The 144,179-nt window shown below is 35.1% G+C and overlaps 1 long non-coding RNA gene across 1 annotated transcript; it reads right to left on the bottom strand.

Moving 5' to 3' along the window:
* Nucleotides 1-31,257: 31,257 nt before the first annotated feature.
* LOC125098266 (uncharacterized) lies at nucleotides 31,258-102,525 on the bottom strand. Its single transcript, XR_007126779.1, has 5 exons — nucleotides 102,309-102,525; nucleotides 97,735-97,854; nucleotides 71,786-71,967; nucleotides 33,693-33,754; nucleotides 31,258-31,414 (listed from the first exon to the last, which is right to left on the bottom strand). It is a non-coding gene; the product is annotated as an uncharacterized LOC125098266 (long non-coding RNA).
* Nucleotides 102,526-144,179: the final 41,654 nt, after the last annotated feature.

Below are 144,179 nucleotides of genomic sequence, written 5' to 3'. Positions count from 1 at the left end.
ATGAGATATCACCTCACAACTATCAGTATGGCTAAAATCAACAACACAAGAAACAGCAGGTGTTGGCAAGGATGTAGAGAAAGCAGAACACTCTTGTACTGTTGGGAATGCAAACTAGTGCAGCTGCTGCGGAAAACAGTATGGAGGTTCTTCAAAAAGTTAGAAGTAGAACTATCCTTTGATTCAGCAATCGTAGTACTAGGTATTTACCCAAAGAATACAAAAATACTAATTCAAAGTGATACATACACCCTGAGGTTTATAGCAGCATTACCTACAATAGCCATATTATGGAAACAGCCCAATTGTCTTTTGGCTGATGAATGGATACAGATGAAGTGATATATGTGATATATTCAAATATTACCCGGCTATAAAAATATCAGTCTTTCCATTTGAAACGACGTGGATCTAGCTAGAGTGTTGTGCTAAGCAAAATATGTCAGTCAGAGAAAGGCAAATACCATATGATTTCACGCCTGTGGTGTTGTGGCTGGTGTGACGACACGAGCAGGGTCAAGAGGGTAAGAGAATGGAGAAAGAATAAGACTTGTAAAGAAATGAGGACAGGAGGGACACAGTGGATGATGTCCAAGCAGTGCCAATTTTATTCAAGGCTGTGAGACATTATATAGTTAATAGAAACAATTATAAGGAAGTATCTATTTTCGGTTGATTGCTCATACACACGTAACATTCACATGAAACCTCTCAACCTTTTACGAAGCCTATTTTCCAAGCGCTGGTAGTGGATCTTCTGACGCCAGTAACTTTTGTCTACTTAGCTAATCTTTAACTAGCAATTCACGAGTTTACAGTGGTGCAATTTATAATCCGTGCAAGTACAGGGTAATCTTGTAATAGTTAAATGTATAACCCAGTTTTGCCTCTTAATACATGCAGGCAGTCACGTCAGCGAGTCTTAGGGTCCATAGCTCAGGCTTTTTCTCAAGCGCAACTCAACTGATATTCAGGAGGCACGAGTCAGGGCCTGGTTTGATCCCTCGCCTCTAGCTGGGTCCGTGGCTGCCTACACTGTGGAATTTAAGAAACAAAACAAATGAGCAAAGGGGAAAGAGAGAGATAGAAGCGAACCAAGAAACAGACTCTTAGGTATAGAGAACAAATTGATGGTTACCTGAGGGGAGAGAGTGGGGAGAGAGGTTAAGTAGGTGATAGGGATTAAGGTGTGAACTTGTGATGATCATTGGGTGATGTATGGAAGTGTTGACTCACTATATTGTACATCAGAAACTAATATTACACTCTATATTAACTAATTGGATTTTAAATAAAAACCTAAAAAAAAGACATAAAAAATAAAAATAAAATCCAACAGGCAGCAATCACATGGGAGAGGAAGTAGAATTACCATAAAGTTCTTAAACAGTTGCACCTGGAAATAATGGTGTCAGTAGCATATGCAACAATTTTCAAGCTCAAGATTTGAATTATAAGGGGAGGTTTTTGCCTAGGGTGCATTATGTACTTATCCTTTGGCTTGCTCAATAAGGGATGGGTATTCTTGAAACAGGGTATGCAGTAATGTTATAAATGGATGTACATGTCCAGAAATAAGTGAATCTTCTCTATTGAAAATAAAATAAAAATTGGCTCTACCAAAAATTGCAAATCTGCAAGTTTTTCTTAACATCCAGCTTACTAAAAGAAGTACAGCACCAGGCTTTCTTCATGTACGTATTTTTAAGTTATTTTAAAAATAAAAAGGAAAACAATTTTCTTGACATTTTAACTTAGATCAAAATACAGAAGAGTGATCTTTATTACTATAGGTCTCAAACATCATAACGATTACTAAGAACATCTGTATGCTCATCATAGGTGAGCATTATTAGAATTGAAACATGGATGAAATGAGGGCTGTGTTTTCACAGAGCTCCTGATCAAGTAGGATTATAAGTACCTACTGAGCTAAGAATCCAATTATCCTAGTTTCTAAACCCATGCTCTTTTTCAGTTGAAATATTGAGACTACATTTGATTTCCAATTTCCATTATAATGTGTCAGGTAGAACACTTGTATTTTTTTTTTTGCAAGCCATAAATGCAGTAGACAGGCCATGTGAGGATAATACAAAATGGAAACTTGGATCATTTTACTCTTGGAATATTTTATTTGGTTTCATATTTGCAGAGTTATTTCCATCTTCTTTAACTTGAGAAGCCCTTTCAAGATAAGATATTATCCCAATTGCACTGGTAATTAAAGAAAACTGTTCTTTTATTGCATAGTATAGGAAAAAAACACTTGTTTTTATATTAGAAATAATGTCAGTTATGACTTTATATGACTGTTACATTATACATTTCCTTTTAATACAGTCTTTAATTATATTTTTCTATGTAAGTTACACACATATGGTTGTTTTCCCAAAAGCCCTTCTTCCTCTTTATTTGCTAACAGATCTCAAATAGAGTTTCTACAATGAAGTTCCCAGTCCAAAGGGGATGAGTTATTTTGGGTTTGTTTCTATAATGACATTCCTTTTCTCACTTTTCTAACAATTTGTCTAGGGTTAGGCATATGACATATTTCTGGCCAAAGACTCTTAGGGGATATCTGTTTAAAGCTTATGGGCAACATTTTTTACCCTGATAAGAGAGAGGGGATTAAGAACTCTGCCTTTTTTGTGGATGGCATCCTGTAAGATTGTAATACTTTAGCTGCTACACTGTATTGAGGCCATGAGAAAAAGCCAGGAAACACTCAGAGAACTGCCCATTGCTAATTTCCTTGAAATACATGAAACAGATATCTGAGAAAATGTTCTGTTAGCTGCAGTCAAAAATAATTCTAACTGATGCACTAGAGATATATAAATTTGGTTTGTTTTCCATTTAACAAATGATTAATGTAGTTTATCTTAAGTTATATAAGGAAAGACACATTTTGTTGGCAGACATTCACAAATTATTTATAGTGTCACTTGTTATTTGGATTAAATAAAAGATTTAAAATAGGTTAAAAAGTATCTTGGATTACTTTGTCAAAAATGGAGCAAATGATGAGAAATGGTCAGTGTATTATGATTTTTATTGTATTTGTTGAAGTAAAGGGATTTTAGGTTGGAATTTACGATAACTTTATTAACAAAGTACATATTGTAAGATGCCTTTTATCTCAAATAAATTTTTTTATTAATTATTTTTATTAACATGTAATGTATTAGTTGCCTCAGGGGTACAGGTCTGTGAATTGCTAGGCTTACACACTTCACAGCACTCACCCTTTCACATACCCTTCCCAATGTCCATAACCTAACCACCCTCTCCACATCCCCCCTCCCCCAGCAACCCTCAGTTTCTTTTGTGAGATTAAGAGTCTCTTACGGTTTGTCTCCCTCCCGATCCCATTTTGGTTTGTTTTTTTCCTTCCCTACCCCTCAAACCCTCCACTCTGCCTCTCAAATTCTTCATATCAGGGAGATCATATGATAATTGTCTTTTCTGATTGACTTATTTCACTGAGCATAATACCCTCTAGTTATATCCATGTCATTGCAAATGGCAAGATTTCATTTCTTTTGATGGCTGCATAGTATTCCATTGTGATTATATACCATATCTTCTTTATCCATTCAACAGTTGATGGCATCTAGGTTATTTCCATAGTTCGGCTATTGTGGACATTGCTGCTATAAACATTAGGGTGCGCTTGGCCCTTCGGGTATCTACATTTGTATCTTTAGGGTAAATACCCAGTAGTGCAATTGCTGGATGGTAGGGTAGCTCTATTTTCAACTCTTTGAGGAACCTCCATACTGTTTTTGAGAGTGGCTGCACCAGCTTGCATGCCCACCAACAGTGTAAGAGTTCCCCTTTTTCCACATCCTCACCAACATCTGTCATTTCCTGACTAGTTAATTTTAGCCATTCTGACTGGTGTGAGGTGGTATCTCATTGTGGTTTTAATTTGTATTTCCCTGATGCTGAATGATGTTGAGCATTTTTTCATGTGTCTGTTGGCCATCTGGAGGTCTTCTCTACAGAAAGGTCTGTTCATATCCTCTGCCCACTTCTTGATTGGACTATTTGTTCTTTGGGTGTTGTTTGATAAGTTCTTTATAGGTTCAAATAAAATTTTTAAAATCTTATATATTCACTGCTTGAATCACAGGTTTAAAATTTTCATGGTTTTGATGTATTAGAAACATTGCCATACTTGCTATGATTTAAAATTATAACTCAATTAGAGAAAGAAAAAGCAAAACTAGTTATGTTCACTAATCCTTAATGGCAAAAAAAAAAAAAAAAAAAAAAAAATCCCAAAGGGTATTTCATCATGAGAGAAACAAGCAATATCAAGACAAAACATGAACATCCAATTCTTGACAAATAATTAATCTCTGTCACCCTTCAGAAAATTTGACCAAATTCTTTGCAGCACAGAAAGAATCTAAAAAATAATCTTTTTCTGGCAAGCGATAAACCACAAGTAAGGCAATATAGTCTGTGTATAATCCTATAACTAGGAGCCAGACTACCTGAATCAGAATCCCAGCATTGCCACTTCCTATTATTTAATCTTAATGTGCATTAATTTCTTCATCTGTAAAATGGTAAATATAGTAATTGTTGTAAAGAATCTTTGAAAATTTTAAAAATGTTTGGATTATAATGTGAACACTATACTCTTTTTTACAAGTTTATTTCAGCCATATGATTATTCTAGTTTGGTGGCCTTAATACTCAGAAAATATGTTTAAACCAAACCAAATCTCTAAATCCAAGAAAGTAGTGAAACTAATCAGAATTACAAATGGTTACAGATTTCTCATGTTTTTCATGGTGGTGGCATTATATTTAGTGATGTATTTCTTTTTCTCTTTTCAAGATATATAAATATCTTGGTTAATTTATGGCAAGAAATTTAGACATATTTGGGACCGTAGCACCTAACCTCATGAATTATTCTAGAATTTTAACAGAAACGGAGAAAAGGAATGCTAACTACCAAGGAATATATCAGAAAAAGAGTCAGAAATAATGGCTAAGTTAAAAGGAAATCAGTAGGGCACCTGGGTGGCTCAGCCAGTTGAGTGGCTGCCTTGGGCTCAGGTCGTGATCTCAAGGTCCTGGTATCGAGTCCCAAATTGGGCTCCCTGTTTGGTGGAGAGCCTGCTTCTCCCTCTCCCTCTGCCTGCTGTTCTGCCTACCTGTGCTTGCTCTCTCTCTCTCTCTGCCAAATAAATAAATAAAATCTTAAAAAAAAAAAGAAAAAGAAATCATTAGATGCCCTTAATTTCAAAAATGGTAGAAAAATATATTGTTGTTAATAACAGTATTGTGGAATTTTGGAAAATGTGGTGGGAATGTGATGAACTGACAGTTTTTCCTTATTGGTTTTAGACAGTAGAATATACCTAAGTAGACATGTTCTCTATTTTTTTGTAAATCAGCTAAAATAATGTGGTCATGGAGCTATATCTACTAATCCAAAATGTTTGATCAGAATTTTTATTTAAGTGACTGGTCATTAACTAGATTCTGTCTGGCTACTTAAAATTTATTTGCTAGAATTGCTAATCTTCAATTTTAATTTAGCAAGAATAATCAATTTTGAAGTGTCTTCATCTTGACATTTTAAAACATAGTTATGTAATTATATTTTGGAGTTTATTAAACCTAAATTTTACTTATCATTTCTTGATAGATTTTTCTCACTAGTGGTAGAAATAGAAATAGATTCTGGCAGAATCTTAAGCTCATTAGAGTAAGCCAGTGTTATTTAGAACCACTGATAATGATTTTGCAGTCATTTTCTCTCTCCTTTTGGATAGAATGTAACTTCCATACATATTTTATAAATTTATTTATACTTTTGTTATATTTTAATCAAATGACATAAAATAGCTTCTATTCCATTTTATTTGAAATGTCATCCAAAAATTTCAATTATTAAAAAGTTATTAATTTATTTATTACATATATATTTAAGGTGTGCCTAAATATTTTATACCCTTTGGGCTAGTTTCTGAGAGTCTTAAATAAGCATAGTGCCTTTTCTGTGAGTTGCTTACTTTAGTAAACATTTTAATTCAGTGTGAATTGTTGAGCATTTACAGTAATGTATTACAGAACTATAAGATAAGCATATTTTCTATTTTTGTTTCCCAGGACATAATAAGAAAATATAGACTTGCTAGGGAGGCTAGACAAGAGGGCAGATGGACAAGGGACACGTCATGAATGAGATGAGTGTTGATTTAGGTCTTGAAGAGGCAGATACCACAGGCCGAATTTAAATGGGGAGTGGATCTTAAATAAGTTTGTTACTTTTTAAAGTGAATTTCAAGATTAGTATGAGGCTTTAATGATAAGAGATAATGTATAAACATCTGACCCTTCTTTTTTTACTATATAATTGGGATCTTACAGAGAGAAATATTGTTGTCCTTCAACTTCTAACAGAATACTTGGCATTCATTGGATTCTGAATAATTTTTGATGAATAATAAATTAGTAAGTTAATACAGTGGCTTGGTGAATAGATAAATAGATATCATTATCTAAGAGTTATGTAATTCAAATCTATATTACCTATACTATATTAATGTAGATTCATGTTTTCAGTACTGCAATGCAAAGTCTTTCACTCTGAACGATGGGTAAAGAAAGATGATCTATTTTTGGCTTTTTAATTGGATTCTAAGTTTCTGTAGTTTCGTAGTAAAAATTTTGTGAACTCAAAATAATGCTGTAGCTTGTCTGATAAAATTGGAATGATGAAAAACTAGGACACCAGTATAAGACAGTGGTAACTACGTTAACCTACAGTCATACAGTCATAGTTCCTGACTCTCTCTCTCTCTCTTTTTTTGGTATTATACCCAGATACTTAATGCTCCCATTTCCTGTTTTTGTTAAAATCCTATCTTTACATTTGACTATACAGAATATATATTGGTGAGATACTGTCTGCTACTATGTAAATTTCAGTGTAAACACATTAGAGAAATTCAGAAATGTGAGTAAAGTTGAGTAGAAGCATCTTTAGCTAAAGCTAAAGATGAGTGCGATTTCATTCTGCAAAATGACAGTTTTCCATCTAAGTACAGCAACAGCCATATATTCTGTGTTTTCATTTGAACTTCTAAATTTCAATGTTAAATCTGGAAGTTTGTTCTAATAAAAACACCCTATGATTTACATAAGTATTTTTATATCCTATTAAAATGGCCTTCCAGTTATGAATTCCCCCTTGTATTTACAAATCATATTTAACTATTTTATTGTTTTTTAATATTTTATTTTTATAATATTTATAAATATTTTATTTTATTTTTGTTTTTAAATTATTTATTTATTTATTTGAGAGAGAGAGAGAGAGAGAGTGCAAGAACACTAGAAGGGGCAGAGGAAAAAGAAGACTCCCCACTGAGCAGGGAGCCTCATATGTGCAGGATTCCAGAGACGTGGTATCTTGACCTGAGCCAAAGGCAGATGCTTAACCAACTGAGCTACCCCGGTGCTCCTTATAATGTATGTTTTTGACCATTACCTCAAATATGTAATAGGAAGTGAGATAAAAGGTTTTTTAACTGTAAAATTAAAAAAAAAAGTTCTAGGGCACCTGGGTGGCTCAGTGGGTTAAGCCTCTGCCTTTGGCTCCCGTCATGATCTCAGGGTCTTGGGATCGAGCCCTACATTGGGATCTCTGCTGAGCAGGGAGCCTGCTTCCCCCTCTCTCTCTGCCTTCCTCTCTGCCTACTTGTGATCACTCTCTCTCTCTGTCAAATGAATAAATAAAACCTTTAAAAAAAAAAGTTCTAATTCAGTCAAGGAAATGTGATATAAAGGATTTTAACATAGCCCTTGTCATGGAAATAAATTTATTCTATAGTAAGTAAAACTTGGGAGGGATTGTCTGAAAGAACATACTAAATCCTTAATGTTTTTACTTATAACTAATGAGTGAATATATAAAGTCTAACTTTATTGTGTTGGGGCGCCTGGGTGGCTCAGTGGGTTAAAGCCTCTGCCTTCAGCTCAGGTCATGATCTCAGGGTCCTGGGATCGAGGCCCGCATCGGGCTCTCTGCTCTGCGGGCAGCCTGCTTCCCGGGAGCCTGCTTCCCTCTCTCTCTGCCTGCCTCTCTCCCTACTTGTGATCTCTCTCTGTCAAATAAATAAATAAAATCTTAAAAAAAAAAAGTCTAACTTTATTGTGTGTATATATATATATTTTTTTTTGTTTGTAGAATCAGGACTTCCAGAATTCTACTGTAAAGAGCATGCAACTGGTCTGTCAAATTAATTTTCTTTTTTTTTTTTTAAAGATTTTATTTATTTATTTGACAGAGATCACAAGTAGGCAGATAGGCAGGCAGAGAGAGAAGGGGGGAAGCAGGCTCCCTGCTGAGCAGAGAGCCAGATGTGGGGTTTGATCCCAGGATCCTGGGATCATGACCTGAGCCAAAGGCAGAGGCTTTAACCCACTGAGTCAACCAGGTGCCCCTGCCAAATTAATTTTCTATAAAAATCACTGAAAGTCTAAATTTTGTACTACCTTATCCCTATTCATTAATCCCTCTTGATATGAAAAAGATAATAAGAGAATTATTTCTTAAAAAAGAAATAGAGAATATATTTAATACATGATGAGCAAATTCATTGTTTAAAAGTTATGGGACAAGTAAATTTTGAAAAGCTCATTTTTCTAATTAGTCATCATATATCTATAGAAACAATTTTATCTTTCTAAAATCAGCCCAAAATTAAGCCCAATTTTGCAAATACATACTGACTTTTATACTGTGAATATAAATGATGATCGGTGCTCCCTTTAAAGAACAGAATGTGAATTTCATTTGAACACTTCAAGGCTTAGTTATAATCTTAGAAATGGGAGGTACTAGTTTTAAGTACTCATGTTTGCTATTCTTAGATTATTTGAAATTTTGAAATTTGTAATACAAGATCCTAAAAAAATCTCAAATTCTGTTATGTCTGTCTCTTATTTGTTATAGGACAATATCAATAATAGTAATTACAGAGGCAATAAAGAATAACATCAATTACTTTTTGTCTACTTCAAACAGACTAGGTCTCTCATGTTCACAAACAAAAAGTATACATTGTTACAGATAAACAAGTGATATGAAAAGAAGTATATGAATTTCAGAATATTACAAAGCTAGTAATTAATGGAATGGGGATTCATATTAGTTTTTTTTAATGCTAAATCATTTATTTTACCCTATGTCAAATCTGTATTTGTATAATGGATATGTTAGGTTTTCTCAACAATCATAAAACTGAAAATAGTTACTGATATATTTGTCCAAATAAAATACGTATATATATATATATATATATGTATTTATATATAAATGTATATGTATACACACACACATATATAAAACATCAAAATAGTGATACCATCAGATGGTAGCTTTTAAAAGTTAATGATGGATAAAGAAAAACCATTACAAATTTACCCAAATTATATCTGGGTTCCTAACCTTAAATTTACCTGAATAAAAATGTCTCTTCGAGGGTGCCTGGTGGCTCAGTGGGTTAAAGCCTCTGCCTTCGGCTCAGGTCATGATCCCAGGGTCCTGGGATCGAGCCCCGCATCGGGCTCTCTGCTCAGTGGGGAGCCTGCTTCCACCTCTCTCTCTCTGCCTGCCTCTCAGCCTACTTGTGATCTCTGTCTGTCAAATAAATAAATAAAAAATCTAAAAAAAAAAAAAGTCTCTTCGAATATTGATGGCGGGAAAAGGAAAATTGCTAGCCCTTAGAGGAACAATAAAAGTAATATAAATTAAAATATTGGATTTGGCTGATTAAGACTTAGTAGTTGTTGAAGAGAAAAAGTACATAAATATTTCAATAAATACAAACAAGAAATTTGATAAAATTTTACGTAAATTTATGTTGAAACTATTAGTAAATTAAGGGGAAAAGAGTCCCTTAAACAGTTAAAAATACCTATTAAAATTATTTAAGATAAACAGGAACCCAAATGGAAAGTATCAGAACCTTTTTTCTTTTAAAATCAGAGACAATACAAATTTTTATTACTATTACTCCATTATGACATTACTATTAACTATTTTTATTAATTACTCCATTACTATTTTTATTTAATGTCCATTTGAGGTCCTAGCCAGGACAATATGATAAGAAAAGAAGTTAGAGATTAAAAATTATAAAAAGGAAAAATATTGTTGTGAAGATGATGTATGTATTTATGTAAATACCTACATATAAAACCAAATTGTTAGACAAATGTTAGAGAATTACTAAACAGATTCTTGAGAAAGAGCAACTTATGAAGGTAATTGGATGTGATTAGTATACAAAATCAGGTGCTTTTCATTACACCAATGACAAGCATGTAGAAAAGATAATTGAGAAGAAAAATTTATACTAGAATTCAAGACTTCACAATCAGTACAATATTAGGTAAGATATTTTCAGGAAAAAAAAGCATAAAACTTTGTTAAATAAATTTTAAAAAGCTAAAGAAATAGCTAGAAAAGCTGTGTTTCATAAAGTTCTCTGATCTTTCTAAACTAATATATAGATCCAACAAAATTCCAATCATTATACCAACTTGTATTTTATGAAACTTGTTGATTCTAAAGTTTATATGGGAGATTTAGTGACAAGAAAAACACTACCAATTCTGAAGAGTTCCAGCACCATTCCTAATTAAAATGCTTATGTAATGTTTAGAAATGTTTAAGAAATTCTTCTGTATCCCAAGGATTAAAATAAATTTCTTAAGCAGTACACAGTAGTTTACTATTTAAAATTAATAATTGTGATAATTTTAAAATTAAGGACTTTTGTTCTTCAAAACAATTAGTAATGCAAATCAAGACAAGGAAAAGATATCATTCTATGTCATTGGTTTTTCATTGCATCAAAGAGTTGAACATCTACACATCCTGTGACCCAGCAGTCACCAACTAAGTATGTAACCAAGGTAGATTTTTGCATCTGAACCTTGGGAGGTGTGTACCAGAACATTCATAAAGATGTTATAAATAATAGCACAGTGAAACATGAGGAAACAGTCCAAATGCACTGAGAGTGGATGAATAAACTAAGGTGGTAATCCAATAATATAAATTAAAAGTCCTCAGTGCTGAGATGCCTGAGTGGCTCAGTCAGTTAAGCAGCTGACTCTTGATTTCAGCTCAGGTCTTGGGACCAAGCACCATGTTGGGCTCCTTGCTCAGTGGGGAGTCTGCTTGAGGATTCTCACTCTCCCTTTCCTTCTGCCCCTCCCCCTGCTCTCTCTCTCTCTCTCTCTAGGAGAAATAAATCTAAGAAAAAATCTTCAGTGCCATTTACTAATGCATGAATCTGAAAACCATAATAAATGAAAACAGGTCACCTAAAATTAAAGAATTAATGATATCTTACTTATATAGTTAAGAGAACCAAAAATTAAGTATATATTTATTAATCTGGGCTCCCTGTTCAGCAGAGTCTGCTTCTCCCTCTGCGCCCTCCCTGCTCATGCTCGTTTTCTCTTAAAGAAATAAATAAAAGTCTAATACACACACACACACACACACACACACACACACACACACACACATTTATCGAATTTATGAAAGATACACATTGAAGATAAAAATATCTGAAAAAATATGGGCACCTTGATGGCTCAGTGGGTTAAGTTTGCCTTTGGCTCAGGTCATAATCTCAGGGTCCTGGGATTGAGCCCCACATCGGGCTCTCTGCTCATCGGGGAGCCTGCTTCCCCCCTCTCTCTCTGCCTGCCACTCTGCCTACTTGTGATTTCTCTTTCTCTGTCAAATAAATAAAATAAAATCTTTAAAGAAAATATATCTGAAAAAATAAAGTAAGAAAATAATAAAAGATTGAGGGACATGGTTAATTTGGGTGGAGGGAGGCCGGAATATGGGATCAGGTAGGCCCACATGGCTATATGAAAATTATGGTCAAGGTTTTATCCTCTGGAGAGGGTGGTGGTTTCATAGAACATACTGCCTTATTATGAAAAAGGAGAAAAGGAAAGAGGGAGGGTGAGAGGAAGGATAAATTAATTCATTCTATAAGCTCATGTGTGTGTCAATGATAAAAATATATCATACTTCTATGATCATGATCACTCTTAATTCTGCTTATTTGAGTGATAAAAATACGTACACATATGTCCAAGTATTTAAGAAACTTTTATTGAGTAGTTGACATGTTTGCAAAGAATTGTTGAAATATTTGAAAATTTCCAGAAGAACAGAGAGCACATTTTATTCATTTTTTTTGAGTGACTATTTAATGAGAGTCTGTAGTATAAGCCAGACAACATGCTATGTACTGAGAACAATGTTGGGAATAGTTTAAAATGGTCTTTGCTATTACAAAAATGTTCCCATGGTTTCCACAACTGTTTTTTCCCCAAGGTTTTATTTAAATTCAAGTTAGTTAATGTATAGTTTAATGTTGGTTTACATAACTTGTAAAATATATTAGAGAGAATTTAGAGATCATTGTCATTTTCTGGTTTTAGACTTGTGATATTCAAGATACCAAAGGTGATGGGGTAATGAAATATGTATCTCATGTGCTTAGAGGATTCCTTAAAATAACACAACAATGTTTTAATATTTTCCCCCAAAATTTGAATAAGTAGTTTTAAGAATATAATCTTTTGTAATAGAATTTAATTTTTAAAATGTAATTCACCTTCCACCAGATCCACCAACTATATCTATGTTCTGGTGGAATTAGAAAATTTGGGACATTTTACATCAAATTACTAGTGAATAACTGCTAAATTTCATAAGTACTCTTGTCATAGTGGAATATTACTCGTTTTTTCTTTCAGGTGGTCTTTATAGTGTAGGATTGTATAGTGGACTCTTTTTCATAGTTTACACATGTTGACTAATATTTACTTTTTAAAAAAATATTTACATCTCAGACAGTTGAGAAAGACTGTTCTCTGTATGTATGGTGTGTGTGTCTGTCTGTGGGTATGTGTAATGTAAGTGGGTCAGTAGCCCAATTTCTTTCTTTTCCCAGGACTATGTTGCAAAAAAAAACACCCTGTGGTGAATGCCAACTGTAGGATTTATGAATGTCTAAAGTCCTGGGATGTCTTATGTGTTTCCTTACACAGATTTCATAATTTTGCACTAATTTCAGGTTCACATTAGTGTGTTTAGCACGTAAACAACTTCAATAAAATGACATACAACTAAAAGGTAAATGTAGTCTCATGTTTCCTTGATGCTAATGATGAAAGAATTTCCTCCATCAGTCACCTAAATGAAAATAGAATCTTTTTCCCTTTTTGCTGCAAAAACAGCTGTTCAATGACTGTTCAGCTTGGATTAGAATATTTTACAACTTTTTTTTTTTTTTTAATGTAAGAGAGTAAGAGGAAACAGATTTTTTATGATCTTTCATGAGGAAATAACGTGCTACCTCAGATGCTGTCAGCCAAATCCTGGCCTCTTGTTTTTAGTCAGGTCCTGGTGTTTTGTTTGTATCACCTTAATCTAAAAATCACTTAGACTGATGAGCACAGGACTTTTGACGTGCTGTGTGGTGAAAGGTTACTTTTTTTTCATTGATTTATAATTATTTTTAAAAGAACATATTTTAGATGATACGTATTAAAGTTGCAAGAAATGTAGAAACATTTATGTAGAAAAAGACATGTAGATACCTCATTTATCCATGTAGCCAACTCTAAGTACTTTTTTTTTTTAAAGCTTTTATTTATTTATTTGAGAGAGAGAGAAGGAGCATGAGAGAGAAAGAGAACACAAGCAAGGGTGTGGGGGCAAAGGGAGTGGGAGAAGCAGACTCCCCACCTAACAGGGAGCCTGATACAGGGCTGGATCCCAGGACCCTGAGATTATGACTTGAGCTGTAGGCAGACACTTCACCAACTAAGCCACCCCTGTTCCTCTGTAAGTACTTTAGAGTGAAAAGAAAATCTCCTATTTACATTGCCTGGGGCTACCCAGCTATTCAGCAAGGATGTTAAGTGACATTCATAGTATTAGCAACTGTCTTAAGGCTCCTAGTTTTTTCCTATGGTTTATCCTGTGACTAATTTAATTTTTGTTTATAGTTTCTCTTAAATATAGAAAACAAGGGAAATCGGATTCAGTGTTGGAAGAGCCTTTGCCTAACCTGAATATACCATGTTTTAAAATTGCTTAATCTTTTGTTAAATAAATGAATAAGTGAAGTTGCAGGTGTGGCAGGATACTATATCAATATATTAATTTGTATTTTCCTACTAGTACAGTCCTACTGATATCTACCTAGCTATGTCTATATGTATGACATTATCTATAGATAGGTGATAGATGGATACATAAATACATAAACAGATGCATAAATACATACATCATATTGATTTTCAGGGTTTTCAAAAAGACACTTAATTTTTTCAACTGCATCTCATCTCTCAATCTAAAAAGGATGTTTTGTGTTGTGGAGACTGTATTTTAATGCAGCATAATAACACTTCAATCCAAGCATTTCTCTTCAGAATATGCTGGCTGACTCAGTGAGTCTAGGTGGTAAACCTTAGAAGAAGCAGAGGTAGAGTTGCCCTGTCTGAGTTGATGTAAAGACAGTTTTTAGATGTGGACAAAAAGGGCAGATTCTGCAAGTGCAGTGAACACTGTGACTTGTCCCCTGCAATAGGACCTGCGAAGGGATGGCAGTGGATCCTTGGAGGTTGAACACTAATAGTAGTTGTTCTTTAGCGGTTTAACATGGTAGAACGGGAGTTGCCTTTCTCAAGTGACTGTATGTGCTTGGGACAAAAAAATGATAGTGACTACTACTGATGGATTGCAGACCCAAAGCCTTCTCTCTCATAAAGCACTGCAACCTCAGACTTGTATAACCTTAGGAATTAGGAAGGACCACTCCCCACTCCACTTGATGTGGAAATACTTCCACATCCCTTCTTGTGGGCTAACGCTGAGTCTGCATTTATCAACTTTATAATCTACACAATAATGTGGCACTTCTTAAATTTAAGTGCTATTCAGCATACTCTCACTATTACACAAAAATCTGCCTGACATCCTGGCATCAGAGCAAGATTAGGAAAACCATATTTGAGCTGTCATCATATAGCAGTGATGATCTATATCCTAACAGCTGAATCATAGACTTGATTTATCATTTTCATGCACATTCATCAAGAAGGATCACAAAGCCTGCCTCGGCATCCATTAGTGTCTATTTTACTTGTAAAAATCATGATTTTTTTTTTTCCCTAGGTGACAAACCTCAGATCAGATTCTTTCCATAATTAAGATCCAACGTGAAGGGAAAGAGTCCTCACATACAAAGACACAAGTGGTAAAATCAGGAAAACTTACTTTATGATATTTAAAAATTATCCATTCTTGGAACAGAAATATTAAACATCTAAATATATGTGTTTAAATTTCATATTTATTAAAGAAAATACAAATAACTATGTAAGAAAATAGAAGCGAAAATAGTTTACAGGAGAGCACTTTGAAAAGAAAATTTAAGGTCATTGTGTGCCATATATTTGTACTGTAAATAGCCAGCTCTCTGTTCATTCTTTCAACTGTTGGTCATTGACATCCATTTGATAGGCACTTTCTTCCTCAATTGAATACCTACTCAATGTCTCAGAGTAGAGAAATTCAAGATTCATTTCTTTGATGACAAATTTCTTGAAATAAGATAAAAAGAAGAAAATATGCAGAGATATGTCATCCTCTTGAGGCTTATTTTTAACAGCTTATACTGATATTGACATTTAACTTCTGTCTTGCTTTATTTGCATTACATTTGGATTGTGGCCATGAAATTGCTTCCTGGTGATGACTGAGCCAAAGGACAGCAGGAACCAGGAGAGCCCTGTAAGTCAGAAATAAGTGAGCTTTTCTGGCTGCATAATGACCTCTAGGATTTGGGGAGCAATAGAGAGATTATCATGCTTCCCATTAGCACCTAGCTTTGGGGCAGGGAATTGGCATCTTGACAAAGCCAATGAGAACCCATGGCGTCGGAAGAGCTGTTTGAAAACTAGCACAGAAAAGTGCCCTGTTGACAAGGACAGTGATGGTTAAAAAGACGGTGTTGGCAGGAGTGAAGAAGGAAACAAAGCTGGCCTCTGACCTAGGAGGTCAGCTGAAAGAGGCTGGACCAATACATAGCCCAGGATTGGCAGAAAAATTAACTACCACGAAGTGCCAGGCAGGTGTAGCCACAGCAACTTCCTCGAAGGTGAGGCAGTGGCTTGACTGTGTCACAGCAGGAACAACAACATGGAGAGTATAGACGTTGTTGCTAATAATGCATATATACATCGAAATTCTTTTCTAGATCCCTCCGGAACTTCCTAGAGACAAAAACAAGATTGAAGGAATTAGATTCCAGTAGTTGAAGAGGCAGCACTGAGCGACGTCATTACCACTTAGCACAGCCTGAGGGAGGGGAATGTGGATGCCTTCTAAGTGGTTACTCATATTCCCCTCCCTCAGGCTGTGTTTAAAGAAGTTTTTGTTATGCATGCGGACAACCTGGACTCCTGTCTTTGAGGCCATAAACATGTTCATTATTGTCGAGGCCACAGTCCTTTGAAGCTGATACTAACTTTAAAACCTCCATTGTTGGGGCGCCTGGGTGGCTCAGTGTGTTAAAACCTCTGCCTTCAGCTCAGGTCATGATCCCAGGGTCCTGGGATCAAGCCCCACATCAGGCTCTCTCCTCAGCGGGGAGCCTGCTTCCCCCCCACCCCTCTCTGCCTGCCTCTCTGCCTACTTGTGATCTCTGTCTGTCAAATAAATAAATAAATCTTTAAAACAAAAATTAAAAAAAAAAAAAAAAAAACCTCCATTTTCTGCCCTCTGTGTACAGGTATTTTTACCTGTGAGCCAGATTCATCAAAAGCAACCTCTACTTCCTCAAGCTTGAATTCTTACAGACTCTTTATCAGACCAAGCAAATGTGAGGGGTTATAGCCTAACCATCCTTATGGTGTTATGAGTGAGGTCATCCTTTGCCCCAGTATATTTGCCAAGTCATATGGTCAACCTGATCTTCAGAGTTCTATTAGAGGAGGCACAATGTCAGATTCTATAGTGTGATACTTAATGAAGGAAGGAAATTTCTCAAAGCATGTTCAGGATACATGGAAAGTGCCCCAAAACAATGCACGCTTTTCTTCTTCCAACCACAAAATTCAGATCGATTATCATCTGCCCTTCATTTAAAAGTAGTCATACATATTTTTGCAGAACTATCTGGGAGCAACTTTTCCAGAGTGTTCCAAAGCAACACTTTAATGAATAGGGTAAATTGCTTCTTGCCTTCCTTCTTTTCTAGTCTTTTGAATGTTTAATGTTTCTATATATTCTGTTTAAAGAAGAACATGACGAGTGCCTCAGCAGTATGATTGGACTTGCTGTCTACTAGCTCCTTCCGTTAATCATTCTCTTACACATTGGCTCCCTTCTTGTTCTTCCCATTTTTAGTGAAAAATCTTGGAATGATATTTCATACCAGTATCTGTTTCTATTTCTTCCTGTATTTCCAGACATATGCTACTTAATAAGACCCATATTTCCTAAGAGCAAATTTTTATTTTCACTTGGCTTGAAAATAACTGAATGCTTTATGGCCTAGTTCAGAATTGGCTTTGCGATGTCAATTCTTATTTACTAAGAAAAAGGAAGAGGATGGGGCACAGCTTTGTTCCTACTTCTCTACCATTCTCTTGGATTCCTGATAACTCCCCTTCCTCCACTGCCTGGGCTTTTATTCTCATGCACCCTGGGGGAAGGTATAGTGGTAACTAATAGCTGGAAGGAGGCTTTGACTGTTGGAAAGGCCAGTGCTTTTGATGAAGTTCTAGAACATAGGTGAGGTTCGGTGGGGTGAGGTCCGGAGCTGATGACCAAGAAAGAATTCTTGAGACATCTTTGGTGCAAAATGGTGGTTTATTAAAGCATAGGGACAGGATCTGTGGGCTGCCCCGGGGATGTGAAGAGTGGTCTATTATATACTTAAGTTGGGAGGGGGTTAGGGATGATGTAAGTCTCTAAGGAATTTTGGAAGCAAGGTTTCCAGGACCTTGAGGGGCTAGCTATTGTCTGGGGAAAAGGTTATTCATTACCAGTAATAAAGCTTTTTCGTGAGACCCTTTAGATGTCTATCAGTGGGCCATATGCTTGGAAATGATTGTCGACACTATCTTGGAGGTTTAGAGATAAAGTTCCCTAAAGGAATTGTTAAAGTAGACTTACAGGATCCTGGTTGGGGGTGGGGCTTGGTCAGGCTTGGATTGTCCTTTGCCCTTAGCAAAGCCTTAAGGTGGAGGTCACGCGGCCTGTTTTAAGGGCTTGTCAGTAGGTAAGGAAATTTAATAATTATTCTTCTGCCTCTGTGTCCCACATCACTTTCATATATAGCTTATATTACGGGAATCAAACAGCCCATTATATCCAAACTTTGTGTTGTATTTTCCACAGAACTATTTGTTCTGTGTTGTAAACAGTTCTTGGGATAGAGTTTTACTCAAGTTGAGCAGCGTGTGATATACCTAACCCAATGCAGGAATTCTTGAAAATGTGCAGTCTTGCTGTCTGTCTTTAAAATCTGTTTTCCCAGCTTATAGTTGTCTCTATTAGTTCACCAGACAGCAGGTGTTTGCATTCTCTGCTGCCATTTAGTCTCAGCACATGTTCTGCCCAGCTGAGTCGTTTTTCAGCAGGCGCTCTCCTAAGCCTTAGTCAGATCTCTCCTGGGTCAGCTCTCAAATGACAAAGTCAACCATATACTCCCAGAGCCTTCTGTCACCCAGGCCTCCATGTGATGTCTCTGAGCACCCCTTTGTTACATGTCAGGTAAGAGAAAAGCAAGAGATGCACATGGAGACCTCGACTCCATATTAATCCACCCTAGAGACATTTCATGTTCTCTTTGTCAGTTACTGAACAAAGTGAATTTTAATAGAAATGATGTTGAAATTGTATTTTTCATGTAGCTAATCAAACAGTCCCTCTCAGCAGGAAAATTCAAAGCAAATGAATGTAGCTGTGTGTTTGAGAGAAGACAGGAAAGGCAGAAAAAACAATGTAACAGTAAGGGAAATGTTAAATTATATATGATATAAATTATATCAAAATGTGATTCATAGTAGAAATATTAATTTTTTAAGAGTTATTCTCAAGAGAATTAACCCATCAGTTGAGACATCCCTGGACAAGATTTTCCTGTGGCAGATGTGTGTTTGTATTAGAAAAAGAAAGCAGTGGGAATTAAGAAGACAAAACGGAGGTAAAGTGGATAACATAAAAGAAGAAGTATTTCTCAGGTTCAGCCTTAGGAGAAATAAAACTGAGTCAAAACAAGAAACCTGAATCAATATCTCCAGGGTTTCAACTGTTTTCTTGTCTGTTGGCAAAAGAACTAGTATGAGTGGTATCATATTTTGCAAGATTAGGATTTCTACTCAGAAATTTTGGCGTATCAGTTGATTATAACTAGATTTACTTTAAAAGATTTGATTCAAAACTTAAAGGACATTGTGGAGAGTGTCATGTTGGCTTCTTTTCAGTCTAAATGTAGGGAGAAATACACAACTCAAATTATCTATATACAGTTTCCTTAAGAACATGAATGAATAAGTAATTATGATTCTCCCTGGGATCTCACCTTCAACATTCCTTCTATTCTCCCTAGCCCACAAAATACCATGATGTCTTTTGATTTATTTAAAACACAACTCTTGCAATTAATTTGTACCCTTTTTTATTTCTAACCCTAATATAATTCCATATAAATATTATATGCATTGGATTTTTATCTTTTGGTTATTAGAAAAATAGGATTTTTCAATTTTCCTCCTATAACTTACCTGAAATTTCATGGTGTAGTGGAAATAACAATAGACTTGGTATTTGAAAACTGGTTCACATTTCTGTGTTGTGTCATTATTGAAGCTCTGTGTCTCTGTATTGAAGTATCCATTTCCTTTTTAATAAAATAAAGTTAAGGGGTGCCTGGGTGGCTCAATGGGTTAAACTTCTGCCTTAGGCTCAGGTCATAATCTCAGGGTCCTGGGATTGTACCTCGCATCTGGCTCTCTGCTCAACTGGGAGCCTGCTTCCCCCTCCCCACTCTGCCTGCCTCTGCCTACTTGTGATCTCTCTGTCTCTGTCAAATAAACAAATAAATAAAATCTTTGAAAAAAATGAAGTTAATAAATTTTGATTTTCCTCCTTCAACTTTCCTTTGTGTGTTTAAGACTTGATGTTAGCACAATTTTTCCCAACTCCAAATATCACTCTATACTACAGAAAGTCAACTAGGAATGCTATTCCTCCTACTTAAGGTGTTTGGAAGAAACCACTGAATCCAGTGAAACATATAAAAAGATTCAGCTGTTACTTTATTAATGTGCCAGTTTAAAGTTTGTAGCAGAGATGAGATGTTTTATTATATTCATAGCTATGCTTCTAAACCCACTTATTTAACTAACAGTTGCAAAGTAACTTTTAGTATTTCACATGTGCATCTGCCTGAAGGACATCTCCTGTCCAAACCGCCAGATGGTCAAACATCAGAGGCCTCTCTGTACCTGTAAAATGACTATACATTTATAAACACTCTATTTAATATGCAGGTTGTTTTTAAACTTTTGATTTATTTATGTTGGTGTTTATTTGGTACCTGAATACTGTGCATACATATTTTATATTGTTGATGTGACTTAACACGTACTGTCAATCCATATAGTTTGGAAAATACAATAATCAAGTTGAAAAGTATGGTTTTTGTCCTTTGCATAAAAGTTTTCAAGTGAATATTTCATTTCATCAACCATTTTATTTGGTTGAAATGATTAAAATTCAACAAGTTTATGGGGCACCTGGGTGGCTCAGTGGGTTAAAGCCTCTGCTTTCAGCTCAGGTCATGATCTCAGGGTCCTGGGATCGAGCCCTGCATTGGGCTCTCTGCTCAGAGGGGAGCCTGCTTACCCCTCTCTCTCTGCCTGCCTCTCTGCCTACTTGTGATCTCTCTCTGTCAAATAAATAAATAAAATCTTAAAAAAAAATTTTTTTTTAAAATTCAACAAGTTTATATTATATTTAACAAGATATTGTAAGTCAGAAGTTTTACAATAAGGCCCAGGCGGTATATCCTTATGCATAGGATATTTCTCTTCTTGATTGTTGAAGTCATTATATGTCTGTCTTAGACAGTAGGGCACACAGAGGACTTTTGTGTATCTTAGACAAAACAATGTAGATCTGGGTCATATCCCTTTCTAAGTTTCCTGAGGAGGTCAAACCAATCTTGGCATAACTTTTAGGGGTTTCAATTCACTCTTTTGGTAGGCTGAAGATTTGAATCAAAACTAATTCAAGGATAGACACAAGATAGGCTAACAAAAAATATTTAGAACATATATAACATAGGGTTAATATCCCTAGTGTCTTAGTGGAAAAATAACTGGCAAATAACAAACATAAATATACCTAAAACCAATATGCTGAAAAATATAATAAGGAATTGATGAGATGCAGTATTTCTGAAGATGTGAGCTAAAATACTACTCCACATATGATTAGATGATGAAAGTAAAAGTTGTTCTAATCTCTTTAGAAGAAAATTTTCCAGTAACTAACAAACCTAAAATAACCTCCTAGTTTGATTCAGCATTCTTCTAAGATTCTTTATCCAGAAACAATGTTCACAGCATGTACATAAATAATATGCACATATGTACATATGTTGCACAAATACTAATATGTATGCCCACATACAAATACAGGTCTGTTTAACTTCTTAAAATGTCTATTTCCTTTCTATAAAATAGGAATATAATATCTCTGGTGTCATGGACTTGTGTTTATTAAGTGAGATAAACCTACAAAAGTTAATGTTCTCTTATAAAAAGAACAAAAAATACTCTTATTCTTCATGGTTGCACAGAAAAATTGCCTGTAAAACATACCTTAAAATGTACCAAAAGAGTAGGAAGTGGGAGAGGAGTGAAGTAGGAAAATAATACTCATTTTATGTAATGCAGACCCATGTTAATAATCTTCAAAGAGGATTTGTGGTTTTTGTAAATGAAAAAGTAATTATGATGATATGGATAATGGTGGGATGGTAATTATAATCTAGAGATTCTAGAATTCTTCACTCAGAAATCCCTAAGTTTGGCCTTCGATGGAAAAGCTTTGTTCCACTCAACATCTTAGTGTACTATAAGAATTAGTCACTGATACACACATTCTCTAACAAGGAGAGCTTGTTGAAAATGTTTCATTAAGTATTCTGTTTACATATAAGCGGTGGAGAATATACCTTAGGAGAAATATTGAGGTTAATCAGTTTAGTGAGTTTGATTTATCCCTGAAAGAATTCAATTGACTCATTCTTTTTAAGTCAGGAAGGATATTCAAAGTAAAAACTTTTCATAAAAAATCCCTATTTCCCTTAAATCAAATCTGTGAGCTATTACCAGGAACTCATAATTGATCTTACCTATGCTGAGGGAAAAAATGGGTTTTTCATGATTCATGCCCTTTATGTGTGAAGTTGATGCTTATTAGGATGTTATTATTGAATGTGAATGAGTATAACTAAAAAAAAAAAAAAGCTGATACAATTAGTAGTCTTCCCAAGAAAGCCTTCACACAATGATCTTTTTTTCGTGGATATTTGTAATTGCTATTTACCATGCTGCCCCTTAAACTCATAGTTATGTTCCTCAAAATATGAAAAAAAAATCAAAATGACTCATTTCATTTTGAATTTTACTTGAAAAATGTTTTCTGTTAGTATCTCATCAAGGCATTAGTTGAGGAGGTATATATATATATATATATATATATATATATATATATATATAAAATTTTTTTTTAAACTGTATCTGTAGAACTTTATACACTCCGGCTCTTCTCATTCACCTAATTCAGTCTCTGGGGTCTGTAGTTGTCCATCATGTTTCCAACTTGTACAGCCTTAAGGATTTGCATGGTGCCATCATCACTAGAATCCATTAGTCTGACATATATAGGGCTGAATCTTACTATCTGGCACTACAGGATCGTTTAAACTTGCTAATTTAAACATCATTTAAATTTGCTGGAAGTGTTGTGAAGTGTACACATTTTTAGTTTCATAGATGTATTACTTAAACAAACTGGATAGCATTCATTCTTTCATTCAGTCATTTACCTAATAATAATATACTTCTACGGGCCAGGCATGATTGTAAGTAACTAGAGACAGGCATAAACAGAAGTGAGCAAGTTCTTTTTCTAATAGAACTTACATTCTAGTCGTGGCAATCTAAAAACAGTTAATGGGTAAATGAATTATTTTAAAACGAAATATTTCTAAGTGCTGTATTGAAAATAAAATAATTTGATGAGAGACTTTACACCAACTTTGTAAGGGGCATATCATTCCTGTGTCACAGAAGATGATAGTGAAGACCAAAGATAATTAGCAAGTGATTCGAGAGCAAGTAAATAATTAGTGGTAGAACTTCAAATTTGAATTCATGCATCTTCCTTGAGTTTATCATTATTTTTAATATGCCATATTGCATATTGCTCACTATCTTTATTCTTAAATATCCACTTTGGTGTAAAACTGAATGCCACAAACATCTTTCATATCATCACCCTAATTCTCAAAATACTTGCTTTTGTTCCACTTTATTAGGCGAGACTTGAAAAATAATATTTTACTTTATTATCATGAAATAAATATAGGTATTTAGTCATTTATAACCATAATAATAATTGTTTAGTATAATTACATCTTCTAATATATGTCAGATCAGTGTCTACTAAATGTTCTACTTTCACTTCACCTTCAACCCTCCCAACAGCTCTAAATTACAAGTAATTTATCATTCTCATTGAATAATAGATGAAGCTATGTCTGAGGGAGATCCTATAAATTGTCTTCCTTCTGTTCCTTGGATGATCCAGACTCTTTCCTACCTTTGAACTTTGGAACTTACCGTCCTCTTTGCCTGGAAATATCCTCTCTCCCCTTCCCACATCCCTTCCAAATCCTCACACAGATCTCTCCCTCAAATCAGTTCCATCTTGACTCAAATATCATCACGTAAGTCTTTCCACTTAGTAAATAGACTACTACTCCTATAGTTATACTCCATTGCTTTCTAGTCTATAATTTATTTTAATTTTTATAGTAGTTTTTCACCAACTGAATTTCTAGTATTTACATCTTTTTTTTTTTTTAATTTTTTATCTATCAAAGATCAGTCACCTGCTTACCAAAATCTACACAGTATCTCATGCAATGCCTGGTATTAAGCAGGGTCTAGCATTCTTTAGATTAAAAATTTATTAACTAACTACAACTTTAAGTTCTTAATCACCTACAGTTTAGCACATGCTTCAGTAGTCACTCAGTAAATCAAAGTATAAAATGGTATTGGTTTAAGAAAACTAGGGATAGGGACGTCTGGGTGGCTTAGTTGGTTAAGCAGCTGCCTTCGGCTCAGGTCATGATCCCAGCGTCCTGGGATCGAGTCTCACATTGGGCTCCTTGTTCTGTGGGGAGCCTGCTTCTCCCTCTGCCTCTGCCTGCCACTCTGGCTGCCTGTGCTCGCGCTCTCTCTCTCTCTCTCTCTTTCTGACAAATAAATAAATAAAATTTAAAAAAAAAGAAAAGAAAACTAGGGATAGGATAGAGATATTAGTTACTCTTTGATAAGAATTTAATCAATACCTTTGTAAGGAGTGATCAGAAATTAACACTGAATCCTCACTATACTATATCTGATTGTGATATGTATTAGCAGTGAAATTAATACTGTATCTGTGTTGTATATTAGCAGTGAAAATAATATATTACATACATACATACACTCTAGCAACATTAGCCTTACATTCTTGACAACTTTTCTCCTTCAAGAATTTGCCCATTTTCAGAGTAAGGCATGGAGGGTGGGGAGAAAGGAAGGCAGGCAGGCAGGCAGAGAGGCAGGCTGAAAGAAATGAAAGGAAAGGGAAGAAGAAAGAAAGGAAGGAAGGAAGAGGCATCCTAGAACTTCAGTAGTCTCCAATAGATAGATAAATAGATAGACCTGTGTATGTGTGTGTGTGTGTGTGTGTGTGTGTGTGTCTGTCTGTCTGTCTTTGTTTTGTTTTCTCTAGAATTAGTAATTATATCTGTACCTCTTCTCTTTCATGGGATGGGTTTATATTGCATGTCTTGTGATCTATAGTGGATTTTATCTGCTTTTACATGAAATGCTACAATGGTTTGCAGAAGGATCTGCCATGATGTCTCTCAGTAACCGTGTGGGTTTGTTTTCATTGGAGATCTTCTAAGAGAAACTAAACCAGGTCATTTGGGATGCAGCAGATGACACGCAGATTGCACTTGAGAGAATTCATATAGGAGAGCATTGGATGGTTGGTGAGCTCCATAACTGAGGAAATAAAGAAGAGAAAAAAATTTGGAGTGTAGAGTAAAATAAGGTGGACTAAACTTACCTCCTAGAATTTCTTTAACTTGTTTTGTTTTGCATTCTCTTCTCCTTAATCCATATCACTCTGATCCCATCTACTTATTTTCTTCCAGACATGTCTTTGAATTTCTGATCCACTGGTGGCATACTCCCCATTGCTAGCACTGTTATAATTTTATTCTTTATTTGTATGTGTTGTGTCATTTCAATGGAATTTTAAGGAGAATAGGAAATAAATATAATTATTCAGTCTATCTCATTTAATTTGCCAACAGATGAGGGTAACTAGTACAAAAGAAAAGTAATGGATATCAGGTAACATTTCATTCAAACGTTGCCTATATTTGTGTGAAATTACCAACATCTTTTAATGATGGGCTAGATGGAAGAATGTTTCCACCTGGGGTGTGACAAGCTGTAGTCAGAAATGGGATTCCCTCATAGTTTTCCAGTGTGTTCATGGAAAGCATCACTCGCACGGATCCAGCCAACACGTTTTTCTTTTAAAGTAGTAAATTCATTATGTTTGCCAAGGAGCTGACAAGCTACAAGGCACAATATTAAAAAAGCTTCTGTCTATTTAGATATTTCTGTATTTATATAACTCACAAATATGTGTTTTAAAAAATATCTGCACATGAAACTGATATGAGCAAATATATTTACTGCATTATTGTTACAATTTTTCTTTTTCTCATTTTCTTGTACTTTACGTTGTATATATTTTCTTTTGTGTGTATTATATATATATAAATATATCTATATGTAGATTTATACAAAAGTCTATATCCCTTACTACCTTAATAAAAGTTTGCTGTAACTATCGGATATATCTGATGTTATATCATCAATAGGTGACTTAATTATAATGCATTCTTTTTTAAAAAAATCTGTTTGCCAATATTTTAGTCATACTTTACTTTTTCTTGAATTGTAAAAATACTGATCTAATACATTATGCTGTTCAGCAATAATATGAAAGTTTTCAGTTTTTTACTTTTAGGATGACATGATGAAAAAGTTCATCTTACACTTCACTATAGATAAGGAATCCCAAAAATATAAATCTGGGAGCTTGTAAAATCCTGTTTCCCTTTCTGAGAGAGGGCAAGAAAATATTGTTTTCTTATATAAACAAATTTTTACTGAAAACAAAATGGAGGAACCCTTTGGAATATAAATAATTGTCTCTAGAGGAAAGATCAGCTACGTGGCACGGAGTTTACAACCCAGGGTTTTATACTTCTTGGAGTTTAAACACTTACCTCAAGGAAGGTAAAATTCTCCAGAATTTTCACTAACTAGCATTTTGTTTTTGTTCTTTTGTGAGTTTTTTTTTTTTTTTGGTCCATTTTATTTATTTGTTTGTTTGTTTATTTTGTTATCTTACATTAGTCACCATACAGTACATCAAGTTGCTTTTGTTGTGATGTTCCAGGATTCATTGTTTACATGTAACACCCAGTACTCCAGGCAATTGTGCCCTTCTTAATACCCATCACCAGGCTCACCCATCCCTCTTCCCCTCTCCCCTCCAAAACCCTCGGTTTATTTCTCGGAGTCCACAGTCTGTCATGGTTCATCTCTGCCTCTGCTTTCCCCTCCTTCACTTTTCCCTTCCTTCTTCTAATGCCCTCTGTATTATTCCTTATATTCCAAAAGTAAGTGAAACCATAATGATAATTGACTTTCTCTGCTTGGCTTGTTTCACTCAGCATAATCTCCTCCAGTCTTATCCATGTTGATACAAAAGTTGGGTGTTCATCCTTTCTGATGGCTGAGTAATATTCCATTGTATATGAACCACATCTTCTTTATCCATTCATCTGTGAAGGGTATCTCGGCTCTTTCCACAGTTTGGCGACCATGGCCATTGCTGCTATGAACATTGGGGTACATATGGCTCTTTTCACTACATCTGTATCTTTGGGGTAAATAGCCAGTAGTGCAATTGCTGGGTCATTGGGTAGCTCTATTTTTAATTTTTTTGAGGAATCTCCACACTGTTTTCCACAGAGGCTGCATCAACTTGCATTCCCACCAACAGTATAAAAGGGTTCCCCTTTCTCTACATCCTCTCCAATACTTGTTATTTCTTGCCTTGTTAATCTTGGCATTCTAACTGGTGTAAAATCCTAGAGGAAAACATAGGCAGTAACCTCTTCAACATTGGCCACAGCAACTTCTTTCAAGACATGTCTCCAAAGGAAACGGAAACAAAAGTGAAAATGAACTTTTGGGACTTCATCAAGATAAAAAGCTTCTGCACAGCAAAGGAAACAGTCAAGAAAATGAAGAGACAACCCATGGAATGGGAGAAGATATTCTCAAATGACATACAGACAGAGGGCTCTGATATCCAAAATCTATAGGGTTGTTTTAACCCAGGACGAAAGGTTTGGTAAAATTTGACCAAGAATATCTGACATTACAGAATGTTATCTCTGTATACCAATATATAGAGACATAAAATACTTCAATACATAGTATAAAAATATTTTCTGTACAGTCCCACAAAAGGATTATTTGAATTCGTTTTTGTTCATTAGTTTTGTTTTTGTTTATTCTTAAGTAAAGGGATACTTAAGACTTTTGATAGAAATGCCTAGTGAAAGAAAGAAACTGATAATCCATGAGAGCACTGATTCAGTTGCAAAACAAATTCCTTGAGGAGTAAAAAGTTGAGGGAGTACAGATTTCAAGTGGAGGAACTGGACCAATTAAACATATGATGTTCTTTCATCCATCATGCCAAAAGAAAAGAAAGAGAACATTAGTTATGAATGGTGGCAACTTAGTGAATTTCATGATGAGAAAATGAGGGAGTTTCTCTATGATTGCTTTTTTACTTTAATGAAGTTAATTGCAAGTTTATGAGCTAAGCATTGGGATAAGCTTAAAAGTATATGCTAGAGGTTTAAGGTTATAAGAGTGATCTAAAATATCTATCTTGGTGGTTGGGAACTTGACTTTACTGGGAAAATATTGTTGGTAGATAGACTACATTAATAGTTTGATTTTTTTGCTGGTAAATTTTTTAAAAAATGTAATGGAAAAATTTAAAGGTGTGTGATGGTTGATTTTGTGTGCCAACTCAGCTAAATCATGGTGCCTGTTTTTGTTAAACTTGTCTGAATATTGCTAGAACATATTTTGTTGATGTGATTAACATTTACAGTTGGTTTATTTTAAGTAAAGGATATTATCTTCAATTATGTAGGTGGGCCTTCTCAAATCAGTTGAAGACCTTAAAAGCAAAAACTAAGGTTTCCTAGAGAAGAAATTCTGCCTCAGGACAGTAATAAGGAAAAATCCTATCTGAGTTTCCAGTCTGTTGGCCTGCCCTACAAATTTAACACTTGCCAGGTCCAACCACTGATTGTGGGAGCCAATTTTTATGTATAAAATCTCCTGTTCGTTCTGTTTTTCTGTATTTTGTTGGATACAGCTTTCATATAAGTTATATTGAACTACAATATAAGCTATGGGCTTTAGGTTGAGTAAAGAGAAATGACAAGATTGGGCAAGGATAGACTTTGATAATACAGTAAGGCCTGTAGGTTGCCTTCAGCATAGTATTGATGAAGGGCTGGGGTAGGACAGGTTTGAAGGATTTCTAAAGCATTTGTAATGATAATCTGAGTTTCAAGAGGTAATATTAAGAGGTTTTTAGACAAGAAAGAAAAGGAAATTGAGTTGGATTGTGAGATATAAAGTGTGATATAGGTAATATTTTCGGTGATAATGCATAAATTGGAAGGCCTGGGTTTCTGGTATCAAATGAGATAAACAAGCATATGGAGAATAATGGAAATAACTTGGATGGAATCTTAAAATGGGGTAAGTGATGAGTCTAAGCAGTTTTCTCTGCATTTCACTGGAAGATCTAGGGATTGTAGGCAACTCATGTCCCCTGTGGGATTGCTGTTCCCAATGGAGTGGCAACAAAAATGATAAGAATAGGAATACTAATGAGCAAGAGGACAAAAAGAACAAGAAAAGACACAAGCATTTAACATTACACTATGCACCATGTCCAAGGCACATTTCAAATTATATTTTCCATATATTGTCCATTTAATCTACTCATCAGAACTATTAATTAGGTGAAATAATTATCCACAGTTTTTAGATGGGAAAGAACTTTTTCAAAGTGATACAGAAAATGAAAACTTAGGCAAAATCCCTATCTTTCTGTCTCTGTATTATCATTTATATTACAGAAATAAATAAATGGCATGGTATTCTAGATGAACACATCAGAGCTAAAGACACATAGTTTATTCATAGTAAGTGACCTGACTGGAGCTCACTTCCAATGTTAGAGAGCTAGGAATCAGTATGGACTGATAAAGGAGTATAATCCTATAAAATAATTAATAAGTGTGATCCTGTCTAAATGTGGACATGCTCCACTGTGTCCACATGCATACATTCTTTGATTGTATTGGTCATGGCCCTTAGCGGAAACTGACACACATAAATGGGGTAGTTGAAAAGAATTTAATTAAGGAAAAACACAATTATTTACAAAGCTCTTGGAAGAGTTAAGGAAAACAGATAAAATCTTTAGTGACACACATTTCCAAGCAAGAGTGTAGAGCTATTATCACCCCAAGGCCCAAAGAAGAAAAGTTGCAGAGCAATAGAATAATTCCCAGGAGAGAGCCATACCGCAGTTGTGCCTTTGGTTGAGGGAAGCAGTTACCTGTGGCTGTGACCATTCTCCTTTCCCACACTGCAGTGTTGGCACAGTTACTCCTAATGTTGAATCAAATAGAAAGAGAACGAGGGACTCCGTTGATGCCCCCGGCCAAGATTAGCCTTCCAGGGCCACAGAACATGAAAATAGAGTGGTTTGGAAAAGCAAATAGGGAATCTTTAGCATACTGAAATTCCAATCCAAATCCACGCTGTGAGGATCCATGGACAAAGGAACTACATGTGATGATACACGTAGTTTAATTCCTAAAGTCGTATGTTGGAAAAAGACCAGAATGTCTTAAAGGATAAAACATTGTTTAACAAAGCAATGAACAATATGTGATCCTTTTTTTTTCTTTTTAACTATATTACAATAATAACTTTCATCTGCCTTAAGAGACTTATCCTGTACAAACCACTTTCTGCAAAAAGAGTATGAAAACTAAGACTAAGAGAAGGTAGAGTCACTTACTGGGTTTATAGTCACAAAGTGACTGAGGCAAGCTTTAGGACATCTTTCTTTTTCTAAGGGCAGTGATCTTTTCATTACAATATAGCTTTCACCAGAGCGATTGTGTGCACCTTCAGGGACCTCTGCTCCTACCCATTTTTGGCTTCTCACAGTGGGTTAATCTTATCTGAGACCCTTTCATTTTCATCTCTATGAAAATACCTTTATCTCCTTATTCTCTATCTCTTCATTTTTTATAGCTTAATTTTTTTCTGCATTTTTTTCCTGCATTTCTCCCTTGGACCTAATTGAGTCTTATTGCTCTTTATTAATGATTTCCTTCTACAAATAAACATATTCAGGTCCTACGTAACCACCAATTTTTTTTTTATTTCTTTATCTACTATGTCTTGAATTTCCCGTCTTGAGCATTTCACCAACCTCTTAAATTTTTTTGTAAATTTACAACTCAAATGACTCATCTATTACTTATCTATCCCCTTTCAATCTAAATTATGACTGCACCACTCCACTGAACCTACTTTCTTTGATATAACCAGAGAAATAGGAAAATTGATCCCCAAACTCTTTTTTTTTTTCTCAGTATTTATTCCCCACAGACCATTGTCAGAATTTGGTTCTTTAGCAAGAGAATCATTCTTGAAATCTTTTTTTTTCTCCTTTTCTTCCAGTGATGCCAGTGTAGATTCCCTTAGTTCTCTCATCTCAATTTACCTGTTGTCTTTGGTGTGTTCTATTTCTGTTTCCCTTAAAAAAAAAAAAAGTGTATGTTACTCATTTTCATCCTCACTCTTTATTCTAACTGCACATTTTTCTTAACTATTTTCAATCCTCCAAATATTCCCTTGTTATTTCTATCATCTAAATATCCTTAGTCATTGTCTTTCTTTTAACTGCATTTCTTCTGTTTTGATTATCTATGGGAAAATCCTATATTTGTGTTTGCTAATGTGCATTCTGTAGGCATATATTACAGAAAATATGCTGGAAAATTTTTCTATAGCTTAGCATCCACTTTTCTCTTACATCATCATATTATATATGACAATGTTAAGGACATGGGAAATCTTGCAAAACAAATCATTTTAACAGTTGTTTCACTGGAGTCCATACCTCTACCCCATTTTTCTTCCCTCACAAAATCTACTAATTGCCACCAGAAATTTGGCTTCCCAGAAAACACACTGCAGGGTGGTATTTCATGTGAAGTCCCAAATTCAACAAGTCCCAAATAGAATTCATCTGAACAGGCCCACTGGTAGCAACATGAAGCTCCCAGTAACCTAATTTCAAAATAATGGAGTTATCTTTTTTTTTTCCTGTTCCTAATAGTGTCTACATCTAATCACTCAACAAAATTGGTTAATTATATTTTAAAAATGCTTCACAGAGTTGCTGCTCTTCCCATTTCAATGGATATTAGTGTATATTACAGACTCCCTGTATCTCTCAAACAAAATATCATGACATTTTTGTTTAGTTTTCTCATTCTCCTAAATTTAAGGTATGATGTTGTAATTTTCCCATTTAAATTATTCACTACTAAAATTACTTCAATAGAATAATATACACCTCTTATTCTGACATTGAAAATAGATACTTTAATATATGACTTCAATAACTCAAGCGAGATGGAATTCCTTTTTTGTGGAAATGTTATGCTACACTGCTATATAAGACACCTCAAACCATAAAGTATTTTGATTATTGTCACTAATTTGTTTATTTGGTAAAAACTTATAGGTGTTCCGTATATGGATGGCTTCATGAGACTTTATGGGAATACACAAAGATAAATAAATTAATATTGGGCCATTGTGCTTACATGCATGTGTGTTTATCTAGTCATACTGGCTCTCTGATTACTCTGGGGGAAAATTTACTCAATGGAAGCTACCAAAGAATTGAGAAAAGGTAAAATCCCATATAACAAGATCCCTTCAATTAAATAAAACATAGCATATGTAAGTGATTATGATTATAAGCTGCATAAGACTTGAATTTAGATGTTTCTGCAGGACATGTATGTTGCATTTACTGCTTCTGGTCTAAAGAATGATTTCCCCATCCCCACTAATTAAGGTGTGCACAAATTCATTGTCTGGCTAGTTCTCCTTCATTGTTCAACTTCCTTAACTCTCATAAACTGGGGGTTAGTGACCGGTTTATAACACAGTGCGTTAGGGTTCATGAGTTGAAATCACACAGCACAGATTTAAGCTCTGATACTTCCAATTATTGGTCCTTTAAGTAAGTATTACTCCAAGTAAAATAAAATTTAAATCATTTCCCACTTCAGAAATGGTGAAAAATATTTTACTCCAAAAATTGTTGTGAAAATTAGATTGTGCCTTGCATATAATAAATACTCAATAATATTTCTAGTTGTTAGTATTTCATTATCTTGTCTCATGCTTTTATCTCTCAAAGAGATATTAATTTTGTTTTGTTAACTTCAGTATTTAGGCTGCAGTTCTGTTGCCCTACAAATTTCTTTAAGACAGTGGATTATTTTCCTATTGGTGTTGTAACAAATTACCACAGACTTTTTGTCTAGAACAACAAAAATTTATTATTAAATAATATATATTATTATTAAATTACTATAACAGTTCTGAAAGTCAGAAGTTCAAAATTGGTCTTACCACAGTATAATCATGATGTCTGCAGGGCTATATACCTTATGCAGGCTCTAAGGAAAAATCTCTTTTTCTGGCTTCAAAAAGACCATCTGCATTCCTTAGTTCATGACCCCTTTCTTTATCTTCAGAGACAGCAGAAGATTATTTGCAAATTTCTCTTTCTGACCTTGACATCTTTGTCCCATTTATAAGGATCCTTGTGACTACATTGGTAACATCTGGATAATCCAGCATAATTCTATCTCAAATCCTTAATTTAATCATATCTGCAAAGTTCTTTTTAACTGTATAAAACATTCATAGATTTCAGAGATTAAGAAATGGAACTCTTTTGGGGCCATTATTCTGTCTGCCACAGGCAGGGTATATAGAATTTGTCTTACCTTAGTTTAGTTTCCATAATGTTTAGTGTCTATCTTCTGCATATGAGGGGTACAATGAATGTCTGTTGAATAAATGAATCAGTAATGGAAGAATAAATAAGCAATAGAAAGTCTTAAAAATACCTGGATTTCCTACTCTATGGTTAATACTACTTAATTATTTAAACAAGAATTTCTTGCACTCCACTAGAGTAGCAACTAATTTATGGAAGATTTAGGTTTATCTATTTATTATAAAAAGGCTAACCTACCTGTTATAAATCAGCTTGAGACACAGCTCTAACAGAAGGTATGGTTTCAGAACAATCTTTCATTTCCTAACTTGACTCTCATCCATTTATGTACTGTGGTTACAATGGTAAGAATGTTTTGGATGAGTGACATGTGTCAGGTATGTTTCTTTGAGGACAATGAATGCTGAACTTTGCGTCATGAATATGGTGCTGTTTAGATTGTTCTAGGGTGTGATTTTAACTTGAACTCCATTTTACTTTGCAGAATGTCAAAAGTTTTTCTGTTATCTCAAAAAAAAGGACACTTATTTAAATTCATGAAGGCTTAATAGAAATAGAATATGTTTGGTAAATTTATCAGTATAGATGCCAGTTACTTATATGGATTATACTGTTCATTATATGTCAAAACGCTGCTTTAAGCTACAGTGAAAGAGCTTTGCATTTGAATGTTTTTATTTACAAACTGCTCAGAGCTGTTATTCGATATTAAGTTTTTAAGTTTTCACCAAAGCTCAGTGGAATTTAGCTCATCCATTTAAACTTTAATCATGGCAAAGCAGTACATAGATAATGAATTATTGCTTCAAAATAGAACCATGAAATGACATGAAAAATGTTCATATCTTGATTGAAATATGAGCATTTACAAGGTTATGTTTAATTCACTTCATGTCTGCAATATCAGTAGTTTTCAGTGCTATGATTTTGTATTTATTTGCATTGCAGACTCTTCAGGCTGAAGGTTGTTGTCTCAATTGGTTCAGACTGCTGCAGGCAGAACATTCTGGATATGACATTCTTGTCCTCTATGTTCACTTTACAGATAAATTTCAGATTTGGAAACTTTATAATGAGCTACATTTATTTGTTTAAAAATACAACCCCCAAATCATAGTATTGGTTTTTATGTTTCCAAATGGATTTGAACTTAATAAGAAATATTTTCAGTGGAAGTATTAGCAACCTTCAAATCCATTTATAGAACACTTTATTTGGAATGTAGGTATTTTGGAAAAAACAAATTTATTTATTAAAGATTTTATTTATTCATTTGACAGACAGAGATCACAAGTAGGCAGAAAGGCAGGCAGAGAGAGGAAGGAAAGCAGACTCCCTGCTGAGCAGAGAGCCTGATGCGGGGTTAGATCCCAGGACCCTGAGATCATGACCTGATCAGAAGGCAGAGGCTTTAACCCACTGAGCCACCCACACACCCCGAAAAAACAAATTTATGATCACAAATTAAAAAACCTGATAGATGTAGGTACCACAGCAAATTTTGTTATGTTTCTTTAGTTAGTGCCTACCAAGAAGAGAATGTAAATGCCAAGAATGTTAAGCAGACCAAGGGCTAATTCTCACTTAAAGTCCCAAAACAAAAGGGAAAAGAATATCTGTAGAAAAACTGTGGAAAGTACCCTTAGGTGAGACATTCTGGAAAGACTGGTTCCAGTACAGGACAGGAAGAAAAAAAACCTGTAAATCTAACAACAACAAGAAAATCTTTTATTCAGTTCAGATGAAACTCAATCGAGTGACCCAAACTACAGTTTTCTCCACGTAGTCCCAGTTCATACCTGTTGCCTCATGTGATTATTAATAGCCCTTCCTGATACTCTCAAAAATGTCCCAGTTAGAGTGATAATTTATATGATCACATAAAACTTCCTGGCCTAATGCTCTAGATCCTAAAGGATCTTTGACTATTGAGAAGAAATGTCTCCCTACTAAAAAGATTGCTAGAATTTGAGCAACTTTTGCTATTCTATTGCAATAAAAGTCATGAAGTTTGAAGACCAGTCTTTGAGAACTGATCTATTTGATGCGTATATTGCTTGGTCTAGTTTGTGACAGTTTCATTAAATTGATGTAGTTTTCTTTGGCAGAAAAGTGATTGTATCTAATTTCAGAACCAAATCTCTTGAGAACCTTAAGCTAACAATTGGAATATGAGAAGCTTATCAACTATTTAAATTTTATGTTAAGGATTTGTTGCACTTAATGGAATTTTTTTCAAGTATTCAAAATTCTAGAGGAGAATGAAATAGACTTTTGCTTATACATTATTATTCTGAGGAAATGTTACAAACTCCAGTACTAAAATATTTGTATACCAATGTTTGCTTACCATTAATGTTTCTGGCTTGATGTGCTTATTTTCACTTTGTAATGTGTAGAAATTTTTATAAAAATGGCCTACTGACATGGACGGGACTGGAAGAGATTATGCTGAGTGAAATAAGTCAAGCAGAGAGAGTCAATTATCATATGGTTTCACTTATTTGTGGAGCATAACAAATAGCATGGAGGACAAGGGGAGATGGAGAGGAGAAGGGAGTTGAGGGAAATTGGAAGTGGAGGTGAACCATGAGAGACTATGGACTCTGAAAAACGATCTGAGAATTTTGAAGGGGTGGGGGGTGGGAGGTTGGGGGCACCAGGTGGTGGGTATTGTAGAGGGCACGGATTGCATGGAGCACTGGGTGTGGTGCAAAAATAATGAATACTGTTATGCTGAAAAAAATAAAAAAATTAAAAAAAAAATGGCCTACTGAATTAATATTAATAAAAAAGTCAAGTTAAAACACATAAATCCACTGTTTCTATTTTGTATCTGCATTATATTTTAATAGTGCTTTGGACTTTGAGGAAAATAGTGATATAAGACATGATTTCTTCTCCTACAGAAGTCATTGTAGCATCAAAAATAGCAATAATAATCATCATCGTAGTTAATGGTACCAAAGTCTAGAAAGGACAGAAATGGCACTCAAAAACCATCAGTCATGTGGGATTCTTGGATGACTGTGTACTTTGCCTTTCCTTTTACAGAGCTGTATCCTCTACATCTGTGCACTTCACTTTTTTTAATATTATACCTTATCTCTGAAAAGATTTTATATATTTTTTATTTTTATAAACACATACTTATATATATGAAAATAATAATTGACATTTACTTAGCTCATAGTATGCAGGGTATTATTCAATGGATTTTTATGTATTAATTTTTATATATATTAATGACAGTCCCACATATCCTTGGTTTATAGGTTAAAAACAATTCAGACATAGACATAGTAAAATAAATTGTTGAAATTCACCACATCAGTAATTATGGGATATGGCATTAAAACACATTCACTTGGGGTGCATGGGTGGCTCAGTGGGTTGGACCTCTGCCTTCCGCTCAGGTCATGATCTCAGGGTCCTGGGATTGAACCCCGCATCAGGCTCTCTGCTCTGTGGGGAGCCTGCTTCCCCCTCTCTCTCTTCCTGCTGCTCTGCCTACTTGTGATCTCCCTCTCTCTCTGTGTCAAATAAATAAATAAAATCTTTAATAAAAAAAAAACACACATTCACTCTGGCTACATAAATGCTCTCCTTAACACAGCATATTGCCTTTATGAACTATATTTATGTATCACTATCCTAATATACATATTGTGCATCTATATTTTAAATAGCCAAAGCTAGAAGTTTTAAAAGAAACAAGAATAAATATGTAATTTTGTCTTTCATTTCTTACATCTTCCCCACTCTTTAATTTTCTTTCTCTGAGGACTGCACTCAGCTGATGCAAGCTGGTACATGTTTGTGCAATTCTTAGCCTATCAGTAGAAAATGTTGTGTTTGGACTGGCCTTTGTGGTTCTTATTAAGTTTGCAAGACACCCTCCAGCAATAACCATCAGGAGACTTTGAAAAATAAATGTTTATTACTTACAAGACCTGGAAATTACATAACACACCTGTGGCCACACAGGGAGATATGGGGTAGAGATAGAGAGTGCATAAGTAGGCCTGGGTTTCTGCGTTTATTGGGGTCAAGGGAAGGGGGCTAGAGTTTCATGGGCTCACTCTTTTTGGTAGATTTAAAAAAGGGGGATAAATTTAAAGCACAGGAGGAGAAAAAGTAAGTGGCCTAAATACTCAGTTATTGAAATCACTCAAGATCTCTAAAACAAAAGATCTTTGGAAGGGTGAGAAGGCCTGTCTCTTAGTCTAGAGAGGCTGGCAATGTGTTTATTCAAGATAGCCATTTTTGAAGTGGATGCCTCTAGCAATCAAAGCTTTAAGTCAAGAACTTGCATTGTGAAAAGAAAAAAAAAAAAGTCTGGCTTTACACTATGCAATTGCTGGAACTCTATACCTCTTCAACATATGGGTTGGGAAATTTTAACATGGTGGCTTGCTGAGGCTTATTTTAGGTTGGGCTGGAGCTGGCTTTTAACTGTTGTTGCTAGGGTAAGGGTTTTTTTTTTTTTTTTAAGATTTTTTATTTATTTGCTTGACAGACAGAGACCACAAGTAGGCAGAGAGGCAGGCAGAGAGAAAGGAGGAAGCAGGCTACCTGCCGAGCAGAGAGCCTGATGCAGTGCTTGATCCCAGGACCCTGGGATCATGACCTAGCTGAAGGCCTAGACTTTAACCCGCTGAGCCACCCAGGTGCCCCTAGGGTAAAGGTTTTTAATCCTAAAACATACCATTCTGTTACTCAAGATTGACTGTAGCTTTAAGGGCTTTACATAAGTTTCTCAGCTTTGGACCTATTGATTTAGGACTGGATAATTCATTGTCGTGGGGGGCTTTTCTGTGCATTATAACATACCTGTCCTCTAACCTCTAGATACCACTCGTACCTTCCTTCCAGTGTGACAGCCAAAAATGTATTTACATATTGATGTGTATCCTGGGAGTCAAAATTGCCTTCAACTGAGGACCTTGATTTACAGTTGATGATTGCTGCTTATATGTGCTTAGAGGTGTTGGTGAAAGTAAAAGGAGAGATTAGGTGTGGTTTTGTTGGAATTTATCCTGCTTGGTGTTCTTTGGTCTTCTTGGATCTATGGATTGGTGTCTGACATTAATTTGGGGGAAATGCCACCATTACTGCTTCATCTATTTCTTGTGTTTTTTTTTCTCTTCTTCCAGTTAATTCCCATTAAACCCATGTTTCATCTTTTGTACTTATGTCATAGTTATTAGATATGCTATTCCATTTTTTCAGGATTTTTCTCTTTGCTTCTCAGCTTTGAAAGTTTCTATTCCATTCTTAAGAAGAGAGATTCTTTCTTCAGCCATGTCCAGTCTGCTAATGATTCCATCAAAGGCATTTATCATTTCTATTACAATTATTTTTTCTTGAGCATATATTTTTGATTCTTAGAATTCCATATCTCTGGTTATGTCATCTGTTCTTTAATGTTGTCTGCTTTTCCCATTAAAGCCCTTTGTATATTGATCATAGTTTTAAATTTCTGGTTTGATAATTTCAACATCCATGACATATGTGAGTCTGACTCTAATTCTTATTCTGTCTCTTCAATTTTTTTTTTCTGATTAGTATGCCTTGTAGTTCTTTTATTGCTATCCAGACATGATATACTAGGTAAAGCGTGTATATATATATATATATATACACACACATCCATACATATATAGTACAAAGTGTGTGTGTGTTATCTGTATATCTATATAGCTATATATTTTGACTGTATATACTCTCACAGCATATATTTTATATATAATATATATATAAATATCTATAATATATAAAATAAATAATATATAAATATATATAAATATAATAATATAATATAAATATAAATATATATTTATATATAAATATCTATCATATATAATATTAAAATAAATATATATTTATATATTATATATTATAGATAATTATATATATTTTATATATAAAATATATGCTGTGAGAGTATATACAGTCTATATATATATTTCTATATATATCTATATAAATATGAGACTCTGGTGATGTGGTGGTAATAAGTGTGGGGAAAGGGCAATGTTTTATATTTCTATGAGCAGGTCTTAGTTTTTTAGTGAGATCATGTCCCTAAGCTCTGGATTTCATAAGTACTTCTCATTCTTCATTCCCAACCCCTGCTTCAGGTGGGACTAGATAACTAGGAAGAGCTGGAGTTGGATATTTCCCTTTACCCAGGTGAGTTAGACCCAGGAAAAACTCCTGTAGGTGAGGCTTTGGTGAAATATTTTCTCTTAAGGGCAGGCCTTTGCAACAACAACAACAACAACAGCAACAACAACCACCACCACCACCACCACAGAATACTGTGGCATATTTTTACTTTTTCTTTTCCTCTCCCTGCTGGAAGACATAGGGATTTTTTCAGATATTCACTGTGTGAAACTGGTAGAACTCCACGGACTAAAAGTAACTAAAGTGTTGAAGTCCCCTTTGACTTGACCCTACTGGAGTATTTAACTCCCAGACTTGTCCACCCAGCCTCTAGCAATTCATCAATTACAGTTCAGATTTTCCTTCCCCAGCACTGGTTCCTGTGGTGGCTCTGCTCTAGAATCTCCTTTCCTATAAGTTATGATTCTCTTTATCTATCTGTCTCTTCAATTATTGGGACAGTGGTTTGCCCTTTCACCTTACTTTTCTGACAGATCTAAGAAGAGTAATTGATTTTTTAAGGTTGTTCAGATTTTAACTTGTTGTTAGGATGAAGTGATGACTTCCAACCCTCTTATGTGGTAGATGGAAACCAGAAGTCTGGAAGCCATTTAACCAAGGGTAAGCCTTATGACCTGAGCAGAGATGGGGCTAGGCTTTGAAAATGGCCTGAGCTGAATGGCAAGCACACATGAGTGACAGTAAGCAAGGCCTATGTGCTAATGTTGAAATGGAAACACGTTTGGAGTGTGTGTGTGTGCTGCAGCCTCAGCTGAGGTAAAACTAAGGCAAACATTAATGATGCTTCATGTTGCTACAGAGTATTAATGAAGCCTTAACACTTAATTCTTAATGCCAGGCATACTTGGGCACTTTTGATAGCCTGGCTTAAATTCCATTCTACATTCAGGCTAAATGAGGGCACTGTCAAGGGAGAGATATCTTTGGATTCATACAGTTTATCCTTAGGCTATCAGGAATCACTCTCCATTCCTTGGGACCAATTTGGCTCTGTATTTTTAATGACATAAGCTCTTACCAGTGTTTAATTTTTTATGCCTTAATTTGTGGGTTCACCTACAAAATATGGTAGAGTATAATAAATATTAGTGATAACTCTCTATGTTAAAATAATATGTGCTTTTTATTACTTGAAGTGGAGAAACAACTTAAGGAAATTATTGGAAACTAATAAAGCAACATTAATATTCTGAGTCTAGAGTACTTTGAATCTTTGTGTCAGATTTGCTTAATAATTGAGAAGAAAATGGATTGATTTGAGAAGAGTGGTTTAGTCTGATGATCAGGATGGAAACAATACAGTAATAATAACAAAATACAACAAGTCAGATTGATTGAATTGGAGGAAGAGAAATATTCTTGAGGAAAAGCTTGAGATTTTAGGGAACAAATAAGAAATATCTAGGAGGAAAATGAGATCTTGAAGGTCAGGCTAAACTGATAAGCATTGGCATATAACTGCTCTTAAGGAGGCCACTAAAAAAAAGAAAAAAAAAAAGGCCACTAAAATAAAGACATATTTTAAATGCAGTTGAGAAACCATGCCTGATGCCCAAAGAAATTTCACAGGGAAAAATGAAACATCCCAGAGTAGACAGAAATGACTCCCCAAGGGGAATCAGAATGCTGAAAGACTTAGAGGTAAGTCTGAAAGTTGAGGTTTGAGGATCTATAATAAAAATCAGAGAACAACCAGTTAAACATTATTACATACTTAGAGACTGAAAACTCTAAATATATTAGAGAGAGGAAGGTCTGCAGATTAAACTATAGTGATGATAGGTGAAGATGATGGCATTACCTGTACCCTAGAGGCACCAAGCTAAAGAGAAGGCATAGCAAAGTTATCAGTGATGGATCAAGTCTATGTCTGGATTTGATGCTGATCTGAAGAGAAAACACCTCTGAACTAGAATTACACAATTTCATGAAAGTAAAGGTAAACTACGTTTATTAGGTGTGTTTGGCACTGAATCATGGTAATTTCTAAAACTTGGAAGGACTCATTCCAGTGAAAGACCCAAGGACAGTGACTAGAAGAACCCTATCTGCTGTTCAGATGCTGACATACTCTCTGATACTGAGAGGGACTGAGGGCCTCTGCTTTAACTTTTCTCTGTCCCGCATGCTCTTTCCCCAGAAAACTCACATAGTACTCTCTCAAGCTGCCTACCTAAAGTCATGGTTAAAGTGTACCTTTTCCATGGTGCTTACCCTAAGCACTCTTTTAAAAGCTATCATCTGTAATTCCTCATCTAAATTAACTGTTCTCTTTATCCTGTATGTATTTTCCTCAATAGCACATGCAAAAAATTTATTTAACTTAAGGTTTTAATATATCATTAATTATTTATTTATGTCATACTCTCTAGAATAGAAGATTCATGAGAGCATGGATATTTAATATGTTTTATTCACTAATGTGTCCTAAGAATTTAGGAAAGTGCCTGTCACACAGGAGATGCCCAATAAATATTAGTTTAATGAATAAATGTAGTGCTTATGACACTTAGAAATAAACTAATACAACTTCAGAGGCTCCATAGGAACCACACAATTCTAAAGAGGAAATTTCTAGCTCCTACCAGGCATCCGTAACTCATTTAACAAAGAATTAACAGATAAAGAGAATTGGGAGAATAATTTTAAGATTTAAATTAAGTCTTTGAAACTTTAATCATTAATTCACAAGAAGAAGAGTATTTCATTTTGAACCTTAGTTCGTTGTGTGTTCAACATGATTGGAAGGAGGTTTAAGCTTTGAATTTGAGTTTCTCCCTAAAATGTAATAGGAAATTTGTGTTAAGTTTGAAGGTATTTCTATATTTTGGCATAGTTTTTATTGTTGAAATATATTTGCACATCTTATTACTGAAGTATCTTGATGTTACTTGAATTCATGGAGTTTATTCTGATTGATATAGAATGTTGAATAATGTAACTGGACTTAACCTGGTATGAAAACAGAACAAAGGGTGAATTTTTAACTGAGAGTATCAAGTGATCTTGGAATTAGTTTAATGACTGTATTGTTTTTTGTAAATAAATTACATGAAATATTCAACTTTTTTTTTTTTTAAGATTTTACTTGTTTATTTGACAGAGGGAGAAATCACAAGTAGGCAGAGAGGCAGGCAGAGAGAGGGGGGAAGCAAGCTCCCCGCTGAGCAGAGACCCTGATGCGGGGCTCGATCCCAGGACTCAGAGATCATGACCTGAGCTGAAGGCAGAGGCTTAACCCACTGAGCCCCCCACATGCTCATGACTATATTGTTTTAATTCATTTCAGTACCTTTGGGGGACAAAAGTCTACACTGAATACTGATGGTCTCAGAAGCATTTACAGATATTTGGAGAAGTGGACTCATGAAAGGTAGACATAGTACTACTCAGATAAACTGCTAATCAGTTGTGTCAGGGGAAATGTTACACGATTCTTTAACCACAATTCTTTAATTCTTTGTTAAGCCCAATATATTAAGGCAGGGACAGGGGGGAAGAAAGGATAGAGGAACCCATCCTTCCAATGCCTGATAGTTTCTTCCTTTAAAGGGAGCCCTAAGCCTCTCTCCACTTTTACTTACTCCTCCCTAGGGATGTCTAATAAATTACCCTGTTGATAAATTTGAGAAAAATAACTGGACATGCTTATCTCAGCTCCTATCATTTCTCGAGGAAGCTAACAAGCCCACAAAGAGCTTCATTTTTCTCTGCTCCCTGACCGTGGAGGACTTCTCAAGTCCAGCATGACAATGACCTGTTGGGTAATTTTGCCTCATTTAGCTGGAAGGCCTGTTTTGTGCTAAATGAAGCTACACCCACCGCATTAATCTTTATTAATAACAAAGATGATATATTAGCTTCTACCCTTACTTTTTGTTATTCAAACCTAGTTAGGGAAGAAGCTTGTTAGTATTGCCCTCCTCTTAATAAACACAGAAAATATTTTCTTATTGGTTACCTACTTGGGTAACTTCCTCATTTTAAGACTTGTAGTAAGGAGATGATTTTTTCTTCTAGTTTGTCTTATATTATGTTCTCATAGAGCATCTGGGATCTTACTTGTTCTGCCCTCTGGTACAGCCTTTTAACTCCAGCTGTTCCAAACTTGGACAGTTTAGTGAGCTGATGTCTGTCTAATTGGACCATAGACAGGTTTGAGACAGGTTGCTTCAGTCCCTTCCGTAATTATTTCTATGGCACTGAAAATCTAAGTAAAAGCTTTCACTTAGTGGTTATACAACTGTATAAGGAAATTATAACGCATGAGAGAAAAGGTTTAAAATTTTTACATTCTAAATTAATTCAGTATACTCTTTTTGTTGTCGTTCTTTCTGACATTTTCATAATCCCTTAAAGAAAGACCCTATTTCTACATCTTAAAAAAATATCAATTCCTGAAACTATTTTTCTGTGAATGCTCTTATTTCTGTGTTTTTTATTCTGCGGTATTATCCATTCTTTGGCCTTCAGGTAATGTAGTTCAAGAGGGATTTGTACTTTTCTATTAGAGGTCATTTGAAAATACGTGGGGCTACTCTGGCTGTCAAAATGACTAGGAAATTGTACTACTAGTTTTGATGGACCAGAGGATGCTAATTATACCATAATACGAACAATTCTATCCAAATGTCAAAAGCAACCCGTTAATTAAAATTGAGAAGGTTGTTTCCAGGTTTGGCTTTTGTGGACAGTGCTGTGATGTTCATTGTTAGACATGTCTTTTCTTGCCAACATGTACAGTAGTGAAATAAACTGTAGTAGTTGTAGAGATGTAAGATATGCCCTTGTGAGCTTTGGTAGACACTACTGAGTAATTTCCCCAAGGGGTTGAATAACATTTATACTTACATGAACAGTTTATGAGTGTTCTAGTAGTTCTATAACATTTCCATTTGTTATTTCATTATTTTTATTTATTTGTTTTTAGGTTTCCATATTATGGGGTACAGAGTTATTCTGGCTTTAATTTGATTTATCTGTTGACTTACTATGGTAGAGAGAATTTTCACATGTTTTGGGGGAATTACCCCAAATTCTTTTTGAAATTCTGATTCAAAAATTCTTCTCCCACTTTATAATTTACAAATTTATGTTGTTTCTTAGATACAAGTATTTATTATTTTACATTTTAAAAATAACTTCAAAATGTCTTCTGATTTCCCTCTTAACTTTCTCTTTGATTCACGGGTATTTAAAAGTGAGTCATTTAATTTCTTATCTTTGGATAATTTTCATATATCTTTCATTTAGTGATTTCTAGTTTAATTCTTTTAGATCAGAGAACATACTTTTTAAAATTAAAATGTTTTATTTATTTTCACGAGCTTTACTCAGGTATAATTAATAAATTAAATTGTATATATTGAAAGTACACAACATGATGATCTAATATACATACATATTGTGAAATGACAATCATAGTAGGTTAATTAACACATCCATCTCCCCACACAGTTTACCTTTATGTCTGTATGTATGTGTGTCTGTATATGTGATGAGAATGCTTTAAATATTCTCAGCAAATTTTAACTCTACAACTCAGTATTATTAACTATAGTCACCATGCTGTACATGATCACCAGAATTTATTCATCTTATAGCTAGCAGTTTATATCCTTTGACCGGTATCCCTCCATTTTCCCCATACACATCTCCAGATAACTCCGGATAAACTCTGTTTCTATGAGTTTGATTTTTTTCTTTCTTTCTTTCTTTTTTAAAGATTCCACATATAGGTGATACCAGACAGTATTTGTCTTTCTTGTTCTGGCTTAGTATAATGTTGTCCAGATTTATCCATGTTGTTGAAAACAGAATTCTTTCTATTGAATTCTATTTTTCATGTGTCTGTTAGCCACTTGTATTGAATTCCATTGAATTCTTTCTCATGACCAAAAATGTTGTATTACGTGTGTGTGTGTGTGTGTGTGTGTGTGTGTGTGTGTATTGCATCTTTATCTGTTCTATAGCAGTGGGCACTTAGGTTGTTTCTCTATCTTGGCTATTGGGAATAATTCTGCAGTAAACACAGGAGTGCAGATATCTCTTTGAAATACCGATTTTGTTCCATTCAGGTTTATACACAGAAGTGGGATTACTTCTGGTGGGATTACTAGAACATAGGGTAGTTCCATTTTTAATTTTTTGAGGAACCTCCATAGTTTACCATGACTGTACAAATTTTCATCCCAACCACAGTTTATAAGGGTCTCTTTTCTTCACATTCCCCACTTGTCACCTCTTGTCTTTTTGATAAGTGCCATCCTAATAGCTATAAGGTGGTATATGATTGTGCTTTTGATTTGCACATTCTTGTGGATTAATGATATTGAGCAACTTTTCATGGATTTGTTGACTATTTATATGCTTTCTTTGGAAAATTACATATTCAGTACTTGGCTCATTTTTTAATCAAATTAAGTGGTTTGGGTTTTTTTTCTTTTTTTTTTTTTTTGCTATTAAGTTGTGTGTATTCCTTATAAGTTTTGATATTAACCCCCTATCAGATATGTGGTTTGCAAATATTTTCTCCCATTCTGTAAGTTACCTTTTCATTTTGTTTCCTTTGTTATACAGAAGCTTTTTAGTTTAATCTTGGTCTACTTGTTTATTTTTGCTTTTGTTGCCTGTGCTTTTGGTATTATATCCAAAATATCTATTTTATTTTATTTTATTTCATTTCATTTCACTTTATTTCATTTTATTTTATTTTACATTATTTTATTTTATTTTTTCAGTGTTCCAAGACTCATTGTTTATGCACCACACCCAGTGCTCCATGTAATACGTGCCCTCCTTAATACCCATTACCAGGCTCTCCCAACCCCCCACTCCCCTCCCCTCCAAAACCCTCAGTTGGTTTCTCAGAGTTCACAGTCTCTCATGGTTTGTCTCCCCATCCGATTTCCCCCAACTCACTTCTCCTCTCCTTCACCCAGTGTCCTCTGTGTTATTCCTTATACTCCACTAGTAAGTGAAACCATATGATAATTGACTCTCTCTGCTTGACTTATGTCACTCAGCATAATCTCCTCCAGTCCTGTCCATGTTTATACAAAAGTTGGGTATTCATCCTTTTTTTTTTTTTTAAAGATTTTATTTATTTATTTGACAGAGATCACAAGTAGACAGAGAGGCAGGCAGAGAGAGGAGGAAGCAGGCTCCTGTTCTGAGCAGAGAGTCCCGATGTGGTGCTCGATCCCAGGACCCTGGGATCATGACCTGAGCCGAAGGCAGAGGCTTTAACCCACTGAGCCACCCAGGTGCCCCGGTATTCATCCTTTCTGATGGAGGCATAATACTCTATTGTATATATAGACCATATCTTCTTTATCCATTTGCCTGTTGAAGGGCATCTTGGTTCTTTCCACAGTTTGGCGACTGTGGCCATTCCTGCTATAAATATTAGGGTACAGATGACCCTTCTTTTCACTACAACTGTATCTTTGGGGTAAATACCCAGTAGTGCAATTGCTGGGTCATAGGGTAGGTCTATTTTTAAGTTCTTAAGGAATCTCCACACTGTTTTCCAAAGTGGCTGCACCAGTTTGCATTCTCACCAACAATGTAAGAGGGTTCCCCTTTCTCCACATCCTTTCCAACACTTGCTGTTTACAGTCTTGTTAATTTTGGTCATTCTAACTGGTGTAAGGTGGTATCTCAATTTGGTTTTGATTTGAATTTCCCTGATGGCTAATGATGATGAATATTTTTTCATGTGTCTGTTAGCCACTTGTATGTCTTCTTTGGAGGAGAGTCTGTTCATATCCATAATAGCTTTGCCAAGACTGACATTTAGGAGTTTTCTCCCTATGTTTATTTCTTTCCCCCCCTAGGCATTTTATGGTTTTAGGCCTTACATTTACATATTCAATCTACTTTGAGTTAGTTTTTATGACTTGGATATGATATGGCTCTGATTTCATTTTTTTGCTTATGGATATCCAGTTTTCCCAGTACCACTTATAGAAGAGACTATCATTTACACATTGTTTATTCTTGACACTCTTGTCAGAGATTAGTTGACCATATGTGTAGATTTATCTCTCATCTCTTACTCTGTCCCATTGGTCTATGCATCTTGTTTGGTGGTTGTTGTTGCTGTTTTGGTTTGTTTTGTTTTGCTACTACATACTGTTTTGATTGCTTTGTAATATGGCTTGAACTCAGGAAGCGTGATGATTCTAGTGTTCTTCTTTCTCCAGATTGATTTAGATATTCAGGCTCCACACAAATTTTGGGATTTTTTTTTCCTATTTCTTTGAAAAATGCTATAGGGATTTTGATTGGGATTACAATGAATCTGTAGATAATCCCTAGTAGTTGACATTTTAATTTTAACCCAGGAACACAGGTTATCTTTACATTTATTTATGAATTCTTCAAGTTTTTGTCAATATCTTAATAATTTTCAGATATTCCAATTCCTTGGTTAAATTTATTAATTGTATTTTATTGTTTTGATGCAATTATAAATGGGATTATTTTCTTAATTTCTACTTGTGATAGTTCTTTGTTATGGTATAGAAGTGAAATTGATTTTTCTATATTGATTTTCTATTCTGTAACTTTACTAAATTTGTTTATTAATTCTAGGAGATTTTAGTGGAATCTTTAGGATTTTCTGTAGGTGAGATCATATCATCTGAAAACAGATAATTTTTACTTTTTGCTTTCCAATTTGGATGGCTTTCATTTTTATTTCTTGCCCAATTTCTCTGACTAGGACCTCCAATATTATGTTGAAATAGAAGTGGTGAGAGTGGGCATTTTTTTCCCCTAGCTTCTCATCTTAGCAGAAACACTTTCAGCTTTCCCCATTGAGTATGATATTAGCTGTGAGTTTGATATGTATGACTTGTATTATTTTGGTATAAATTACTTCTACACCTATGCTGTTTGGGAGTTTTTATCATGAAAGTGGGCTGAATTTTGTCAAATGGCTTTTTACGCATCTATTATGATGATCATCTGGTTTTTATCCATCATTCTGTTAATGTGGTGTGTCACATTTACTGATTTATGTATGTTGAACTGTCCTTGCATCCCACGGATAAATTCCAAAAGATCATGATGTATGAGCTTTAATGTGATGTTGAACTCTGTATTCTAGTATTTTGTTGAGAGTTTTTGTATCTGTGTTCATCAGGGTTATTTGCCTGTAATTTGTACTCTTCTTGTGTCCTTTTTTTGGTGTTAGTATCAGGGTAATACTGGCCTTCCAAAATGAGTTTAGAAGCGTTTCCTCCTCTTAATGTTATGAAGGAATTTGAAAAAGATTAACATTAATTATTATTTAAATATCTGGTAGAATTCACCAGAGAGACCATGTAGTCCTGGCTTTTCTTTTTGAGAGATTTTTGATTACTGATTCAATCTCCTATGTACATATTCTAGAATTTGTCTTTTCATGTATTGCATTATTCAGCTCCAGAATTTCCATTTTATTATTTTTTATTTATGATTTCATCTGCATGTTTAAGTTCTCATTTTGTGTGTTGTTTTCCCATTTGATTTACTTATCTTTCTAACCCCCTGAGTATCTTTGTAACCCCCTGAGTTTCCTTAAAACAATTTTTTGAACTTTTAATCAGGTAAATCATAGATGTTTATTTCTTTGTGGTCAGTTACTGGAAAATTATTGTGTTCTCCTGGTGCTATCACGTTTCCTTGATGTTTTATATTTCTGAAGTCTTGTGTTGTTGTCTTTACATTTACAAAAGCAGAAACCTCTTCCAGTATTTCTGGAGTGGCTTCTGGAGAGAAGTATTTTCACCTGTCAATTCTGATAGAAGTTCTGAGGCCATCTCAGACTTATTTTTATGAATACGTCTTTTCATACTTGTTCTGTCTTGGGGAGAGGGAGTCATTCTTAAGCTTGTGTCCTTCCTCTTGATCCTACATGACATGCTCACTAGCTACATATAAGGCTCGTACCTGCTGCTCATAGGGCACTCTCAAGGAGCCCATCATGGGAGTAGGGATATGTGGGTTACATGTCTGGAGCAATGGATGAGGTGGGTCCATAGGTGAGGCATTTCCAGGATCTCGGGATGGGCTTCCTCATGGAATACAAGAAATGATTTGTAGGGCACATCCCTTTGATGAATTCCAGCTCTGGCTGCTGTGCTCCTAGTCCCTCCCTCTCCCTCATTTCTGCACAGTATTCTAGATAGGATGAGAAAGAAGTGGTAGCAGCATCTCATACAGCTGGGGAAGACATCTCAGTTTCCCCTATGGAAGACATCATGGACCAAGTGGGTCTCTCTTGGTACTCAGCTGTGTTACTATGAGGGAAGATGATGTGGCTAAAGTGGAATTTTCTCTTACCCTCCTCAATGCATCCCAATCTCAGATTTTCTTTTGCCTTAGTAGTGTGCTGGAATTCTCTACTTGACTCAAATTTCCACAAAAGTGCTCTCATGAATGTGTGATTGTCAAAATTGGTGTTGAGGGAAAGGCAGTAGAAAACTCCTGTTTCACCATCTTGTTGACATCAATCTCTCCTACTTTTAAATTTTGTTTTATGGTTAGCATTTTCTGTATTGTTAACTCTATGCCAAGCCTGTGACCAATATGTAATGTTCCTATATTATGTTCTAAAATCCCTAGTTCTAACACACATCCAGAGATAAATACACATGTAAATATAGATGTCCCTGGAATTGTTATGTGTGGAAAGAGTAAGGGCATAAAAATTATTTTTATAAGCTTATTTAAGAACTATTGGTTGAAAAGACCATTCTTCCTCTGTGTTCTATAGTATCACTTTTGTCAGAAACTGGATACCTATATATGGAGGGGAAATTTCTGGAATCTTTAATCTGTCCTATTTTACTGACAACTTTATTTATCTTTATACTAACACCATACTGTCTTAATTATAGTAAACTTCATAATGAGTCTTGATATATGACAATGTAAGTACTACAAAAATTTAAAGTCAGTTTAAAATTATCATAGCTATAATTTGTCTTTGGAATTTTTATATAAATTTTAGAATCAGTATTTCCATTTACTAACAAACAATATTTTAATTGGCATTGCTTCGAGTGTATTGAAAGATTTAAGAGAAACTGACATTTTTACAGTATTTAGATTCCTAATCCATGAACAAATACACCTTCCTTGATAGCTTCCTATAAAGTGTAGCATAAAGATCTTCATTTGTGTCTTCTTTGACGATTTTCCACTGTGGTAAGCAATATAACAATCCTGCAAAGGAAGGCTACATATCCTAACTCCTGGAACCTGTAGATATGTTATCTTACATAGCAAAAAGGGACTTATGAGGTTAAGCATTTTGAGAGGAGGAGATTATTCCAGATTATCTGAGTGGAGACAATGCAATCATGATGTGTTTTAGGAGGAAGACAAAAGGGTCTTGCTAGAGAAGACGTGATAAAGGAAGTAAGGGCTGGACTGATGTGGGGCCATAAGCCTACTAATATGGGCAGCCTCTAGAAGCTGGAAAAAGCAAGGAAATAATTCCCTCCCAGAGCTTCCAGAAACGAATGTAGCCCTGCTGACGTACTTTGTAATTTTGACTTACAGAATCATAAGGTAAAAATATGTGTTCTGCTAAGTTTGTGGAAACTTTTATGGCAGCAATAGGAAACTAATATGATTGTAGAATTTATTATAAAGGTCTTGAACATCTTTCACTAGTGTATTTCTGAGTATTCATAATTTTATTGTACTTGTAAATGATGTTAATGTTATTTTCTAAATACCCTTTGTTGTTAAGTAGAAATGTAGTTATTTTAGTATTTTATATTTTATATATATTTATTTATATTTATATTTATTTTATGTTTTATATTTGTTGTATTTCTAGTGACCTTAAATTTATTATAAATTTAGATATATTATTCACATTTTCTTTTGGAGTTTCTATTTATACAATTATATTACTTACAAATAGTGGCATTTTTATTTTTTTCTTTCCTATACTTGCTAATTCTTTGTCTTATGGAATAATTTAAAATCTGAACTGGGATGAGATACTAGTAGGAGAGAATACATAAGCAAACATAATAGGTCAGGCATTAGAGAGTTATAGGATAGTTAGTATAGATATCATAGAATTAAATTTTTCTTACTGGTATAATTACTGCATTAGAGAATACAAAGAAAAACTTCCTACGTGTGAATGTTAGTGGGTCTTTTTCAAAGCATATAAAGAGATTCCCATGTCTTATAGTTAGATGGCAGAAAAATCTGGAGACAAGCCTACGACAAAATTATGAGTAGAATATTTTTCAACAAGTCACGTGAAGAAACTATGCAAAAAGAATGAAACCTTACCATAATTTGCACTGGCTTAGGAAAAGAATTGTTAATAGAATTAATAAAGCATAAATCATAAAAATAATGGAAGATACTCTTATTAATAGGGATAGACAAAAATACACTAATTGGATCATTGGCCACCTTCCCTGTACCTGAAGGCCTATTAATAGTCCAGCAAAGTGGAGTGCCTGGGTGGCTCAGTTGGTTAGGCATTTGCCTTTGGCTCAGGTCATGATCCCAGGGCCTTAGAATCTAGCCCCGCATCAGGCTCTCTGTTCAGTAGGGAGCCTGCTTCTCGCTTTCCTTCTGCCTGTTTTTCCCCCTGGTTGTGCTCTCTGTTGAATAAATAAATAAAATCTTAAAAAAAAAAAAATTCCAGCAAAAACATCACTCTTACCTAAAACAACCCATTTGGTTCTGTAGGAAGAGATTGGTGAATTATATGGAGATATACAAGGACTTGAACCCTTTTATTCTTTATGTCTATAAGGCTGATACTAATTCCTGTCATTGTCTTCTGGAAGCAATATGTGTATATGTGTGTGAGGGGATTTTGTATTTGTATTTACTATCATGTTCAAATGTAGCATATGTGCAAATTTAGAGAAATCATTCAGTAATTATATTACCAACAAGGAAACCTTAAGCAATACTTTTCATGGACAAAAACATGAAGAAAACAACAGAAAAGTAAACAAACATGTTAGCCAATGACCCACCTTATGAAATATATTGACGTAAGCATAGGGAAAACAAAACAAAGCAAAACAAACTTGTCTATTTTTTTTTTCAAGGTGAATGATCATTAGAGTAGGAAAGTATAGAACATTTTCATACTAAAAATTAAAGTACAATGTAGGTAAGATTGTGAGAAAACAACTATTTAATGCCTGTATCTGAGCCCTATCTCTGTCCTGTCTCCACCAGGCTATTAATTGTATTACCAAATGTTTAATGAATGTCTACTACTTCTGTATTTTACATTTATTCCCCATATACTTATTTATAACACTTTGAAACATAATTCCTAGGACACTGATTTTGTGGAATTTGAGACAGAAAATTAGAATAATGTGAATAACATGAACCTAAGATACTGCTCCTAATTTCCTAGTTCTATCAATTATCACTGAAAACTGATGAATCACAGTGACATAACTTAGGGGTTCTTGGTATAAGAATGGCTATTTTGATACATATTCTACCATTTACCTATTGTATTTCCCTCTTTAGAAGTTCTAGAAGGGGGGCACCTGGGTGGCTCAGTGGGTTGGGCCTCTGCCTTTGGCTCAGGTCATGATCTCAGGGGCCTGGGATCCAGCCCCACATCGGGCTCTCTGCTCAGCGGGGAGCCTGCTTCCCCTTCTCTCTCTGCCTGCTGCTCTGCCTACTTCTGATCTCTCTCTGTCAAATAAGTAAGATCTTTAAAAAAAAAAAAAGAAGTTCTAGAAGGTTAGCAATGTTCAAAGACATGATTTTCTTGAAAGTTAAATGAGGCAAATTCCTGAACTATGGACAAGTGAGTTTCAATAATGTGAAGAACATTTTGACAAAAAAATTGCCAAGCAGATAACTTATAAACATTTAAAAAGGCAATTAATGACCTTTAAGAGCCAATGAAAATTTAAAAAGTCATGTTATACAATTAAAAATATATTTTGATAGACAAATAGATGAGGAGGAGTCATTCCTCTTTTCCTACATTTAGACTTTTTTTTTCTTTTTTTTTTTTAAAGATTTTATTTATTTATTTGACAGACAGAGATCACAAATAGGCAGAAAGGCAGGCAGAGAGAGAGGGAGGAAAGCAGGCTCCCCGCTGAGAAGAGAGCCCAATATGGGGCTCAATCTCAGGACCCTGAGACATGACCTGAGCTGAGGCAGAGGCTTAACCCACTGAGCAATCCAGGTGCCCTAGACTTTTTTCAATAAATATTTATGAAGTGCTAGGTACTGTTAAAGGACAGAGGATAGGTTTGTGAATAAAACAAAAAAGGCCTTGCCTTCTTGGTGAGAAATGAAAAAGGATTAAAACATAATTGGTTAATATAAGTATATATATAAATAACATAAATATATTTATATGTATATGTATTTATATATCAATATCCACATCTATATCCATGCCTGTACCTGTATCTGAATCTCATGTATACATGATATTGATATGTATTGTCAAATAACGACAGGTACTATGAAAAACCATAAAACAGTATTAAAAGATAAAAAGTGATGGAAGGGGCATGTTTTTTAAAACAGATAATTAGGGAAGGCATCTATGGTGATATCACAGTTGAGTAGACACTGTACAGTGGGAAGGAGAAAGCTGTGTCCGAAGTAAGGGAAGAGCATTTTATGTTAAGAAAACCAACAGTGCAAATTATCTGAAGAAAAACAATGTTTTACAAGAATGATAGAAAGTAACTAGATGTCAGATCATGTAAGAATTTACAGAAAAGACATTGGTGCATTAGGATCAGGGCTATATCTTATTCATACTTGAAAGATTATTTTGATCTTGTACAGAGAACAATCAGGAGGACAATGAAACAGAGAAACCAGATAAGAAATGATGAAGATAGAAAGTAAAAAAAAAATTTAGCATGGTTATTGACAATTTCTTTTTGGGATTTTTGAGAAATTGATGGAGAATTTTGAGCTTTCCAATAACATAGTTAGCTTAGTAACTTCTCAGTGAGTATCCTAGGGAATGTTAATGACTTAATGTCAACTTGGAAGGAACTGAGGCATAGGACTTGGTTCTTAATATTATCCTGTTGAGCATTTTTATCTGCAGTTCAGTTTGGCACATGGAAAACATGCTAATGAAATTCACAGATGACCTGAGGCTGTAAATAAGCCATTGAAACACATGGTGGGGGGCTGGGTGGCTCAGTGGGTTAAAGCCTCTGCCTTCAGCTTAGGTCACGATCCCAGGGTCTTGGAATCAAGCCCCGCATCGGGCTCTCTGCTCAGCAGGGAGCCTGCTTCCTCCTCTCTCTCTGCCTGCCTCTCTGTCTACTTGTGATCTCTGTCAAATAAATAAATAAAATCTTAAAAAAAACAAGAAAAGAAACACATAGGCAGGCTACAAAATTACCACTATAGACTGGAAAATATAGTAACATTTTCCAGAGAAACTATACTTTGCTTCAGAGAAGCAAATCTCAGACATCAGACAGAAATTCCTCATGAAGCCAAGATCACCAACTGTACAAACCCCCAAATCCCAGAAAAAGTTTAAACAACAAGATAGAGATCAGACTACAGCTACAATAGCAGAAAAAAAAAAAAAACAAGAAAGACTGCCATCAATGTGTCAAAACTTTTCAGAAATTTCTGTCAGTAAAGAAGAAGGTTTCTGTTTCTGATTCTACAGAGAAACAAAACCACAGAAACCACAGTTCAAATCAATAGAAAAATATATTGTTGATGCAGTAGGAATAGTTCAAGGGATATATAAACCAGACTTAATAGAAATAGTATTGAACCCTCTGGCATTCACTAATGTTATTAAATGGGAAGCTGTAGTATAAGTGAGTAGGCCAGTCAGTGTTACCTCTGAAAATGAGGGATATGTTTTAGGGAGTTAATAACTTCCACATAATCCTATTCTTTTCATTCACTCAATAGGGTTATATACAAACAACAAACACTGGAGAATAAGAATTATCCATTTAAAAAGATAGGAAAACAATCAGAAAGAAAACTAAATCCACGAAAGAAAGCCACCAAATTAAAAAAAAAAAAATTGAATATTCAACACCCAATGAATCTCATTGAACAGAACAAAATTAAGAAGTCTTTGGAAACAAATCTAATTTGTATTTTAAACATGATTCCAGAGAATATTGCACCCAAGAAAAGAATCAGAATTCTTGAAATGAAGACTTTAAAAAAAAAAAAAGATTTTATTTATTTGAGAGAGAGAGAGACAGATAGTGACAGAGATAGAGAGAGAGAGAGCACAAGAGGCTGATACTGGGCTTGATCCCAAGACCCTGGGATCATGAGCTAAAGATAGATGCATAACTGACTGAGCCACCCAGGGGCCCTGAAATAAGGACATTTTACAAAATTAACAAAAAGAAGAAAATTATTGAATTGGAACATAGAAAAATATTCAAAAACACAATAGAAAAATACAAAGATGGGAAGGATAATGAGAAAAGAATTTAAACACATGGAACATTGATGCAGATATCCGAAACCTAATAGGAGAAGATAAACATAATTGGGAGGATGGAAGAATATAAAATTATAAAATTATTTTTATTAATTATAATTATAATTTATATTAATTAATTATAATTAATATAATAAATAAAATATAAATAAATAAATAAAATAATAAAATTAATTGTGATTTATATTAATTATTATTATTATTAAAATTATAAAAATATAATTTTTAATTAAAAATTAAAAATAAAATAAAAAACATAAATGATATGACTAATAAGAAAAGCAGACTGTTTTATATACCCAGTTGGAAACAGATAGGTTATGCTATAGTAAGAAACAGTTTCCAAATATCACTGGTATAAAAGAACAATAGTTTATTTCTTGTTCATGCTATGTGTCTGTTTCAGCTTGGTGTAGAGCTCTGGTAGTCAGTTTCATCCTCACCCAGGGTCATCACCCAGGGTGATGGATTATCCGTCATCTAAACTATTGCTCTTTGCTGGAGTTGGAAGAAACAAGGGTAACAAGTTACACATAGCGTCTTAGGGCATCTGAACATACTTGAGTGTAGCACATATTACTCCTGCTCATATTCCATGGACCAAACAATTCATGAGCCCAAAGGCTCACCTCAAATTAGAATACAAAATAACAGAAGGTATGTAAAATAAATGAGAGAAGATAATTGTTACAAAGACAAAGAGTCAAGTTACCCATAATCAGTGCTCAAGAAACAGAGAACAATGCAAATGGAAATAAGATAGTAGATACAGATATATAAAAAAAGAAAATAACCTAAAAAAAATAGACTTGAATTTATAGATTGAAAGAACACGACCCATTACAGGAAAAAATTATGTAAATAATTAGCACTAATAAATATCCTGTGAAGCTGATGGGTACCTAGTCAGATAAGAAATGTCTATACTATTGGAAAATCATGTTGTCTGCAAATATTCTCATAATAAAACAGAGTTTTGAGGAAAAGAAATTTATACCAGTAATTTTATATTCAGAAAAATGTTAACTCAGCCATAAAGCAATGGGTGTTCTCATCCTGCAAAACCATCCTTGAACATTTACTAAGAAAACTACTGAAAAAAAAAAAAAAAAACTATGATATCTGGATAATAAGTAAATCCTCAAAATAAAACAAATGGAGACATTTGGAGAGCTATAGCTTAAAAAATATTGGTGAGGAACTGATTCTGTAGAATCTTGAATCATGGTAAACTAATTTTTAAAATTACATTTAGGTAAGAGAAGGTGCATGTTATATATCTTAATAATTCAAAATCGTAATTCAGCTGACAAAACCAATTTATAAGAATGGGGGTAGAAGATGGGAAGAACCATAAGTGTACAAAACCTCTTGTTTTTCAAAAATGAGAGTCAACAGATATAATAAGTGTATTGTATAAATAAAATTAAATTAAAAAATAAAAATTAAAACTAAATAAATATATAGTATATTTAAAATATTTAAATTCTTTCCATATAATTTAGCATGATTTAAACATCATCATATTATAAATTATTGTTATATATAAATATAGTCATTTTTTTCAGGTAGCAAAATGTCTTCATGTCAACACACCTGGAGTATGAGAGCTTATATAAAGATGCATCCATTCAGAATACAACTCAACAATAATTGATACAACTTCCATATTAGCAACATTTAAATTATGCATGAAGTTTTACTCCTTATTCAGATGTCTGGGATTTATAAATTAAATTTCTGTCATTGTTCCTCCAAGTTACCTGTAACTATTGCCTTCCCAATTTCCAATGAAATCCTCCTAGAGGGCGCCTGGGTGGCTCAGTGGATTAAGCCGCTGCCTTCGGCTCAGGTCATGATCTCGGGGTCCTGGGATCGAGTCCCGCATCGGGCTCTCTGCTCAGCAGGGAACCTGCTTCCCTCTCTCTCTCTCTTTCTCTCTGCCTGCCTCTCTGTCTATTTGTGATCTCTCTCTCTGTCAAATAAATAAATGAAATCTTTAAAAAAAAAAAAAAGAAATCCTCCTAGAATATGGCCTTCATACATAGAGTCAAGGTGTATATAAGGTATATGTAAGCGCCATATATTTATAACCATAGTCCAAGCACATTAAAAGGAAATGAATGGAAGAAGGCAAAAGCAGAGAGCGATATCCCCTCTCATTAAAGTCACTTTTAAATTCAGCACAGATTGCTTCTTTTTATATTTAACTTCTTAGGACTTTGTTATCTATACTCAGTTGCCTTGTAGGGAAAATGCAGTCTTTTTTCCAGGCCACCATAGAGAAACAATATGAAGAATATTTGAGAAAAATAAAGTTTCTTGGTCTGGAAAAAAAAAAAAAGAAGATATGGTGTACATGAAAATTATGCTAAGATACTCCATGTCTGGGGCGCCTGGGTGGCTCAGTGGGTTAAAGCCTCTGCCTTCAGCTCAGGTCATGGTCCCAGGGTCCTGGGATCGAGGCCCACATCGGGCTCTCTGCTCAGCGGGGAGCCTGCTTCCTCCTCTCTCTCTCTGACTGCCTCTCTGCCTACTTGTGATCTCTCTCTCTGTCAAATAAATAAGTAAAATCTTTAAAAAAAAAAAAAGATATTCCATGTCTGGCATGGAAAAATGATGGTCATCTATTGTTGTGACTTTAGAGAACTAAACCAAGATCCATGTTTATAAGATGTTGGAGGAGGTGGCAGAATGTACGCTAGAGATTAAAAACAATTACAAATTTCTCTGAAAATAGAATGGATATTCCCTGTGTTCTGTGAAAACAGAGGATATTAGTGATGTTCAAGCAGAGACAATGTAGTTTACTGAACTAACTAATCTTTACAGTTCATTTCAGATTTGAGATCCCTCCAATAAAATAATGCTTAGATATAACAATATTTTATTATTTAGCAGTATTTTGTTATTAATTACTATTTTATATTATATTAATATTATATTAACAATTTAACAGTAATCTTTTATTCAAGTATAATTAACATGCAGTGTTCTATTAGTTTCAGGTGTATAATATAATGATTCAACAATTCTGTACATTAGTCAGTACTCACCATGGTAAGTGTTCATCACAATAAAAGTACTCTTAATCCCCTTCACTTATTTCATGCATGAGTCCATCCATATCCCCTCTGACAACCACCAATTTGTTTTCTGTATTTAAGAGTCTGATTTTTTCTTTGTCTCTTTTTCCTTTGTTCATTTGTTTTGTTTCTTAAATTACATATATGAGTGAAATCATATGGTTATTTGTCTTTCTCTGACTGGCTTATTTCATTTAACATTATATCCTATGAATCTATTTATATTGTTTCATATGGCAAGATTTCATTTTTTATGGCTAAGTAGTACTCCGTTATGCAATTATACCACATTATCTTTGTCTGTTCATCTGTGAAAGGACATTTGAGTTTCTTCCATAACTTGACTATTGTAAATAATGCTGCAATAAACATAGTGGTGAATGTATCTTTTAAAATTAGTGTTTTTGTTTTCTTTGGGTAAATACCCAATAGTGGAATATCTGGATAATATGATAATTCTATTTTTAATTTTTTGAGTACCCTCCATACCAGCAGTGCAGAAGAGTTCCTTTTTCTCCACATTTTTGCCAGCACTTGTCACTTCTTGTGTTTTGTTATCTTAGCCATTCTCATAAGTGTGAGGTGATAAACAATGTTATATAACAAATATGCAACACTATTGTATAATAGCATTATACAATAATATTTTGTTAATGAGATTTTATTTTATTTTTTATTTATGTTATCTTTTTATTTTTAAAGATTTTATTTATTTATTTGATGGAGAGAGACAGTGAGAGAGGAAACACAATCAGGGGGAGTGGGAGAGGGAGAAGCAGGCTTCCTGCTGAGCAAGGAGCCCAATGTGGGGCTCAATTCCAGGACGCCGGGATCATGATCTGCACCAAAGGCAGATGCTTAATGACTGAGCCACCCAGGCGCCCCATATTTTATTTTTTATTTGATCTTCTTTTTAAAGTTTTTATTTATTTATTTGTTTATTTATTAGAGCAAGAGAGAGTGCAAACACAAGCAGGGGGATGACAAGCAGAAGGAGAAGGAGAAGCAGGCTCCCCGCAGAGCAGGGAGCCTGATGTGGACCCTGGGATCATGACCATCACGACCAGAGCTGAAGGCAGATGCTTAACCAACTGAACCAACCAGCCGCCCTAGACTTTAAGTAACAAATTTAAGCTTAAATGTATAGCAGTTAGGAAATATCTCTATTCTTTAAGATTAATAAACACGTAGCAGGGTGCCTGGGTGGGTCAGTCAGTTGAGTGCCCAACTCTTGATTTTTGGATCAGGTCATGATCTCAGGGTCCTGGGATCGAGCCCCATGTTAGGCTCCCCATTCTGTGGGGAGTCTGCTTGTCTCCCTCTTCCTCTTCCCCTCCCCCACTCACCCATATGCTTTTTCTCTAAAATAAATAAATAAATAAATCTTAAAAAAAGATTAAATATGTATCAGGTATGAAATATCTCTATTTATTCTTTTTGTTATTACTCCTTGCTTCTTTTTGTTTTTTTTAAAGATTTTATTTATTTATTTGACAGAGAGAGATCACAAGTAGGCAGAGAGGCAGGCAGAGAGAGAGAGAGAGAGAGGGAAGCAGGCTCCCTGCCGAGCAGAGAGCCCAATGTGGGACTCGATCCCAGGACCCTGAGATCATGACCTGAGCCGAAGGCAGCGGCCCAACCCACTGAGCCACCCAGGCGCCCTACTCCTTGCTTCTTATAAGAGGTAAACAAATACAGCATTTTATTTCTTATGCTGGTGAAACTCTTGTAATTTAATAAATAAATGTGCCCCAGATAAATGGATTTCTATAAAGTGAACATGAAAATACCACAGGAAAATAAAAATGAATAACTAAGTTAAGGAGAGAACCACATAAAGTAATTTGCCTTAATTAAGTTTAAATCCCATAAAAGAATGGACCTTAAATCCTAAAATACCACCAAACACAGTTTATAAAGAATTGTTTTTTAGACAAATACTTATTTCTTAGGTTTCTTTTACAGGGCTTCTCCACCCTATGCAAGACTATTACAGATACACTTATTAACTCTCTAACTTTATCCAGACTCTTATTATATCTTGGGTTAGAAACCTCACATAAGGGGCGCCTGGGTGGCTCTGTGGGTTAGGCCTCTCTGCCTTCGGCTCAGGTCATGATCTCAGGGTCCTGGGATCGAGCCCCGCATCGGGCTCTCTGCTCAGCGGGGTGCCTGCTTCCCCTTCTCTCTCTGCCTGCCTCTCTGCCTACTTGTGATCTCTCTCTGTCAAATAAAAAAAAAAAAAAAAGAAAGAAAGAAAGAAAGAAAGAAAGAAAGAAAGAAAGAAACCTCACATAATATTTTAAATTATTAACCACGGCAGTAATAGTTATAGTAATTAAAAGTACTTCAGTCTTTTTCCCAAGGAGTACGCTCTTCAACCTGATTTTTGTTTCCTTCAAGTGGAAGCAGAACTTCTTTCACCAGCTCTGGACTAGACGAGAAAACTGCAGTGATTAGAGAGGTCCGAATACCCAGTGCTTTAGTTAAAATGTAAACATTTTCAAATAATGGACCTATTCTTTACTAATGAACTAAAATACATATAGAAAAAAAAAAAAACCTCACAATCAATTCTAATAGAGAGATATCCTTGACCTTGTGTACTTTTAAAAATTCCCCCCATTTTCTTCTTTAAAGGTATTGTCCAGATGTTTTGCATATAGTGTTTTACATGAGCAAAAATCGCATGTCTTTAGATTCACAGAAAGAGGAGTTAGATGGCATTTTTGAGGATGTAATATCTGCCAGACACTGTGTACAGTGCAGTACATATGTTGTCTCTTAAACTTCATTTCTATTTACACATACACTTCAAGTTCTTTTTTTTTTTTTTCACTTCAAGTTCTTTTAAACATTATTCTTTGTTGTAGTATTTTACGGATTTTCTTCTGTAATTTCCTACTGCCTTTATTGTTAAACTTTATAGTTTTTCCCTTTTATTTCATATTACATTGGGCTGCAGAAAGGATATGGGATAATTTGCGCATTACCTAAAGTAAAGTAGTTTTGATGTGAACAATTTATCAACTATCAATTAAATTTAATCTTTAGATTATTGGCAAAGTGGGACTAATTCATTGGCTTTGTGAATGACCATCAACTCCATTATTTATTTTTAACACTATACTTTTATCATTATTTTTTACTAAATGTTAATATGACTCACTAGCAGAGACCACTATTTTCAGTACCCCCTCACTCCTAAAAAAATAGAATTCTTACCTGGACATATGGTCACCTCTAATAAAGATTATAGTTCCATTATCCTTTGCATTGTGGAAGGCCTTTGCAAGTGCATTTCAGTCAATGGGATGTAAATGGAGTCTGTATATGGCAGCTCTGGAAATCTTCTAAGAGATACTGAGTAGGACCTTGATCCTTATCATTTTTGATTCTCTTTCCATTTTTTTTTTTCAAGACTTTATTTATTTATTTGACAGGGAGAGAGAGAAAGAAAGTTAGATAGAGAAGCAGGCTCCCTGCTGAGCAGAGAGCCTGACATGGGGCTCTATCCCAGGACCCTGAGATCATAACCTGAGGTGAAAGCAGAGGCTTACTTTTCTGAGCTACCCAGGTGCCCATCCTCTTTCCATTTTCTTGCCTTGAGCATAGATGCTACTCTGGGACATGAGAACAAGGTCCAGACTCTGAATAAAGCTGAGTGTGGTAAACTGAATTCCTGGATTTTGTTTTTTATATTTTTTTATCATTTTTTATTGCTCACATATAAATCTATATCTAAATTACATATGTAGTAATTCCTCTAGACAGAGTGCATTTTTAAATTTGAACAATTCTTCCTTAATGTAGATGTACTTGCTTAGTCTAAAATAGAGTGAGTTCTTATTTCATATATAGTCAATTTGTATCAGCTAAGTCAATGAGACCATTGGTATTGTTATCAGGAAATGATGAGATTCACTATACTAGGAACCAAAGTGTCGATTTCTAAGTACAAGGGATCTTTTCGTTGTCTTAGAGATTGATACTGCAATCTTTTGCCTTCTGTCTCCACATTATTATCCAAAGTGGTCTTATCCATTGTGAAATACTTTAATAATACTGACATTCTAATGAGCCTCAGCATTACAGACCCACCACCTTTCCCCCTGAAATCAAACATGTATATCTACTTTTTCATTTCATGCTGTACCCTCTTGGATTTCTAATACTTTTTGCAAACATGGCATCAAAAAAGAATGCTTGACTTCTATACCTATATTCAACCTTCAACTCAAGAATTCTTTTCCTTTTTATTATTCTTCTATATTCAAACTGTTTTCAAATTTTAGTGACTTAATATGCAAAACATACTGCAAATCCCTCCTCTCCACTATTACCACTTTAAATGGAGAGAAATAAAGTAGAAAATAAATCCATCTATCAAGTCTATTCCAGGACAAGTAGAGTAGCATTTTATTCTAACTCCTTTCTTCAGAATTCACCCCCTATCAACTTATTCTCTGTACACCAAATCATTGGTTTCTTGTTCTTTAGCCAGAATAATGTTTCTATAGATACTTAGATCCTGGAAATGCTGGAAATACTTAGATCCTGGAAATTAAACCCTCAATGGGTTCCCATTAACCTTAGAATAAAACCCAAATTTCATATGATATTCTAAGAAATGTTACATTAACTGAGGTCCTATTGGCTGCCTTCATTTCCTAAAAGTCTCCAACACCCTCACTAAAGTCCAGCCATGTTCCTCTCCTTTCCACTTCGGCAGCTACCCAGTTTTTTATTCCTCAGGCTTTTACATGACCCAGATTTTGGCATGTCTGGCTACTTCTTGCCATTCAAATATACCGAATATCATTTAAGTATAGTTTTTTTCTGGAAATTTAACTGAATAACTACTCATTCTTTATCTCAACTAGCATAATTTTTATTTTTATTATATAATACACCACTACTGATCCATCTCATTATATTTTGTTTGTTATATTTTTCCCTTTATCATAAGGGGCATTTCATGCAATAGCAGATCTTTTCTCCTTATTTATCTCAATTTCCCCACAACCTAAAACAACACTTGACATGCAGTGAGTACCTGGATATAGAATCTATGAGGGAGTAAATTACTTGGAAACTTACTGTCATGAATCTCAACTCTAGACTAAGGATGTTGCCTATATCCTGCATTACTAGTTTTTGCCTCTGTAGTTATAATGAAAAAATACCTGTAGAGTTTTGTGTTGATTTTGATTGATGCAAATGATTTTGTTTCTTAATAAAGAAAATATTCTCAGTTATCCATAGACATAATCATTAAATTAGTACAGTAGCCAATAAAAAGCCTGCTCCCTCTTAATTGGATGAAAAGCAGAGCTAACTTTGCATTGTGCTATTGTGGGGATTAGAATGAAAATCACAGTTTCTGGTGGTTGTAGTTCCACCTACTACACCTGTCTTTTGCCCAGTCATTTCTGATGCAATCCAGACCCAATGATTATCTTTGTTTTTCACCTCTTTAAAAAAAAAAAAAAAAAAGGCAGTTCTTACCCTCCCCCAAAGATTTTATTTATTTGACACACACACACACACAGAGAGACAAAGAGAGAGAGAAAGAGAGATCACAAGTAGGCAGGCAGAGAAAGAGGGGGAAGCAGGCTCAGAGAGCCTGATGCAGGGTTCGATCCCAGGACCTTGAGATCATGACCTGACTGGAAGGCAGAGGCTTAACCCACTGAGCCACCCAGACATCCCTGTTTTTCACCTCCTAAGGTTAAGTGACAGTTGTCCACACAACTCCTTTAGTAGAAGTAAGAATATTCTAGATTCACATCCTGGCTTTCTGTTCTCTTCTATGCTTTTCTGAGGGTTAATCCATTCCAGGATACTTAGTATTAATCATAATCTTAAACTATCTTTCATGACATTCATCCAGTTGATTAAAAAGTGACATCAGCATAGTAAAAATAATAATATAATTATGTTAATGTTTTTGAATATAGAGTATCCAACAATAAACTCAAACATTATATATATTATGCACACTATATTTTTTGAAATGATTACTATTCTTTTTTTTTTTTAAAGATTTTATTTATTTATTTGACAGAGAGAGATCACAAGTAGACGGAGAGGCAGGCAGAGAGAGAGAGAGAGAGGGAAGCAGGCTCCCTGCTGAGCAGAGAGCCCGATGCGGGACTCGATCCCAGGACCCTGAGATCATGACCTGAGCCGAAGGCAGCGGATTAACCCACTGAGCCACCCAGGCGCCCCTACTATTCTTTTTTTTAAGATTTTATTTATTTGAGAGAGCAAGAGGGAGAACACAGGTGGGGGGAAGAGGGAGAGGGAGAACAGAGTCCCTGCTGAGCAGGGATCCCAAGCCCTAGGGCTAGATCCCAGGACCCTCTGATCCTGACCTGAGCTGAAGGCAGATGCTTAACCAGCTGATCCACCCAGGAACCCCTGAGGCGATTACTCCTCTTATTATCATTTTTGCAGTTGAGAAAACTGAGACTTGAGGATGTAGAACTCAAACTCACTCAATATACACAACTTGATTTCAAATGACTCACATATCTTTATGTTAGGGAGGATATTCTTTTCCTTAACAAAAACAAAACAAAACAAAAAAAATTACCTAGCTCTTTTGGGTTCCATGAGGTAGAATAATGATAGGTCTCCCTTTTTCAATTTAGGCCATCAAAATTTAAGGATGTTCTCATAGCCTATATTGTGAAGAAAGATGCCAATATAGTCATAGAAATTTAAAAAGTTTCAAAATACCAGTAACACACTGTACCATACCATGAAATAGTTTAATTAGAAAAGATATCTATTTCATTTGGAAGATAAGGATACACTTCTGTCAAACTTTATATTGCTGCTATTTGGTGTGTTTTAGAGCTGACCCATTACATTTTAAGTTCTGAATTGGTAAAGCTTATCTGGGTACTTAGAACATAGAAAAATATAAGAATTCACAGTAAGCAGGAATACTCTTTCTCTCTGTCTAATATGGTCTTGAAAAAGCAGGAGAAAATCCAATTTGGCTTATTGAGAGATCATTTTAACTCCCTAGATCACCTAACTTCATTTTTTCCCATGATGAAGCTTTTCTTGAAATAGATGTAAATTAATGTCACAATGTCCCATTTAAATGAGTAATGATGTTAAATGATTAACAAAATAATTCAGATTTATTGTTACTGATTTGAAAGCTAACAAAGTAAAGCTACTGAGATCAAGATCCCTATCTTCCACTTGTATTATCTTCTGTAGTCCTTAAATGATTACAGTGTCCACACTGTATACATACACACAATTGAAGGGTAGATCTGAAATCTGAGTAAGAGAATTGTTTCATGTAAAAGTAAAATTTTAAACTTCTCAAAAAGATGAAGTACAAACAATGAAATTATGGGAAATAACATTGGCATAGGAGCATCTTTGTAATTATATATTATGTCACAATAATCATTGTTTTGATTACTGATACCCTTATTAGCAAAACTAGCATTTGGAGTATATTCAGAATTCTATTCATGAACCTTCATTTAACTATGATTATTCCAAACATTGACATATTTGCAGGAACAGCATTATAAAACTATTGTTTTCTTTCAATTTACTCTATTTTATTTACTTACATGAGACTTTATTTAGCATCTTAGAAATAAAAGATTTGGTTTGGCAGGTAAAGCGGAATCATAACCTTGTTCATGTTGCTTAGACTGTATCACTTAAAGTATGGTTTGCAGAGGTGGTAAAGAGAAACAGAAAGAAAGGACATCTAGAACACTGAGAAATGACTTCTAATTATCTGCAGTCTCATATATGTCACAGTGTGATTCCATTCAGGCTGTTGGATCATAATTCAGATGTGGAGTTAAGTGTGTGATTCATGTATGGGACAAAATCTTGGAGAAGCTGGTTATGACTATGAAATGCAAAGGGAAATCTGGCTCAGGATCAAGTATTTATTACATCCCCTTTCTTATATAAATAATAATTTTTATTAGGCAGAAAAGTATTGGGCATCAAGAACTAGTTATGTTTGTACTTTTCCTAGATAATTAAATATATTTTTAAGAAGTACGCTATAACTTTCATGTAACCAATACCAAATTAAATCTAATAAATTTCCCATATATATTCAAGTTCCACAAGGACAACGTTTTATTAAAAAGTTATTCAGTCTTTCAAAGGGTGATAAAACAACCTACACATTGTTTAGATGTTCCACTTAATGACAGGCTGCCTGCATAGCTCTATAAAATGATTTGATTGAAGAAGCATTTTTTTGTTTAATTAAAGAATAATAATTTAATATTGACTCTGTGATTGCACATGGTCCACAGGCTATGACTGGTCATTGAGGCAGTCCTATTGAATCTGAACTATGCCTACAACATTTTGAGCTGTATGACCTTTGGGAGGATATTTTACGTATTTGTAAAATGGGACAAAATTCATTTGTGTGCCTTATAGGTTACTTGTGAGATTTAATTCATAATGAAGATGAATTTGTCACATTAGAAAATTGAGAAACAAACCAATTTCTCTTGACTGTGTCAACCTAAAAAAAATAGGTAAAGTGAGGCAAGCACAACACAACAAAAGATGAGTTTATTTGGGAACAGCGGAGGAATTACAATTTGGGACAACAGCAAACTATATAGTAAGTACTCAAAAGTTTGAGGTAGGCTCTATTTATGGGCAGGAAATGTAAAGAGGGGAAAGTTCACTTAGAAGTCTGCTCAAATCAACAGTAGAAGGAGACCAGCTTTGAAAATTCCCTGAGATAACCAGTCCAATTATACAAACAAATCTCAGTTCAACTTACTTTGTGAGATCAACCTGACCTGGGTATTTCTTGTTCATATCTGTGGAAGGCATGAGCAAAAATTTCACAAGGTTGATAGGAGATAAACCTGAAAAACTCTCTATAATTTAAGAAAATTCCAACATCATTAATTTTCTGTTAATCAGATATTTATGGGAAATCAGTCTCTCAGTCCTTAAGTTTTGTTTTCCTGAGGGCACATGCATGAAATTTTCCATTTTATATCCCTTGATTTATTTTTATGTAGAAATCCTTTTTTTTTTTTAAGATTTTATTTATTTATTTGACAGAGAGAGATCACAAGTAGGCAGAGAGGCAGGCAGAGAGAGAGAGAGGGAAGCAGGCTCCCTGCCGAGCAGAGAGCCCGATGTGGGACTCGATCCCAGGACCCTGAGATCATGACCTGAGCCGAAGGCAGCAACTTAACCCACTGAGCCACCCAGGCGCCCCTTATGTAGAAATTCTTTCACAGCTGCCTCCTTCTTTCTCTGTGTTTCTTAATTAGATGAGGTACCATGCCTTGAAGTGTGTAATGTGGCTTCCTTAACGAGGGCAGAGGTTCTGAATGTCACAACCTGGAAGTGAATGAAATTTTGCTTACTATGAATTGAAACTTAAAGAGAAATGTCATATGGGAGATAGCTAGATATGTGAATTCCTTGCAGCCCTCCAAGAAAAGTCCTATATCCTGTGTGTAAATATACTTACTGAGAAATCATTTAAAAAAATGGAAGAGGAGGGTATACTTCCTAACAAATCTCTATGAGTCCCAACTTGTCTTGATACCATGAGCAAAGATATCAACAACAAAAGAAACTGCAGATGAATCTCCTTTATAAATACAGGCAATTTCCTCAACAAATTACTATATACTAAGTCCTGGAGCATATACAAATGTTACAGATCATGACCAAGAGGGATTTATAACAGGGATGCAAGGTAGTTTCAACATTAAAAAATCAATATAATAGTTCATACTAATGAAATAAAGGACAAAAACCATATGGTTATCTCAATAAATATAGAAAAAAACATTTGACAAAATCCTACACTATTTAGTGATAAAAACACACAATAAACTAGGAATAGAAAAAAATATTCTTAATATAATAAGTGATATCTACTGAAATGTATGCAGCTAACATCATACTAAGTGGTGAAATAATGAATGGTTTGCCACTATGATCAGGAACAAGGAGAGGATGTCCACTCTCCCACTTCTGGAGCATTGTACTGGAGATTACAGTGTGGATAGTTAAGCAAAAAAATAGGAGGCATACTGATTGGAAAGGTAAAAGTAAAACTTTATTTGCAGATGACATGGTCTTGTGTATATAAAATCCTACAGAATCCACTAAGAAAATGAAAACTAAAAAATGCATTTGGCAACTTTGCAGGGCACAAGATCAATGCAAAATACATCAGTAGTTTCCAACACGGTAGATACAAGCAAACAAAATGCGATTAGATAATTCCATTTATGCTACCACCAAAAATACTTAAAAATAAATTTATCAAAATAAGTTCAAAACATTTACTGAAAACTACAGAACATTCATGAAAAAAATTAAAAAGACTTATGTAAGTGGAAAAATTTATAGGTTCATCATTAAGATGATAATATACCCCAAATTGATCTACAAATTCAGCATAAGCCCCATTAAAACCCCAGATAATGTCTTTGTGGGAATTAATACACTGATCCTAAAATGCATTTGGAAATTCAAGAATATCAAAATAATCTTGAAAAAGAACTAATTTAGAATATTTACATTTCCACATTTCAAAACTTAATAGAAAGTTACACTATTCAAGACAGTGTGATGCTGACATACACATGCTTATGTAGAACAATGAAATAGAATTAAGAGTCTAAAAATAAATCTACACATTTATGATTGATTATCAACAAGAGTAAAAAGATTATTCAATGGGGAAAACAGTCTTCTCAACAAACGTTGGGAATAACTGGGTATATACATGCAAATAAATGAAGTTGAACCCATTTCTCAACCATATGTAAAAATTAACTCAAAATGGATCAAATACCCCAATTTAAGAAATCACACTAAACAACTCTTAGAAGAAATGTAAGTGTAAATCCTTGTTAGCTTTGATAATTAGAAAAGTTTTAGGGATGTTTGGGTTGCTTAGTTGGTTGAACATCCGATCCTTGGTTTTGGCTCGGGTCATGATCTCAGCATCCTATAATCAAGCCCTGTGTCAGGCTCCTTGCTCAGAGAGGGGTCTGCTTGAAATATCTCTCCCCCTCTGACTTCCCCACAATGTGCATGTGCTCTCTTTCTCTCTAAAATAAACAAATAAATCTTTAAAAAAATAAGTTTTATGACACCAAGAGCACAAGAAACAAACAAAACTAAAATAGATACCTGGACATCATTAAAATTAAAAATCTAGGGGCGCCTAGGTGGCTCAGTGGGTTAAGCCGCTGCCTTCGGCTCAGGTCATGATCCCAGGTCCTGGGTTCAAGCTCCGCATGGGGCTTTCTGCTCAGCGGGGAGCCTGCTTCCTCCTCTCCCTCTGCCTGCTTCTCTGCCTACTTGTGATTTCTCTCTGTCAAATAAATAAATAAAATCTTTAAAAAAAAAAATTAAAAATCTACAGCTTCTTGGGGCACCTGGGGGGCTCAGTGGGTTAAGCCTCTGCCTTTGGCTCAGGTCATGATCTCAGGGTCCTGGGATCAAGCTTTGATTTTGCATTGGGCTCCCTGCTGAGCGGGAAGCCTGCTTCCCACCCCACCCCCGCCTGTCTCTCTGCCTACTTGTGATTTCTGTCTGTCAAATAAATAAATAAAAATCTTTTAAAAAAAACTCATGGCTTCAAAGGACACTGTCTTTAAAGTGAAAATACAACCCACAGAATGGTAGAAAATTTTTGAAAATTATATACCTGATAAGAGACTTGGATTTGGAATATATAAAGAACTATTATAACTTAATAATAAAATGACAAATAACCCAACTGCAGAAGAGCAAAGGATTTGAATAAACATTTTTCAAAAGAAGACAAAAATGAGTAAGTATGTGAAAAGATACTCAACATCATTAGTCATTAAGGAATGGGAAATAATTCATTTACTTCATTAGTTGTATGCGTTAGTCCAATTTCTAGAAACTTTAAATGCTTAGTTTCTTATACTTTTTATTCATTTTGCTTGTTTTTTCCTCTGGAATTGATATGTGAAACTTCTCACACTGTGATCCTGAAAATGGACTGCCCCACCCTGACCCTGCCACAGTATTTTTTTGTCTTGTTTTGTTTTGTTTGTTTTTAATATGATAAAAATATTGTAGAATTAAATATGGCTGAGCCTTGTAAATATATAACCAATTACTGAGCTAAGTAATTTTAAATGGTGAATTTTAGGACATCTAAGTTTTATCTTGCTTAAAATGTGAATGTGTGTGTGCGTGCATGTGTATTTGTGTATATATAAATTAATAGGACAAAGTAAGAAATAGATAAAATATAAAATAATTTTGGAAATCTTAACATACCTCTTTATATGGCTGGCAAAGCAAGTAGACCAAAAAACAAAACAAAACATTAAATAAAGATCCAGTTCTGAACAGAAGTATTAAAATTCTTGGCCAGAAAGCATGTAGAGAACCTTGCTTGCAATGATGAAAGACTTCACATATTTCTCAGATTTATGCAGAAGTTTCCATGACTGGTAGACCTAGAACCATAAAGAAAATGTCAATAAATAAATATTGAAATATTCAGAGCCTATTCTTGAACAACTATAAATTTAAGTTAAAAATTATTAACAAAGAATAACTAGAAAACAATACTGGAAATTTTTGTTTAAAATATACTTCAAAAGTATTCAAATATGCAAGAAAAAACTTAAAAGTGGATCAATAATCTAAGTCAACTGTATTCTAAACTGATAATAATGAGAATAAGTAAATGCAAAACTGGGATATAATTAAATTTCTCCAAGGCGTATTTATAACTTTAATGTATGTATTAGGAAACACCAAGAATTGGAATTAGGTACCTAAGCATTTCCAACTCAGAAAGATAGAAAACAAACAGCAAATCCCCTCCTACAGATGTGAGACAGAAAGCATTGATGATAAGAAAGAAATGAAATAGACAATAGAGAACATTATCAAAGCCAGAAATTAATTCTTTGAAAAGACTAATGCAATTTTTTTTCATAGAAAATGGGGAAAGTACAATTAACCAAAACTGGGAATGATAAAGGAGACATTGTTAGTAACAAAAAATTAATAAGATGATACTGTTAACAACTGTATGCCAAGCAATTTCATAGCTTAAAGGAAATGCATAATTTTTTGGGACAACAATTCTATTACCTGAAACAAGAAAAAATGGAAAATTTGAGTATTGCAGTATCTGTTAAAGAAAATGAATTTGTTATTAAAAACCTTCCTACAAAGGAAACATCTATCTCAGTTAGATTCACCAGTGAAGTCTCCCAACATAAGAAGAAATAACACCCATGTTGAACAAAATTTTCCAAAGTACACAGAAAAAGGCAACGTTTCCTTTTTTTTTAACATCTTAATTTTATTTTTTTTCAGTGTTCCAAGATTCATTGTTTATGCATCACACCCAGTGCTTCATGCAATCTGTGTCATCCTTAAAACCCACCGTCAGGCTCACCCATCCTCCCCACCCCCCTCCAAAAACCTGTTTTTTCCTTAGAGTCCACAGTCTCTCAATGCTTTGTCTCCCCTCCAGTTTACCCCAATTCACTTTTCCTTTCGTTCTCGTAATGTCCTCCATGTTATTCCTTATGCTCCACAACTAATTGAAACCATATGATAATTAACTTTCTCTGCCTGACTTATTTCACTCAGCATAATCTCCTCTAGTCCCGTCCATGTTAATACAAAAGTTGGGTATTTATCCTTTCTGATGGCTATGTAATGTTCCATTGTAGATATGGGCCATACTTTTTCTATCCATTCATCTGTTGAAGGGCATCTTGGCTCTTTCCACAGTTTGGCAATTGTAGATATTGCTGCTAGAACATTGGGGTACACATGGCCCTTTTATTCACTACATCTGTATCTTTAAAGAACTCCTCAAACTCAATAACCAAGAAACATATACTCATGTCAAAAAATGGTCAGAAAACATGAACAGATGCTTCTCCAAAGAAGATATACAAATGGCTAACAGACACATAAAAAAATGTTCATCATCATTAGCCATCAGCGAGATTCAAATCAAAACCACATTGAGATACCACCTTACACCAGTTACAAAGGCTAAAATTAACAGAACAGGAAAAAAAAACAAGTGTTGGAAAGAGTTGGTGGGAATGTAAGTTGGTGCAGCCACTTTGGAAAACAATGTGGAGATTCCTCAAAAAATTAAAAATAGAGCTACCCTATGACCCTGCGATTGCACTACTGGGTATTTACCCCAGAGGCAACATTTCTTAACAATTATTGCTAAGATCAATATATTCTTGACTCCAAAGTTAACATGCATACTATAATAAAGGAAATTATAAATCAGTCTCTTTCATATACATAAATTATTGATACTTAATGTATTGGCAACCATATCCAGATATATAGTGTTATTTAATCAAATGTAGACTTCTGTATTCTTTTTTCTTGTGCAGATTATTTTTCACATTTAAACTCTCTCTCTCACAATTGAAAAGAAGTACTTTTTGCTACATTACCAATGAGTAGATGACGATGCATATATATTTATAATATAAAAGTCATTAGTTAATATTGTTTAAATCCTCAGACTACTTAATTTTTTTCACTTCAAATTTTTAGATTTAGAATAGTAAGTTATAATACTTTTTTTTCGGATGAGTTTTGTCTGCCTCTCTATCTCTCCCTTTATTTCCTGTAGTTTCCACTTTAGAAATTTTGCTACTATGCTATTTGTACACTAGATATTTAGACCTATTACATAAGCATTATGAATTCCAACCTTTTAAACTATAAATCTGTCTCATTAATGTTTAAAGGCTAAATTCTACCTTAATTGATAAACTTCTGTTTTCTTGTTTGCATTCGGAATATATTTTGTTGGTCATTTTTTTAGCCTCTTCATGCCCTCCATGTCTATGTCTTTTAATAGAAATAATGATATTAAAAGCAAATACTCATAAAACATCTGCCTGGCATTATTCCAAGTGATTTTACATGTCTTAACTCATAGTCCTTAAAACTAGAATCAGCTACATAATTTGGAGGACAAAATGCAAAATAAAAACAGAGGGCCTGCTGTTTAAAAATGAGAAGAAAGTTGGGATGCCAGGAGTCTCAATTGACTAAACGTCCACTGACTGTTGGTTTCAGCTCTAGTCATGACCTCAGGGTCTTGAGATTGAGCCTGAATCTGGCTCCAAACTCGGCCCAGAGTCTCTTTGTCTTCCCCCCAGCCCCCTCATTTTCCCCTTCTACTCCTCCCCCACCAGCTCTATCTCTTTCTTTTCAGATAAATAAATAATATCTTTAAAAAATTTTTAAAAATGAGTAAGAAAGTGCTTTAGTAACAGGTACTGAATTATAAAGCTTTTTTCTTTCTTCCTCTTGTGAAGTTTTTTTAAAAAAATGTTACTTAATGTCATTCTAAGTAAAAAATTAAAAATTAAAATTATTAACGTGAATTTTAGCCTTCATCTTTATACTTTACAATGCCTATTTTAGATTTTACTATTTTTTTTAGCCTCTTTAACTCAATTTTCTTTTTGGTTTACCTCTGGCATAAAGGACATAAATCTAATACAGAAAAAAAACTCCAGCATACATAAAGTTAATATAGAAAAACAAACAACAAACAAGAGCATATTAAAACACTTCTTTCCCCAATAAAAAAACTCAAAGTGGAGGCAATTGACTATAAAACACATAAAATAAATGTAATATAAAATACAATGAAGGAATTACATGAAAGAAAAGAAATTCAAAATCAAAATATAAATGAAGGAATAATAGGAAAATGTTAAATTTCAACTTCCTGAAATCAGAAAAGGAACGGAAGAAATGACAAAGCAATCTCAAATATAAAGAGTAGTTACAGGATATCCAAAATGTATATGACAAAAAGTACAGTTAAGAACAGAGATAGAGGGGCGCCTGGGTGGCTCAGTGGGTTAAGCCGCTGCCTTCGGCTCAGGTCATGATCCCAGGTCCTGGGTTCGAGCCCCACATCGGGCTTTCTGCTCAGCAGGGAGCCTGCTTCCTCCTCTCTCTCTGCCTGCCTCTCTGCTTACTTGTGATTTCTCTCTGTCAAATAAATAAATAAAAAAATCTAAAAAAAAAAAAAAAAGAACAGAGATAGAAATGAAAAGAGCAAATAAAAGATGGTGGTAGGTACAGGCAACAAACATATTTCAGAATATTAAAACTGGAAACTCTTTTTTTTTTTTTATTTGACAGAGAGAGAGAGAGAGATCACAACAAGTAGGCAGAGCAGCAGGCAGAGAGAGAGGGAGAAGCAGGCTCCCTGCTGAGCAGAGAGCCCGATGCGGGTCTCGATCCCAGGACCCTGAGATCATGACCTGAGCTGAAGACAGAGGCTTAACCCACTGAACCACCCAGGTGCCCCAAAACTGGAAACTCTTAAGGAGAAAAACAGTTTAATATAATAATGCTACAATTGAAAACTGTTTCAAGAAGACAACCTAATTGAACATATTGAAGGTACACTAGTAAAGATGACTCAGGTTGGTCATGTAAAACCTAATAAGCTAACAGAAAAAAAAAATTGTAGGGGCACTTGGCTCAGTTGATTAAGTGTCTGCCTTTGGCTTAGGTCATGGTCCCAAGGATCTGGGATTGAGCTCCACATTGGGCTCTACTCATTAGTGAATCTGCTTCTCTTCTTCTGCCTTTTCCCCAACACTCATTCTCTCTCTTGCTCTACACTCTCTCTAAAATAAATAAATAAATATTAAAAAAGAAAAAGAAATCTAAATGTAGAGGGATAAAAAGGAAATTTGTCAAGGAAAAATTGTTTAAGGTGTCTATAATCTTTTTTATTTTTATTTTTGCCTTTAAAAAAATATTTATTTATTTATTTATTTATTTTAAATTCCATTAGCCAACATATAGTACATCATTAATTTTCTTTCTTTCTTTTTTTTTTTTTTTAAGATTTATTTGACAGAGAGAGAGATCACAAGTAGGCAGAGAGGCAGGCAGAGAGAGGAAGGGAAGCAGGCTCCCCACTGAGCAGAGAGCCTGATGCAGGGCTCGATCCCAGGACCCTGAGACCATGACCTGAGCCGAAGGCAGAGGCTTTAACCCTCTGAGCCACTCAGGTGCCCCCATCATTAATTTTTGATGTAGTATTCTATAATCTTTTTTAAACAAAACTAAAAAAGTGCATATATGTTGATTTTATTATACAATATTTATACACTTTATGTTTAAATATTTATGATATATTTATATGTGAAATATTTTTGAATATGTATAATTATATCTATGAGTTTGCATATTCATAAATATGTCATATACCATATAAATATATATGGATATAATGGATATGTGTGTACATATATATATAAGCTTACGCTCTCTCCCTCTCATTCTCTCTCTCTATATATATGTATATATGTATATATACATACATATATATACACACATGTATATTCAATACTCTAAAATCAATGAAACAATTAATAAAGATATACATGGATGATATGGATGTATACTTCTATAAATTACTCAAAGGACTATTCAAATGGAGAAACAACAAAATCATATTTTTCATTCAAAATTTCTTTGATTGTTAACTCTATAATGTTAGGTAGGTATTGAGTATATTAGTATATTTTGGTTATAAATAATATATGAAATATGCCCTATATTATAAGCATTGAGTTAACACTGAGAATTGCAGATAAATAAAATACCCTAAAAAGCCATTGGGCTTTAATTCACTTAACTGCTCCCAGTTATTTTTATCATTTGGTTCCATTGTGTTCGGGAATTAGGAAAAATGAGTCAGCTGAATAATAATTCACATATTAATAAAATATTGTCTACTTGTATTTGAACATTGTGTAGGAAAAAATCTACAATGTCTTACTGCTCATTTGAAGTGTCAGATGTTTTCAAGTCTCTTTTTTGGGAGTGATCAAGCACTAAAGATTCTGGAGGAATATATGAGGTGGGGAAAAGGTAACTAAAGCTTTGTTCCTATGGGGCCAGAGAGAGACATTGGTGACTTTAGAGAAAACCTTTCTAATTGTTTTTCATGAATTAGCGGCAAGTAATATTCTGTTGATAGGTATGTTTTGTTCCAACTTCGTAAATCAGACCTAAGCATTTGAAATTCATATTATTATTATAAAATATTACAAATGTATATACACAATATATATTCATCATATTAAATAATAACATATATTCTCTGTCTTTATGTGACACAAAGAAATACCACTCAGCTTTTAGTTCAAATTCCTTTTTGCATCTTGCCTACTGGAAATTGTAATGGGAAGAAGAAAGAGCATTAGTTGAGTGAAGTAGAAGAAGAAAATGATGGGGAAAAGGTCTTGCCATTATTTTTTTATAAAGCCCTCATTAAAAAAAATTATATATATATATATATATATTTATTTATTTAGCATCACTTTATCTGTAGCATCCCACAGAGGAGGGAGCTCTTTAGGGACTCTATGAACATTCTTGTAATTTTCATTACGATGAAAGAACTCCCTATTTTGGGATATATGTATATCTACTAATGAAATATCTATGGTGTTGGGTAATGTGAGTTTACAGATAAACTAGTTATATATGTTGCAAATGATCACATTTAGCCAGCCATCTGTCCCTTAAATATATTAAGACTTATGCATAGTTTCAACATCTGTGTGTGCATATATATTTTTATACATTGCTGGTAAAATGCTGACAAGAGTGGAAAACAAAAATGATAAACCAATGAAACTTCAAAGAACTTTGCTTTTTTGAATTCATATAGATTTATCTCCTGCTTCTAAAGTACATCTGTTGTTGTCTTTACTGAAATTCTAAAACTAACCAAAATCCTTTTGAGGAAAAATGAATTGAAATTAAATTTTAAATGCTTTGTAAATTTATAAGTTTATTTGTAAATATACCCAGTTGAACTAGATTTTTGACAATCAGTGAGATGATTTGCCATAAGCAATGCATAGACATCCAGTCACTTCTTAAAAAGTCACTACTTATTAACCTTAAAGAATGAAGGTAGTTATTTGCTATGGCTATATTTTTTCTACACAGGGAAAAACATTAACACACAATATGCACACACACCATCAATCAGATAAGGGACAGCTTTTAATTTTTTATCTGAATAATATATCTGAATATATATCTGAAGAGTCTACGAAAGTCCTAAATTTCTCTCTATACTTGGAACAAACAAAGAGAAAAAGAAAAAGAGAAGGAAAATGGAAAGAAGGAAGGAAAGAAAGGAAGGAAAGAAGTGGGAAGAAGAGAAGGAAAAGTGAGGAAGAAAAGAGAGAAGAAGGATTGTAGAGAATGTCAGAAAAAAAAAAACAAAAGAAAGGAAGGGATTGAAAGGAAACAACTTCTTAAGAACAAAATAATTAAGTAACTCATATAAAAAGGTGTTTAGGATTTAAAAAGTTAGCAGCTGAGGTAAAAACATGCCTTACAAAATCTTGGAAGTAGTCTTAATCATACTACTTTTCATGTGGGGACTGAACTTTGATCTTAGAATATAGGGTAGAATGTATTTATTCTGAGAGAGATGTCACATTTAACTTTAAGCCATACAGAATAAATGTTATTTAAATCTTGGCCAGGTGAGACTCGACTCTGACATAGCCAATAGGGAATGGCAAAATAGGTGCAGTGAGGTATCCGTGTGTTTCTGACTGAGACAAAAGCCCATTAAAAACCTGAGAGAATAGGATAGATCATTATCTGAGATTATATAATCACTGTTGTCATTTGAGTTTGCAGTATACATCTTCTTTTTTTTTTAAAGATTTTATTTATTTGTTACCCCCAACATCGCCAGAATCTTGATATTCTTTGTCTTGTATCCATATTTAAAAAATCAGACACCTCTCCTGTAGGGTTTGGAAATTATTTCCTGCAGGATTGAATAAAAGTGCTACCATGGGGTACAGTCATCTTCTTTCAACAGCCAATTTCATAAAACAGAGCCTTAGGATTCCATAAGGAGGAGTCAGACAATGTATTTCTCATTTCAATTCTATCTGCCTTTTATTCATGGAGTGTAGTATTAGGTTCTCTTTCAGTCCAAGTTTATGGCAATATTCTGGTATTTTATAGTTTTCTGGACATTCACATGTATAATAGTATAATGTGAAAAACTGGAAATTATGTTAGAGTACCCCCATATAAATTTTGAAATGTCCTGAAATATCCTTTGTAATTTTGGATAGATTTGGTGACTTGAAGATAGTTTCTATTTTCATTTTTTAATTCCTTATCAAAACTTGCCTTATCAAACCTTAGCCTATCAAACCTTATCTCTGTCTGCTACCTTTCACAAAATTATCAATGCAAAATACTTTTTTCTTGTAAATATTTTTGATATTTTTCTGGGCACCTCGATTTGGTTGCTGTTTGCTTTTGAGACCCAAGTTTTTTTTTTTTTTTTTTTTTTTTTTTTTTTTTTTTTTTTTTTTAAGATTTTATTTATTTATTTGACAGAGAGAGATCACAAGTAGATGGAGAGGCAGGCAGAGAGAGAGAGAGAGGGAAGCAGGCTCCCTGCTGAGCAGAGAGCCCGATGCGGGCCTCGATCCCAGGACCCTGAGATCATGACCTGAGCCGAAGGCAGCGGCTTAACCCACTGAGCCACCCAGGCGCCCATGAGACCCAAGTTTTATAGATATAATCTATAGTATGTTTAGTTTTTGCATCATTATATATATTTTTTCCTGTACTTGCCAGTAATCATACAGAGCATGACTTCTTAACAAAAGTGAACTTTTTCTTTTCAGATAAAAGCTTTGTTTGGCTTTATGTATTGTCAAGACTATAAGTGTCCATTAACTCTCAATTTAACAATTTAGGAAATAAACTGATCAGACCTGAATATTAAAAATAATATCTATGAGAACTGATATCAACTGGCGGAGTTATCTTTAACTGGTATAACATGAAGCATCCCTGAGCATACTCTGATATTAAGACTAAATGCCATTTATTGTCATGATCTATGTACTAATTTTTTTCAGAGATTTTATTTGTTTGAGAGAGAGAGAGAGACAGAGATAGAGAGAGCAGGAGCTGGGAGGAGAGGGAGAAGCAGGCTCCCTGCTGAGCAAGGAGACTGATGGAGGACTTGATCCCAGGACCCTGGGATCATGACCTGACCTGAAGGCAGATGCTTAAAAAACTGGGCCACCCAGGTGCCCTGTACAAATGTTTTTAAAATATTTGTATCACTGTAGTTTCACAAAAAAACACAAAAATTGGCAAGTTAAATCTTCACACCGTGATTGTATACTTAAACATTTGAGGTATTTTAAATCAGTTAATTTTCATATGGTGATTTTTTGTATAAAATTTTTTACCAACAAAAGGGATTCCCATTATAAAATAGGAATTCACCCAGCAGTGTTTGTATATTCTGCACTTATTCTGCAGGAAGATAGTTATTCTGTAACTTTCTCATCACAGTTACAACTGATAATTTTTAGAGCATCTACCTCAACTTCTATGTATTTGTGACTTTAAAACTTGCATGAATAAACAATGAGGCAATAAATATTATTGGTACTAACAGAGATAAGGATCAAATATTTGATGAATTTTAGAAGCAATAGCTACTTTAGAATTTAGGCATCTAACTGAACGTCTGAAGTGAGCACTAGAGGATTTAAAACAATATCAAAGATGTAAGCACATAGACAAAAGTATAGAACATGTAAAAGATAAAATTTGGTGTTGGGTAAATATCATTCTCTATATATACATATTTTTCTTTTCAAATAAATTTCAACTTTTGTATGTATATATCTATAGGGCATGATATTTACCAACACCAAATTTTATCATATATATATATATATAAAATCTTTTATATATATTTATATATTTATCTTTTATATATATGCTTCATAAGAGTAATATATTAGAGAATAATCTAATCTCTATTAGAGAATATATTAGAGAATAATCAATATAGGAGAGCTTTTCTATCTGTCCAGCTTTTGTCAAGTTACACACACATTAAAATAGTGATTTAACTTCATCTTATTTCATGTAAACACACCTGCTGGAATACATTCAGTTATAGGCATTCCAGTCCTAGCAGTACATAGATAAATGAAAAACAGGAGCTCACAGCAAAAGCAATATGAAAGATTAAGAGAGTGAATAGATAGACTAACGAAAGGATTAAAATATCTCAAATTTTATGAGCTAGAACGAGCAAAGTCTACCAGGGGACATGAAATCTACATATAAATATCAAGTACTTGTAAACATGGATCAGGAAAATAATTTTCAGCCCAAAAGTAAGGACAGGAAAACTGGACAAAACATAAAACAAAATGTACAGAATATTTGAGAAACAACGACATTACTTTAGAAAGATTTTATAGACATAGGTTTTTGATTTTTTTGGAAATAGCTTCGTGGTGAACTGGGTGGTGTAAAGGCAACATACTTGCCTATATCAACTCAATTGAGAAATGCACTGTAAAATATGTAGGAAAAATTCAATTTAAAGAAGTAGCTGTGTTTTGCTCTGGTGTTTTTATTTGTTTGTTTTTTTGCTTTTGTTTTTGGCAGACAGTAGTCCCAGTTCCTTATCTGTGGCACACATAGTAAGCTGAAAAATATATTGTTTAATTCTTTCTATGATTATGTGAACTTCATGGTAAATAGAATATTTAGATCTTAGTTTTTTGATAATAGAAAAATGGAGGAATTAAAAAACATCATAATTGAGTAAAATTAATATGTAATATGTACATTTTAATATCTAAGGACCCTATATCAAACTGTGGACTATGTTCACAAAAGAGCAAAGAGCAGCTACTTAAGACAATTGTATATTTCCTGATGTTGGACATCTCCTTGCCCTGTCCACTTCTGGGCTTTGATTTTGGATTTTGAATATTACATTCTCAGATCCTGTCTTCCTTCAGGGTCACCTCTCTCATAATCCCAACTTTAATTATTAGATCCTTCATTTTTAAATTTTCTTACCCCAGATTCTAGTGTAATCCTAAATTGCAGTTATTTACACAAGTTATTTCTTAATCCTTTTACTTTCTGCAGACATAGTATCAATTTCCAGTGTCTGCTTGGGACACTGTAATGAGAAGATTTTTGGTTGCAGAGAGAGAAATAGGCAGCCATTTACTCATGTATAACTGGGTGTAGAGGGAGGAATGGCAACCCTTAGACCAATGCTGAACCAGTCTTAATTATATTCCATATGATTCTAAAGCATATGTTCATATCACCTCATAGGACTCTTAAGTGACTTGTTAGGGTAACTTTTGTTAGGGTCCGTGATCAAAGGAATGAGACGATACAAAGCGAAGGTCAAGCAAAGCTTTATTTCATGCCAAGCACCGAGAATCAAACCGACCGGTCGGGCATCTCTTACTAAGAGGCGACCCCTCCCAGACTCACAGACTAACTTTTATAGAGGTGGTTGAGCCTGGCTATACACAGGTGACCAATGAGATTGCAATGCACAGAGAAAACTGCACAGTCGTGCTAGGTCAGCTCTACGGGTGGCCAATTGAATTTCAGTTTACCTAGTAGATATATGTGCGCCCCACTGATTGGATGTCTCCACCTGGCCTGTCCCGCCCTTGTATCTAGGTTTTGCAAGTAAGTTCCTCTGGGAGGGGCAGGGTCAATTCAATCTATGTTCACTGCATAAACACAAAACGGCTCCCTCTCCTAAGTAGGCCCTTACATTCCCCCCTTTTCTTTGGAGATTAGTCAAATCCTTGACTTTTCAGCTAGTTCTATGTTCTCCTGTTGAAAGGGGTTATATTGAGCATGTAAGATTAACATTTTTTATTGCTCTAATTTTCTTTTATACAAATGACATTAGGGCATTTATAATGCAGGGGCCAAAAAATAACATTAGTGCACGGTCGGCTGATGAGTTAGCCATTCACCGCTTTGTATAACCGTTTTCATTTTTCTTAATTGTTTCATGTTTTCCTAATTCTGTTTCCATAATTCCCACCTATACTTTTTTGTCTTATGAGGTGACTCAGAAGCTCTTACACAAACAGGTAACAATAGGAGCAACAATGAACTCATAGTCTTTGAGTCTTAGCTTTAGTCCATGGTAAGTGGGATCCATCAGCTGTGGCTTCCACCTCTGGGCAATGTCCTTGTCCTCGGTTCCTTTGACTTGACCCGCGTGAATCCAGGCCCTGATGCCTTCTACTTTTATTGCCGTGGGGGTGGTCAGGTTGACAGTAAATGGTCCTTCTAGCTAGGCTCCAAGTTTCCCATTTGATGGTGATGTATCCAAACCAAGTCCCTGGGTTGGAAAGGATGTGGTCCCACCTCCGCCTCCATCTCAGTGTGGGCAGTTCGGATCCCTGTGTGGGCTCTTTTTAAGACAGACTGTAATGCCTGCAGTGACTGGAGTACAGACTGATCAGTCATTTCTGCTAGGGCAACCTCTTGTAGCCGAGGGCAGAGCAGGGGGTGGAGGGATCTCCTGAACATTATTTCAAATGGAGTCAGCTTGTTTGAGTAGGGTGTACACCACGCCCTAAGGAGGGTAAAAGGAAGGAGATCCACCCATCCACCGCCAGTCTCCAGAATTAGCTTTGTCAAGGTCTCTTTAAGAGTCCTGTTCATTCTCTCTACTTGCCTGGAACTCTGGGACTGATAGACACAATGTAGTTTCCAATTAGTGCCCATGGCCTCAGCCAATGCTTGTGAGACTGAACTCACAAATGCAGGGCCATTGTCTGACCTGATTGCGAGAGGCAGCCCAAACCTAGGAATTATTTCTTCTAGTAGCTTTTTGGCTACCACTCCTGCTGTCTCATGTTTGGTGGAATCGGCCTCTCCCCAGCCTGAAAAGGTATCTACAAAAACTGATATATACTTGTGCCCATATTTTCTGGGTTTCATTTCTGTAAAATCTATTTCCCAATAAAATCCTGGTTCCTTAACTCTTTCTCTTTTTCCTCTTCCCATTCTATTTCCTCCCACATTAACTGCCTGGCATTGAGCACATCTATCAACTATATCCTGAACCATATGCCCTAATTTAGAAACCTGGAACTGCTTGCCTATAAGCTCCTTGAGTTTGCGTGTCCCCAAATGAGTACCCTGATGTATTTGGTCTACTAACTTCTTACCTAATCTTCGAGGAAGAATTATCTTTCCTGCTTTAATCTTAGCCCAGTCCCCTTCATAGTCCAATTTAGCCCATTTTTGTAAATACTTTAAATCTTCCTCTGAATAGTTCAGTTTTTCTGGTAGGGCTGGAGCTGGGAGTGTAACCAGCTCTTGCAGATTCTCGGGCTGCTTGCTTTGTGGCTTGATCTGCTAATTGGTTTCCTTTTGAAATCAGATCAGTCCCCTTTTGGTGTCCCAGGCAATGCATAATGGCCACCTCTTTTGGGTCCCAAATAGCCTGGAGTAGAGCCAATATTTCTTCTCTGTTTTTAAATCCTTTTCCTTCTGCTGTTAATAGGCCCCTTTCTTTATAAATAGCCCCATGTATATGGAGAGTAGCAAAGGCGTACCTGCTGTCTGTATAGATGTTGGCGGTTTTACCTTTGGCCATCTGCAGTGCCTTGGTGAGTGCAATCAGCTTCACTTTTTTGTGCCAAGGTTCCGTGTGGCAGGGCTTCCATCCAGAGTTCCTGCTCGGGGAAACCACTGCAGCCCCCACATACCTCTTTCCATCGACCATGTAGCTACTCCTGTCTGTGAACAGAGTCATCTCTCATCTGGGAGGGGAATGTCTCTGAGGTCCGGCCTTATTCCTGTGACTTGGGTTAGGACCCCCCTGCAGTCATGTGGGTGGTCAGCCAGCTCCTCTGGCAGCAACGTGGCTGGATTTAGCACTGCTGGGGGCTGGAATGTCACTCTTGGTTCGTTGAGGAGGAGGACCTGATATCCTGTCACTTAGGCATTCATCATCCATCGGTCTGGTGGAGTCTGGAGAAGGCCCTCGATAGCGTGGGTGGTGGTCAAGATGAGATTTTGACCCAAATTTACTTGCGTTTGACCCAAATTTACAATTTACTTGCATCCTTGACCAGGAGGACTGTGGCAGCAATTACACGGAGGCAAGGGGGGAACCCAGCCACTACTGGATCTAGTTTCTTGCTAAGATAGGCTACTGGCCTTTGCCAAGGCCCCAGAGTCTGAGTCAAAACTCCTTTGGCCACCCCTGCATTTTCATCCACATACAAGTGGAAGGGCTTGGTAACATCTGGGGTGGCCAATGCTGGGGCACTCAGTAAGGCTGTTTGTAATTCCTGAAATGCTCCTTCTGCCTCAGCTGTCCACTCTATCATAGTGAGCCCCCCTTTTGCCAGTTCATAGAGGGGTCGGGCAATCTCTGCAAACTGTGGTATCCATGGCCTACAGTAGCCCACCATCCCGTGAAACTCCCTCACTTGTTGGGATGTGGTGGGGCAGGGGTATCAGGTGATAACCTGTTTCCTGGACTCAGTGAATGCACTCCCTCGTGGAGATCAAAGCCTAGATACGTGGCGTGGCTCTGACAGAGCTGTGCTTTCTTTGCTGACACCTGACACCCTTTTTCCTACAGAGTCTGTAAGAGAGCTCTTGTCCCCCGCAAACATGAATCATAGTCCTCAGCGGCTATTAGCAAATCATCAACATACTGTAACAGAGTGACTCCCGGATTGGAGGTTCTGTACTCATGCAAATCCTCATGTAGGGCCTCGTCGAAGGTAGTGGGTTGAACTCTTGAACCCTTGGGGAAGTCTTGTCCATGTGAGCTGGCCTTGGAACCCTTCCTGAGGGATGGACCACTCAAAAGCAAAGAGAGGCTGAGACTCCCTTGCTAAAGATATGCAGAAAAATTCATCTTTGAGATAAGTAATGATGAAAATTGGGCTCCCGTAATCCACCAAAAAATCAATTGATTTCCCCTCCACTTCAGTTTTACCCAAGGTTCGGGAAGAGGCTTCGAACCACAGCCCTTACAGTCTCTCGTGGCCAGCATTGCCGTCTTCCTTTGGGGCACTCCCTGGCCCAATGTCCTTTTTCCTTACAGTAAGCACACTGATCTGAATCTAAGTCTTCCCACCTGCCTTCTCTGTGCTTTGGCTTTTTCTTCCATTTACCATCCCCTACCTGCCTTTCCCCTTTCCATTGACCTCTTTCCCCCTGTCTCTTCCCCGCCTCATGTAATGCCAGAACCTTAACTAGTTTTTTGTCTGTTTTTCATTCTCTTGTGCATCCCTATTGTTAAAGACCTTTTCTGCTATTCCCATTAACTCAGTCAGATTCTTCCCTTCAAATCCTTCAATTTTCTGAAGTTTCCTCTTTATATTTGGGACTGACTGACTGGCAAAAGCAAGATTCACTGTCCTCTGATTTTGGGGTGCCTCAGGGTCAATCAGGCTATACATTTTGTAGGCTTCAATAAGCCTTTCTAGGAAAGCTCCTGGAGACTCATTCTTGCCTTGAGTCACCGTACTAATTCTGGCTTAGTCTGAGTGCAGCTTTTACTTCTGGAAATTCTTACCCATTTCAGTTCCAGGATTTCAACAAATAAAAACCCCGTATTTGTTCTGAAAGTCTCCCACATCAATTTCCTTTAAGGTGGAATTCATCTTACAAGAAAATTAAAACAATTACAAATGACAAAAACTCAGAATAGTTATGGTTAAATATCAAGTGATGACCCTTATCAAAACATTAAAACTTTAGGAAATGTATAGAACCTTTGGAGTAGTTACAGCATTTACCCAAATGTAACCCAAGGTTTATCATTGATTTAGCAGTACTTCCTGAGTAACTTAGCATATCGAGGAAAGCCTTATGAGTCAAAGAGATCTTATTTACAATTCTGGGTGGGCAAAGAGAAAATCATTTACATTTTCTTAGAAATATCTCAATCTCTAGTGAAGACTAAATATTAACCAATTGTGAACTGTTGCAACAGCAGTTAAGCACAAAACATGTTTACCAACAGATTTCAAAATTACAAACCCAGTTCCAGCAACCAGCGCCCTAGCATTTTATCCCACTTGGTTAAGACCTAGAGGTCCAACAAATTTAATCCCATTTGTCATCCAAGTAAACCTTTAAAGTTTCAGGTTACCAAAGACTTTGAGAGCTACTGTAACAATTACCCATTAAAATCCTGAGACAGACAATTAACCCTCAGTTTTAGTCATCTCTTTGCTAACAGATTTCATGTTACACCCGGGCCCACTCCACTTCAGATGCCATGCTTTCCCACCAGCAAGGTGGGGGGGGGCATGCTAGGCAGTCCACATCAGGCCAGAGAAGACAGGAACATCCCCAAAACAAAGGGAGTTTCGGCAGCTGCTTGGGAATATTCCCTAAAGTCTATGTCTCGAGTTAGACTAACCACAGTTGGCTCCAGTTATAACCATTAAAAGTCAGAGTCCCCTCACTCTCTGCTTGCCCCATTTCTTCAAACACAGCAAACAATACAACAGATAACAAAAAGACAAGACAAAGACAACTGCAGGCCCAGCGGTCCTGCCACCGGTGGGGACTTTTTAGGGGGACTCGAACCCCCTGGTGATCTACCAGTAGAGGGAAGGGGCATCCCCACATCCACTCCAGCCGTGGGGAACATGATTGCATCCAGCTTCTCCCTGATGGCCCATACCCTGGAGCTCCACAACCAGACAGACAGACAGGATCCCTAGAACTTACTTCCAAAGGCTTTTTCTAGAAATTCTGATGCTGGCTCAGGTCTCATCATTTGAACCCGGACGAGCCCCCAATGTTAGAGTCTGTGATCAAAGGAATGAGGCTGCTACAAAGCAAAGGTCAAGCAAAGCTTTATTTCATCGAGAATCAAACCAACCAGTCAGGGCCGTCTCTTACAAAGAGGCGACCCCTCCCAGCCTCACAGACTAACTTTTATAGAGGTGGTTGAGCCTGGCTATACATAGGTGACCAATGAGATTGCAATACACAGAGAAAACTGCACAGTCATGCTAGGTCAGCTCTACGGGTGGCCAATTGAATTTCAGTTTACCTAGTAGATATATGCATGTCCCACTGATTGGATGTCTCCACCTGGCCTGTCCCGCCCTTGTATCTAGGCTTTGCAAGTAAGTTCCTCTGGGAGGGGCAGGGTCAATCTAAGTTCACCACGTAAATACAAAACGGCTCCCTCTGGCTAAGTAGGTCCTTACAATTTTATTTTCTGTTTAAACATCTCTAGCACAAATGCCTCTTTTACTCCTTACTTTACATTGTCATTTGGGTATTTCTAAATGTCTTAAATGTGAAATCTCCACCACAAAGCAGTTGTTTCCCATCTGGTCATGACCCCTCCTTGTAGTGGTAAGCATAGTGCCTTATGAGAATGGTGATTTCAATAAATATGAACTAAATAAATGAAGGATGAATGTGAATTGGCTTCAGTTTTCTCACCATTGCAATGAGAGAATTTATCTGAATAATTATTATTCTCACTCAGATTATAACTAAAATTGGTGTGGTAAATCATGGTCATGTCCTAGGAAGAAGATGGAGTTTAGTTCAGAGATGATATTAAGTAATATACAAGAAATTTTTTCATGATATAGAAAAAATTACTGAGGCCTTAAGACAGTGGAGATACCAGAATGAAAAGCAGACAGGATTTGAGAAAATATAATCTTATTTCTGAATCTCTAGATGAAACATAAATTAAAAGTTAGGGTTAAGGATTAGAAAATTTTAGGGATTGGATAATAAGAAGATTTACATTACTTCTCATTCATCTCCCATAACTGTGTACATACACATTCCAAGTTAATTGCACTTAAAGAATGATGATGAGTATATCTAAATTGGGGTGTGAGTGTAGTCTTGGTAGTTTCAGTTTTACTATGGTGGCAAAAGCTGTCTACAGCTATAGTAATCAAGACAGTTTGGTAGTGCTGAAATGTAGACATGAGCAGAACAGGAAAAGATCCAGAAATAGACTCACATGTTATATTGTCAATTAATTTTGAAAAAGTTGCCAAAGTTCTTCAATGTATAAATTCTATTCAATGTAAATATAAACCCTTACCTCACATTATAAACAAAACATTAACTTAAAATGGATCATCAGCTTACGTGTAAAACCTAAAAGAACCTGAAAGTATAAGTCTTTTAGAAGAAAAATGAGTGGTCATTTTTGCTACATTGGGATAGACAAAGCTTTCTTAGACACAAAACAAAACAGGTGAACTATTATTTAAAGTCAGTACATTGAATTTCATGACAAGTATTTTTTAAATTTTGGTGTTCAAAAAGCATCTTTAAAAAATGAAAATGCCAGCAATAGAAAAAGAGAATTTATTTGTAACACATATAAAATGTTTAGTACGAAATAGTATAATTACTCTGGAAAAATATTCAGGAGTTTCCTTCTTTCTCTCTCTCTCTTTTTTAAGATTTATTTATTTAATTTATTTATTTGAGAGAGAGAGAGTGAGCACAGTGGCGAGAGGCAGAAACAGAGGGAGCAGGAGAGAGAAACCCAAGTTGAGAGAAACCCAAGCTTATATCCTGCTGAGCGAGGAGACAATGCCTGCTAGATTTCAAGGACCCTGAAATCAGGACCTGAGATCACAACCTGCGCTGAAACCAAGAGTTGGCAGTTTAACCAACAGTGCCACCCAGGCACCTCTGGCAGTTTCTTAAATAGTTAAATATTCACCTACATATAACCCAGCTTTCCACAGCTAGCTAACTACCCAAAGGAAAGTAAATTTCCATACAAAGGCTCATATATAAATGTATATATTTTATTCTAATACCCCAAATCTGGAAACAACTCAAATGCCCATAAGCGAGTAGGTAAAGTGTAATATAGCCATATATTATTTAGCAATAAAAGGGAAGCAACTGCTGATACATGCAACTACATAAATTAAATAAAACAAAAGTATGGATGATTTTCAAAATCCTATACTGAGGGAAAGCAACTAGGTAATGAAGATTATGTACTGAGTTTATATTTCTAAAATACTCAATTTAATCTATAATCACAGAAAAAAGATCAGTGGTTGTCAGTGGATGGTGTGGAGAGGAAAATTGGTGACAGAATAGTGCTAGGGATCTTCAGGGATTGAGGAAATATTCTTTATCTTGGTGTGGTGCAGGTTTGTCAAAACTTTTAAGTTTGTCAGAACTCATGATGTACTCAAAATGTGTGCAATTTTTTGTATAACAATTTTACCACAAGAAAATGTGTGTTTTTTTATAGTGCTTCCAAATACTCACTTATCCCAATTTAAGTTTTCTGCAGCTAAAGAAATATGGAAGTTATAGGCTTCTTGTTTAAATCTCTTCCTTTCCACACTGAATTCAATTGTGTGTGTGTGTGTGTGTGTGTGTGTGTGTGTGTATGTATGTATGTATATATTATTTCTTAATTTTTGTTTGTTTCAAGCCTTATTTAAATTCTAGTTAGTTAGAGATGCTTGGGTGGCTCAGTCAGTTAAGTGTCTGCCTTTGGCTCAGGTCATAATCCAGGGCTCTGGGATTGAGTCCTGCATCAGGCTCCTTGCTCAGCAGGAAGCCTGCTTCTCCCTCTGCCTCCTGCTCCCGCTGCTTGTGCTTTGTCTCTCACTCATACACACACAAAAATAAATAAATAAAATCTTTTAAAAAAACGAATTCTAGGGGCATCTGGGTGGCTCAGTGGGTTAAAGCCTCTGTTTTGGCTCAGGTCATGATCCCAAGGTCCTGGAATCAAGCCCGCATCAGGCTCTCTGCTTGGCGGGGAGCCTGCTTCCCTCTCTCTCTCTGCCTGCCTCTCTGCCTGCTTGTGAACTCTGTCTGTCAAATAAATAAATCTTAAATCAAACAAACAAACAAACAAACAAACAAAAAACCCAAAACAAAACAAAACAAAAAAACAAATTCTAGTTACTTAACATATAATGTAATATTGTTTTCAGGTGAATAATCTAGTGATTCATCACTTACATATAATATATAATACTCAGTGCACATCACAACAAATACCCTCCTAATGCCCATCACCCATTTAGCCCATCTCCCACTGCTTCCCCTCTATCAACCTCAGTTTGTTCTCTATAGTTAAGAGTCTCTTATGGTTTTCCCCCCTCTTTTTTTTCCTTCCCCTATGGTCATCAGTTTTCCTTCTGAAATTCCACATGTGAGTGATATCATATGGTATTTTTCTTTCTCTGACTTTTTTTCTTAGTATCATTCTAGCTCCATCTATGTCATTGCAGATGGTAAGATTTCATTCTTTTTCATTGCTGAGTAGTATTCCTCTCTCTGTCTCTCTCTCTGTGTGTATGTGTGTGTGTGTGTGTGTGTGTGTGCTTTATCATTTCTTCTTATCCATTCATCAGTCTATAGACATTTGAGCTCTTTCTATAATTTGGCTGTTGTTGATAATGCTGCTATACACATTAGGGTGCATGTGCCCTTTCAAATCAGTACTTTTGTATACTTTAATACTTAATATCTATTAGTGCAATTTAAAAAAGCAAATAATACCAAGATATTCCTATAGTTATTACATTGAATATAACCCAAAACAGCCTTAACCAGGATGTTTTAAAAATGAGGCGAGCAGAAAAACTTCTTATTTAAATGTTTCATTATTAACCAATATTATTCAATGTATTAAATTTTAAACAATACTCCAAAAAGTAGAATTTATCCAATTATTCTGTTTAAAATCATCCAGCAAAAACAAACGGGAGAACATATTTTCCTATTTCTTTTTAGTCTTTAGCCTTTCAAAAACTCGTTATGACCAAAAAGAGAAAAGGTCACCTATAAGGCATCAAAATAATTGAAGATTATTGTCACAACTTAAATCCATATATTCCACATGATACTGAAGCAAGCCTAAGGCAGAACTAAAAAGAAAATTATGTAAAGGCTATTAGGGATAAGAAAACCTATGTGTACTGGGTGGAAATAATACTTGATATGAATGAATGAATGAATGAATAGCAATCACACTTACTTAAATAATCCAAGTGGTACAATCAAAGACATTTAAGGATACCTTAACACATTGCTTGACAAGTTATAAGTCTTAATTTTCCTCCCATTTTTAGATCTCTGTTAGACCTATAAATGTTGAAATCTGTAGAGATTAGGCTACAGAATCTTTTTTCTTTCCACTACAGTCTTTTTCACTTCAAATAGCACCAATATGGTAACAACTCCACTGACTTCCTATAATTCTAGATGTATGTATTCTGGTTCATAGTCAATATTTCCACTAGGATGTCTTAAATTCAGCCTAAAATCAACACTCCTGTTCCAAATTTTTAATCATTCTTTTAAAATAACTTTCTTGTGCTGCCTAATATTTTTGACTTTGGTAAATTTGTAAGAAAACAATGAGGACATAGCTTCAGTGATCCTATGGTCTTCTTTTAAATTTGAAAATTCCTGGAGGTTTTAGATATTTTGATTTTATAATTCTCCTCGGTTATGGAGAGAAAGGATGCATGGGTTGACAGCTACATTTGTCTGAAATCTCCTTGCAATCTTTTTAATGTGGCACAACTCTTATTTAATCTTTCTTAATAACCCCAATACTATGGACTTTGGGTTTCCAAATCCATGCTGTTGTTTTTTCCCGGATTTACTGAGGTATAACCGATAAATAATGTATATGGAATAAAGGTATGAAATAAATATATGAAATAATTATTATATATATGGTGAATAATTACCATATGTGCATATATAGTGGAATAATTACCAAAATCAAGCTAATTAACCCATCCTTCATCTTATATTGTTAGCTTTTTAAAACAAAAATACTTAATCCACTCTCAGCAAATTTCAAGCATACAATGCAAATTAATTATGTCACTGTGCTATACACTAGATCTCCAGAATTTATTCATCTTATAACTAGATGTTTATGTCTGTTTTTTCCAGTTTTGATGAGAAATAATTCTCATATGTCATTGTATAAGGCATACAGCATGATTGTTTGATTTACATATATTGTGAAATGATTCCCACAATAGGTTCAGCTAATATCCATCTTTTTATATAGACACAATAAAAAGGAAAGAAGAAAATAAAGAAAAAAAAAACTGTTCTCCTTGTGATGAGAACTCAGGATATATTCTCTTAATGGCTTCCTATGTATTATAGCATGTTAGCTATAGTCATCATGCTGTACATTATATTACATCCTAGTGCTTATTTATCTTCTAACTGGAAGTTGGTACATTTTGACCACTTTATTCCAGTTCTCCCTCCTTCTACCCCATTCCTTTGGGAACCCTGAGTCTGATATCTTTTTCTATGACTTTTTTCTTTTCTTTTTTTTTTTTTTTAAGTTTCTACATACAAGTGATCTCATAGAGTATTTGTCTTTCTCTATCTGACTTATTTCACTTAGCATAATGCTTTTAATGACCATTCATTTTATTGCAAATGGTAGGATTTCCCATTTTTATAGTTGAATAATATTTCATTCCATATATATACCACACTTCTTTTAGTTTTCTTTTAAGTTTTTTAAGTTTTAAGTTTTTTAAGTTTCTTTTTAATTCTTTTAAGTTTTTAATTTCAGTTCCAGTATTATTAACATACAGTTATATTAGTTTCAAGTGTACGATATAGTGGTTCAACAGTTCTATACATTACTTGTGGCTCATCATGATAAGCTTACTAATCCCCATCACCTATTTTACCATCTATATCCCCACCTTCCCTCTGGTAACCATCATAGTTAAGAGTCTGTTTCTTGATTTGTCTCTTTTTCTCTGTTCCTTTGTTCATTTGTTTTGTTTTTTAAATTCCACATGTAAGTGAAATTATATGGTATTGGTCTTTCTCTGACTGACTTATTTTGCTAAGCAGGATACTCTCTATCTCCATCCTTATTTTTGCAAATGGCAAGATTTTATTCTTTTTATGGCTGAATAATATTCCATTGTGTGTATATGTATGCCACATCTTCTTTATCTATTTATGTATCGATGGACACAGGCTACTTCCATAATTTGGCTATTATAAATAATGCTATAATAAACATAGGGGTGCCTGCATATTTTTGAATTAGTGTTTTTGTATTTTGGGGTAAATACCCAGTAATGCAATTCCTGGATTGTAGGGTATTTATATTTTTAACTTTTTGAGGGTACTTCATGCTATTTTCCAGATTGGCTGAACCAGTTTGTATTCCCACCAATAGTGAGTGCATGGGTGTTTCTTCTTCTCTATACCCTCACCAACACTTGTTGTTTCTGGAGTTTTTGATTTTAGCCATTCTGACAGGTGTGGAGTGATATCTCATTATAGATTTGATTTGTATTTCCCTGATAATGAGTGATGTTGAACATCTTCTCATGTGTGTGTTGGCCATTTGTATGCCTTCTTTGGTGAAATGTCTGTTCATGTCTTCTGCCCATTTTTTAATTGGATATTTTGTTTTTTGGGTGTTGAGTTTTTAAGTTCTTTTTAGATTTTGGATACTAACCCTTTATCTGATATGTCATTTGCAAGTAACTTCTCCAACTCAGTAGGTTGCCTTTTAGTTTTGTTGATTGTTTCCTTTGTTCTCCAGGAACTTTTTATTTTGATATAGTCCCATAGTTTATTTTTGTTTTTGTTTCCCTTCATTAGGAAACATATCTGGAAAAATGTTGCTGGGACCAGGATCAAAGACATTATAGCCTGTACTCTCTTCTAGGATTTTTTTAATTTTTAAAATTTTTAAAATTTATTTATTTATTCTTTTGTTGGAGAGAGCAAGGGAGTGAGAGAGAGAGCTAGTGAGCCTCATAGCAAGTATGAGCAGGGAGCTGGGGTAAGGGCAAAGGAAGAAGCCAACTCCCCACTGAACAAGGAGCCTGGCTCCAGCATGATCCAAGGAGTATGAGATGCTTACCTGAGACAAAGGCAGACACTTCACCTACTGAGCCACCCAGGCATCCCTCTTTTAGGATTTTTATGTTTTGTTTTTTTTTTCCCTCACATTTAGGTTTTTAATCCATTTTGAGTTTATTTTTGTGTATTGTGACAAAAATTGGTTCAGTTTCATTCTTTTTCATGTAGTTGCCCAGTTTTCCCAATACCCTTTGTTGAAGGGACTGTCTTTGTTCCATTGCATAATCTTTCTTCCTTTGTTGATGATTAATTGACCATATACCACAACTTCTTTATCTATTCATCTATTGATAGACCCTTAGGTTGTTTCTGTATCTTAGCTATTGTAGATAACACTGCTATTAACATGAGGGTACAGATATCTTTTCAAATTTTAACTTTTTGATACAGTCCCAGAAGTGGAATTCCTGGATCATATGGTAGTTGTATTTTTAATTTTGGGTGTGTGGGGGGGGATCTCTGTATTATTTTCCATAATAGCTGTTCCAACTTTCAAACCCACTGACAGTGCACAAGTGTTCCCCTCACTACATCCACACCAGCATTTGTTATGTCTTATCTTTTTTTGATTTTGTCCATTCTAACTGTTGTGAAGTAATATCTCATTGTGGTTTTAATTTGCATTTCCTAATAAATAGTGATGTTTAACAGTTTTTCATGTACCTTTTGACATTTTTATATTGTCCTTAGAAAAATGTTCACTTAGGTCTTTTGTCCATTTTTTAATTGAGATATTTGTGGGGGTTTTTGTTTTGTTTTGTTTTTGTTGAGTTATATTAACCCTTTATTAGATATATGGCTTACAGACATTTTTTTTTCCATTCTGTCAATTGTATTTTCACTTCGTTGGTGGTTTCTTTTGGCTGTGCAGAATCTTTTCAGTTCGATATAGTCTCATGTGCTTATTTTTTTTATTTTGTAGCATTTGCTTTAGGTGTCATTTCCCAAAAAATGGTTGTGAATATTCATGTCACATACGTTTGTTGCTGTTTGCTTCTAGGAGTTTCATGGTTTAAAGTCTTACCTTTAAGTCTTTAAAGATTCCCAGCAGTTGAACCCCACAGATTCCCCTACAGTCTGTGTGGTACTAGATCAAAGTAGGGGATCCTATAAAATGATCCCCAGTACTTCTGGGTTCTCTTTCCCCACTGGAGGAACCAGTGGTTCAGGGGAGATCTCTCCATTTGGTGCTGTGCAGGTCTGGGAAAGGGACAGTGCAGTCAATGGATAGCCACCTTCTTTACTCTTCTAATGAAGTCTGTCTTGGTTGCTGTGGTGCAGAGAAGGAGTACTTCAGCCTCATACCTGTATTCTAGGATTCTCTCATGGTGTCTTATTCTTGAATAGATATTAGCATTATTCTTTTGAGGGGAAGAAAAGACAGGAACATGTTGTCATCTTGTTGATGTCATTCTCCTGTTGTTTTTTATTGAAATATATTATTCCTGTCTCTTCAAAGAAATTTAGTTATGTTTCACATGATGCAGTCCACAGTATTAGCTCCTGTTGAATATAAATATTATTACCTACTTACTGTTCTTTTCGTAGAGGGATTCAGACCTAGTAGCGTCTGTTCCTATAGTAAGATCAAACACTGGGTTTAGTTCATTCTCAATAACCCCTGTCCATAAGGTGCTGGAACACTCAGTTACCTTTGCTACAATAGTCTATCCTTCATTTATGTTTTGAAGGAAATGGTATACCAGATATGAATATTTACAATTTTCTTTGTTTTCCTTATTTATATTTGGCTTAAATAAGAAACCAAAGCCATAAATATAGATCAAATAGTGTACAAAACTATTAATATGAAAAAAGTACTGGAGTCAAACTTATTATGTGCCTTTTGCTTTTATTTTTTCAACAAATCAAAGTAAGGATGCATTTTACTCCTATTTCAAACATTTTCCTAATTATATGATTATATTCCTAATCATCTAAATTCAGTATTTTTCTTCTTTGTTCTTAAGTGTCATTATTTTACATAGTATCAGTGTTCATGGAGAATGTTAATATCTTAACTTTTAATATAATTGTCTCTGTAAAAATATTTCAGTCTTTAATTTTTCCCTCCTCTTTGTTATTTGATCAACTTTCATTTAGGAAATCTTTTTATTCTTAATTTTGTTTTACTATTCTTTGTGCTTTTCTGAATATTTTACTTCTCAACAATTTAAGCAATATTTTCCCTCACATTGTTAAATTTCTTTTACAAATACCTCTTTTTACTTTCTTTTTCTTTTAGAGATGAATTTTTTCCATCCTAACTTTACCCTCAGGATTTAACAAAGTCTCTTATTTTACTATCTTCTAAATGGGGTTTTGTTTTATTTTTTAAAATCTTTTGTCAAAGTTATGATTGACTAGGCTATTTACATAAAGATATTTACATGAGTTTCATAGCTACGAGAAAAATTACTTACTGCATCCCTCTCTTCCAAGGACGTCTGAATCTTCTTTTTTGAGACACCCTTGGGAAAAGAATTTGCTGTTCAGTGGTGGCTCCATGGATTCTGACAAAGGGGCATTGTTATGCAGTTTGCCTAAAAAACAGAATTGCATTCATTGTGTCAGCTGGATTTGTGATTATATTCTCACTCTTGAAGACAATGATACTTGGGTACTTTATAGTAAAGGACATAGCAGAATACGTTATCTGTCCTCTTGTTTACAGGAGGAGAAATATGTCATTTACTATCATTTTCCATCTCTAGAATTATTGCTTTGTTATAAAAGTTTATGACCAAATCACTTTGCTATTGACAACGTATTACTAGAATCTGTTTTTCTGCAACTAGTGGAAAGAGGAGGAAGAACAAAAGTAAAGAAGAGAAGAACCTCAGATTATTTTGAACAGTAAAAATGTTTAATGGAAACATCAGGGAGCTCATAGAATTGAGATGCATGAATTCAGTGATGCCAGCTGTCATGTGTCAGTACCAGCTCTCTGTTCCCTTGGGTGGAATGAGCAGAATAAGCAGAATTTCTTCTGCAAAATAATGCAGACCAGGAGTTTGTCCAGGAATAACACTAGCATATCTGGAAATTCTCTTAAAATTTAGTTGAGGATATTTTTGTGGATTTTTAGTAATAACAATTCTACTTTTTTTTCCTGCACTTTTCTCTTCTTTTTCTTTTTACAATTTTTTGACATACTCATTGCTCAGTGGTTTTAACCACAAATAAGTTTGTTGAATAAAGTTTTTATATTGCCCCTGCAATAGGTTTTTTTATTGAGCTATAATTGACATATTAGTTTCAGGTGTACAACATGATTCAGTGTTTGTATATATTGCAGAATGATCACCACAGTAAGTCTAGTTCACACGTATCACCATACATAGTCACTTTTTTTTTTTTGGTGACAAGAACTTTCAAGATAAAATCTCTTAGGTAATAAAAAAGACAAAATCCTTTAACAACTTTCAAATATGCAATACAGTATTATTAACTGTAGGCACATGCTATATATTACATTCCCCAAGCTTATTTATTTATTTTAAACCAGAAGTTTCTATCTTTTGATCACCATCATCCCCTCATTCCACTCTGGCAACCACCAGTCTGTTCTCTATATCTGTGAGTTCAGTTTTTAGTTGGCTGGTCATTTTTAGATTCCATGTATATGCGAGATTATATGATATTTGTCTTCTCTAACTTCGCTTAGAGTTCTTCTTAATGTCAATTCATACAGTCTGGCTATTATTTCCTTTGGTTTTTCTATATTTCATGATATAACTATCGAGGGTCTCCTTTGAAATTGTAATCTTAATACATACTGCCTATATGGTCTAACCAAATTTATTAATTTCCCTTAGTCTCTTCATCTATAAAATACAATAATTGTACTTTTTTCATAAGTTCATTTTCAAGGAGTAAATAAATTAATAAAATTAGGTATTTATTATGGTATTTAGGTATTTATTTAAATTTAGGTATTTATTATTTATTATGGCATTGTTTCTGGCATTTAGTCAGTGCTCAATAAAGGTTGTATGCAGTGGCTACCATTTAACCTTACCTTTGTGCATGAATATTATGCCCATATATGGAATTTTTTCCTAGGTGTATTTACTCAGAGAGGAATTATTAAATAAGTATATACTAAATTTTGGCAGTTTCTGTATAATTGCCCACCCTCAAGGAGATACATACATATGTGTGTATATTATATTACTTATTATATCTATATCTATATATATATACACACACATATATATATATATATGAATATATATCACATCAAGAGTAAGGGTCTGTTCTTAATTTTCTACACTCATGACACTACTTGATATTACCAACCTTTAAAGCTGTGACTGGTCAAATAGTGAAAATTTAGTATCTCAGAGCCAGTTGTGATTACATTGTTGTTATAAGACACAACATACCGTGAATGAATGCAGTATCCAGGAGGAAGCATATTGCTCAGGAATCCTTGTAAGGTACTGATGAAGTTCTAGAACATAGGTGAGGTTCGGTGGGCTGAGGTCCAGAGCCGATGACCAAGAAAGAATTCTTGAGACATCTTGGTGCAAAATGGTGGTTTATTAAAGCGTGGGGACAGGATCCCTGGGCAGAAAGAGCTGCTGCCCCAGGTTGTGAGGGATGGCAGGTTATGTACCCTGCAGTTGGGGGAAGGTGAGGGAAAAGAGGGGTTTCAATGGAGCTTTCATATGCTAAAGAGGGCCTACAAGGAGCCGGGATACTGGAGGTCTTCCTGCTTGATCAATGTTGTCTTTTGGCAAGCTATTCACATTTCTGCTATCAAGCGTCTTTGTTAGTGAGATTTGGGTTTAGAAGAAATTTAACTTTATTTAGGGCTTGAGGAACTGAGTTATTTCCCTCTGGAAATTGTGCTATTGTTAAGATAGCTTCTTCGTTGTAAATCTCTAGGACATTGGTAAACCAGGGGAGACTCCTGTCTTGCAGGATTGTGATCTCTGCAAGTTAACTATTTGCTTTTCCTTTAGGGCAGCCAGGGGTGGCTGAGGAATGTCACACATTATTACTGAGGGGAGCGGGTGGAGAGGGTGTGCAAGGTGCCAACTTGCCTCAGCCAGCCTCCTGCTTCCTCATCAGGTACATTCAGCTTAAAATGAGAGACTGGAATGGAAAGCTGCTAATAACCAGTAACCAGGTACATTTCTTTGTTTTGGGGGAGAGAAACATGCCTATAATTCAGTCTATTAACTTCCTCCATGAGTCTCTAGTCCCCAGTGAGCCACAGTAAGGCTAAGGAGAGAGAGAGAGGAAAAAAAATATAGTGGGGGTGTTAAAGCATTCTAGTATTGTAGAGAACACCAGGATCTTTGGGAAAATTTTCAGAACAAATAGACATGTGACAATGCTATGAAGACAACTAATCCCTTAAGTCAGAGGATCTAAACCCAAAAGAATTTCTGGAAATTTAAATGTGGATTTCAACTTGTGAATGCTGGCAAACAGTAGGAAATGGTTTATGTAGGAGTCTCCCTTCTAAATAAAGCACTAGACTGACCCATCACAAGGAGAACAGAGAGCTGCTGACCTTAGGGAGCAAAAAATACTTCCTTAGACTCTGATTCCATTTGGGGACAGCCTGTCGTATTAGAAAAGTTCCCCTCCTAAATTGCAGGGATGTCTGAAGGATTAATGTTTGCTGGCTCTGGGCCAAACTTCTGGGAAGTTTGCCAGCAGCTGAAACTCTGTGGGTGATACAAAACCCAGACTGGTTATGAAAGAACTGACAGGGATACAATTGTCAGGACTGGGCAAATGGGATAATGACCGGAAAGCTAAAACAATTCTCAGGGAAGAAACATCTGGAAGATAAAGGAGGAGGGGGAAAATATCATTAGGAAGACAGTGTGTGAGGAAGGCCTTTGTTAGGGGACCATTATCCTTTAGAGCTCTGGGCAATTCATTCTCACCCCCATAGCACATAGCCTCTGAGTTCTCAAACATGCAGTGAAGGGGGATTGCTTATCTTGTCTCAAAATTGCTTAAAACAAAACAGAACACAACACTACACACACACACACACACAAAAATCACCACTATTCCTTTGGCCACCCTGCCATCAGGCTTCTCTGAGTCTGCTAAGATAAGGGAATAAGCCTTGAGGACAACGGTACCTCCCAGGCAGTTGCTTGCTCAACGGAGAGGGGACCCTTCACATTCCTAAGTCAAGAGGACACCAGAGTCCTAGAAACTGAATTTTGGCTCACGTGATAGAACTTCTGTTCCTTCAGCCACTGCCAAATAAAGCTAGCACAGTTCAGCTTGCTCACTAACACTGTCTGATGGCATTTATAGTGATGGATGGACCAAATCAGAGTTTGTTGCAAGTTGGAATGCTGATGGGAAAGATGTATCTAGACCACAATCATCGCTTTTAACAGGAACTCCAGACTTCCAGGAGGGGAGGAGTGTAGAAATGGGAAGCGGCAATGAACTTCTTCCCTTTTCCTACTTCAACATCAGCAGATATATAGACATCTACCCTTGGATGAAACAATTTCTGACACTCTGGAAAGATAATAGTAATGTAACAGACTGTTTCACTATTTAGGGAAATGACCAATCACAACTGACTGGACATAAACATAACACACTCCAAAAAGCACATGAATATTTGAGGTCACATAGAATGACAACCCTTGTTTTTATTTGTATCCCAGATGTATGTGATGAGCTCCTGGATCAAGGGGTTGAACTACAATGAGCAGAATTGTGTGAGGGGACTTCCAGAGGACTTGGAAAATTTGGTGCGTGGGTAGTGGTCTAACATGGCTTCAAAATTTGAGAAAAGTATTCAAAAGTTCTTCTGTTTTACTTGAGTTGGACAACAGTCCATATTTGTCACAGAGCTGTATTCATGCTCCTAATTTCACTCACAGTTTAGTCTATAGGGATGTTAACACTGGCATTTCATAGGACATTATGCTGGGGTGTTATACTAGTTGAACCTGGCAAACAGAATAACAAGTTACTTTGAATGCCTTAGTAAGATGTATACCTGCCAAAGATGTATCCATGCTTGTAAAGGTTTTCAGGGGCCTGAAATACTTGTGAATTTTTTATGTATCCAGTGGTATGGTCATGCTGAGACATCATCTTAAAGTCAAGGCCAGTTGGTTGTATCATTCATGTACTACTATCAAGAGAACAACTTAGATTGTTCCAAGGAACAACTCGCAAACCTCCATGGATTTGGGAAGAGTGTCTAAAAAGCCCAGGAGGAGATTGTGGGAGGGAGGATTCTAATTCTAATTCTAATAATTCTAATTCTAATTCTAATTCAGTGGCCCTCACCCTGTAACACTAATGATTATGTATATTAAAAGGTATTTTACTGAATAGTACAGTCCCAGATCACTTTATTTTAAGATAAGAAGATTGTCTTTGATGAGCCTGATCCAATGAGGTGAATCCCAAAAGGAATGGAGGTCTTTCTGGGGAGAGATATTAAAAATGTGAGAGGATTTGACATCAGTGAGATTCCATATAGATGGCTTTGAAGATGGAGCATACCAAGTAGCAAAGAATGCAGACCAGTCCTAGGAGCTGAGAGTAGCCATGGCTGATAACCATGGAGGAATGAAGACCTCAGTACTCTAACAGCAAAGATTTGGATTTTGCCAGTAATCTAAATGAGCTTGGAAGCAGATGTTTCCCCATGTTCTCGTCAAAAACTCTGTGTGGCTGACACCTTTATTTTCGTTGTAGGTACTTCACATAAAACCCAGCCAGCCTGGACTTAAGACCTACAGAACTGTAGATAATAAATGTGTGTTTCTTTACTGCTGAATTTGTGGTAATGCATTATAGCATCAAACAAAGAAAAGTGCAGATCTCTAGGATTCTGGGGGAAAGTCATGCCTTTTGCTGCAGAACATGACTTGCTGTTTGGAAAGATATCCCAGCAAGTGAGTGAGTCATAGAGTGGACTAAAGAGTTCACTCTGAGCTATCAATGACTGTAATCAAATCTACCATTCCTGATTTGGGTATTATCTGATCTAGTAAATTTCAAGTTCAGAGGGTACAAAGCAATTTCTTTAGGATGGAAATTGTGAGGTGTAGTTTGGGCTCTGGTAAGCTGAATGGTCACACATGTGTTGCCTATCTGTGTTACATTGAAGCCTTTGCTTTAACTCACATCTATGGATTAGGGTCGAGTTTTTTTCAACCAAATAATGGTGGATGAATAAGCTGGTTTACTGGTTTATCAGCTTGATATGTTGGTATAAACTAAAAAAAGGGGTTAGGATTGCACTCCAAGTCTCTTGTGGTGTGGCCTTAAATAATGCATCAGGAAATTCTCTCAGAGGACATAACTGTGAGCATTAAACATTTAGTTATTTATATTTTATGTGAAAAACAGCCTAATATATAACTAAACACTTATTTCCAGGCAGTGGGAAAATAGGCTGGATGGTTATTTAGGGGTCTGGTAGAAATAAAATTAAAATTTCAAGAGACAGTGAGTGGATATTTTAGTGTCACAATGTATTAGGTATTTTTGTGTCTTACAGTAATTCACACTGGAGTGTATTCACCAAAAGGGAGCTCCTTGACATCGTTGTAGATAGATTGATTCATCCTATTGTTGTCAGTCAGTCTCTTCTCAACTATCGTGGTATTTGCACAAATGGTTTATAAGTGGAGTGGCTATGGTAGCAGGTACATTAGCATCTATTAGCTCCTTCTCATCAAGGCTCATCATGTTACTATCTTTTCTGAGGGTCGGACCTGTCAAAAACAGAGACCAATATCCAGCCTTTAATATACTACTCTTCTTCAAAAAGAACCAGACACGTAATGGGACATTGATTATATTGAATCATGTCTACCTCTGAAGGGACAATGATTATTCCTCATTGGTCTTGATACTAAGGTTTGCAGTTTCTCTTCTGGCGCAACCTCTTACAAGATATCACAGTTGTCAACCCAGGCCAAAGGACCCACTTTATGGTAAGAAAAATACATAATCATGGGCACATAACTGCGTGATCCACTTGTCCTACCATGTACTATTTGATCTGGGAGCACAGTGGAATGTTGGAATGGCCTATTAAAGATCAGTGTGTCAGTGTCAAAAAAAACATTCTGCAAGAGAGGAAATGTGCATCAAGGGCTCATACTTATGGTAGTCACTGTTGTTTTCTGAGGCTTAGAACACTAGTCCAGGAACCAGTGGTAGAAATATAATTAGCCACATGACCGCTTCCACATGACCACACATTGCTGTGGATCTACAACACATCTCTTGCTTTCTGAATGGTGTTTATCTATCTCAGCTGCATTGGATGACTGTTAAGGCCTACTCCTCTGAGCTGATGGCACTTGTACATATATAACTGTGAAACAGTTGACATTTCCTGGGTAAGCAAACAGTACCCTCTCTCATGTCTCAGGCTGATATGCATTTTATAGGGTCCCTCATGGAGTTCCTAGTGGAACTAAATTCCAGCAGCCTATAAAAGGAATATACCAGTAATGTTCCTTAAGACAACTGTCCCTCTTTGTTTCAATGTTTCTACTCCTTCCATTTTGGTTCTTTAGTATCACTTGTCAAAATAAACACCTGCCTAAGAATCCTTGTCCCAAACCTTCCTTTATTGGGGGAACCCAAACAAGGACAGCAGGATTCCTGAAATATCTTGATTATAAAGTGCCCAATTAATAAGTTTTTTGCCATCAGACACAGGGAGTTTATAGTCTTTCCAATATGTCTTTCTAATTAAAATATAACTTATAATATAGCATGTATGAAAAGTCATCTGAATTAAATACTTGACATCTTCCTTTCTGTGGATGCCAGACTATTAGAGGTAGAACATAGAGGTAGAACTTATTGCTTTATCTGGACTTTCTCAAGAGAAAATATGAAAAGAAGCACCACAGTGATTCCAATAGCTACTCTATTAATAGGCTACCTCTGACTTTGGGGGAAAAAAAAGAAAAGGAAACATTTTAGGATGTCAAAGCCGGTGAAATTTGTATAAACTTTGACTGTGTCATACTTTAAGAATATACACAGCTATCACAATGATACATCTTCCAGTGACTTTAAATGGATGTTATAATGCCTCAGAATAAATGGCAACCAATATATTTCCAGGTTTGTAAAATAGGTTGGTGGTGTTCTATCAATATATTTCCAGACATAACTGAAGAATAAGAATTAAGGCATCATAAACAACATCTTAGAGGAAACTAGATGTTATCTCATTATTAGCCTTAAAGCAACTGAAATACCTTGATATCAATGTATGATGACCATTTAGAATCTTTTAAAAATGAAACCCATCAAATATTTAAGGTGAAGGTAGTAACTCATACTGTTTTTTCCTATAGTACAGTTTCATGTGAATTTTATCTAGAAATGTATACCAATTAATTCCTTATCTAGGGATTTTACTTAATTTTCTATTTTATCTGACACCTGGGACATTTTTAGAATGAATAGGAATATTTATATCATTACAATTCAACCTCACTACCACAGCATGTTTTTAATATGCATAAATCTGTGTTAATATTTTGGTATAATGTCCCATTAGACATTTGAATAGAAGTCAACTTTAGCTGTATTCAATTGATATTCAATGAGACATAATTTTAATGGAAACTGCTATAAGCATATTTCATCCCCAGAAAGTTAATTAATATCTTAGAAGCCTTGCTACTAACTTATATTGATCATACAAAGGATATGGGTAGCATTTAAAATGAAAATAAAGTGAAATATAATCATAGTTATTTCATATTTTCATTTCATTTCATTTCATATTTTCATTTCACTTTCTTTAATGGTTAAATTAATACATAATTTTGGGTACTTTATAAAATTTATAAGATGAATAGATAAGAAGAATTAACTTTAATACTTCATTTTATTTTATTTCAAAAATAATACATTATGTCTGTTTGATCACATATTCAAACATAATAAATAATCAAATTCTTAAATATGGACTACATAATAAAAACTCTATATATTCATGTTTATGCATGATAAAGCAAGTGCTCAATAACCTATGAATAAATTATGATTCATTACTTCTTTGATTATGCATATAAGAACTTGGTATTCTGGCATACTTTCTAAGGGTCATGCAAAGGACAATTGTTTCTTGCAAAACTGTATGTAGTGGTAGGTGGGGTCATTGAAAGGATGTAGCCTCTGGTTGATCCTTGAGCTGGACCCAGAAATTGGAGGCTTCTCACCCACTCCTGTCCTTGGAATGCATGATTCACCCATCATTCCCATAACCCGAGCTATTTGAAGGAGAGTGAGGTGTTGCTGAGACCCTCTGGATGGTATAATGGCTGAACCCCATTAAGTTCTTTACATAAACTTTTAAGATTTTGGTGGGTTGGTGCTGAGATCTATTGGTCTTGAGGCAGTGGAAGACAAAGCACCTAGTTAAGCCACCTTGCTTATTACCACCTACAAATCTGGAGTGGCCTGCCCCTTTCTTTGGTCTTTCCTTTCCCTCCATATATGATAGCCAGTTTCTAATTTCAGCTGGAGAAATACTGAGGATGCAAAACAAGTGGTAGGGCACTTCACCTTTTACAGAGAAGAGGCAAGAAAATCACTTCCAAAACTAGTGAGATCATTCTCTTTCTTTCAGTATTTGCACAGTGAAGGACAGACACAAACACAAAAACAGGGGAGTATCTCCTATTCCAGACTGAAGAATCACATTAAATACCTTTTCATTGTTTTTCATATTAGTTTCTGGAGGTGAAATTTGGAACTGGTAAGACTTGAACCAAATATACATTATTACATTAAGCTGCTTTCAGTAGAAAATTTTTGAACATAAAGGTGAAGGACACAGTGTTTTCTAAATAATATGCACAGTATATGTATATTATACACTTAATTATTTTTCAGTGTATTTAATTTTTACTCATATTTCCCATTAAGAGTGCTAAAATGAACATTATAAATACTATTATCTACAAATACTATTATTAACAATCTTAGTAATTATTTTAATAAACTACTCTGTTCCACCATCAATTATTGAAACAACTTCGTCATCATCTTCTTCTTGATCTTATTCTAATCGACTGTTGAAACTTCTAGTCACCGCATTTAGGAAGTAGTCTAAGACACTTCTCTGAAAAATGTAGGTTTCTCACTTGGGGAGTGAGGATTATAACTATATATAGTCTTCCTCAGATAAAAGAATGTACTGGTTAAAGTCTCTGGCTCTAAGTCACACATCTACTGTTTGCTATGTACAAAGTGCTTCTCTTTGAGTTCTAAACTATTCACCTTTAAATGGAGACAATATTACTGATGCCTAATTCAAAAATTTCCAGGAATATTAAATGGGATATCCTATATAAACATTTCATATTGTGTCTGGTTCATATTGAATGCCAATAAATGTTAATTTTATTATCATTACCCCTACATTTTTTGTGAGTGCTGGATAGTGTTTATAAACTCAATTTCTGAATTATTAGTATCTGTTAAATGTTAATTATTATTTTATTAGTATCCAGACTCCAAAAATATCTCAGTAAATCAGTTTACAGTGGTGATCTCTACATATAGTCTCAGACAGAGATAATAAGCTAGTCATTATGGGGATCAGGAAACACAGAACTTCTCCTCCAATGTTTTAATGTAGTTGGAAACTATCAGGTAACTTTATAGTATGACATAATTTATTTATGAAATAATGACATGTTGAATGTCCTGGCCGTCTTCTCCCTCAGTCCTAACTCTTAAGAGGGGATACATATTTGGGATTTTCTTGATAAAAATGGTAGTAACCATATTAGACAAGGTAGCTCTGTTAGAAGATTCTAAACTTTGCTACAAAATAGCCACATCAAAAATAGAATCAGGCATTGATAGGGGAACAATCGAAGAGTTAACTCAAATGCAAAGAGCTCAACTAAGAAAACCTAACATAGTTAGATGCCAAGATGTGGTAGACATGGATATGGGCTACCCACTTCCTGCTTCAGAGAAGGACTTGATGACCCCTGGCAGGCAGGGCAGTCTGCATGTGTCCTCCTGCTGCCAGTGTCCTCATGTCAGCCTCAAGCAGAGTCAGCTCCTTTAGAGTCATGTCCTTTCTGTGGCAGCTCCGTAGAGTTACTGAGTCAGGTAGGGATAGAAAGTTTAAAATCGTTTCACACTCAGATGCTGTCTTCCATTCTTCAAAGGTATATGTCATCTGAAAATTAACACTTTCCATCAATACCAACTCTAAATTTTGTCAAAAAAATATCTTCATAGATCCTGGATATCAGCCTTTTGTCTGTACTGTCATTTGCAAATATATTCTCCCATTCCGTGGGTTGCCACTTTGTTTTGTTGAGTGTTTCCTTTGCTGTGAAGAAGCTTTTGATCTTGATGAAGTACCAAAAGTTCATTTTCACTTTTGTTTCCTTTGCCTTTGGAGACATATCTTGAAAGTTGCTGTGGCTGATATAGAAGAGGTTACTGCCTATGTTCTCCTCTAGGATTCTGATGGATTCCTGCCTCACATTGAGGTCTTTTATCCATTTCGAGTTTATCTTTGTGTACGGTGTAAAAGAATGGTCGAGTTTCATTCTTCTACATATAGCTGTCCAGTTTTCCCAGCACCATTTATTGAAGAGACTGTCGTTTTTCCACTGTATATTTTTTCCTGCTTTGTCGAAGATTATTTCACCATAGAGTTGAGGGTCCATATCTGGGCTCTGTACTCTGTTCCACTGGTCTATATGTCTGTTTTTATGCCAGTACCATGCTGTCTTAGTGATCACAGCTTTGTAGTTAAGCTTGAAATCAGGTAACGTGATGCCTCCAGTTTTGTTTTTCTTTTTCATATTTCCTTCTCAATTCGAGGTCTCTTCTGATTCCATACAAATTTTAGGATAAATTGCTCCAGCTCTTTAAAAAATGCTGTGGAATTTTGACCAGAATGGCATTAAAAGTATAGATAGCTCTAGGCAGTATAGACATTTTAATAATGTTTATTCTTCCGTTCCAAGAGTATGGAATGCTCTTCTATCTTTTTGTGTCTTCTTCGATTTCTTTCATGAGTGTTCTATAGTTCCTCGAGTACAGATCCTTTACCTCTTTGGTTAGGTTTATTCCCAGGTATCTTATGGTTCTTGGTGCTATAGTAAATGGAATTGATTCTCTAATTTCCCTTTCTGTATTTTCATTTTTAATGTATAAGAAAGCAACTGATTTCTGTACATTGACTTTGTATCCTGCCACATAACTAAATTGCTGTATGACTTCTAGTAGTTTGGGGGCGGATTCTTTTGGGTTTTCCATATAAAGTATCATGTCATCTGCAAAGAGAGTTTGACTTCTTCATTGCCAATTTGAATACTGCCAGGATCTATAAAGAACTTCTCAAACTCAACACACAGAAAACAGATAATCATGTCAAAAAATGGGCAGAAGACATGAACAGACACTTTTCCAATGAAAACATACTAATGGCTATCAGACACATGAAAAAATGTTCATCATCACTAGCCATCAGGGAGATTCAAATCAAAACCCCATTGAGATACCACCTTAACACCAGTTAGAACAGCCAAAATTAACAAGGCAGGAAACAACAAGTGTTGGAGAGGATGTGGAGAAAGGGGAACCCTCTTACACTGTTGGTGGGAATGCAAGTTGGTGCAGCCACTTTGGAAAACAGTGTGGAGATTCCTTAAGAAATTAAAAATAGAGCTTCCTTATGACCCTGCAATTGCACTACTGGGTATTTACCCTAAAGATAGAGATGTAGTGAAAAGAAGGTCCATCTGTACCCCAATGTTCATAGCAGCAATGGCCATGGTCACCAAACTGTGGAAAGAACCAAGACACCCTTCAACAGATGAATGGATAAGGAAGATGGGGTCCATATACACTATGGAGTATTATGCCCCATCAGAAAGGATGAATACCCAACTTTTGTATCAATCTGGATGGGACTGGAAGAGATTAGACTGGGTGGAATAAATCAAGCAGAGAGAGTCAATTATCACATGGTTTCACTTATTTGTGGAGCATAAGAAATAACACAGAGGACATGGGGAGACGGAGAAGAGAAGGGAGTTGAGGGAAATTGGAGAGGGAGATGAACCATGGACTCTGAAAAACAATCTGAGGGTTTTGAAGGGGCGGGGGGTGGGAAGTTGGGCCAGCCTGGTGGTGGGTATTGTGGAGGGCACGTATTGCATGGAGTACTGGGTGTGATGCATAAACAATGAATTCTGGTTCACTGAAAAGATATTAAAAAATTAAAAAATTAAAAAATGTCTTCATAGGATTGAGAATTTGCCATAATTTAGCCTCAGGTTTACAGCGACCAATTAGTACATACTGAGTTAGGTTATTCACATGCTAGGTATCGTTCCAAATGTAAAATTTTCTGGTTTGTAATTGTTAAACTTTTCTCATAAACACAGTGGGGGACTTAATAGAACACAAAGGAAAAATTTATTGCATGATAGAAGGTCTCTGGGGGGGAGGTTCAGACAAGATGAATGGCGTTGCTGTACCTTGAAGTTTGATATGTGGGAGGTTTAGGAGTATTTTCAGTACCCAAATTGTCACATAAACAATGAACCATAAACAACAGATGAACACATGAAGGAAGGAAGGAAGGAAGGAAGGAAGGAAAGAAGGAAATGTTTAGCTGCTGACTTAATGATCCATGACAAATAACTGTAAAATGTAAAAAAAAAAAAAAAAAAAAAAAAAATCCAAAGGGATTTCCCTCCTTTTTTTTTTTTTTTTTTTTTTTTTTTTAAACCTCTGGATTTTGAGTCAGGGTTTTAGGGCAACAAAAGCAAGTCTATCTAACCAGTCATTTCTTGTCTTTTTTCATTATTTCAGTTTTTGATTTCTGAATGCTTCCATGCTTCCCAGTCTTTAAAAATTTTGATTACTAAAATCATCTAAGTATTCTTTTCTGAATTAAGAAACATGATCAAATTATTGTTATTCTATAAGATCTCCTGACGATGTCTGATTCATTTTAGAGACAAATGCTTTCTAATTCTCAAACTTACTCATAGATATTATGCATGGATAAGCACCAAAGCAACTTTATTTTATTGCTCTTATTTGAATTCCTTTTATTTTCCCTTACCTCCTAGGGCTCCTCATAGTCTCTGCTTTTAGCATAATCACGGAAGACAGTAGATCTTTTTTATCTATTGTCTAAAATAGTCTTCCCACTGTTCCATATGTATTGATTCTCATACTTCTAAAATCTCTTTTAGAAATCAATATTTTGACCTTGATATGTTCTTAATTTGAGTATTAAAAGTACATTCCTTACTTAGGTTTCATTTCCTTTAACTTGGTTTGCTTTATTGAACTGAAAGTTATGAAAAGAAAAAAGTAAAGCTTTTTCTCTGGGATTTTCTCTTGATAAGTTTTCATTATTCTTTTTCAAATCATAACACAAAGTTTACAGTAAAACCTGGGCTTTATGTTATCTACTATGTAATTCATTTTGGGTTGGAAGGACACCTTTTAAGCTCTCAAATTTGTTGATGTATATATATATATTTTTTTATTTTAATTTTAATTTTTTTGATGTTTTTGCCCCACCATTCCCTGTACACACGTTCTTGGTTGCTCATTCTTATGGTGCCTTATGATTCCCAGTCACACAGTGTTCTTGAAAACATTGACAACATACCTGTGGAATGTGTTCTTTCTTTTTCTTTTCTTTTCTTTTTTTTTAAAGATTTTATTTATTTATTTATTTGACAGGCAGAGAGGCAGGCAGAGAGAGAGAGAGAGAGGTGGAAGCAGGCTCCCTGCTGCGCAGAGATCCTGATGTGGGGCTCGATCCCAGGACCCCAGGATCATGACCTGAGCCGAAGGCAGAGGCTTTAACCTACTGAGCCACCCAGGTGCCCCGGTTCTTTATTTTTCTTAATCTTTTATTCATTCACTTTAAATATTGCTTCAAATCTTTCTTCTGCTATTGCATTTATCATGATTAAATGTATCTCTTTTTCTAACTTCTATGTTGTATTTAAATCTAATTCCCACTAGAGCATTTTGAATATATTCGTATGTTCCATTTGTTTTCATAATTTTTACATGTATTTTTCTTTGCTTCTAGGAAAAATTCACCCTTTTCTCTTAGAAAATTAAATATTGTCTGGTATAAGAATTTTTTCTATTTCCACTGGGTAGAATTAATTATTTGATCTTTCATGCTATGAAATGACTACTTTATATGATTCTTACATAATACAGATCATTCTAAGTGCTATTCATAGATCCATATTAAGTAATTGCTAGTTTCTTAACGAGGGATAAGATAAATATATATCTAAGAAATCATGGAAATTAAAGACTTTCTTTCACTTTCCTTCTTATACTACTTACTCTAGGACAAGAAAGTGGTTGGAATTGAGTCACTCACTTAAAATATGAACTATAACATCTAGAGATATTTTATTATAATTTCCAAAGACTAGTAAATTGTCCACAAAATCATAGTGTTTTATAAATGTTTGTTGAATTTGTTTTGTCAAATAAAATTTAAATGCCATCAGTCACCAGAGACTGGTTATTGAAAGAGTAGTTTAAAATAATAGGTAAAATTTATTAACACATTCTAAATGACTAGAGCTAAGAAAATTATAAGAGTGAAATGGAAGAATTAGAATGGTTTACTTAAAGAAGACATTTTAATCTGCCATAATTTCATTTATTTTCTGTTTTTCTTTACGTGTGTGTGTGTGTTCCACTGTTTCCTCTTTCCTGTTTTCCTGTGGATTATTTGAACACTGTTTACTAACCATTTTGGTTTCTCTACGTCTTCAAATTTTATTTTATTATGGTAAGAATTGAAAAGGAGATACATCATTTTAACAAAATTTTAGGTGTGCAGTACATTATTGTTAACTATAGGTATAAAGTACAGCCAATATCTAGAACTGATTCTTCTTACTGAACTGAAATTCTATAAATTTGGCTATTTTAAGTACCTTTGTCAAAAAAATGGAATTGTGCAACAGGCTTATTTCACTTAGTATAATGTCTCCCAAGTTAATCCATGTGGTCACATATGGCAGAATTTCCTTCTTTTTTACATCTGAACAACATTCCACTGTATGTATACACCATATTTTCTTTATTCATACATCTGATGGATGTGTAAGTTATTGCCACATCTTTATCTTATTGTGACTAGTGTTGCAATAAACGTGGGAGTGCTAGTATCTCTTTGAGATCCTGATTTCAGTTATTTTAGATATATAACCATAAGCAGGATTGCTGGTACATATGGCAGGTTTGTTTTTAATTTTTGAGTAAACTGCGTTCCAAAGCAGCTGCACCATTCTACATTTTTACCAACAGAGTGCGAGAGTTTTAATTTGCCCACATCCTTGCCAACACTTGTTTTCTTTGTTATTATTGTTCTTGTTTTGTTCGTAGCCACTCAAACAGGTGTGAGGTTATATTTCATTGTGTTTTTGATTTGTAGTTCTCTGACAATTAGTGATGCTGTGAGCATCTCTTCATAGCCCTCTTGGGCATTTGTGTGTTTTCTTTAGAGGAATGTCTATTCAAAGTCCTTGGCCCACTTTTTAATTGAGACATATTTTTTTTTTTGCTATTAAGTTTCTTATATATCTTATAGATTAATCCCTTATCAGATATATGGCCTATAAACATTTTCTTCCATTCCATAGGTTGTCTTTTCACTCTATTGATTTTACTGATGATAAACTTTTTAGTTTGTAATCCAACTTGTTTATTCTTGTTTTTGTTTCCTGATTTACCCATGTTTATGATTATTATATATAATTTATAAGCTTTTAATGGTCATTTTCCCATTGGTAAATACTTTTTGTAAAGGATCAGATAGTATATAGTGCAAGCTTTGTGAGACATATGGTCACCTAGTCAGTTCTGCAAGAGTGGCAAAAAATAGCCATAAACAATACGTAAATGAGTGGACATGGGTATGTACCAGTCAAAATTTATGTACAAAAACAGATAGAGGATGGGTTTTAGTTCAAGGGCAGCAGTTTGCCACACTGCCATTTTATGGATCACAATCTATAATGCAACTTTACCATTTATTAATATAAATATTTACCAATTTTAAATGAAAGTACATATCTTATTGCATTTTGGTCCCATATATTCTCTATTTTACGATATAGTTTAATTAGGTATCATGTCCATATATTTTGAGAATGGCATCAGGTAATACTTTCTCTTAACTATAAAACATAATTTTAAAAACTCAAGAGGAGTTATTATGTTCTAAAAGAGATTTTAAAACTATGAGAATCAATATGTATAGAACAAAGGGAAGATAGTTTCAGGAAACAGATTTTTAAAAACTGTCTTTAGCTATTATGTTAAAAGCAGAGGCCAAGGGGAATCATAAGAACTAGAAAACAAAGGAATTAAAATAATTACAATGAAATAAAATTACTTTTGTTGTTGTCCTAAAATGGTCTCTGAGGCTCTTTTCATTTTCTTTCTGCTCCTCAGATTTAGGAATATATATTAATCTGTTTCTAAGTTCCCAAATAATTTCCTCTGTCAACTCCAGTCTGCTATTGAATTCATCCACTGAGTTTTTATATTTTGGCCATTATATTTTATCAGTTCTAAATGTTCATTCTTTTTTTCCTGTTTCATTCCTGACACTTACATTCTTTTTTTCATTTATTTTAAGACTGTAATTGTTTGTTTGGACATTTTTATGAGAGATAGTTTACAATTTGGTTGGATAATACCAACATCTGTGTCATCTTAGTAGTGACATCTATTTACTGCTTTCTATTCATGAGAGTTTAGATTTTCCTAATTCTTGGAGTGATGAATAATTTAAGATATAGTATGCTGGGTATCTGAGTATTATGTTGAGAGTGTCTGGTTCCTCTTAAAAAAATCTCTATTTTTTAGGATGTCTGGGTGGCTCAGTTTTTTAAGTGTCTGCCTTCGGCTCAGGTCATGATCCCTGGGTCCTGGGATCGAGTTCCACATTGAGCTCCTTGCTCAGCAAGGAACCTGCTTCTCTCTCTGCCTGCTGCTCCCCCCTGCTTGTGCACTCTCTTGTTCTCTCTCTGACAAATAAATAAAATCTTTTTTTTTAATCTCTTTTTTTTCCAGGCATGCAATATATGGGTGTTCAGAACATGCATCCTGATCCACTTTGTGGATGTGGTTGAAATGTCAACTTTATTTTCACAGCCTTTGCAGTATTATTGTGGTCCCTCCCTCTTCTGTGCTTCCTGGAGGCCAAGCTAGAAACGAGGGTAGACCCACACCAGAATTAAGTTATCAAAACTTTTCTGATTTGTATTGGTTGGTTTCATGTATGAACTTCTCTGAGGACTGCCCAACGCTTCACATACAGACTTAAAATATCCTTTTTTCTAATTTCATCTCCTCTGAAGTTCTCCCTTTCCTTTTTCTTTTGTTGGGAAATATGGGTACATGGTCTCGTTTTTTTCCAGGGATAGAATGGTGGACAAGGCTCTGCCCTCCATCTCCGTAGCTGAGATGGTGGGGAGAGAGAAAATTGTTGCCTCATTATTGCAGGAGGTGAATATGTGACTGGCCTTTTCTCCCAGTGTGTATATGGTGTAAAGAGTGATCCTCCACGTTATTAAAGGGCAGAGATGAAAAGTAATTCTCTATTTATGATCACATGATCAGGGTAGGCATATCACCATGTTGTTGCAGGGCAAGGATAGAAGACAGGGCTCTGTTCAGTCTCTGGACTTTATAAGAAGGGAAAGTGGTGCGACATTTTTCTTATAGTGTTTATCTGGAGTAAGGCATATATGTTCTAAATGTTTCTCTTCTACTGGACCACTATTTAACTTGTGCTCTGTCTAGAAAGATCAGACTTTACTTCTTTGTTTTGTCTGTGTCCATTGGTGGTTCTGACTAGTGGTCTTATCTAGTACACAAACCAGAATGTATAGGAGGCAATAAATAAATAAATAAATAAATAAATAAATAAATGTCTGGAAAATTGCTGCTGGTTTATTACTCAAGTCTTGTGGTTCACAATGACTCTATTTTCTTTTCTCCATCTTTTGGAATCATTAGTCAATTGCTGTATGAATTTACTCTAGGAATTTTTAGTTAGAGAAGGATTGGAAAAATGGAGTGGAATGTGCTTACTCTGTCATTTCAAGAACTAGAACCAAGAGGTTACTTTTTAAATTTGCAAGAATTATTTTAGTTGAATTTCAAGGTAGAAGCTAGACAAAAATAGATTGACATGAGGAATGGAAATGAGGGGATAAGAGTATGAATACAGACATATATTTGAGAAATTTGGCCATTATAAAATGCAAAGAGATAAGATGGTAGAAGAGGAATGCATAAGCTCATGGAAGGATTTTTTCTTCCCAGAAGAGTCAACATGAGCAAATTGAAATAATGGTGGGAATTAGGCACAATGAGATAAGAAACAAAGCCCAGATAGAAGGAGCTTAAGACAGGAAAATAGTCACATCTTCTGTTTTAATAGAAGAGCAGAGAAAAATATAACTGTCTTTGTAATTAAGTATATTTGACTATTAGCACTTAATTAAAATATATAGCCCCTTTTGAGTTAGGGGAAATAAATTTGAACATTTAAAAATATACAAAGGACTTTAAATATTTTACATAGAGAGCTAGAGAAAGATATGGAGCTGACTAGGGAAATTGAAGCTGGTTAAATTTGGATATATTTTTAAAAGATTAGTTGATGTAATGGCACATGGAATCTAAGGAGAATAGAAAAGGAACTATGACAGAGAATGGCCAATTTATTGAAATTAGATAAATAGAAGGATCTAAGTGTTAGAGACTTCTATGGAATTGAAAAGCAGGTATAAACAATAAAAATTCATGAGAGGCTTGGGAAAATAAGGATTGTAAGCATAATGGTATAGTCAAATTTATGCAATAATGTGTTGGTCATCTCTGAATGACAGTAGGATATACAGTTTGGTCATAGGAGTAAAAGAGCAAATTTGAATGGAGTAGAATAGGCAGAAACCAATAGCCAAGAGTGTAAGATGGTAGACAGATTAATTTTGTAAATATACTTTCTTCAGGATGGGACCAAAAATTGGGATAGGAAAACTGTGATTTTGATAATAACATCCTCAGGTATAAGAGGGGAGAAAATGGAGGAGGGTATTCAAATTATGTGTTAGCAGTGAAGGGGTTTAAAAAGCAGTAGAACTGAAAATAATGGCCTTTTTAAAAAAAATTGTTCTTTTTTATGATTTTCTTTTCTTTCTTTCTTTCTTTTTTTTTCACAGAGAGAGACACAGCAAGGAGGGGAACACAAGCAGGGTGAGTGGGAGAGGGAGAAGTAGGCTTCCGACTGAGCAGGGAGCCCTATGCGGGGCTCCATCCCAGGACCCTGGAATCAGGACCTGAGCTGAAACGCTCAAAGACTGAACCACCCAAGGGCCCCTAAAAAGTAGTTAAATAAGTGATTTTATGGAAATGAAATTGCCTAAGAAATGATACAGTTTTCAGACTAATGTGATTTGGGGCTATGAGAAAAGAAGTAGCTTCAGTGGATGTCTTCAGAAAAGTATGGATCTTCCAAGAAGTAGCTGAGGGTGCAAGATGCTTGTGATATACAGATACTCAGAGCTGTGGTTAAAGTAGAGCCTGAGGGCCAGACAGCATGGCTTCAGTCCTGGCTAGCTGTGTGACCTTGGGGGCACTAAGTAGCCTTTTGACTTCAGGTTACTCATCTGTAAAATGAAGGTATATTAGTGTCCATACTAGGTGATTAAGCAAACTGATACATGTGTGTCTGTTATAAAGCAACTGTTGTCTTTCAGCTTTAAAGCCACTCTTCTGTGCTCTGCAACATATTTCAGTTTGCAGATTATTTTTATCCTCCTATAATCAACCTCATAGCCGCCATCAGAGATACTAGCTCCAGCTAGCTGGGACCTCTTTCTTAGAAGTATGATGCCCTTCTTTGTGTGATCACCTCCAATACCCAGAGGCAACACTTTCAGCCAGGCAGCCAACTCTCTCCAGAGGTCTGTGTCCCTGCTTTGCTGGTTCCTACCTCCAAGCTCTAAATTCTAATAGTCCCCAAAGTTTGCTTTGTTTCCCTAAACCTGGGGTTAGAACTGAATTCTGTGATATCTCTATATTGACTTTAGATCTTTTAATTTTTTAAATGCTGGTTAAACAATTATTAATCTTTAATTGTTTCTATTAAAATAGCAGTGTGCTGAGGTGCATGCGTGGCTCTGTCGGTTAAGCATCTGCCTTTAGTTCAAGTCATGATCCCAGGGTTCTGGGATTGAGCCCTACATCCGGCTTTCTAGTCAGTGGGGAGTCTTCTCTTCTTCTTCCTCTTCTTTTGCCCCTCCCCTGCTCATGCTCTCCCTCAAATAAATACATAAAGTCTTTAAAAATAAAATAAAATACCAATGTGGTTTATGTTCTGTTGATACTAAATAGAAAATATTTAGCACAGAAGCTTCTTAAACATGTTAATTATTATTTTGTTTTTGTTACAGCAGAAAGATTTAGGACTCATAGGAAACACGGGTGGTCAGGTTAAGGAAGAGATGGCATAGGTCAGCATATAGCATATGTTTATGTGCACACAGACAGGAATATAAGACCTGGGGCATTTGCCTCTCATATGGTGCCAGTAAAAACACTGGGATGCAAGAAGAGATACATTCTCATATACCTGTAACTACTTACTGAATTTAGTTTCTTATGGACTTAGTTTTATTTCTCAGCAAAAGAGATGGTTCGAGAAGAGGTTATAGTTGTAAGGGACCTGGTATCTTGGTGCTGAGGATATCTTTGGCTATGGGCTAAAGAAGGAAGGAACTTATGGAAAGGAGCACAAGAGTTATATATATGTGTGAGGATGTTAATACCCTGTGATGACACAGTATAATCTAAAGGGGTGAATACAGAGGAAGACATATTGTTAAATTGCTGTATTACATATGTTATTAAATGTCCAACTATATTAGGGAAATGAAACAATCACTATATTCATAATGCAGACTATAAACATATTAGGTAAACTATATTAGTTAAGAGAAATTAGAGTCAACTGAAGATCTTTTCTGTACTTCATTCAAACAAAAAGTGCATTATATAAATCTGATTCATCCTTTATTGGCATTTTAATTTTTGTGAAGATCAAGGCAATCAGAAATAGAACATCCAGTCTTTACCTAGCTCTGACTAGTAAAGAAATCTTGGTTCATGAAATAAAATAATGGGGAGTAAGTGAAACTATTGCTTATGAAAGATTTACCAAAGCACAATAAGAGTATAAATCCTACTTGATGGGAAAAGCAAATTTTACAGAGACAAATTTCTAAACACTAAAGAGTGAAAGACTATAGTTTCTCATGATGTGTATTTCAAAAACAAATGAACACACTTTAAAACTTACACGATGAGTTGCAAAAACTTAAAGAACTTAAAGAACTCATGTAAAGAGACTCATGTAATTAAGCCAAAGTTCTTTGACTATTACAGATTTCAAAAGAGACCCATGTAATTAAGCTAAAGTCCTCTATTACAGATTTCAAAAAACATTTACAACTATGAATGGATATCACCAATTTTATCAGGAGGGTTGAATAGAATCGCAGAGACATGGATAGGTATCATCAATATGGCTAGTTTGCTACAAGGCGGATACAACATGGGGCGCCTGGCTATGTTGGTTATGTGGTTATGGCTCGGTTGTGTTCCAGTCTTGATTTCATTTCAGATCATGATCGCAGTGTGGTGTGGTTGAGCCCCACGTCAGGCTCATGTGCTTGGTGTGAAGTCTGCTTGGGATTCTCTCTCTCCCTTTCCCATTTACCCCTCCCCTCTAAAAAAAAAAAAACAAATAAAATAAAAGGCTGATATGACTTATCATTTTTTTCTCAAGACAACTCAAAGTTCTTTAAAGAACTTTTTGGTAAAAATAAATACAATAAGAAGTTATGAATTCATTAATAACATAAGATGTGGGAATATGTACTTTTTTTTCTCCTCTGCCCTTAAGAAGATTAAAAAAATATATATATCCCTGCTTATTGTGATGCAACTTAACAATACTTTCCCGTAACAGGAGTATACTTCTCAGTGAAAACAGGGGAGACCAATAGAACATAGTCAGAAGTGACAATATGGTGATTTTTAGTGGAAATTTTAGGAGCCATCATTTTTTTCTCCAGTTTTCTTTCCATTATTCCTAATGAAAAGAGTTTGTTATATGTGAAGGATTCTTCTTCAATTTGGATCCTGGAATGAGGTCAGTAGAGGAGAGCCAGACAACAGAGATACAGCTGTCATGGACTATGAGGAAGATATAATCCCTTGTTTGTGTAAGCCATTGTCATTATTGAGTTGCTGTTACCAATGATACTATATTTTAAAAACACTATGGTTTATATATGCAAACACAGTAGAAATGAAAGGAAACTTAAAGTGCAATATTGTGTGTATCTTCTGACTATGAAAATGTTCAGATTGAAGAAAGATAAATTACATATTAAGAACAACGAGACTCTTGGTAAGTGAGGACCTTTTAAGAGACCATGTATATCATTTTAAATAAGACAAATTTTCTAGCTTGTACAGAAGATAGCCATTTTTATAAGTTCTTAGAAAAGTAGTAGCGGAGTCTAAAAGCTAGGTTTAAAAGAATGCCTGGGTGGCTCAGTTGGTTAAATGGTTGCCTTTGGTTCAGGTCATTATCCTGGGGTCCTGGGATCAAGCCCTGCTTTGGACTTCATAACCACCCAATCTAAATTTTCCTTTCTCCTGAATTGACATATTACACTGTTTATATATCTACTTAAAAAAAAAAAAAAACAGTTTATTGATTTACAATCTAACATACTGTACATTAAACCATACATTTATTTTATCTGTTTAAAGTTCTAGAATTCATTTTTAGTATTTTCACATGTATGTGCAACTATCATCATAATCAATTTTAGAATATCTCATCACCTTCAAAAGAACCCTTTACTATACTTTTTTTAAAAATTTTATTTATTTTCAGCGTAACAGTATTCATTGTTTTTGCACCACACCCAGTGCTCCATGCAATCCGTGCCCTCTCCAATACCCACCACCTGGTTCCCCCAACCTCCCACCCCTCGCCCCTTCAAAACCCTCAGATTGTTTTTCAGAGTCCATAGTCTCTCATGGTTCACCTCCCCTTCCAATTTCCCTCAACTCCCTTCTCCTCTCTAGCTCCCCTTGTCCTCCATGCTATTTGTTATGCTCCACAAATGAGTGAAACCATATGATAATTGACTCTCTCTGCTTGACTTATTTCACTCAGCATAATCTCTTACTATAGTATAGAAACTCTATATTATACCTTTAGCTAAACTTCTCTTAGCCCATCATCTAGGAGATATATAGTTTTACTTCTTCCTTTCCTCTGTGGATGCTTTTTAAAATTTTCAGGCCAAATTTTCCTAGTTAGATCCACCAGTACACTGTTAATAGAAGTGGTAAAAGCAGACATGCTTATCTTGTTATTCATCCTATGAGGAAAGGATCTAGTCTTTCACCATTAAGTAAGATGTTAGCTGTGAGTTTTTCATAGATGTCCATTATCAAGTTGAGGAAGTTCCCTTCGTGGCTAATTTTTTGGGCATTTTTCTTATAAAAAGATGTTGGTTTTTGTCAGATGTTTTCTCTATGTCTATTAAAATCATATAATTTTTGTTTTTAATTATATTGATATAATATATTGCATTAATTGATTTTCAACTATTAAACCAACCTAGCATCTCTGGGACTGATCACTTGGAAATAGTGTATAGTTTGTTTTATGTATTGATAGCTAGGACTTTGTTGTGGATTTTGTGCCCATATTCATAAGATATATTGCACAATGACTTTTTTTCTTTTTAAAATTGGACATTTTATTAAGAAATGTCCTTAAATTTTTTTTAAGTGCACAGCAAACTTTTGTTAACCAAAGACACAATGGTGTACCATATATCTCTATAATTTACTCATCTTCCATGACTAAAATACTCATTGAACAACAACCACCCATTTACTCCTTCCTCCAGCCCCTGACAACCACCACTCTACTCTGTTTCTATGAGTTTGACTATTTTAGATACTTCATGTAAGTGAAATCATGCAGCATTCATCCTTTCATAACTGGCTTTTGTTCTTAGCATAATATATTACAGACATTCATGTTGTCATATATTCAGGATTTCCTTCTTTTTAAAGGTTGGTTAATATGCCATTGCATATATATATAACATTTTCTTTATCCATTCACTTGTCAATGTCCATTTAGGTTGTTTCCATATCTGCCTATTGTGAATAGTACTGCAATGAACATAGGGGGGCAGATATCTCTTCTAGATCCTGATTTCAATTGATTTGAATAAATAACCAAGAATGGGATTGCTGGATCACATGGGAGTATAATATTTAATTTTTTTGAGGAAACTTCAGACTCTTTTTCCATACTGTCTGTATTATACTACATTTCTACCTTCAGTGTATACAATTTCTAATTTCTCTGTATCCTTGCCAACTCCTTCTTCTTCTTCTTCTTCTTTTTTTTTTATAATAGCCATTCTGACAGGCATGAGATCATATCCATTATCGTTTTAATTTGCATTTCCCTGATGATTAGTGATGTGGAACATCTTTTCATATACCTGTTGACAATTTCTGTGTGTTTTTTGGAGAAATGTCTACTCAGATCCTTAGCTTATTTTTTAACTTGTTTATTTGGTTTTTGTTTGCTATTGAGTTCCCTACATATTTTGCTATTAACCCATTACCAAATACATGGTTCACAAATATTTTCTTCCATTCGATAGGTTGCCTTTTTGCTGTGTTTTTTTTCTTTGCTGTAGAAGCTTTTTAGTTTGATGTAGTTTCACTTGACTATTTTGCTTTTGTTACTTGTACTTTTGGTGTCATATTCAAGAAATCACTGCCAAGACAAATGTCTTGAAGGTTTTCCTCTACGTTTTCTTCCAGGAGCTTTACAGTTTCAGGTCTAATGTTTAAATGTTTGGTACATTTAGGGGCACCTGGGTGGCACAGTGGATTAAAGCCTCTGCCTTTGGCTCAGGTCATGATTTCAGGGTCCTGGGATCGAGCCCCGCATCAGGCTCTCTGCTCAGCAGGGAGCTTGTTTCCCTTCCTCTCTCTCTGCCTGCCTCTCTGCCTACTTATGATCTCTGTCTCTCTGTCAAATAAATAAATAAAGACTAAAAATAAATAAATAAATGTTTGGTACATTTTGAGTTGATTTTTGTGCATGGTACAACGGTCCATTTTCATTGTTTTGCATGTGAATATCTAGTTTACCCAGCTATGTCTATTGAAGAGACTGCCATAACCCCACTGTGTATTCTTAACACTCTTGTCAAATATCAGTGAACTGTATGTTTTATTTTGGGCTTTCAGTTTGGCTCCATTCGTCTGGGTGCCTTTTTTAAAAAACCAGTGCTGTACTGTTTTATTACCACAGCTTTATAATATATTGTGAAAACAGAAAGTGTGATACCTCCTGCTTTGCTCTTCTTTATCAAGATTGCTTTGGCTATTTGGGGGTCTTTGTGGTTCCATATGAATTTTAGAATTATTTTTTTCTATCTGTGCAGTTTTTACATATTTATTCCTGGCATTTACCTCTAGACAGTGTGCTAAAATATATTGAGATATTGCTTGCCTGCTTAACATTGTTTTCTCAGTACTAAGGATAGTGCTAGAAAAACAGTGCATTTCTCAAAAATATTTCTTGAACATAAGAAAGGGAAGCAAGAAAGGGAAGAAGGAAGACACAGAGAGAGCATACTGTACACAGAAATGTACAGTACAGTCTCACTGCTGATGATGGTACGATGATGATGATGAAAATGTTGATGAAGCTGATGATAGAGACAATGGTGACAATGACAACCAATAGTGATGAATAAATCAACATTGACAGATGCTTAGGACCCTTGAAAAGATCTTAGGATGGTTATAAACTCTAGAATACCAAATGACAAATTTAGGAGTCATGTAACAAATGGTATTCTGACTAATTCACATGTTAAGCTAATGTTTTTTGAACACAGGTTATGCGCCAGGTGCCAGTGATCAGAGCTAAAACTATATGTTAACTAACCTCTTAAGTACCTTAGAAAATTTGTCTCAAAGATACAGATGTAGTGAAAAGAATGGACGTATATATCCCAGTGTTCATAGCAGCAATGTCCACAGCAGCCAAAATGTGGAAAGAGCTGAGATGCCCTTAAACAGAAGAATGGATAAAGAAGATGTGGTCCATATACACAATGGAATATTATTCAACCATCAGAAAGGATGAATACCCAACTTTTGTATCAACATTGATGGGACCGGAGGAGATTATGCTGAGTGAAATAAGTCAAGCAGAGAGAGTCAGTTATCCTATGGTTTCACTTACTTGTGGAGCATAAGGAATAGCATGAAGAACATTAGAAGAAGGAAGGGAAAAGTGAAGAGGGAAAATCGGAAAGGGAGACAAACCATGAGAGACTGTGGACTCCGAGAAACAAACTGGGGGTTTTAGAGGGGACTGGGGTGGGGCAATGGGTTGGTGATAGCTATTAAGGAGGGCATGTATTGCATGGAGCACTGGGTGTTATACATAAACAATGAATCTTGGAACACTACATCAAAAACTAATGATGTACCGTATGGTGACTAACATAACATAATTTAAAAAAAAAGAAAAAAAATTGTCTTTTCCATTTTGGGTGGGGGAGGAAATTAGGAAGGCTAGAGCCAATAACTAAATCAAAATAAATGTAAACACCAATGACATGTTTCTAAACTGGAAAAACTCAGAATGATTTGCTATGACAATTGAATGACATTTTTCTATCTACACTAGAGTTCAAAGCACAAGCCTCATATTTTCCTAAAGCATTTTGTCAACCACTAAAATATATTTTATATTCTTTTTAACACTGAATATGTGTCTTATAATATTATTCCTTTTTTAAAGTAGCATTTAATAAGTTTGTCAATAAGCTAATTAACCCATATTTTTAAATTACCACATTTGTGGCTAACTATGTATATATATGCCTTATAGCAAAGACTATTTTAATCATTACTAAATTAATTTTTTGACCTATGCCTGGTATTAAAGTTAAAAAACTTAATGTTTAAATTTGTTTTGAAAATTAAATGTTTGCCTAATTTCCTTATTCAAAATATCCCACTATGTTTTAATGGTCAGATATGTGTTTCATATGTAATATTTGGTGTTTAATGCATTTTTACTTCTGTTTAATTTGAAATACACGAGAAAGTTAGCATATCCCATGAATCATCACTCTGGTGTAATGAAAACTTACGCACCTCTCTATTTCAATTAATGAATGGTTATAGAAGGCAAAACGACCTCAGAACTTGATTATATTTTAGAGCCAGACCTAAATGGAATAGCAAACATGAACATGAAAAAAAAAGTCTCACAGTGAGTATAAACATAATCAATTTAGAATAAATAGTTCAATCCAAGACACAGATGCTTTATCAATGGCTTTAATTGGAAGAAAGGAGGTTTGTAACAACTAAAAGTAAAATATGATGGCTTGTGTCATAGTGTTATAAAACATATTCTTCTTAAGAGCAGAGGGGGCAAAAGGAATGAAAAACATGATGGACCTTGAATAACAGCTCAACAGTAATGTATAATTGCTTTTCATCCTTTCTATCAGCAGCGGAGCTTTAAAACATTGATCAAAGATGATGACTATCACAAAGTGCTTAAAGTGCAGCACATTGTTAAATTTCCTTAGCCTCTGAAATAATTATAGCATGAGCAAGCATAAAGATGATTCCCCCACCTTCACCCGCCTTCCTCAAATGATTTTCCAGCCAAGGTAGATGGGATTAAAAGAAATCTGACATGAATGAGCTATATTAGAACATCGATGTCAAAAGATTTATCACTGACACTTACCTCAAAAGGATAAAAATACCGTGAACATTTCACATTAATGCACATCAGAATTCCATCATTTTCCTTACTGACAAACATGCGACTGAAATAAAGGACACAAAGCATACCCAATAGATGAGAAAGTGCAACACATAAATGAGAAGTGTTTGTTGATGATGTAAAGGAGATAGCTCTTATCTGCTAAGATTTTACAGCTAAAGAAATGATTTAGGGAGAAAAATATTTCTATCCATTTATGGTTATAATAGGTAAAGGATTTTTCCCCAGTAATTTAGAAGTTTATGGTAGATTAATATTTTAAGCTCATTTAACTACTTAACTTATTCATCATTTAGTGAATTTTAAAGTAAGTATTGAAATCCTTCTAAATGCCAGGCATTGCATAAGAACACAGGTACTGTGTTGTTATAATAGTTGCACGTAAGGCTCCATGCCGTGTGCTCTTAGCCTATCTGATTTTGGTACCCACAGTTGGTGTACCCACAGTTTGGTGTGACCAAAGTCACACACCTTTGCCAGTTTTCTAGATCAAGTACTCACTCTGATGTCTCTCCGCTGTGGAATGCCATTCATTTACAATTAGAGGAATTAGGAGGTAGGGGGGATTTAATGCCCTCCAAGAGAGTTTCAACCAATGTTATAAATGGATAGATGTTTCATTCCCCTAGATAATCTGGAAGGATGATTGTAAGGTGCATTCAAGGTAGTTTCTCAACTGATTACCTGAGAGAGGGTTGAACCCTTATTGCTCACAGCAGTAACCAGATCATTAGTGCTTAGTTACTGGACATTTTTTTCCCCCATCTCATTTTCTCTCTTAAATTTGTTTTCCCACTGTCCCCCAAAATCTATGTTTCCAAGTGGCTTTTTTTTTTTTCTCCAGGATCTGCTTCCAGAAAGAGACCTAAACCAAATGAATCGGTACTGGTAGTAACAGTAGAAAGTAGCCCCTCTGGGGCACCTGGGTGGCTCAGTGGGTTAAAACCTTTGCCTTCACCTCAGGTCATGATACCGGGGTCCTGGTATCGGTCCTGGGATCAATCCTGGGATGGAGCCCTGCATCAGGCTCCCTGCTCAGCAGGGAGCTTGCTTCCCTTCCTCTCTCTCTGCCTGCCTCTCTGCCTACTTGTGATCTCTGTCAAATAAATAAATAAAATCTTAAAAAAAAAAAGAAAGAAAGGAAGAAAGAAAGCAAGTAGCCCCTCAACATGGGATTCTGAGGTTGGTTTCTCTTTATGTCAAATGGCAAAAAAAGACCCCAGCTGGTGATAAATGAGTTGCTGGTGATAAGTGGTTTGCTTTACTACCACATTTTGGAAAACAGGTTTATGTAATAGCTCCAACACTTGAAAACTATGAAGGCAAGGTATTTAAAAGGCTTGTAGAGGTGGCTTACCTTCTTTCAACTGTTTCAGAAGCCCTGATGGCAGGCTCAGGTCAGCCAACTATCAGCTCAGGACATGTTGGAAAATCAAGAAGGGCTTCTTAAGCCTCTTACAGTGTTTATTACCTGCAACTGGAATACACATAGCATTGAAAAAGCAGGTCCAGGATTTAATTTTAGGTGTTGAACAAATGTAAAAGATATGGAAGCCTCAGCTTCCTGATATTTCTTGATAGCAGGGCTGTGGTAGTGAATATATGAGACACTGAAAAATTGGATGGATTTCTGGGAAAGACTGACTAGAGAATGTTGCACCCACAGATTTCCTGATATCTCTGGACTTTGAGAGCAGTATTGTCACTGTTGCTAGAGGCATTCTTGACCTTGACAGAGGACAGTGTGAAGAAATCACCTGAGGTGAGTGCCTTGCAATATGGTATTTTTCCCCTGAAGGTCATCCACATTCTTAGTATTTGGCTCACATGTATAAATATGTTCAAATCTCAGTCTAAGAAGGGACATATAGTCTCTGCTATGAGCAAGCTATCTCATTAAATGAGCCTCAGAACCTGGGTAATAGGGAGACAAATCATCAAAGTTTCTTAACCTTAGGAAACAAACTGAGTGTTGCTGGTGCGGGGGGAAGAGAGGGGAGATGGGATGGCTGGTGATGGACAGTGGGGAGGCTATGTGTTGTGGTGAGCACTGTGTTGTGTAAGACTGGTGAATCAGAGACCTGTGCCCCTGAAACAAATAATACATTATATGTTAATAATAATAATAATAACAATAAAGAACCAGGGTAATGGGTAAATATGTAGCCGTAGAAACTCAGAAACATACATAAGAGTGGTATTGAAAGTATCACTAGGTAGCATTGTAGAAGTAAGTTTGTATTTAACTGGAGGCACACTCCAGTGGCATAAAATGCAATATTCTGTGTGAACACCTGGAGCTGGTTTTAATATGATGCTTAAAGGAGGTTTGTTTACAGCTTGCATGTAGTAGTACTTTATAGTCAGTGATATGGGGTTGCCACAGTCTCCTTAGTGAAATGTTAAGACTGTGTACCTTGGAAAGCCCAAAGGACATGAAAGTGATAGGATATACTACAAAGAGAGTGATCAGTATATTTAAGAAGGTTAATGTTGGTTTTGTCTGTAGGCTGGAATTGGCAGTGAGCGGTGCTTCCATGGAGCTTAGTCAGATAAAATCCTATTCTAGCAGAAAACAGGTGGTAGCACTTAGAGGCAAGGTGGACATAATGGTAATAATGGGAATAAAATAGAGTGGTAGGTTATCTTTACTCAAAGAAATCATGGCTGTGGCTGTTAGACCATGGTGATCTCAGTGAGAAAGACGAGCAAGAAAGTAAACTATTGTTTGACCTACTTTGCCAGAGTAAGTTGATATTAGGTCTTTGTATGGAAAACTGTGTTCCCTTGCCCAATTTTTAGATTTGAACTACTTAGATCCAGAGCCCACTGATTAAAGGGAACTCTAGATATTCCTGAGGAAGGAACCTGCAGTGTCATTATATGTATATGAAGTACATCCCCATTTCTTCTACAAAGGACCTGCAGCTATTTAAAAGAGTAACTGTACCTTGTGGAAAGGGGAATTCTTTTGGGATTGTTAAATAGAGGATCTGAGCCTGCGTGGTAATCAGTGAGACCTGAATACAATCACAGCCGCCATTTAAGGTTGAGCCTTATGAAGGGCAGGTGCTACGTGTCCTAGTCCAAGTCTAAAGAATCCAGAGGCCCAATTTCTGGTTATTTTCTTGACTTTGCAATATATATTTATGTTAGACATACCTAGCAACTAGAAGAACATTTACACTGATTCTTTGGTTAGAATAGAGCCAAGATATTATTTCAATGGAAGGCCTTGAAACTACCCATTCCTGACTGAGAAAAAAAAAAAAAAATCAGAAGCAATATAAAACCCTGTTTAGAATGGCAGAAATAATGCTGTTCTCATAGGCTGAAAGAAGAGGTGGTGGACCTTGTCCGTTTTCAATTCACCTTTTTAGCCTCTCCAAAAATCAGATGAATTCTGGCTAATGACACTGGATTGTGTTATATTAGCAAGTGGTTGCCTCCCTCTTAGTCACTGTGCTTAAGGTGATGTTTACCAAAAGAAGTCAATACAGTCCCTGCCTGGCTTGTTGTATGCTTTATTGATTTAGAAAATGTACTGGAGGGACGCCTGGGTGGCTCAGTTGGTTAAGCAGCTGCCTTCGGCTCAGGTCATGATCCCAGTGTCCTGGGATCGAGTCCCACATCGGGCTCCTTGCTTGGCGGGGAGCCTGCTTCTCCCTCTGCCTCTGCTGGCCATTCTGTCTGCCTGTGCTCACTCGCTCTCCTCTCTCTCTGACAAATAAATAAAATCTTTAAAAAAAAAAATGTACTGGAATCCGAATCAAAATTAGTTCTTACATAGTTAGAATAGCAGTGGGCTAGAGATATCTTACCACCATCCTCATACGAGGAGTGAAGTGTATAGAACCCTGAAGTTGGGGTTCATTGTCTTCTGGAAATCTGTTCTCATCATTTCTGTGTAACATTGCATTGGAGATCCTAACCAGTACAAAAGAGAGCAAAAAAGTAATAAAAATGACTTTATTCACAGAAAATGTGATTGTGCATGTGTAAAATCCCAAGAAATCTGCAGAAAAAGTGTAAGTGGACTTACAAAAGGTCAAAGGATATAGAAACTAATTTGAGAAATGATTTGTATTTTTATATACTAGAAATACACAATTAGATAATGAAATAAAAAAGCAATGCCAATGGCTACATTAAAATACTGAATATACAAGAATACTTTTGGCAAAATAAGTGAAGGGCTTATTCACTGAAAACTACAAAACATTACAAAAAGATATTAAGGAGAAACTAGATGGTGGAGAGTTTTATTATGTACATGAATTGGAGAACACAATAATACCAATTCAGTTATCTACATATCAATCTTCGGATTAAAAAAAGTTGTTCAAATAATAGAGTTTTTTGGTTGAAAAAAGTTTGTACAAGCTGTTACAAAATTTTTATGAAAATGCAGTGGGGGGGGCACGTGGGTGGCTCAATGGGTTAAACCTCTGCCTTTGGCTCAGGTCATGATCTCAGGGTCCTGGGATCGAGCCCCGCATCGGACTCTCTGCTCAGCGGGGAGCCTGCTTCCCCCCCCCACCCCTCTCTGCCTGCCTCTCTGCCTACTTGTGATTGCTTTGTCAGATAAATAAATAAAATCTTAAAAAAAAAAAAGAAAGAAAATGCAGTGGAACTAGAATAGCCAAAACAATTAGGAAAAATAAGAGCAAATTTGGCACTTACACTAAATATGATCAATATATTTAGGTATATCAGTAAAGTGGAATATTACTTAGCAGTAAACAACAAAATACTACTGGCACATACAGTGAAGATGAGTGTCAAAAGTGTTGTGAGCTAAAGAAGCTTAATACAAAATTGTTCAAACTGTATTATTTTATTTGAATTAAATAGTATAATATGATTCCACATTAAATCAGGACAGGCCAAACTAAGTGGGTTCCTGGGGACTGGCCACAATGAGACACAAGAAGTTTGGGGAGAATGGAAATGTATGCATGAGTATACTACTGTTATAATTCTTTGAACTATATGCTTAAAATTGCTGAATATTGTTGTATGCAAATTATATCTCCCAAGTTTATTTAAAAATAAATAGTTGAAATTTACTACTGAGTAAGAAAAAGAATCATTAGCTAATCAAGTTCTGTGAGATAATGGAATTACTGAATGAATATTAATGAAAGTGGCAAATTATTAAATGGATGTTATTAAAGTCATTTATGATACTTGAAATTTATTTGAAATATTAAGTAATGTCAGCTTTCAACTAGAAATGTGATTTAGCACTTTCACATTTCTTCTTTCTATTATTGAAATCCTTAACCTCCCAATAATTCTGTGTATATTTACATGAAACAATTTTTTTCAGTGAATGATATTTTATAAAAATAGAAATGTAATGAAATACAATAGAAAAGAGATATACTCTCCCTCTGTATAAACATACTTATTATTTTGGTATATTTCCTTTAATCATTTTAGGCATACATGTATATTGTTTTCCAAAGTTACATTTTTGGAATAACCTTTAATAGGCAAATAACATTCCATCCATGGAATCGATATATCATATCAAGATTCTCTTAATTTTTTAGATCTAAGCTGTATGTTTTTTTAAAAAAACATTTTATTAGACATCTTAATGCCTGTGGTAGTGACCTATCTCCCATGTAACTTGGAAATATGAAATTGAAATAAATCTATGAGTTCACTCTCTACACAATGTAAGAAATTAGTCATCAGATGGTGCAAACCAAAGTTGTACGCAAAATGTGTTTGTGAGTGTAAGAACTTAAAAAATTCTGAATTTTGCAAAATGGAGATATGATTTACAATGTATGTGTCATTTAAAAAGATAAAACATATGTATATTGTACCTTTTATAGGGAAAGGGTGTTTGAATAGTAATGTAGGATTCTCAGATTGCAGTACAGAACAAACACGTATTGGCCAGTCAGATTCTCTCCCCTGGGAGGCTGAAACTAAAGGAGTGTTAGGAAAACATGGAACTGGTTAGAGGTCATTGTTCTCTGCCACAGCAGCAACAGGTGGACGAGGCAAATCCTTTGCTGTGGTTCTTGCTGCCTTGCCTTTCAGAGCTTGTTTGGATCCTGCCTGTTTCCTAAGCCTCAGTTCAATCTAATATCCTGTCAATAAATCCACTTTTGGCTTAAGTTGGTTAAGTCACTTTTTGGCAGGTACACCCGAATATCTCTTTACTAGATTACATCTTTAGGGAACAGAAAATACATTTTATTCATCATTTTGTTCCCAGTGATGCAATATAGGCATAATGCCCAATGCATGGCTTAATCTCAATATATGGCAGGTGTACATATTGAAGTATGTAAGTATGGTATGCATAGAACTTCTTTTGTGGAAGGGTGCCTGGGTGGCTCAGTCAGTTAAGCGTCTGCCTTCAGCTCAGTTCATGATCCTGGGATCAAGCCCCACGTTGGGCTCCCTGCTCAGCGGGGAGCCTGCTTCTCCCTCTCCCTCTGCCTGGTGCTCCCCCTGCTAGGACTCTCTATCTGTCAAATCAATAAATAAAGTCTTAAACACACGCACACACACACACACACACACACTTTTTTTGGAGCTGTAAGTCACCCTGTTTGGTTATAGTGTGAGTGTATTAAACGGAATAATGGGATAAAAAATTTGAATTGTAGGTAATAATCACAATGTGGACAGATTTAAAAGCCAGACTGAGATGTTTGTGTTTAATTTACTTACAAGGTAAATGTTATGAGATAATTATTATTTTTAAAGAAGTACATGCAGTACTATGTATAGTACTGTATAGTATAATATAGTACTATAGTATAGTACAATATAGTATAGTACTATATGTAGTACTATACAGTAACTAAAATTTAAATGAAAAAATACGTCAGGGATGCCTGCGTGGATCAGTCGGTTAAGCTGCTGCCTTTGGCTCTGGTCATGATCCCAGAGTCCTGGAATCGAGTGCCACATCGGGCTCCTTGCTCAGAGGGGAGTCTGCTTCTCTCTCTGCCTCTGCCTGCTTCTGCTCTCTCTCTCTCTCTCTCTGTCTGACAAATAACTAAAAATCTTTTTAAAAATACGTCAGAAGAAGTATATAGGATGAATTTGAGAGTTTTTTTAGGGAAAAATAATATAGTTTTGGCTACTGTTTTCCAACTGGATATCTTAACACATTGCTGAGAGAAATGTGTGTGTGTGTGTGTGTGTGTGTGTGTGTGTGTGTACATACACACACATGTAGGGAAAGTTATATATGGAGAAAGAGAGAGGCAAGATTAGCACTAAGACATTTGGAAGTGTACACCACAATGTAATCTATAGTTTAGAATAAGCAACCGCCAAATTATTGTATATGCATTGGAATGTCTTCCACAATGTGTATTCAGACAAACAAACAAGAAATTATCCATTGTTTTTAGTGAGAAGTAATAAGAAACAGAATTAGGATGCAGTGTATTTCTAAACTGCATACTTGACATTTCACTCTCTTGTTGAGCAGTATTTAGTGTTTTCACAATAGATGCATAATAAAATTCAGTATCTTGACATTACCAATTCATTGCCCTACAAAATTTATGAGCGCACAGCAATCTATTTTCTCTGTGTTCTTAAACCGCTTTGATAGCTAGGACTATTCAGAGTATCTTAAGTGAGTTTCCTGGTAAATTTCAGTACAGTGTTCAATTTATGGGAATAGATTTGTTTGCAGTATTTCTTTGCTATTTTCTAATGGCTGTGTGACCAGGAGTGATGTCTACTCTTTCATTCCTGATATTTTAAATTTTTAATTGAGACACCCTCCTCCCCATCTTTCACCCATAAGTTACTCAGGGATTGTTGATATTTTGGTATTTTACACCTATTTTTCTGTTCTTGATTTCTAGTTCAAATTTGTCATAGAGTGAGAACAAATTTCGTTTGATTTCCATTATTTTCAGTTTCTTAGATTTCACTTTCTGCTTGTGCTGAGGATAGAGATCAAACAAAAGTGAAACCTTACCTTTTTCCCAGGTCTTTTCTGCCTACACTCTTCCTTAGCCATGTATGTGGCTTTTAAAATTCCAAGTATACACAGGCCTCTTTGAATGCCCTAATACCTTGAAGAAACTTTCTCCTAAGCTTTTCTTCCGAGGCTTAAGACTGTTTCTTCTATGTCATGAGCATAATATTTTGCCCCATGTTAACTATGGACATTTTGTTTGCCTTACAAGGTCTTTGAACAATTCCTGCTGCTTTCTCACCTGGAGTGAGTTCTGAGTTAGGCAGAATAGGGACATGTATTTTGTGTCAGTATAGGTAGCTCCCAGATAATTTAGAGCAGATGAACACAATAATCTGTAAATATGGGCAGCTGCTCTTCCTCTGGAGCCAATTACCAGGATCACACTGTTACTAGGGAACAAAGACTGCTGCCTTCAAGACTTTTGCCAAACTATGGGGAGTTGAGGGCAAGGAAAATTAAAAGTACCACTAAAATTTCCCTACCATTTTTGAAGTACATTTTTTTTTTTTTTCAATCATCGTTTACTTGGTTGCTGTAAACCCTTGGCTGCTTTCTAGTGTTCTGAAAATTTGGCTCATTTAAAGTGATTATTGACATGGTTGGAATAAAATATAGTTTCTCCAGCTATTGTGTGTGTGTAGGTATTCTTTGAACACGTCAGTGGTTTTATCTTCTATTAGTCATTTGTCCATCAAACCTGAAGTGAATGTGTCTTGTTCAATCTAAGCTGCGTTCCACAATAAGCTTTTTTTCTAAGATTTTATTTATTTATTTGAGAGTGAGCAAGCAAGAGAGTGAGAGAGAGAGCACAGTAAGATTTTATAAGTTTATTTAGAAAACTTTTTTACAGAGCAACTGTTGCACCCTGTATGTCAGTTTTTAGCTGATTTTAGATCTTTGGTTTTCCTTCTGTAGGTTTCATCTTAGTCATTACTTCACAGATGGGCAGAGAAGACCAATAAATGAACAGATGACACCTATGAACTACTGGGGAAAATATACATGCTATCCAAAAACAGAGTGAAGTTTTTAGGGTCTTATCCCTGCTAGAGAACGGTCTCTAGGCTATCAACATGTTTGTCAATCTTATATTTATATATTCATATATATATTTATATATTCACATATTTTCTTCTGTTGAGATTATAAACATTTATCAATGTTCATGTCTTAGCTCTTTTATTTTATATGATTCACTTGGTGGTGTGGCAGTTTTCTAATCTAAATTGGAAAGTAGCCTCTTCTGGCATTCTAGTTATAGTTACAAACACCAAATTTAAAACATATGATTAGTGGAGTCATGGCATATGCACACTTAACACATAAAATTCAACCATATATGCTATGCCAACTCAAAATAAAGACTTCTCTAGCTGTTTTCTATTTCATGTGTTCTTTCTTAAACTATTCTTGTTATGTTTTCCACTCTAATTCAGTATATTTTATAACTGTTTTATTTTTCTATTGACCAATTTTTTTTTAAATTTTCCAGTGGTTTAGTGTCTGTGTTAAGGTTAGTATTGTATAATCTCTGTATACTTTCAAAAAATGTTTTAGAATTTTATGTATAAGGACTTTCTACCAATATTTTCCCTATTTCTTCCATCTATTCCTGCTACCATTGTTGCTATACATTTAATTTTTGCATATGCAATAAAAACATAATGCATTGCTACTATTTTATGATTTGATTTAAATGATTAGTGGGGAGAGGATTAAGATAAGAAAAATATTTTATTTTTTTGTTTCTATTACTTTTCATTTCTGTCTGTAGATCTGAGTTTCTGACCTTCATCATATTTTTTCTTGAACATTTCTCATAGACTAGATCAACTGATAATTATTTTTTTCATTTTAGTCTGAGAGAGCCTTTGTCCCTTATTTCAGTACTTTTTTCTTCTGAATTTATTGAGCTATAATTGAGGTATTCTGAACTGCATGTATTTAGAATGTATAGTTGGGTCAATTTTTACATATATGTACTTATGAAACTATATCATCACACTCTTGTCTCTTAATTTATAGCTTTCATTTCCCTCTTTTTCATTTCTTTACTTACAATTTATTTTTGAAGAAACCAAACTGTTTACTCTGTAGAATTTCTCACATTGTCTTTCATTGATTGCAGTACTGTGGTGGTATTTAATATATTGTTTTGTTTTCTTTATTTTCTTTAAATTGATATTTAAATCTAGATGTTTTATAGGATTCACCCTTTGATTTTTTTGAGAGCATGGGCAAGGCTACTTCACAGTCTTCCTTTTACACAGCAAGTTTTACCTTGTGTTGACATTCTCTTACACATTTGACAAATATTTATTCTAGGTACAAACTTCTGGGAGAGTAGTATTTTTCTTTTAGAATTCTGTGGTTTCACCCTATTTTCCACTTGTTTGCTTAGTTTTTGATGAGAAATCTGTAATTTTTGATATTTTTATTCTGTATAAGGAATGTGTCCATTTTCTTATGGTTTTAAAGTACTTCTCTGTGCTTTTCAGTAGTTTGAATATAATATACATAGATTTTTTTTTATTTGTTGCTGTTTTGGAGTATGTGTTTTATACTACTTGGTATTCCTCAATCTAGGATCTGTGGTTTGGAGTCTGTCACAAATTTTGGAAAATTCACAATCTTCTTCAAATATCTCTTCTGTCCTTTTTTCTTTGTGGAGTGATATGTTCCTTTTGATATTATTCCACTGCTATTAGATGCTTTGTGCTGGGTTTTTTTTCCCCCTATTTGCTTCTTAGTTTGTGCAATTCCTATTGACCTGTCTTCAAGTATACTGATGTTTTTGTTGACTGTGTCATCTATTGATTTTTTTTTCCTGTTATAGTGTTTTATTTCTAATGTTTCCATTTGATTGTTGGACTTTTTCTCTATGTTGAAACTACCTATATGAGCATTCATGTAATCTAATTTTTTCATTAGAAGCTTTAACATGTCAAACATACTTACATGAAATTTCCTGTGTGATAATCACAGCATCTTTTCATATTAGAAGCTAGTTCTGATGGTTGCTTTGCCTCTTAAAACTGTGTAAAAAAAACCCATTTTTATGTGCCTCGTTGCTGTTGAAAGATGGACAGGTTGCATAGATTAGATACTGAGGTAAATGTTTTTAAAATTTACTTTTTTAAGGTTTAGTTTAGTTTTCAATGTTTAGTTTTCTATTACTCTACTCAGGTGTTGGACTGGTTTTGAAATTCTTACTACTGTGGTTACTACCTGGAGTGCCCCAGAGGCTTCAAATTCTTCTGGTGATAACTGTGTTTAGGGAGTATGTTAATGTGTTTAGAGGGTTGTCTGAATGCCTGACTTTTGTTTGGCTCTGGGCGAATCTATCTGTCTGGTCTAGGGTCTTTTGTGCTATACCCTAGAGAAAATCAGTCTCTTGCAGATTTCCCAGTTGTTTTATACTGTTATTTCTGCTGGACTTTGTTAGCACAGTAGTGGGGGTGGGTGACAGAGATATTATTTGATTTTACTAACTAAGCCTCAATCTTAGCCAGGCAATGTGAACCTAAGTCTTAGGAGTGTGATGTGCACAAACGCTCCCATTCCTCCTTGAGTGTCATACTAAGTCTAGCATGGGTTCTTGCCCATCCCTAAGGTATAACATTTTCTTTTGTTTTCCTTTATTTCCCCTCTCCTAGAAGCAATGGATTTCCATCAGTGCCCTCAGGTTACAGTTTGTAACTATTCCTTTCGCAGATCAAGGCTTTTGTTCTAGAGGAGTAATAGGGAAGATGAGTCTGTGTGAGGTATCAATGGTAGCTGCTGTTGCCCTACAATCCCCACAGGAAAGAAGTTTTCTTAGAATTTTGCTTGATCTTGTTAGAGGCTCCTGGGAATCCAGAAAGAAAAGTCCACAAGAGGGTATGAATCTCCATATGTCTGCATCTGTTATGAGCTTCACAGGCTCATGCTAGCCCACACTTGATCCTCAGCAATTAGTTAAACACTACTAAGCTGGCTCATTTTACTGGCTTATATGACATTTAGGAACTTTTGTCCTAGGGAAGCAAGTGCCTGCATCCTGTTTCTACCTTCAATCACCTGTTTCTTTCCAGATTTTGGGTTAGTTGTTTGTCCTGCAATCTTTTTTTTTTTTTTTTTTAAAGATTTTTATTTATTTATTTGACAGACAGAGATCACAAGTAGACAGAGAGGCAGGCAGAGAGAGAGGAAGGGAAGCAGGCTCCCTGCTGAGCAGAGAGCCCGATGCGGGACTCGATCCCAGGACCCTGAGATCATGACCTGAGCCGAAGGCAACGGCTTAAGCCACTGAACCACCCAGGCGCCCTTGTCCTGCAATCTTAATTCCCTCGTGTATAGTAGTTACAGATACCCAGTTTTTTCTACTCCATGGCTTTCAACATGTCTGAACTAAAACTAAAAGTCTCCTCTGGGACTGTTTTGAACATAAATTTTATAGGAAGTTGTGTGGTGGAGTTGAAACTTTATACTTTAGAATCCACATAGTTGATTCAAGTTCTGACTCTTACTGCTACATATTCCTGTATCTCTAGGTTGATGACCTCTGACCAACACCAAGAGGAAACGGATTCTAACCTTGTAGAGCCATTGAGGAACATAAATGACAACAAGACATATGAAGAATCTAGTACAGAGAAAGCATGCATTACATAACTGTTTTCTTCTCTTTCTTGCTATGCAAAAATCTTTGAATTGTATTGTCTATATGTCTTTGTGTGCTAACTAAATACTGAATTCTCTGAAATTATAAACATCTTCATATTTAGATTGGACTGATTAACTCATTGCAGTTCTTGAAACATAAAAATTTTTGCTGAAAAAATATTCTCCTCCAGATCTGTTTAAAGCTATGGAGTAGGTGGTGCTTAGGAAAAGATTCGCCAGATGTATTTTAGATATGAAAAGCTCCTGCAAAAAGGCCATAACATTAAGTAGTTGGGAAAACCATGTACAAAAGATTGAACCATTACCTCTCAGAAGTAACTTTTCCGGTTTGGAGACCTTTGGGGAGGCATGAGAAGAAGACAGAGGTTTTTTTTTTTTTTTTTTTTTTTTAAAGATTTTATTTATTTATTTGACAGAGAGAGATCACAAGTAGATGGAGAGGCAGGCAGAGAGAGAGAGAGGGAAGCAGGCTTCTTGCTGAGCAGAGAGCCCGATGTGGGACTCGATCCCAGGACCCTGAGATCATGACCTGAGCCGAAGGCAGCGGCTTAACCCACTGAGCCACCCAGGCGCCCCAGAAGACAGAGGTTTTGTTGTTAGATAGGCTTTGTTTTTATCTTGATTTTTCTAAGGTGTGTGAATTTAGGCATATTAGTTAACCTCTCTAAGGCTTCAGTTTTTCCTATTTGTACCTTACAGAATTTTGAGAACTAGAAATAATTAGCATCAAGTTTCTGGCACACAGAAATGCTTAATAAATATTATTCTTAGTTTTTATACACAATCTTGTCCTGAGTAAATCATATTATTTTAGTAGAAAGGACTTTCCATATTAAAAAAAAAAAAAGATGCTCTATGAACGAAAGGAGATTTCTATTTACAGAATTTAGGAAAAGGTAGATGTTTTGATATATAGAAAATCGGTTCTATGAGGAATGTGAGTTCTTTTCAAATGTAGTTTCCTGGGCCAACTCTGAGGGTGATAAAATGATTATGCTGAAAAATTTATAACAGCCAATTTTGAAAACATAAACAAATATGTCTGTGTTTATATCTAAATTTTAAATAAAGTGTTAAACTTAAAATTATATACAGTAGCTAAGAAGTCTGTATCAAATAGACCTTCAAAATTTATTAACTGAAGTTCTAGCACTTGAAAGACATGAAAAAAAACTGCCAAAATACTCACTTTTTAAAAAAATGGAAAGGGATAAGAAAGAGGATAGGAAAAGGATAGGAAATCTTTCGAACCTATAGAATATTTATACCACTGACCATGAAGTAGATTCTAGAGAATATTGAGCTGGTCTATTCCATGTCCCCAGACAGAAAAATTAACATTTTTGTGACAAATATATTTCAATTATTAATAAAAGATATCAATTTATCCAATATCTATCACTAAAATACTTGTTTATAAAAATTCTGTTTCTTTGACAAAAAACTTCCTTTTGGATCCTTCACATATAATGCCTTCTCATTATTAAACTATCTCATTTCTTTATATTTAATTATGACATGAATTCTAAAATTTTCTGGAGTTTATTTTCAAAATAATTAAGAGCATTTTTTAAACTTAAACCTTCTCATTCTTTTTGAGTAATTTCTAGTTTTGGCCATCTTTTTAATTTTTTAATTTTTAATTTTCTAAATTTTAGTTATTTTTAGGTGTATTAAAACACATAATTTGAAAAAGAAATAAAAGCAGTTTTATCTATTGAGAAAAGAAGAAAAATAATTAGTAAACATTATTTGCTTAAACATTTATAAGTTGTAGGGGCAACTGGGTGGCTCAGTGGGTTAAAGCCTCTGCCCTTCGGCTCAGGTCATGATTCCAGGGTCCTGGCATCGAGCCCCCGCATCGGGCTGTCTGCTCAGCAGGGAGCCTGCTTCCCCCTCTCTCTCTGCTGGCCTCTCTGCCTACTTGTGATCTCTGTCTGTCAAATAAATAAAATCTTAAAAAAAAATTATAAGTTGCAGAGTGTTTTCTCTTTACTTATTCTAGGTGATTCTCAAAGCAGTTCTGGCAGGGATAAATAATTTATCCAAGACCACATAACTAATAAATGGAAGAACTATGACTCATTCCATGAGTAGATTCAAATCTTAGCTCTGTCCACTAAATGTATCCGCTGTGCTTTCCATAACCCTTTACATTTTCCCATGTCATATTGGATTTTGCAATTTAATTAACCTTGCACTGGTGACAAATATTTAACTTTTGGCTTAACTTTGATTTTCAAAGTTTTGGTCATGATAATTTTTCTTCATTGCTAATATTGCAACATATTCTTCCACAGTATTACTTTTTCCTCCTCAAATCATCAAGGTCCTACAAATTAAAACTCTTACCTCCAAAATATTTGAACAGAATTTTATTGATAAAGCTCTTTTTAAAATTAAACACTGATTCATACAGAGCATGAATCATTATGTTACTATCTTTAACATAGAGTTCCTGCTGTATAAAATCTTTTAGCCAGTTTTGCATTCTCATAAAGTGCCACATATAATATGATCCTTCCCTCCCTCTTTTTCCCTCCTTCCTCCATTTTACCCTATTTGTCAAATAACATAAAATCCATGTTTTCACACAGTATGATTTCAGAATCCTATTCTATAAAATAAGTACCTAGTGAATCAATCACTTAGGATGTCACACTAGGGCTGTGAGAGAATATGGAGTTCCAATCTATTATGAGAAACAAATTCTAAGAATTGTAGTGTATAAGTGAAAATTTATACATCTTACACAGATATTAATTTTTAAAAGCTATTGTTTCATTTAATTATAATAAGTATGCTGAAATTAAAATTGTTTTACTAGGGAAAATAATGCAGTAGGGCCAACTTGACTTATTTTACAGAGCTTCAAACACAAAATTATGATTTAAAGACGCAGCATAGACTTCAGCCCAACCACAATGCCACTTATGTAACCCCAACCCCCTCTCCTTTTCACTCCTGTAGGATTCACATAAGAAAAATATATGATTTTATTTTAATTGATAGTAATAATAACATGCATTTCATTAGGTTTCTGTAAAGTTCACATTTTACTTCATATTATTATGCATACTATCATAGGTTTGTCTTAAAAGACAAAGTTTTGTGGCATATTTTCAGAGTGTTATCTGGAAATCTAATGGCCTACTCTAATTTTACTCATGAGTGCATTGTTCTCATTCTCAGAAATGAATCTTTAAAAGAAACATATGTTCAACATGTCCTTTAGGGAAGGATGACAGTTATCTGAAGGAGGAAAGAGCGGATCAAAGTGGTAAGGAAATAAAGATGTACTTAGTTGTTGAATAAGAGGCTTGCCATGAAATTTATCTGGAAAGCTCTCAAGTATAGACAGTCTAAAGAGGAGTTAATTAAAATAAATGTAAGTATCACTGCCTAATTGTGATCATTTTCCTCTTGTATCTACTTGATCTCACTTTAATGCTTGCAATATAAATATAAAATAATGGTCAGCTTTAATAATTGCTTTGCCAAGCTAATCCATCAATGACAGAAACCCAGGGATCTGGAAGGGATTTTGTTTTTGTAAAACAGAGATTGCTTCTTTACTTTTTAACCTTAAGTATAAATTGGACATTGACCCAACTCATTTTTAGTTGGAAGACAAGTTTTCATATCCTTGTGGTGTTGCCTAGGAAACCACATCCTTGCTACATGTAGACACCTGCACGATTGCTCTATGTACATTATCCCAGGTCACTTGTGAGGTAAATTACAGAATGTCATCTAACCAAATAAGATTCTGATAAATGGAATGATTGCAAAATATTTGAGGTTTTAAGTATTTTTAAATTATTCAGAAAAAGAAAAACTGCCTTTCTCTAGAATAATTTTTTAAATCAAAATTTGCTCTGAATAATACTTATTGCCTGTAGTTTCTAACTTTGTTACCAAAGCACTATGGTAAATTGGTGATGTTGTTGTTGACTCTAATGTTGATTCAATTATAAAAAAGCCTAATTTCTTCTAGTTTATAGTTTGAAGTCAATAGTCATTTTTAATAAATCCTTTAGAATAAGATTTTGATGGTTTCACATAATCAAGGGAACTAAATCCCTAATAAAGATTCAATTATAAATAAATATAATTTTTATATCAGATATAGTTATTCTTTAAAACTGTGTAATGTTTCCTTACCTATCTCACTAACCTATTTGATCTCCAGGAATATCCATTCCAGTAAATCATACCATGATTCAATTAAATAGTAAGTCTTGTCATTTGTACCCCAATATAAGCACACTTATTCAATTCCACAAAAACATCACGTTCAAGTTACAGACAATTCTTATTTTGGACTTTTCCATTTTAAAGGGTATTCCTGCTTCTATTCTCTATAGTCCCTTTCCACATAGCAGTAAGAGTAATCTTTTCAAAAGGAAAATCAGACTCCATCACTCTAGGTTAAATCCTCTGCTTTTCATTGCACTTAATGTACAATCCAAGCTCCTTATATTGGCTTACAAAAGCCTATTTGATTTGTTCTTGGCTGTTTCTCTGAATGCATCTCTTATTACATGCCATCTCACTGACCACACATCAGCCTTGCTGGCTCTTGAGTAGTTCACACAATGGCCAATTTTCATCAGAGGTTGGGGTGTTTTCAATAATGATCTTCTCTGTCTGAACTGGAGATTATACTTTGGACCTGTTTTAGGTCTGGTAATAGAAAAAAAGACTGGGTGAAAATTTACTTTCAGGTAATTTACCTAAAAAGCTGTAAAAAGGATAATGGGGGAGAAGAGAGCAGCTGCAATAAGGATCTCATGTACTTGCTCAGATAATCCTTCAAGATGGGCCTTTGTGATGTAAAGGATCAGGACTCTGTACCCACCCTGGACAGATCTTTGGACACAAAATTCTCCCTGAGGACAGACGAAAATGTGAGAAAGTTAAGTTTGTTGGCCAAAGGCCAATATTTTCTTTTAAGAATGGGTTCTCTGGTCTTCTGATTGGTCTTCCTCACCCATCCCTCCCAGGAAGACTTACAAGAAGATAGCAGAATGAATTATAACCCTTGATACTGTAGCTGATCTCAGGGCTACAATTTACTCATATTGCTTTCTTCCTCTGCTACTTAATTTAGTTTCTCACTTTAAGCTACCACCTCTGCATGCCTAGATGGGTCTAGTTGCCATATACTTGTTAGGCTGTGGCTGCTGCTCTTACCCATTTACCATAAATAAATCTGTAGAACAGTAATG

The sequence above is a fragment of the Lutra lutra genome, chromosome 4, assembly GCF_902655055.1.
Source record: "Lutra lutra chromosome 4, mLutLut1.2, whole genome shotgun sequence".
Classification (NCBI taxonomy): Eukaryota; Metazoa; Chordata; class Mammalia; order Carnivora; family Mustelidae; genus Lutra; species Lutra lutra.
Note: the sequence above shows the minus strand (reverse complement) of the source record. Positions and strands in the feature narration are given on the sequence as shown.